This window comes from Pempheris klunzingeri, chromosome 4 (assembly GCF_042242105.1).
Source record: "Pempheris klunzingeri isolate RE-2024b chromosome 4, fPemKlu1.hap1, whole genome shotgun sequence".
NCBI lineage: Eukaryota > Metazoa > Chordata > Actinopteri > Acropomatiformes > Pempheridae > Pempheris > Pempheris klunzingeri.
In genome coordinates this window covers 2,992,356-3,113,567 of record NC_092015.1, presented here as the reverse complement: position 1 = coordinate 3,113,567, position 121,212 = coordinate 2,992,356, and the positions used below count along the sequence as shown (strand labels likewise).

The 121,212-nt window shown below is 42.5% G+C and overlaps 8 protein-coding genes and 14 non-coding genes across 24 annotated transcripts; 12 read left to right on the top strand and 10 right to left on the bottom strand.

Annotated features, from left to right (window-relative positions):
- Positions 1 to 3,333: 3,333 nt before the first annotated feature.
- Positions 3,334 to 10,439, top strand: srsf7a (serine and arginine rich splicing factor 7a). 2 transcript variants are annotated; one of them, XR_011584180.1, is made up of 9 exons: positions 3,334 to 3,554; positions 4,595 to 4,828; positions 4,972 to 5,148; positions 5,483 to 5,569; positions 6,078 to 6,119; positions 6,349 to 6,393; positions 6,985 to 7,083; positions 8,055 to 8,609; positions 9,357 to 10,439. XR_011584180.1 is itself a non-coding variant. In XM_070829905.1 (8 exons), exons 2-8 carry the CDS (start codon positions 4,605 to 4,607, stop codon positions 9,406 to 9,408), a joined length of 726 nt encoding a protein of 241 aa, XP_070686006.1. In that variant the 5' UTR covers positions 3,334 to 3,554; positions 4,595 to 4,604; the 3' UTR covers positions 9,409 to 10,439. The 2 variants fall into 2 exon arrangements, 1 of the variants encoding a protein (XP_070686006.1); XM_070829905.1 differs by lacking the exon at positions 8,055 to 8,609.
- A 391-nt stretch (positions 10,440 to 10,830) lies between these two features.
- Positions 10,831 to 23,348, top strand: LOC139200576 (heterogeneous nuclear ribonucleoprotein L-like). 2 transcript variants are annotated; one of them, XM_070829904.1, is made up of 14 exons: positions 10,831 to 10,931; positions 12,258 to 12,373; positions 12,604 to 12,841; positions 13,687 to 13,774; positions 14,509 to 14,603; positions 14,708 to 14,780; positions 18,520 to 18,552; positions 19,172 to 19,240; positions 19,519 to 19,766; positions 20,311 to 20,432; positions 21,517 to 21,718; positions 21,871 to 21,928; positions 22,125 to 22,235; positions 22,734 to 23,348. In XM_070829904.1, exons 1-14 carry the CDS (start codon positions 10,854 to 10,856, stop codon positions 22,790 to 22,792), a joined length of 1,590 nt encoding a protein of 529 aa, XP_070686005.1. In that variant the 5' UTR covers positions 10,831 to 10,853; the 3' UTR covers positions 22,793 to 23,348. The 2 variants fall into 2 exon arrangements, with proteins under 2 accessions (XP_070686005.1, XP_070686003.1); XM_070829902.1 differs by having other exon boundaries at positions 19,169 to 19,240.
- A 5,581-nt stretch (positions 23,349 to 28,929) lies between these two features.
- LOC139200678 (U2 spliceosomal RNA) lies at positions 28,930 to 29,120 on the bottom strand. The gene has a single exon (XR_011584235.1). It is a non-coding gene; the product is annotated as a U2 spliceosomal RNA (small nuclear RNA).
- Positions 29,121 to 31,530: 2,410 nt separating this feature from the next.
- LOC139200645 (U1 spliceosomal RNA) lies at positions 31,531 to 31,694 on the bottom strand. Its single transcript, XR_011584204.1, has one exon. It is a non-coding gene; the product is annotated as a U1 spliceosomal RNA (small nuclear RNA).
- Positions 31,695 to 32,916: 1,222 nt separating this feature from the next.
- LOC139200682 (U2 spliceosomal RNA) lies at positions 32,917 to 33,107 on the bottom strand. Its single transcript, XR_011584239.1, has one exon. It is a non-coding gene; the product is annotated as a U2 spliceosomal RNA (small nuclear RNA).
- Positions 33,108 to 34,516: 1,409 nt separating this feature from the next.
- Positions 34,517 to 34,680, bottom strand: LOC139200633 (U1 spliceosomal RNA). Its single transcript, XR_011584193.1, has one exon. It is a non-coding gene; the product is annotated as a U1 spliceosomal RNA (small nuclear RNA).
- Positions 34,681 to 36,034: 1,354 nt separating this feature from the next.
- Positions 36,035 to 36,225, bottom strand: LOC139200692 (U2 spliceosomal RNA). The gene has a single exon (XR_011584248.1). It is a non-coding gene; the product is annotated as a U2 spliceosomal RNA (small nuclear RNA).
- A 2,236-nt stretch (positions 36,226 to 38,461) lies between these two features.
- Positions 38,462 to 38,625, bottom strand: LOC139200656 (U1 spliceosomal RNA). Its single transcript, XR_011584215.1, has one exon. It is a non-coding gene; the product is annotated as a U1 spliceosomal RNA (small nuclear RNA).
- Positions 38,626 to 39,859: 1,234 nt separating this feature from the next.
- LOC139200680 (U2 spliceosomal RNA) lies at positions 39,860 to 40,050 on the bottom strand. Its single transcript, XR_011584237.1, has one exon. It is a non-coding gene; the product is annotated as a U2 spliceosomal RNA (small nuclear RNA).
- Positions 40,051 to 42,358: 2,308 nt separating this feature from the next.
- Positions 42,359 to 48,944, top strand: ech1 (enoyl CoA hydratase 1, peroxisomal). The gene is made up of 10 exons (XM_070829393.1): positions 42,359 to 42,742; positions 43,860 to 44,028; positions 44,921 to 45,009; positions 45,087 to 45,211; positions 45,308 to 45,356; positions 46,275 to 46,339; positions 46,929 to 46,999; positions 47,386 to 47,457; positions 48,250 to 48,400; positions 48,492 to 48,944. The coding sequence occupies exons 1-10, from the start codon at positions 42,706 to 42,708 to the stop codon at positions 48,594 to 48,596; spliced, it is 933 nt and encodes a 310-aa protein (XP_070685494.1). The 5' UTR covers positions 42,359 to 42,705; the 3' UTR covers positions 48,597 to 48,944.
- A 68-nt stretch (positions 48,945 to 49,012) lies between these two features.
- Positions 49,013 to 65,451, bottom strand: cep295 (centrosomal protein 295). Its single transcript, XM_070829323.1, has 29 exons — positions 65,114 to 65,451; positions 63,892 to 64,092; positions 63,630 to 63,754; positions 63,450 to 63,543; positions 62,949 to 63,062; positions 62,738 to 62,878; positions 62,177 to 62,360; positions 61,249 to 61,428; positions 60,872 to 61,087; positions 60,499 to 60,593; positions 59,233 to 59,436; positions 58,960 to 59,036; positions 57,760 to 58,732; positions 57,402 to 57,561; positions 56,312 to 56,509; positions 56,008 to 56,232; positions 55,785 to 55,882; positions 54,603 to 54,693; positions 53,748 to 53,960; positions 53,332 to 53,468; positions 52,808 to 53,234; positions 51,967 to 52,137; positions 51,299 to 51,831; positions 50,971 to 51,177; positions 50,824 to 50,878; positions 50,300 to 50,638; positions 49,595 to 49,691; positions 49,227 to 49,326; positions 49,013 to 49,128 (listed from the first exon to the last, which is right to left on the bottom strand). Exons 1-29 carry the CDS (start codon positions 65,210 to 65,212, stop codon positions 49,087 to 49,089), a joined length of 5,796 nt encoding a protein of 1,931 aa, XP_070685424.1. The 5' UTR covers positions 65,213 to 65,451; the 3' UTR covers positions 49,013 to 49,086.
- Positions 65,452 to 65,773: 322 nt separating this feature from the next.
- med17 (mediator complex subunit 17) lies at positions 65,774 to 75,809 on the top strand. Its single transcript, XM_070829092.1, has 13 exons — positions 65,774 to 65,875; positions 66,388 to 66,632; positions 67,196 to 67,359; positions 67,556 to 67,775; positions 68,598 to 68,734; positions 68,884 to 68,965; positions 69,105 to 69,257; positions 70,011 to 70,141; positions 71,007 to 71,191; positions 71,606 to 71,743; positions 72,296 to 72,413; positions 73,222 to 73,381; positions 75,043 to 75,809. Exons 2-13 carry the CDS (start codon positions 66,398 to 66,400, stop codon positions 75,249 to 75,251), a joined length of 1,932 nt encoding a protein of 643 aa, XP_070685193.1. The 5' UTR covers positions 65,774 to 65,875; positions 66,388 to 66,397; the 3' UTR covers positions 75,252 to 75,809.
- Positions 75,810 to 76,545: 736 nt separating this feature from the next.
- On the bottom strand, positions 76,546 to 80,058 carry LOC139199777 (V-set and transmembrane domain-containing protein 5). The gene is made up of 4 exons (XM_070828930.1): positions 79,859 to 80,058; positions 78,511 to 78,837; positions 77,253 to 77,396; positions 76,546 to 76,847 (listed from the first exon to the last, which is right to left on the bottom strand). The coding sequence occupies exons 1-4, from the start codon at positions 79,932 to 79,934 to the stop codon at positions 76,816 to 76,818; spliced, it is 579 nt and encodes a 192-aa protein (XP_070685031.1). The 5' UTR covers positions 79,935 to 80,058; the 3' UTR covers positions 76,546 to 76,815.
- Positions 80,059 to 82,702: 2,644 nt separating this feature from the next.
- LOC139200668 (U2 spliceosomal RNA) lies at positions 82,703 to 82,893 on the top strand. Its single transcript, XR_011584226.1, has one exon. It is a non-coding gene; the product is annotated as a U2 spliceosomal RNA (small nuclear RNA).
- Positions 82,894 to 84,287: 1,394 nt separating this feature from the next.
- On the top strand, positions 84,288 to 84,451 carry LOC139200752 (U1 spliceosomal RNA). The gene has a single exon (XR_011584296.1). It is a non-coding gene; the product is annotated as a U1 spliceosomal RNA (small nuclear RNA).
- Positions 84,452 to 86,616: 2,165 nt separating this feature from the next.
- LOC139200704 (U2 spliceosomal RNA) lies at positions 86,617 to 86,807 on the top strand. The gene has a single exon (XR_011584250.1). It is a non-coding gene; the product is annotated as a U2 spliceosomal RNA (small nuclear RNA).
- Positions 86,808 to 88,161: 1,354 nt separating this feature from the next.
- Positions 88,162 to 88,325, top strand: LOC139200741 (U1 spliceosomal RNA). Its single transcript, XR_011584285.1, has one exon. It is a non-coding gene; the product is annotated as a U1 spliceosomal RNA (small nuclear RNA).
- A 2,368-nt stretch (positions 88,326 to 90,693) lies between these two features.
- LOC139200669 (U2 spliceosomal RNA) lies at positions 90,694 to 90,884 on the top strand. The gene has a single exon (XR_011584227.1). It is a non-coding gene; the product is annotated as a U2 spliceosomal RNA (small nuclear RNA).
- Positions 90,885 to 92,179: 1,295 nt separating this feature from the next.
- LOC139200729 (U1 spliceosomal RNA) lies at positions 92,180 to 92,343 on the top strand. The gene has a single exon (XR_011584274.1). It is a non-coding gene; the product is annotated as a U1 spliceosomal RNA (small nuclear RNA).
- A 1,603-nt stretch (positions 92,344 to 93,946) lies between these two features.
- Positions 93,947 to 94,110, top strand: LOC139200718 (U1 spliceosomal RNA). The gene has a single exon (XR_011584263.1). It is a non-coding gene; the product is annotated as a U1 spliceosomal RNA (small nuclear RNA).
- Positions 94,111 to 101,425: 7,315 nt separating this feature from the next.
- LOC139199776 (transient receptor potential cation channel subfamily V member 1-like) lies at positions 101,426 to 110,753 on the top strand. Its single transcript, XM_070828929.1, has 15 exons — positions 101,426 to 101,565; positions 101,816 to 101,970; positions 102,953 to 103,105; positions 104,034 to 104,171; positions 104,268 to 104,572; positions 104,666 to 104,842; positions 105,748 to 105,903; positions 106,000 to 106,092; positions 106,187 to 106,257; positions 106,333 to 106,498; positions 107,484 to 107,550; positions 107,645 to 107,979; positions 108,645 to 108,769; positions 109,848 to 109,951; positions 110,058 to 110,753. Exons 1-15 carry the CDS (start codon positions 101,426 to 101,428, stop codon positions 110,138 to 110,140), a joined length of 2,268 nt encoding a protein of 755 aa, XP_070685030.1. The 3' UTR covers positions 110,141 to 110,753.
- Positions 110,754 to 114,538: 3,785 nt separating this feature from the next.
- LOC139200138 (protein FAM222B-like) lies at positions 114,539 to 120,392 on the bottom strand. The gene is made up of 3 exons (XM_070829372.1): positions 120,284 to 120,392; positions 118,085 to 118,212; positions 114,539 to 117,179 (listed from the first exon to the last, which is right to left on the bottom strand). The coding sequence occupies exons 2-3, from the start codon at positions 118,164 to 118,166 to the stop codon at positions 115,150 to 115,152; spliced, it is 2,112 nt and encodes a 703-aa protein (XP_070685473.1). The 5' UTR covers positions 118,167 to 118,212; positions 120,284 to 120,392; the 3' UTR covers positions 114,539 to 115,149.
- Between the last annotated feature and the right edge of the window lie 820 nt (positions 120,393 to 121,212).

Below are 121,212 nucleotides of genomic sequence, written 5' to 3'. Positions count from 1 at the left end.
TAATGTGCAATACAGGAATAAATTAAAGACAAACACTTTTTATTTCCTTAGCAGCTTTGACGAGCGGTCGGTTCACATCTTCTTCTGCTCCAGTGTTTATCGTAACCCTCCACCAACACACGTTTGTTCATTCAGTTCTCTTGAAGGAGGAGTTTTTTGAGTGTAAGTAGCATGTTTACATGACGAAACAGTGCGGAACATTGCCAGTATAATTGTCAGTCTCGGGTTGTCGTGAGCTAAAAGGGGACTTTTTGTAGATATTACAGGCAGACGTGAGGCAGGTCAGCGGTGTGTGAGGTCTGTGAGAGAAGCCGAACTGTAGTCTGCTCACTACAGCAGCAGGTGGGACCAAGATTACACATCACACACACACTCACACACACACACACACACACACACAGACAGGTGTCTTGTGTAATCTGTGAGCGGGTAAGAGATGATCGGCAGCAGCGGGTGCAGAGTGGATGAGCTCTGGTTCTGTCGTCCCAGCAGATGTGACCCCGGTGTGGCTCAGCACCCCAAAAACAGAACTGTCCACAATGTCCGGACAATGTTCCGTGTTTCCGTGAACTTCTGTACTAACTGTCTGGCTTCGGCCTTTGCTGTTCTGTAGCTAGATGTGATGCCTCCCCCATCCAGCCTCTCCTCCTCCTCCTCCTCCTCCTCCTCCTCCTCCTCACCCGCCCCCACCTCCCTCCTCTCCTCCTCAGTGTGTGTCTGTGTTTGCTTCCCCTCCGTGTTCCTCTGCACATGCATGATGAATCCTGTGTACGTGTGTTAGCAGCATGGTCTACTGTGATGGACGCCTGTCGGCATATTTTATCGGGTTGATTCCCTACAGTTTGAATCTCAGACGCCAGGAGGTTCTTTGTGAAGTAAAATAAGCAAGTGACACACACACACACACACACACACACACATATACACTGAACAGAAACACACACACACACACACAGACAACATTTATGAATTCAGTGTCTACTGCTTCTTTGTTTTGTTACCTTTAGAAGCTGTGAAAAGAGAGCGTGCTCCGTTGTGTCAAGGCTACATCCACAACGAGCAACATCCCAGGTCATCTTTTTGTTTGTTGGTGTACGATATTTCTGTGTCTGTGTTAGTGTTCCCCCTCCTCCTCTTCCTCTTCCTCCTCCTCCTCCTCCTCTTCCTCCCTCCCAGGTCTTGCTCTTCAGTGTGTCTCTCTGTGAAGTTTTTTCCTGTGATGATAAAAAATGTCTCTCTCTGCCTGAAACTTTGTAGGGAAATAATGACTGAGTTACTACAATATCTTGTGATAGACATATACATTTATTCAATACTGTAATAAATTATTAACTGAAGATGATATTTAAGTTTTTTTATGAAATGCAAAAAAAAATAGTAGAAAAAAAAATGACAACTTGTTTTTGAGAAAACGGCATGAGGTGTAATGTGTTACTGAAAGAAAATGAAGGTCTTTAATCACGTGAAGTTGACCTTATTGGAATATAGTTTATTTATTTTCAAGGCGTAACGTCTCCGAGTCATTATTTGTGCTTTCAAAACCAACACGGACGGCCTACGAGACATCAGACCATGAGACCCACTGCTGGTTAACAAAAACTCTACATGACTCTTTAGACTTAAGTGAATTTCATGAATACTGCTACCTTCCTGGGTTGTATCAGTAGCATCCAAAACCTCATGACAATACCACATGAATAGTTCATGATGTATGGAGAAACAGTCAGACGCTAATACAGTCTCTGTTTATAAAATCCTCATAAGCTACGTGATATAGTACTTCACCGTTTCTGTAGGTGGCGAGGCTGGTGGAGCAATGACCAAACTGCTGATGGGTGAACTCTAGAGTTTGTAAAGTTGGTGAGCAACTACTTACTCAGGTGCTAATTTAGACCTCGACCGATTAGAGACTATGAAGGTAACGATGATAGACATGAGCCAAGACTTAAATCATTTTACAGGAAAGTACTCATCAGTTTCCCCACATTACAGTTACTTAATTTATCCCCTCTTACTGTCTGCTGGCCTGGACTAATTCTGATTCTAAATTGAAAATGCATCTAGATTGTTAAAGGCTTGTTGTAGGATTTGTAGGCTGAGACTGCAGCATCAGCAAAGTAATACAGAGCTGTGTAATCCGCATAAAAGTGTGCATTACAATTCATAATAAGGGATCTAATATTATTAATATAAACTGTAAACATTACAGGACCCAGTATTTCATGAATAATTGATTCTAATAATAGATTAATTGTGATTTATCGTGCAAAAATGGAAGACAAACTCTGGTTTCTCCCACAGACTGCAAATAAATAGATTTATATGACCGCGCAGCTAAAGAGATGAATCTGTAACTGTCCGTCACAATAACGTGACAGAGAAGCGGACAGATCAATAAAAGCAGCCACACTTCTCATGTGGTGAGATTCAGAGCTCACATGCAGAGCTGTGCTGTTTTATTAGCGGCTCAGCTAAAAAGAAGCTCTTATCATCATATTACAGGATGAACTGTTTACACACACTGACTCAACCTACTGTGGTGAAATAACATCGGGGAAGTTACACATGAACTGCCAGTCTGCCGTTTTCTGGTTTTTTTTTAATCTCCTTCAGTGTTACACAGTTGTATGATGGCAACATATATAACTATAATACTGTAATGATAATGTTGTATACAATATGATACTGAAATTAAGTTTGTATACAAATATAATTGTCTGGGAAGGTTTGTTAAAGGTTTTATACCAGAACTATTAGATAAAGGGAACAGGTACTGTGTGGTTTCACCAAAATAACCTTCTGATAATGTTCCTAGAACTATAATGGAAACTTAAATGCCCGAATATCAACTACAAAAGTAGACTCCATTCTTTGAGCATGATGAGTGACTTCACATGTAAATTAGCTGAAGGTGAATATTTAATCAAAAATGTGATTAAAAACAGAACTGTAAAGCCTGCCAGAAATTACTTGTTTGTTTTAGTTTTTAATTGTGTCTTGTTCTATGAATTAAATTATTATTTAGTTTAAAATGTTCATGCAATGAGAACAATAACTTTTTACTGACACTAATTACCTGGGGTAAGTTCATTTTAAATATTATATTATGGAGATATAACTGTTACTATCTACATAAGATAAAGGTTTTGGGTATCAAAATGAGGATTTTTAATTTAACCAACTATCTTAAATGCCTGTCTGGCTTTTATAACAGCACAAACCTGCTTTAAAATAAATTAAGATTGACAGACACATGCGCAGGAGGCGGGGCTTCCCCTCACCAATATGGCGGCCGCGCTGACGCATTTGGAGCTCCAGTGCGCAGGTGCGGATGTGACGCAGTAGGACGTGAGGTTCGGTTTCGTTGCTGGTCAACCGATCGGAAGACATGTGGAGCATTCGTTAATGTTCACCAGGGCGACTGGTTAGCTAGTTAGTTCAGCTAAAAAAGGAGTCGCTGATCGGTTAAAACGCGGTGCGGGCTTCAGTTTGAGACGGCGGAGCTTCACCTCAGCTCGGAGCTGAACCAGGAATCATCGGAGCAGCGGAAGAAGGTAACGCTAGCTAACGCGTGCAGTCGCCATTGTTTATGAGCAGGCTGAGAGCAAGGCCTTCGTCTAATTCCTGGGTACAAGCACCAAAAATACAGGGATTAAACATATTCTGTGTTTATCTGAACTATCATCTATGAAGCGATTTTAAATAATATTTTATTAAGGTCTGGAGAGCTAAAAACAGCTCCCTGCTCCTCTTGACTGAAGCTAGTTAGCTCACCGTAGCTAAACGCTGCATAGACTGATCCCCGCAAATGGTTTAAAGCTAATTCTGCAGTGCGTCTTCAGTTGGCACCAGCTACCATAAATAATCATAATAGTATTTAATAGTCTCTTTGTGCACCCACGGACTGATTATCCACAATAAAATAGGTGTTTTTATGCAATTAAAGCTCCAATTGTAATTCATCTGCCAGCTAAAGATGGCGGTTATTCAAATATTATCAACCAGTCGTGTCTGTGCATGCACTTCTCCACGGCTCAAGCATGCATCGATAATATCTAAGAGGACATCAGAGATCCAGATTTAATCAGACCTGGGGGGGGGGCTCAGTTTGGCGCGCTAACAGGCTGCAGAGACACAGCGGCGCTGTTGCACCTGCTGAGCCACCAGATGACCTCCACAAGCTCCAGACCTCATGCTGTGGTGCAGACATTGAGTTTTGACTTTGCTAAGGGCGCAGAGAGGAGTTTTTCCCTCCGTAGGGATCAATAACACTCCCAGTAAATGAATCTAAAATGTATAAAACCAGCAGCTATGGCTGTTTTTGTATGTGGCTGGAGGATCAGTGGGTGTTTGTGCTGACTCAAGTCACTTTGGACTGATAGATCTGCCAGATCAATCTCTGTACTGCTGAAGGTGTGAGTGTGGCAGAGGGTCACATGCTTTCTCTAATCAACAACAACTTCAGACTATCTTTTCTTAGATTTTGCTCGAAATGTTACTGAAACTAATTAATTATGAAAATAGCAGCAGAGAAAATGTCTGTTTTTAATTGTTTCTGCATTACTTGACTCTCATTTTCCCCTGGTCCCACCAGGTAAGGAGAGATGTCGTACTACTCGTCATCCCGTAGTTCGTCTCGGGCCACCGACTGTAAAGTGTACGTGGGTGACTTGGGCAATGGTGCTGCCAAGGGGGAGCTGGAGCGAGCGTTCAGTTATTATGGCCCACTGAGAAGCGTCTGGGTGGCCAGGAACCCGCCTGGGTTTGCCTTTGTTGAGTTTGAGGATCCCAGAGATGCAGAAGATGCTGTGAAAGGAATGGATGGAAAGTGAGTGAAGAAGCTTTATGTTTTCACACTTGAATGCCTGTTTGTTTCCTTGTAACAGACAAAATAAACACATTTTAGGGAAATCTAATCGTTGCAGTGATTAAAACAGTCTGGCCTCTCTCTCTGACCTTCCTTCTCCTCAGGGTCCTTTGTGGTTCCCGTGTTCGTGTGGAGATGTCAACAGGCATGTCCAGGAAGGGCCGTGGGCGCCCCAGCCGCCGTCAGTTCGACCCCAATGACCGGTGTTACCAGTGTGGGGACCGGGGCCACTATGCCTATGACTGCTACCGCTTTAGTAAGAGAGGAGGCCGTCGCAGCAGGTGAGAGAAAACAGATTAAAGATGTTTATTGTCACTGCGACTGTACAGGGGCACAGAAATATAAAGATGTGGGAGGTATAGATGTAAAAAATGGAACAGAAGGCAGTGAATTAAAATGGCAATGAAGATATGTGGCTTGTAAAGATATAAACCGCTGTGTTGCTTAACATCCAGAATAAAAACAGAATGAAAGCGGTAAACGTTGTCAAAGGTCAGATATTAAACAGATGAGTCTTAATACACATGCAGCTCATCGTTTGTTGTCCGGATGCAAATAGTTTTGCCACCTTGTGCCGTTAAAGTGGGAATAACCTCGGTTGTCTTTCCATTCCAGGTCTCGTTCCCGTTCTCGATCTCGCTCCAGGTCCAGGTCCCGCGGGCGCCGCTATCGTTCTCGCTCACGCAGCCGCAGCTACAGCCGGTACGTGAGCACAGGAACACAGGCACAGCTTATGAAATATAAATTAGGAGGTCTGTAATTAGAAGTGTGAAAATGCAGGAACCTTTTGAAGAGCATGACTCAAGTGGGGATTCTTAAATCCTTAATATTGAATTCTTGAATCGTTTGTTCTAGATCTGCTCTTAACGGAAAGCGTCTTGTTATGAGTTGGTGCTGTATAAATAAAGATTGATTGATTAGAAACCACAGGGGAGCTTACCCTCCAGCCTGTTTTGGTGTGATGTTCACAAACCAAATGTACTTGAGCCTGAATGCACTGATGTGAGCTGCAGTCGATGTCATCTAACCTCAGCAAGTCGCACCAATCCAGCTTAATATCTAAACTGATAGGAATTCATACTCACTATCATTACAAGGCTTTGAGAACATGCACACAGTTGTTCTAATCTCTGAAAATAAATGAGATGTTTATTTAAGCCAACAGATGAGCCTTCTGTTTATCTTTTTTGTGACACTTGTATTTTTCCAGGAGCCGTCGCCGATCTCCGTCCTACTCCAGGCGCAGGAGCAGGTAGGAATGCAGCTCTTTGGACTATAATTCACAGTCACTGTAGTGCTTTTTGTATTGTTGGTGAGAGGTGTGGCTGCAGAGGGCAGGGCGCATCTTTATTATTATTATTATTACCTCCAATTAAGTACGCGTGCAGCGTGTGTACTTTTTTCAGCCTCACTCTGGTTGTTGAGGCGTCGTCGTTCCTGTCGCAGCTTTAATTAAACTCATTTATTTCCTGTCACACTAGGTCTGGCTCTCAAGCCCGCTCCAAGTCCAGGACTCCAGTGAGAAGGTAGGTTGTGTGAGCTGCAGGTTTTAAATCACAATTACAGTGTGTGTCTGAACATCTGTTCCTGTCGCCAACTCGTCTGACCTGGGGAGTGGAATTGTTTTCCTTCATGGTGCCTGCACACGTTGCTGCTGGTGTCCCGGCTTTTTTTTTTTTCCAGTTTGGTTCACCAGCATATCAGTCAACATAGATCAATAAATAGTTTATGCATCATGTAAGCATAAATAGAATTCCAGTGGTAAGTAGACGGTGATATTAAGTGCCTTTTAAAGAGGCGTTCCCTTTGCTCTGCTCAAAGATCACTTTGGCAGTACTATGCTAAAATGTATGCCGACACTCTTAGAGACAAACAAAGGAGAATAACTTCCTGACACAATGTTGGATGAACCAGTCAGCCAGCTTGACGGCGAGAGAGGTGGGAGGTGCGCGTCTGCTACTGCGAGCCACAGCAACTTACGGTTACCCACAACACCCTTCTCTGCTTAGATTTGCAAAGACGGTGACGTGTATCTCCAAACTCATAATTCCTGCTTAATCGTTCAATATTGTCGCATGTAAATGTTGTTTTGTTTTTATTTTTATTTTTTCCTCCAGTCGCTCCAGATCTCGGTCTCGGTCTGGCTCTGCGCCCAGAGGACGCTCTGCCTCCCGCTCTCGCTCACGGTCTCCGTCGGCCAACCACAAGAGGAACAGGTAAACCCTCTGCCTAGATGTCTCTTATTCACTAAATCAGTGTGTAGACTGTCTAATTTCTAGTGCTTAGTCCTGCCAGTTGTCAGTGTTTTACCAGGACATTGTAGACGTATGTAAAACCTCCAGTAGGATGACAGTCCAGTGAGGTCTAGATCAACCATTTTAGGTTTTAGATATCACAGTTCAGGCCACAACTATCCTGCGTTCCAAGGGAGGGTCAGTTATGTTCTCCACGCTAGTCAGAGTTAGACACTCAGTCCAAGGCAGGGAGTGACCGAGTAGATCCTCCCTCCACCCGGGATCGTCATGCTGCCGCCAAGCGACCGCCACACGACGCTGAGATGGACGACCGCCGAGACCCCTCCCTCTACCTCCGCGACACAGAGAGATCAGCGTCTTCTGCCCTGTCGTCTACGTCTGCTGCTGTTGGCCCGTAGCGGAGTGGGAGGGGTAGAGGACAGGGACTTGGGCCCTCTGTAGGGAAGTATTAGTTGATGAAAGATCGGACCTCTCTCTTGTGCTCTCCTTTCCGTCGCTTGATAGCTCTGCGCTGTCGGCGCTGTTTAGACACGGCGCTGCTCTTCATCAGCGCCACTTCATCTTGAAAAGAGAGCACATGAAAGACGTCTGAAATCAGAATCAGAGCAGCTAAAACCAGTGAGGTGCACCTATATCCTCTGTACTCTTGCTTTCCTTTGTCACCCACCCTAGCTGTAGATCATAAATAAATGAATTTAGGCTGACAGCAAGAGAGAAAATTATTTATTGGTTTGAGTAATGTTAAGTAAAGATGGTAGCATTGTAAATGTTTCTAGTTTTTCTTAAATTTTTAATTCCCTATTCTGAATTTGGCTAGATCAAGAGAACTCTCCAGAAAAATACTATCTGAGATCAGACAAAACGACACCATTGGTGTGAAGTTAAGCATCTTTGCAGCACAGTTTTGTTTATTTTTCATATTTTCTTTAAAGCGTGTGGTGGGAGCTGAGCACTGCACTGACACCACAGCTGATCCCAGGCCCAGGGTCTGCCAGCTGGCGGTGTGTACGTCCTGCGGGAGGGTGACTAAGCGCTGACCTGAGATCAGCCTTCGCCTGCATCTGGTGTTAGACAGCGAGAAAGAGGTCGACCTACCGACCGAACCCTCCCCACAGTGAATGGGCGACCGTCTGTTCAACCGACGCACACGCTCAGACGAGATCAGCCCGTGCACACATACAGTTGTTCTACTAGAGTCACCCAGCCAGCCAGCCAGCCAGCCTTCAGATGTACCAGAGGGCTGACCCACACAGATCAGAGTTCGACCACTACCTTTTTAAATCCATTACCTACCTACCTACCAGACCCCCCTACCAGAGTTCTTCGGCCTCTGTCTTAGCTTCTGAAAGTGAGAGAAAGAGAGCTGACGAGAGATCAGTCTTCAAGAGCCTCCCAGCGCAGTGTCTCTCCGAGTTGTAGTCATCCGTCCTTCAGTCCTTTCATCCTTCGCTTCTCTGTACTTGTTGTTTCTGCCACTGTCTCCAAAGGTAACCAAAAATCAAACCCCCTGACAAGCTCATGTTCATGGTGAAAGAAAATGCACAGGCCTGATGTAGTCTGGGAAACGGGTGATCACAGAGCTAAAGTTGAGCCTTTTTTATTAACGAGCATGCTTCAGAGTGCGGATGTGTGACTGTGTGAGTGTGTGTGGATGACTGAGCGAGCGAAAGAGAGAGAGAGGAAGGCAACATGAACTGTAATGGCCTGATAACTCTGAGGAGGCTTTGTCACATGTTTTGCTCCTTGTGCCAGACACGTTGCAGCATTATTAACACTTAAGCAGCTTTACCATCATAGTGTTTAGTTAGGTACAGTAATAAAGGTGGATTTTAAATGTGCAGGTCATCCTTTGTTCAGGGTTTAGATCAGCCACCATGTGTTTGTGCCCCCCTACCCCACTTTTTGTCTGTTTATTAAGGATTAAGTGAGAAGTTTCTCCTCAGAGTAGAAACTGTTAACAACCTGTCGTAGCTGCACATGAAGACAAATGTCAAAGTTATTTGAGCAGGTGTTTGTTTGCCCTGGGGGGTCAATTCAATAATGGCCTTATTACCCTTGACAGTAATCATTCAGAAATGCAAAGATTAGCTGTTAAACACATTTAAGTAATCTGTGGCTCTTGAGGTGACAAGTGATGAGGGATTATTAATATTTGTGTGTATATTTAGTTTAGTTTCTGCTCATTCTTCCATCCTCCCCTGTGGCGAGCTAACGCCTCTCTGTTTCTGTTTCAGTCGTTCCCGTTCAGCAAGTCCAAACCGAAGCGCTACGCCAGCAGACGACTGAGTGAAGAAGACTATTAGCCCCCCCCCCCTCTCCTTACCCTCCTCATCCCCTGCACCCTATATGCTTTTACAGCCCTACAGCAGCTGTTTTTTTTTTTTTTCTACGTGTTTAGTCCCAGTGTTTTAAGTTTACTTTCCTCCCCAGGACTCCAGTCTTGTCAGCGTAGCAGACAAAAATGAGTTTCCATTAGATACAGAGATTGTTTTAAATGTTGCTTCTGCTGCACAGGTCATCTGTCTTCTCAGAAGTTGCATACGCAAGTTCAGATAACGCTGAATTTTAGCAGTGATTTGGGCTTTTCGTACAGTAAACCGCAGTGGAAGACGGCCCAGGTGATGCAGGTCTCCAGGGTGAAGGACATTGCATCGGGAAAAAAAAAAAAACTGCTCTTATTCCCGGAGATCAAATTCTCGAATTCTCCCCGTTGCAAATCAGCAAATGCTGTTTTTGTTTTTTTTGTTTTTCGCTCTAGTTTGATTTTTTTTTTTTGTTTCGTTTTTCGGTTCAAATGCTGTTTATAGTTTCCACTCAAGGAGGTGGTTGCTGTCCTGCATGCCTTTGAATAGTATGTCACATTCCTACTGTTTGTTGTTTCTGTGGTGCACTGCCCTTTTTACAAACCTGATCAGCATCCCTGTGTGCTGAATAGATTTTTTTTTTTTTTTTTTTTCTCCCCCATGGGTTGATTTCAGATTTGTTTCTGTGGCTTCTGATTTTAAAATGTATACAGTGCTTCAGTTTGACTTGTGTACGGGCTGCTTTAACAGTTGTTCTGTTCCTGGCTCATATGGTTAAGACAGTGGCAGTTTTATTTTTGAATAAACCTCTTCAACGTACCTCAGTGGTTTTATTTCATTTCTCATTCACCCAAGTGTGCTTTTTTTTTTTTAATTTTCCCCCCTTGCATTTGTAGAATTTTGAAAATACTGTATTTGTCTTGATAATCTATTAAAGATGTCTGCAAGATATTAGTTTTCATTATGAATATTTTTTTTTTGTAATGGTGTTAGATTCATATGCTAAAGCTTTTATTTCTGTACAATTAAACCACAGATGTGAAAACTGAACACAGCAGTGACAATTTACTCCACAAACACTAAAGCAAAACATTCACGGGAATAACAAAAGCATTCAACAACACTCCAGAAACATTTTTAGCGTTTAAAATGATCATAAACTTGAATAAACATGGAGTCATTATCAGAATAAACAGGTGGCTTCAGCAGCTTTGTGCATTAGTGCGATACCGCCATCAAAGCCAAGAGCACACGCCCTGCTCTCCTATTGGCTGCCACCGACTTCGCGAGTAGACTGACAGCCGCCTGGGCCAATCACGGGGCGCGGCGTCGCAGCGCTGGGCGTGGCCACACGAGCCTCGCTTTTCTTGACTTTTCCGTCCATTTCAGTTCGTCGTCACTACCACCAACCTTTTTAACCGGGACAACATGGCTACTGCGGCGAGCCGTTACTACAGCGAAGACGGCAGGGCAACGAAAAGACAGAAAACCGACGGAATGGCCACGGTGAGTCGTCTCGGCCCGAGCCGCGCCGTGGATTAGCTTCAACTTACATAACGAGCGCAGTTACGCCGTTTTTCTTCGTGCGGTTTGATTCATTCAGGTGCGCGTCGGCGGGGGGAAAATGTCACGACGCGTCCCAGCAGGTCATTAGCAACATCTAGCTGCCAGACTAACTCCCCCGTTTGTGCGCTGTGGTTGTTTATTGTTCGTGTGAGGTTGCTTCAAAACATATTCGTGTCCTATATCGGTGCTGTGGAGCCCGAATGGGTTGGTTTGAGGGCCGTTACCACCGCCGGGCCTCGCCTGAGCCCGGCTTTGTTCTAGTGCCGGTGGCGTTAGCAGCGTGCTAACCGTGAGCTAGCTTACCTAGCTAACCAGGCCTGCTACAAATCAGCCGCATTTACCTGAAGGATAACATTTTACACGCATGTCTGATTAAACCAGCTCTTTTTCTTTCTTTTTTTTAATCTCCACCACGAGGGAGGGGGCTGATTGAATTAAACATTACAAAGCTGCACGTATCAATAATGGTAATTTAACGACCCTTCCCCCAACTGCGCCCAGTAACCTGAGGTGAATTAGCCACTGTGTTGTTTTTAAGACCAACAGGCGTGTGAAATGTCCTCTAAATGCTCTACTTGGGGGCAGTTTTTTTAATATAACCACCTACAGGTGCAGAGGTTGTGTTGCACCGGCTTTGTTTTTTTTTGTTGCATCTTATTATTATTATATTAGTTTATATTACTGAGATAAAGCTCATCGATCTACAGGATAAAATGACTTCCATCTGTTGTGCATGGTCACATGGTGGAAAGTCGAGCTGGGAATTTATACATGTGCATTAAATAGTACAGCACACATCAACCAGTACACATTAGTGCAGCATAATTAATGCAAATTATGTTTAAATACAAGATATGACTGGTAAGAACTGTCTAAGATGCTAATTTTATGTTATTTATCATGTTTTCTACAGCAGGGCTGCAACTAACAAGTGTTTTCATTGTTAGTTGTTTGGGCTATAAAATGACCGAAAGTGGTGAAAACTAGCAAATATTGGAGCCAGGAGCTGGAATCATACTTTTAATTGTTCCACACATCATATGTTATCAGTCACTCTTTAGTTTATTCATCCTGACTGTCTGTTTTTGAATATTTTGTACATGTGACAGTTTTGTCTGGATCTGTCTTCCATGTTTTTAGTTTTTACTTGTCTGAATCGAGGGTTTCAGGACAGAGGGTGTCTTATGCTGCACAAACGGTGCATATTTGGCATTTTTTGCTGCATAATTGAATTTGACTGTTTTTTTTTTTTCCTCCTGCGTTTAGGGATATGAAGATCCACATAAGACCCTTCCGTCTGTGGTGGTGCACGTCCGGGGGCTGGTGGATGGCGTGACAGAGGCTGACCTCGTGGAGGCCTTGCAAGAATTTGGAGCCATCAGGTAGAGAAAGAGAGCAGCTTAACCCGTGTGGGGAATTCTGTTTGTTTAAAAACAGGGTGCAGAGTCATTACACTTTGGCCATTACCTGGATTTTAACAGTGCCTAAGGCTGGGCTCATGGTGGGGTTAATTAGGTGATGACTTTTAAGCTGCAGGATATTAATTTTATTTTTTAAACTTTCACAAGCAAGTGACCTGCTGCTCTAATCCCTTCACTGCTTTTGTTCTTAGCTATGTGGTGGTGATGCCCAAGAAGCGTCAGGCACTGGTGGAGTACGAAGACATGAACGGCTCATCCACAGCGGTCACCTATGCTGCGGACAACCAAGTTTACATCGCCGGCCACCCTGCCTTTATCAACTACTCCACTAGCCAGAAGATCTCCAGGCCGGGAGACTCTGACGACTCTAGAAGTGTTAACAACGTCCTCCTGCTCACCATCATGAACCCCATCTACCCCATCACCACGGTAAATGCAAAGATTTGGGCTTCACTGGGGTCGTTTACTTCACACAGGCATGTTGTTAAATGTCACTACTGTTAGTACAGGCATGTTTGAAGCTGTGAATCCTCCCGCTAATGTTCAGATTTTTTTAGCCTCCTTAATGTATTCCCGCCGCTTTCCTGGAGTTTAATTCGGAGGCGTTGTGGGTTGTTGAGACAGAAACATGCTGCCTAGTTGGGCTACAGGCAGATTTTGATGTGCTGAATTATTCAGTATGATCACAATAGTGGCTTTCAGCTGCTCGGCACAAGAAGCAGGAACCAAACACACCCAGGGCCGCCGTGAATGAAAGTCATTCTTGTTAGACACAAAAAAAATACGCACAGCTTCTCTTATGTGAGGATTTGTTTCTCTGGTCTACATTGTGTCTGTCGTATGGCTACAACCACGTTATTTTCCTCTACTGATTTTCTATTGGCCTGTTATTTTCTCAATTAATCATACAGTCTTAAAAAAATGCCTGAAAATGGTGGAAAAACTGAAAAACGTTCGTCCCAGAGTCCTCAAGTGGCTTGTTAAGTCTAAAGTTATAGAATTTAATCCTATAAAACAGTAGAATAAACATGATTAGTTGCTGCACTGAACGTCTGCAGAGTTGTTTTTGTGAATGTTATCATCAAAGTGAAAAGTCCGGGGACCACAAACTGAATGAGCCCAATAAGCCTGCCATAGTTTGCATGTGACATCCTGCCTGCGGCCACATTTACATAAATCAAAGCAAGCGTGACAACATTATTACTGAACATTTTTTGTTCTGTGCTTCTGTTTTAATATGTATATGAAACTGTTCCTTAAATGTTTTTCCACAGGATGTTCTCTACACTATCTGCAACAACTGCGGGCCTGTCCAGAGAATCGTCATCTTCAGGAAGAACGGCGTCCAGGCGATGGTTGAATATCCTTTTTGCACAGATGCTGTGCGACGCTGGGAATCACAATCCGGTTCACTGCCGGTTTATTTCAACATGTCTTGAACACAGTTAACAGGATTTACTGAAAGTTCTACCTCCGCCTGAATGGACTTTTGATTTATGGAGTTTTATGACAGACTAGTCAGGAGTGTCGAGCCAGTTTGATCAACCTGTTCCCAGATTCAAGGAAACAGACAAAACAAACAAACAAGCCTGGTAGATTCAATATGCTAAGACTGAGTTGCGTTTCTCCACAAAAGCTCAAAATATATGTGCACAGTGCTCCTGAGGAAGACTGAAACATGTCAATAGAATTACAGAGGATCCAGAAAAAACACAGCAGGGTTTTGGTTGTTTGTTTGCACGTTCTGGCTTCTGGTCGTCTGTCTTGTCGTTTTGGTGAAAAGTCGAGCAGGAAATTTATACATGTGCATTAAATAGTACAGCACACATCAACCAGTACACATTAGTGCAGCCTAATTAATGCAAATTATATTAAAATACAAGATATGATTGGTAAGAACTGCTTAAGATGCTAATTTTATGCTATTTATTATGTTCTCTACAGCAGGGCTGCAACTAACAATCTGATCAACCTGTTCCCAGATTTAAGGACAAACAAACCTGGTAGATTCAATATGCTAAGACTGAGGCGTATTTCAAATAATATGTTGGTCGTAAAGTAACTTCCCCGTCTCGTCCTTAACCCTGTCATTACATTCGACTCTGTGCAAAGTGCACAGCGGGCCAAGGCCTCGCTCAACGGAGCAGACATCTACTCCGGCTGCTGCACGCTGAAGATCGAGTATGCGAAGGTACGTGTTTGTACATAATGTGGGTGTCGTTCTGTGCTGACGTAACACCTCATGGCGTTTCTATATTAATAACATGTTGTGTTCTTTAAACTGTGTCTTTTCAGCCCACTCGCCTGAATGTGTTCAAGAATGACCAAGACACCTGGGACTACACGAACCCCAATCTGGGAGGCCCAGGTAAAACCTCACACTGAACACATCCACACACACACACACACACACACACACACGCTTCGTAGCTGACAAGCCTGCCACTGTTAATCACCTTTGCTGCCACTGTGGGGAGATTCTGCAAGTGGGCTACTGGGAAGACGGAGGCAACACCCTTCATTGATAATGCTGCGAAATGGATGAATTTAAAGTGCCGTTTAATATAATGTTTTGGAACCAAACTGGTGTGGCATTATGACTGAAGTGTTGCTTTGGGTCTTTGAACTTCTCAATACACATTATGCTCAGGGATCATATGCAGGAGGGAAGCGTTTGGGGAAATCGGGTGGCATGATTTGAATTATGTACGGGTTGGCTGGCTCGTAAGAATCCAAACATAAAGAAAAATGAAAGAGCATCAGTAATTCAGAGTTCAGAAATGTGAATGAAATGCTCTCTGTGAATACTTTTAAAGCTAAACACGTTGAACTCTGCCGTGTGGTGGGAATGGCAGGAACACATTTACAGGAAGGTGTCGTTACTCACAGTCCACATCAGCCCTGTTGTTAAGATGTGCAATTAGTCGTGACAGTTGAGGAGGGCGTGTGGCGTCTGGAAACTCTGCCCTGCTTCCTCTTCGTATCTTGAGGCTAGCATTCTTGTTCTTCGTGGCATGTAGACGTTCTGGTTTATGACAAACCGTGCACACGCCACAACCATGTGTCTTCCACACAGTGTTGTCAAGCGTGTCAGATAATGTGCAGCTTAATGTAAATGTTGGCTGCTTGTCAAGCATTTTATTTGTCTTAATAATAAACAGAAGCCTCAGAGCACTGTCTGTATTTGAAATGAAACTATATTCACTGAATATGCTGCATTTTACTGTAGATGTAGAGAATTGAGTCTTATACAAGACACATGATGTCAAACTACTGGACGACTTCTTAGTCTTCAGTGTTTTTTTTTTTACTTTTGTAAAGAACCAAACATATTTTCAAAGGTTTGAATTATTCCACTGACAGATGAGAGATTTAGCAGCTTGGTGATTGGTGCATTTGTTTCTTTTAATTGTTGTAAAAGTAGCACAAACATTTGAAACTGAGCCACGTTGAAAGGTTGAGTGAGATTAAATCAGGGTACGTGATACTTTGAGTCCTTTCTGTTACAAAAGCCGCCCTGAGAAAGAGAAGCTGTTGTCTGTCCTGCTGCTGAGTGACGGATGGTGTTACAGCCTCCTTAACAATCCTGTTTAGAGATATCATCATCATCTGCTGTTCCTGCCTTCCTTACCACACCTTTTACACTTTGCAGGGTTTTTTTTTTTTTTTTTTTTATGACATGTATAGTAAAGGCAGCATGTGTTTAAACTTTGATTTTAAAGGCAGCCGCTGGAGACACATTTCCTTGCCTTAAAGACTGATCCTGGTCTTTTCCACTGTCATCTAACTTCTACCATTAAATTCTCCCATTTGTTTTTGTTTTGTTAAACTTTGTGTGAGACTCCAACAAATGTTCAACAGTCTAGCACTTGGTGTCAGACCTGTGACTTGTATTTTGAAGCGTAATTTGCGTGAGAAGTAAGAACAGAGGCACGGACCAGCATCAGTAATCAGGCTACCTGCAGCATCATGTAACTCCTAATCTTCTCCTGATAAATCGATGATCTCGGCGAGTCCAAAACAAAACACGCACGGGAATTTGTGCTAAGGGGCGAGAGGCAGATACACGCTGACATCACCACTCGACAGCCGCCATCTCAAGTATCCACTTCTCCAGTGAGGACACAACCACTATCATACAGAGGGCCAAATGTCCCCCGAGACACCAGGAGATAAACTGCAAGACACCACCCATTCAACATGCCGATGTAGGACTGATTTACCACTCACTGCTCAGCTCCGCACTCCAGCACAAGAGCCACGAAGACAACGCACACTTCTCTAGAGGGTGGGGAGTTTTGGGCACTGAGCTACACTCGGTCCCTTCCCCCTTCTTCCTCCATCACCCATTTTGAGACACAAGCGACTGACACATTGCAGCAGGCCAAACGTCTGCATCTCCAACCCCACCCCACCCCACTGTCTACACCAAATGGAGACTGACACCAGAGAAGACACAGCATCCACCCAAACAGAAGGTAGCGACAGGCATCTGTCAGTACAGCAGATGATGCACACTGATAATAACCAGTCGACCAAGATCATTTTTTTTTGGTTTTTTTTTTTTTTAAAGTCCTGCTTCGTCCTGTACTGTACCGTCACGCTTGTTGACACAAAACATTCAAGCGACACACTCTCTCTCCGACACTTGCCGACGCCGCACCAACTGATCCAATAGATGCCTCACACCCTCGACTCGAGCTGTAGCCAGTCACACCGGAGTCGACACCAGACAACTGATGAAGACGTGACACTGCTGACAACACCATCAAGCACACTCAGAGCCCAGTCAGGCCCATCTTTGGTTTTACCCCGTATGTGTTTCCTCCCACATGGGACTCTCTCTCTCTTGCTCTTTTTCTCCTCATCTCTTTCTCCCTCTGATTTTCTTACTACATGCATCCCTGTTTAGCTATTCCCCCCTTTTTTTTTGAGTGCAGTTTTTTTTATTTATTTTTTTATTAATATATTAAAGTCTAGAACCTGTGTAACGCCTTCCATGTGATGCAGGTTTGGCAATTTGCGGCTAAGAGGAGCCAGCTTCCCAACTGAAATGTGCTCTGGCAGCCTCAAGGCCTACCAGTGGGCGCTAAGCGGACTATCCCAAAAAGGAACTAAAGGGATGGAAACGCCAGCCAAACGGCCAACCAACCCACCAAAGGGCGTTCCAACTTGATAAAACCAGGAATCGATCCTGAGGTGGAGAGTTGTTTCCCCCCCCAAAAGAGGAAAAGGATAAGAGTATGGGATGAAATGAATTGAGTGGAGAGTGGTGGAACTACTGCAGCAAATATCTTCCTCCCACTGTTTGTAAGCATGCAGTAAGTAAATCGAGACCCTCCTCGGGGAACATAACTGCACAGCACCACATCACCCCAAAGCCCAGCACCCAACATCGCTACACAAGACTGACATGACTCTGGGTTTTATTTTGTTTGCTTCCCCTCTCATACAGGCTTAATGTTTCTCTTTCTGGAAGAGGGTGACGGTTGTGGTTCTGTCAGAGCCTGCATTTCTAATGTCCCTCAAACCTACTGTATGTCTGCAGGCTATGTCTCGTCGCTCCTTCTGTTGGCGGTTTACAGCCACCAGGGATCTCCTCTATATATGTGTGGTTCCCTGGACTTGTGTGATTAGTTTCTTTGGGAATTAAATCATGATTTTTTTTTTTTTAAAAATCTGGCTAAAGGGCGTGACCTTTTATTAAATCCTGTAGGATGTGCTTGACCCAGGACCAATCCTGTTTAGTTGCATCGCATAACCTGGAAAGCCAGGAGAGCTTTCTGCCCACCAGCCACAGTGGCTGCTGGCGTCCAAAAGTTTTACGAGCCACTTTGGAGATTTTGGCCGCCAAATTTCTTGGTAGAATCTGCAAGAGCCCAGTTGGTCGCCTGCAGAGGTACCAAGCCATCCGCATTTCATAGCCAAAACTTGTCTGTGCTTATCCTGAGATACTTCCCAAATGAGGACAGACAGCTTGCTGCACTCTCCTGACATTTTAACAGGGGGAATTTAACATTTGCCCGGGAAATAAAATGTACCTTTTTTTTGTTTTGATTAACCTGGCTTCCGTTCTCATTGTGTATGATTATTGTGTACCTGTACAGATGGTGATGCAGATGGCAATGGGAGCAATGCAGGTGTGTGTGAGCGTACAAACTTTATTTCTAAATTTAGCCATTTGTGATACTTATTCAGAGTGACCTTGTTTGATGTCCTTACCGTCTTCACTTCCTAGACCATCCATTCCCCCCCCCCCGTTTCACTTGATATGCTAAGAAGTACAGTTGTGGATGTTTCAGATCAAACGGTCTTGTGTTTAAGGATAATTTTCCATAAAACCTAATATCAGTCACACCCTCATTCCTCTCCTCCCTTTTCCCCTCAACTAATGTTAATACAGACCAAGGTCAGTCACTGAAATCATGTCAGCTACTTGGTTAGAAGGGTGTCTTTCTGTAGCCTGTCTGGAGGGTTATACATCTGTAAGGCTCCTACAGGCGAGATGAACCAATCCTGAAATGCATGCGTCTGTCACGTACTAATTCGGGTTGGTTGAAGTCTCTGATAATTTGTTTGGGGGACTTTGTCAAACTACATAATGTTGTGAAGTCTTAGGCAGAATAAAATGCTCAGGCGTCCCATCGTCATGTAGATATTGCAGCAAGTCTTGTTTCCAGTCTCTTGTTGTCATATTTATCTGTCGCGTTTTTCTTTCTCTACCTTTTTTCCTCTCTTCTCTTTCTCTTCTTGTAGAAGATGTGAACGCCAACCCCAACAAGCGCCAGAGACAGCCCGCCCTGCTGGGCGACCACCCTCCAGAGTACGGTAAGGCTCTTGCCCCTGGGGAAAAGGGAAAAGTCTTTTTATGTTCTTTCACAGTTCAAAAGGACAACTTGTCTTTATTCCCTGAAATATTAATTCTGTGTAGATGGTCTGGATGATTGAACTTGATAGATTTAGGTTGAATAAGTGTAAAAGTAATTGAGTCCTCACACAGTGACGGTGAAGAGACCAAATGTTTTTATTAGAGCAGAGTCGCTTGAGTTTGACGTGTGGTTTCATGTTCTGCTCCCTCACTCGCTGGTCTGTGCCTCATTCCTCAGGAGGTGGTTACCATGGCTACGACGAGAGCTACGGCTCCCCACCCTATGAGGGCCGCCGCATGGGTCCACCGATGAGGGGGCGCGGGGGAAGGAGCTACGGGCCAGGCTACGGACCTCCTCCCCCTCCCCCTGGCGAGTACGGCGGTCACGCCGAGTCTCCGGTCGTCATGTTGTACGGACTGGACCCTACCAAGATGAACGCCGACCGTGTCTTCAATATCTTCTGTCTCTATGGCAACGTAGAGCGGGTCAGTATCTAATGATGGTGTCAACAATCACATGACACGCAGCTATTAACCATGTGCAGCCCATAAATGACACATAGTACAGTTAAAAGAATATTTTATTAAATATTTTGCTGCACAAACATTTTATCTTTTAGCTCTTGATGCCTCATCAAAGACGGACTCAGGATATCATACGTTGTGATTCCACTTAATATTAAGAGTTAATAGAGAGAATAGTTGCACACATCTGCATTTCTTCCTTAAGCTCAGGCATGAAATGTCATGCTGAAGTTATCAGCAGAGCAAGAATGTTTTAAAAACAACTAAGTTATACTGACACAAGGGATTCTCAACTAGAAACGGCTCTTAACAGATGGCTTCTCAATGAATCCGTCCCGGGTGGCGCTTTGTCACAAAGTCAGAAAATAATTGGTGTGTATTTGACTCACACACTCGCTGCAGGCTGTTTTCTATTGGCAACTGAGTCTTTTGTCTCGGTGAGGGCAGGGATGCTGTGCATTGAAGAAAACTGGTCAACCCTGTCGTCTGTCACTTTCCATGCTAGGTGAAGTTCATGAAGAGTAAGCCGGGGGCAGCTATGGTGGAAATGGGAGACTGCTATGCAGTGGACCGCGCCATCACTCACCTCAACAACAACTTTCTCTTTGGACAGAGAATGAATGTGTGGTGAGTTCATCCAGTCCAAAAATATTTCCCGTCCCACAACTATATCGGAGTTAATGAAGCAAATTATGTTCTAGTAATGTAGATGTGAGGCTGAACAAACCAGTAAAACAAAATAACTTTAAAACTGGGCCTCATTTTTACATATTTGGGTTTGAAATGACAAAAATCCTTGGAATTGGTCCAGTAGACTGTTTGGTCAAAGCAGGTCCACTAAAAGTGTTTGTTTGATCCACTGACAGGCTCAGAGTGTTATTCTAAGTGTCTGGCAGCTTTATGGAAAGGATCCCTACAGAGAGAGACCTGGAAGATCCTTTTGGTTTAACCACAAACAGCTGTTCAGTCGCTCTCTTCAAAACTTTCCTTTCCATGATGCTGCCAGACGCTTATGGAGCTTTTCCACCACCACCTGCTCGACTCGACCTTTTTAGTTCTCCACCAGGTGATAGTACCTGATACCAGGTACTTTTTTAGTACCTCCTCTGCCGAGTTCCAAGCGAGCTGAGTCGAGCTGAAAATGTGACGTCACCAGACTGCAGGCCGCTGATTGGCCAATCAGGGAGTGACGTCACTGGATGAGTCATGAGAGTGACTGGTACACAAGAATCAAACCCACCGTTTTTAAAACCCTGGAAACAACCGTGTGTTTTTATTATTTCTGTGAACGACGAGGTTCAGATGTTTCTGTCACTGTCGCATCCAAATGACGTCACTGGAGTTTCGGGCCGCCTTGACGCTATGACGACCCCCCCCACAGTGAGGTGGTACTCTATTGTAAGGGGAAACGACCGAAACCAAGTAGAGGAGAGTAAGTTCTAAAACTGTGATGGAAAAGCACCACTAGAATAACAATCTGAGCCTGAGTGGCTAAAACAAACACTTTTAGTGGATGTAATCTGAGGTCGTCCCACAGGATCACACTGTAGCTGTTTCAGCCCAACTCCAAAACGTTTTGTGTCTCCTGGTCATTTTGAGCCGAAAATATGTGATTTTAAAAAAAGTAGAGCCCAGGTTTATACCAGAGTTTTGCTTTTTAATGTCAGTTATATAATTTCTAATATCCAAACTGGCTCATCCCCTCCTGCAGCGTGTCTAAGCAGCAAGCCATCGTCCCCGGTCAGTGCTACGAGCTGGAGGACGGCACGAGCAGCTTCAAGGACTTCCACGGCTCCAGGAACAACCGCTTCACCTCACCAGAGCAGGCGGCCAAAAACCGCATCCAGCACCCGAGCAACGTGTTGCACTTCTTCAACGCCCAGCCAGACGTCACGCCAGAGGTTTTCTCTCAGGTCTGTACGGTCTCTTGACTGACACACCAGCATCTGTGTTTTCTTATTTATTGGAAAGACAACAGGAGTAAAACATTAGCGCAGCTGATTGGATTTTATTTCTGTCACGTTGTGTATTCAGTCTCCAATGATAAATGTTGTGGTCTTTACAGATTTGTGAGGAGATCGGTGTCAAATGCCCCGTCAACGTCAAAATGTTCACAGGAAAGAGTAAGCTGCCTCGATTCTGTTTATTTGAAGCCTCTGATGTATAGAAACATTTAGCTGCTGTCACTTTATTATTCCAGTGAAAGTACTGTACTATCTAGAAGTTTAGCTCAACGTACACATTTAAAAAGATTAACCTTAAACTACATCCGACGTCTCCATGTTTGTTTTTAAAATTGTGACCCACTCTGACCACCAGGTGGCGCAGCTCCCAGTGACCGCAGTGCTTCAGGTCTGCTAGAGTGGGAGTCCATCAATGATGCCATGGAGGCCCTGGCCATGATGAACCACTACCAGATGAAAAATGCAGGTAAGACATTTGGCAGAACTTGATTTTAAAATGTGTGTCGTGGTGAAGGAGCTCTTCCCCGTGTTGTGTCGGGTAGAATTACTGTTTTTGTCAATGGAGTCTGGTGGCTTTGAAGGGGGCGATTTAACGGTGGGTTCTGGTTATACAAACAGGTCCGTCTGAAAGAATTCATACTCTCAAACACAGACTCACGATCTGAAATGAGACCTGTGAGCGGACGTAGTTGCCCCAAAGCTGCTGGAGGCGTTTTACTGGATTAATGTCAAAACTTTTTGTGCCCATCAGTCATTGCAAACACACATGATGTAAAAATAGGGCCCAGGTTTAGCAGAGGTGCCCTTTAAGACAACATGATGCCTTCTGGGGAATTTAATTACAACAAAAATGCAGTGTTGACGTGTATTGAATGTCATTAGATTATGGCGGCGGCAGCTGAGCCTGGTTACCAGGAACGGCAAACAAAGTCACAGTTGTTGTCTAACTCTCTTCTCTCCCCAGCTGGTCCGTACCCGTACACCCTCAAACTGTGCTTCTCCACCGTTCAGCACGCCAACTGAGCGCGCTCCCTTGTAGCCAGGAAGACGAAGATTCCCATTCCCATGTCCACACGTACTTTGACCATGACAGCTTGCAACACACCTGGGGGAAACTGATTTTGAAAAACGTCTCAAATACTGTGAAGTAATACCTTTCACGATGCAGTTGATCCCTGACGTGCAGACTCCTTGTATTTGGTATATTAAGCAGACTTAACAGATGCTAACAGGCATTTAAAATTTTTGATATTTATGCCCCAGATGTGGTTTATAGAGTATCAGTACTTGTGTATCTTCAATATTAAGTTGTCCTTTTTACTTTTTGTATTATGCTTATACAGTGACCTGACATGTGAGAAAGCATATGAAAGAATTGGTTTTATGCTCAGGTGGTTCAGTGGCCGTGGACAACATGGTTTTTTGTAAAAGAGTTGTCTTTTGAAACTTTTATTATAGCTCAATTTTTTTCTTTTTGTGTTATTTTAATTGCGACCTTTTCAGTTCTGCGTCTCCATGTGTGATCTACAGATGGAGAATTGTTTTGTTCTAAGAAAATAAAAAGAAAAAACAACTTAAAGCTGAGTGTGAATCGTCTGTTCTGTTGATCCACAGCAGAGTTAGTTTCAGTTTCCAGAGTGGCTTTGATCATTAATTAATAATAAATATATTTGATTATTAGTTTGTTTTTTTTATTATATGGGGGGTATTTGTCAGGGGCAGATTTAAAAAGCTCAGTTGATTTTGCAATACAGCTGACTCCCAGTGTGAAACTAAAGATGTTTCATTTATATATATATATATATAGATTTAGTTTAGTTTTTCAACTGTAGTTTTAGATTTTAAGTTTAGTTTTAGTTAACTAGAACAACTTTAGATTCATTACATGGAAGCTATTGAACAAAGCCATTAGAGATTCTACATTAGCAATCAAAGTGTTTAATCAATGTGGTATAATTCTTAATCAATATTGTCAAATCGGCAGGAAGAGTTTTTGTGTCACTTCTACAGTAATTCATTGACGTGAGCAGAAACTGTGTTTTAAGACACCTGAGACTTATTGTACCGAGTCAAATCTGAATTCAAATCCTCAAAGTATAAGAGGTTGTTTTTAACAATTAACAGTTATTAACTGAATTATGCAAATGTCTGTAAATCGATTGGAACGTTTCAAAGATCCATGACGTCATTCTTCTGTGGAATAATGACATCACTTTTGCCCTTCGTGTTTATTGGGCTTTAAACGTCACACATCCACAACACGTCACTTCCAGTATCCACAGTGAACATTCTAGAGTGACCATCGAGGATTCTGGAACATTCTAGAGTGACCGTAGAGGATTCTGGAACATTCTAGAATGGCCATCGAGGATTCTGGAACATTCTAGAGTGACCGTAGAGGATTCTGGAACATTCTAGAATGGCCATCGAGGATTCTGGAACATTCTAGAATGACCGTAGAGGATTCTGGAACATTCTAGAGTGACCATCGAGGATTCTGGAACGTTCTAGAGTGACCATCGAGGATTCTGGAACGTTCTAGAATGGCCATCGAGGATTCTGGAACATTCTAGAGTGACCATCGAGGATTCTGGAACATTCTAGAATGGCCATCGAGGATTCTGGAACATTCTAGAGTGACCGTAGAGGATTCTGGAACATTCTAGAATGGCCATCGAGGATTCTGGAACATTCTAGAATGACCGTAGAGGATTCTGGAACATTCTAGAGTGACCATCGAGGATTCTGGAACGTTCTAGAGTGACCATCGAGGATTCTGGAACATTCTAGAATGACCGTAGAGGATTCTGGAACTTTCCAGAGTGAACATTCAGACATCAACAGTCGGTCACATCCAGGGTTTGGTTGTATGGTTGGAGATCACTGCTATGGGAGGGTTTTCTATAGAAAGAATGTTTTTCTATTCTAGATAACAAAAATGATGACGTAGATATCAGAAATGTTCTCAGCAGCCAGGATGAACTGAACTCTGATACCCGCAAATCTTTTCAGCTAATGAGATGTCTCGCCATCATAATAATGATATAATGACTTTATTTATAGAGCACTTTTCTTAATAACGTTACAAAGTAAAAACCAGACAAGACAGTTAAAAATGAGGATGAAACCAAAGCACATAGAAACAAATAAAAGAACAAAGATAAAAAGGAACTGTAGAAATAAAAATATCAACATTACCGACAGCTTTCACAAAAAGAAAAGTTTTAATATAAGCAGAGCTCCAGTGAGAGGAGGGAGGTGATTCTAGTGTTTACTTCATGTGATTATGTGGGTGGTTGTTGATGTATGTTTTTGTTCTATACATCAGTGATTGTTTCAGATATTATACTTAAATTATATTCAACAAAAGTGCACCTTCCTGAATTATGACACACCTCACATGTAAGAAAACAGAAGAGAATAATGTTTGATGTGTGAACTCCATGATGGAGAACAGATGAAACTCCGGTGTCCTCTAGTGGAGAACAGAGTGAACAGCAGCCTGCAGGAGCTCACACCTGATCCAACACACCTGATCCAACACACCTGATCCAAATGACCGGTCGTTCTCTGTGGGGCTTCATGAGGAGCTGAGCGTTTGAATCAGGTGTGTTGGAGCAGAAAACATCCACAATCCAGTTAATGTCATCTGGTGGGAAGTTCAGTGTTTTTGGATTTGCTTCTTGGAAAAGTCAAGTGTGGACAGGTACAGGATACTTCCTTCTTTCTCCTCCATAGTGAAGTGACACTGGTGCCTCTGCACACCAGCCAACAGTGAGCTTCAAAAATAAGACAAAGGAGATAAAAAGGCTCTAAATCTGCCCAATAGAAAATCTAAACCTTTTCTTGTTCCAGCAGAGTAACGGTAAGATTTAATCCTGTTAAAGACTTACAACTACAAAACAGATGAAAACTTAAGATGAGAAATAAAGAGAACTTTCTCCAAAGTCCTGCTAACAATCAGGTATTATGCAGGTAGTGTAAAGTCTACAGTCACTGCAGACAGTCAGGCCTTCTGATTGGTCCAGAGTCTACAGTCACTGCAGACAGTCTGGCCTTCTGATTGGTCCAGAGTCTACGGTCACTGCAGACAGTCTGGCCTTCTGATTGGTCCAGAGTCTACAGTGAACAATTCAATTAAATTTATTTTGTATAGCCCAGTATCACAAGAGTTGTCTCACAGTGCTTTACAAAGTCCACTGAAATAAACAAGAAGTGTAAGCGAACAAACAATATGTCAACAGTAGACAGTGAGGCCTGTTAATTGGTCCAGAGTCTACATTGACTGTAGACAGCCAATCACGTTGCAGTACCCGGGAAGCACCTGCAGCTCTGTGATTTTCCATCCGTCTGTTCTGATCTGTTCTTCTATTTATGTTGTCCAGGAACGACAGCCAAGCACCTCCAGGTGTGACCCTCCATCCTGGCATAGCTGCAAGCCAAACTGTGGAAGGTAAGACAGACGTTAAAGACATCAAACTGTTTTTAAAAGAATAATTTATAAAGCAAAACTACTTTCCGGCCCGAGCACCCTGCAGAAAGAGATGAGCCAGACTGAAGGTATTTAAGATACAAATGATGCACAATTCATGTCACGTATTTACATCACTGGTCTGTTTTCTTTTCAGATTATTTTTAGCTAAAGTGTGAGTGCTTAGTCCTTCCCTCAGTGTCGTCTGTGTATTTGTGTTACCTCTGTCTTGACTAATTGTGGTGTGACTGTTGGTAGGCTGCTGATTAAAACTACTTACATGTCCTTATTGCTATCTGTGCAAAATAATTAGTATTATAGTCATCTCTGATAAATATACCACCATTGTTACATTGAATAGTTCATTACAGCACAACTCATTGTTACTGTGTCACCGACCACTTTATTGAATAAGGTGCATGAAACAGCAAAGACAAAGTATCACTCAAAGTGACAAGAATGAAATGTCTTAAAAATGACAACATTATAACTTATTACCGTTTACAATTTGTCCAATGAATTATTTACAGAAATGAATCTATCCTACCCAACACCTTGTTGAATAAACTGCTAAAACATTATTTAAAGGTGACACAGAGAACATGACGAAGAACAAATGTCATAATCTAACATTATTAACAATATGTACACTGCACATACACACACTTTCCTGCATGTTTATGGCTCATTTGTCCAAATTGTCTACAGCAGCAGTGGTGAATTCTTCGTAGCTGCCGTACACTTTGTTGTCCAGGCCTTTAGATGATGACATCATCTTCACAGGGCAGACACTTTTTTTTCTTGTATTTTTTGTGTCCCTGGATTGGCTGGTTACAAAGAGTGCACGGTGGGAGATTCTTCACCCGGGAGGGTTTCCTGTCCACTTGGGAGGGGAGGTCCATCAGCTTACGCTTATATTGTGTAGCTCTGGACCAGGATGCTGGAGGCACTGAAGCGGAGGGGCCAGTGTGTGTGGAGGGGCCGACGATCTCAGGGGCCACAACAGTTTGATCAATGTGTACATCAGCCTGTTGGTGCGGCAGTAGAGGGTGCTGTCCCAGTGTGTCCTGTACAGCTGGCTGAACTGCTGCGGCTGCTTGTTGTGCTCCTCCACTGCATTCCAGGCACAGAGGACTTTGTTCCTCTGCTCAGTGGTGAGCGTCAGCCTCTCCTCCGTCAGGCCTACCTCCACCAGCACAGAGCAGAATGTTTCCAGCTTAATAATGTTGTCATTTTTAGTAATAGTTATAATAATGTTCTCATTTTTAATAATAGTTATAATAATGTTCTCATTTTTAAGATTTTCATTTTCAGTGATACTTTCTGTTCTGCTTTTGTTCCGTTTCATGCACCTTATTCAATAAAGTGGTCGGTGACAGTAACAATGAGTTGTGCTGTAATTAACTATTCAATGTAACAATGGTGGTATATTTGTTTATCAGAGATGACTTGCATGTTCAGGGCATGACTATAATACAACAATATCTAATTATTTTGCACAGATAGCAATAAGGACATGCAAGTAGTTTTAATCAGCAGCCTACCAACAGTCACACCACAAATAATCAAGACAGAGGCAACACAAATAAAACATAATCTGCATGTAACTGAGAAGAAAAGAAAACAGATCAGTGATGTAAATACGTGATATGAATTGTGTACTGTATTTTGTCATGACCTCCACCATCAGACCACTAGATGAAGATAAATCCCCACTGTTTCTGATCTCCTCTCAAATCTTCTACTTGACCACCTGGTGGCGCTCTCCTCCTGAAACAAAACCAAAGGCAGACTCAATAACTAACCCCACTCAGACAAAATTACCCTTCAACCTGCCCCAACCCCGTGGTGGGAGAACAACACTGGTGGGAGTGTAAAGTAGGATTTTAACAGGCTGAGTAAAATAACACAAAATGTACTTAAAGTATTACTAAAGTACTAATACTGAATAAACCAGGCACCTGTTAGTGTTATATTATGTATTATATCATTGAATTATTCTGATGCCTTAATGTGTAAGTAACATTTCATTATCATAGTTTGTCAAAGTGAATCTAATTTCTGTACTGTTGGCTAGTTTTAATGTATAACCATGGACTGTATTCAATAAATTGATCCTATGTTTTCTATTTAAAATCTTAGTTCGAAAAGAAACTAGTGACTAACGCTGTTAAATAATGTCGTGGAGTAAAAAGTACAATATTTCCCTCTGAAATGTTGTTGAAGTATAAATTAGAAGTGTTTAAAATGCAAGTAAAGTTCAAGTACCTCAAAATGGTACTAAAGTACAGTACTTCAGAGGACATGAACAAATACTACAGTACTACACACTCAATGACTTTCCACCACTGACTGCTGGTCTACAGCCAGAAAAACTGCTTTAAGATGGTGAAACAGAGCACAGACAACCTCAACAAGCAGTGTGAGGATTGAAGGATAAAGGGATGTTTTCCTGTTGTCCTCACATGTGGGGAGGACAGTGAAGGCAGCACATTTCCTCTTCCAGTCTCACTCAACAGTCACTAGTTTGATTCATTCATCAGCTGCATGAAGATAAAAAGTTTACAGATCAATAACTATATGCTCATAACATCAGGATTCTATTAATATGTATTCGTTTCTGTGTACAGTCTCATTCATCTACAATGCTTAATAACATATATTTTTGATTATCAGTTGACATATTGGTGGGGGGTGCACCGTTCCTGGAGGTACTGCAATACCAGGTCGATGCGTGGAGTGACCGGAGCAAGCCCCTATTCCATCTCCCTGTTCCAAAAATCAATTTAATATATGGTCCCCGGGTAGGGGACGTATCAGATATTAAACTGATAAGAACAGATACTACACTTGATCTTAGCCAAAAGGCCGAGAAGCGATAACACAAAGCTGTCGGAGGAAAACCACTCATTCTCTGGACAGCTCTCATCACTGAGGGTTTACTGTTTACTGTTACTACTGTTACTGTTTCAGTAACAAAACCGCTCCATGGGACAGAAACAGAGTTTATCACATTAGACTGTAGATGAGTGAAAGGGCAAAAAAAAGGCAGAAAAATCTGTCATTTTAACAAATTAAGGTTTGTCACATAAGCAGCTGCACAGCCCCCTCTGGCCATGTGACACAATCTCATCCAATAGGAATTGAAAACCTTCACAGCTACGTTATTTAAAGTCAGAAATAAAACAGAAGTTAAGCTATAACTTCTGTTTTAAACAAATGTAATGACAGCTGGGTTATAAATATACAAAACTTACTTTAGATCATAACAGATCCTCTGTGAGGACAGAACATCAAGTTTGATCTGTGAACTCCCTGACAAACAACAAACACAACTCCAGCAACATCTAGTGGACAAACAGGTGACCTGCAGCCTGCAGCGTTTCATCTACAGTGGATATAAAATGTCTACACACCCAGGTTTTTGTGATGTAAAAAAACCAGACGAAGATAAATCATTTCAGAAGTTTTTCCACCTTTAATGTGACCTATAACCACAGTGAAGCATGGTGGTGGTGGCAGCCTCATGCTTTGGGGCTGTTTTTCTTCAGCTGAAACTGGGGCCTTAGTCAAAGGTGGAGGGAATTATGAACAGTTCCAAATACCAGTCAATGTTCAGACGTCTGCTAGAAAGCTGAAGATGAAGAGGAACTTTATCTTTCAGCATGACAACAACCCAAAGCATACCTCCAAATCAACTAAAGAATGGCTTCACCACAAGAAGATTAAAGTTTTGGAATGGCCCAGCCAGAGCCCAGGCCTGAATCCGAATGAAAATCTGTGGGGTGATTTGGAGCGTTTTTGCAAAGTAAAATGGGCAAATATTGCCAAGTCAAGATGTGCTGTGCTGAGAGACTCCTACCCAAAAAGACTGAGTGCTGTGATGAATTCAAAAGGTGCTTCAACACAGTATTAGTTTAAGGGTGTGCATATTTATACAACCACATTATTTTAGCTTATCTTTACTTCCACCTCCCTAAAAGATTTCAGTTTGTTTTTCAATTGAGTTGTACAGGTTATAGGTCACATTAAAGGTGGAAAAAGTTCTGAAATTATTTATCTTGGTCTCATTTTTTACATCACAAAAACCTGGTATTTTATCAGGGGTGTGTCGACTTTTTATATCCACTGTAGATCAGTGTTTCTATCTGTGTGATACGTCTGAGTCATCTGACTTATTCTGTATCGAATGAATTAAACTCTGAACTCATTTACCCAAAATTTAAATGTTCGGGCATTTTCTGCTTACAGCATTCAATGAATACATATTTAAGACCTTTCCAAAGATAATTCAAGACTATTTGATCCTTTTTAACCCTTTAACCTCCTCACCAAGAAAACATTTATTCTTTATATATTTTATTTCTTTGGGGCACTGATGACAAAAATCAATGTTTTTTTATGAACAGACCACAGATTTTTTGAGATATTGGCCTCTACCAAACTATATCAACAGTAACAATGATAGTACACTGTACATTATGTTTATATAAATGAAGAGAGCTAAAAAAGCAGTAAGACTGTGTTGAGTAATGCTTCTTTTTTGTTCCTGATCACGTCCATATTTAAAATCAGAGGCAGGTTTCCTCACAGCTCAGCAGTCTCAGACATGCAGCGTTCCCATTAGAGTTATGTTTCAGTTCCACATGTTCAGTCTGTACCTGTTGTGATTTGACCTGGATGTGTTTGATCCTGTGGACTGTGACCCCTACAGAGGACGAGGTTAGTGTTCACAGACCAGAAACTCACCTGCTGCTGAAGTCAAGTCAGAAAATCACTGTAGAAACAGTCAGTGGAGTTTGGATACCTGATGTTTGTGTAACTGGACAGTCTCCTCTGTCTCTTGGCCTTTCAGTCCTTCGTCCATCGCCCCATCTGGATATTCCCTCCTCTTCCTCCTCCTCTGTGAAGGTCGTCTCTTGATCCTGCAGCGTGGTGTCCGTCAGGCTCACCTGTGTTTCCTCTGACTGCTCCAGGATCCCCTTCTCACTGGCAGCTTCCTGATTGACATGGAGAGATGAAGCACACGACTCAGCCAGCGACAAACCACATAAGTAATGAAAATAAGAAACCGAGGAAAGCAAGGTTTGAAAACAGACAGAACAATGAAGAGCTCCTAATGAGCAGGTGAACATTTGTGTTTGAAAGAACAGGATTTTTCAGAGTTAGTCACAGTGACAAAGGTATTCATGCTGATATCTGACCTAAGAAAATAATACTGCTTGGAAATCACTTCTGCACACCATATATTCTGAGCATAATATTCATGATTTTCTTTTCACATGTTTATCAGGGGAGAGCGCGAACGCAGTCCCCCACTACCAGAAATTATGCAGTCGAGATTCCCACATTTGGGGAATTCGCAGAGGTCAGCTCAGCCTGAGTGCAATGGATGAGCCTCGCCCTGGGTGAACCACCTTCTTGATCATGGTATCTCCCCTGCCAGGTAAGTATGAGTTGTACACATCACAGACAGGGAACTCACTCACAGACAAACCACAATGACAGATGGTCACACAGGCTGGAAATTAACTAATACACAGGCTGCAGAGGGCTGTGTGACTCCAGAGGGATCTAATACACAAGATGCTGTTTTAAACTACAGCTGACAAACATTATTCACATTTTACAAGGTGAATGGCTGTGATATTCCCATCATGCAATGCTGCAGCGCCACATAGAAGCTAACTTAAAATCACCAGTTGGATCTATTTTACCTCCAACAAATGAGTAACAGCCCAACAACAGCTTCAGGTGAGCCAAAGCTAAATCACACTGTAATCAAAAGATGTTTGATCCACTTTTAAACCTTAAAAAGAGAGAATAAAAACACACACAGCACATTTTCTCCCTCACTCTACCCCCCACTTCCTGTTTCTTTGTTTACAGCTGGTGGTAACAGACCGTCCCTCTACTGCCATCTATCGCTGTGGTGGGAGAACAACACTGGTGGGAGTGTAAAGTAGGATTTTAACAGGCTGAGTAAAAAAAACACAAAACTGTTCAACAGCAACACAAACTGCAGCCTCCAAAATAATCATGTGGTTCAATCAACACCTGACAACTGAACATTACAACCTTCAGGAAGGTGAAATTCATCACAGATCCTTTAAAAGTACCGACACCTCAAAGGAAAAATACTCCACTACAAGTAAAAGTCCTGCATTCAAAAACTATTTAAGAGTACAAAAGTATTTTCAGCTAAATGTACTTAAAGTATCACAAATTAAAGTAAAGTAAACTTTAGTGAGTGACTCAGTAACTCGAGTCCATAAAATGAACAGAGTTTACCACCACTAGAACAAATACTACAGTGCTACACACTCAGTGACTTTCCACCACTGACTGCTGGTCAAGAAAAACTGCTTTAAGATGGTGAAACAGAGCACAGACAACCTCAACAAGCAGTGTGAGGATTGAAGGATAAAGGGATGTTTTCCTGTTGTCCTCACATGTGGGGAGGACAGTGAAGGCAGCACATTTCCTCTTCCAGTCTCACTCAACAGTCACTAGTTTGATTCATCAACAGCTGGATGAAGATAAAAAGTTTACAGATCAATAACTATATGCTCATAACATCAGGATTCAAGCACAAAGTAGAAGTTCATTCAAGTCAGCTCAGTTTGTCTACAACACTTAATAACATGCATTATTGATTATCAGTTGACATATTGGTGGGGGGTGCACCATTCCTGGAGATTCTGCAATACCAGGTCGATGCGTGGAGTGGACGGAGCAAGCCCCTATTCCATCTCCCTGTTCCAAAAATCAATTTAATATATGGTCCCCGGGTAGGGGACGTATCAGATATTAAACTGATAAGAACAGATACTACACTTGATCTTAGCCAAAAGGCCGAGAAGCGATAACACAAATCTGTCGGAGGAAAACCACTCATTCTCTGGACAGCTCTCATCACTGAGGGTTTACTGTTTACTGTTACTACTGTTACTGTTTCAGTAACAAAACCGCTCCATGGGACAGAAACAGAGTTTATCACATTAGACTGTAGATGAGTGAAAGGGCAAAAAAAGACAGACAAATCTGTCATTTTAACAAATTAAGGTTTGTCACATAAGCAGCTGCACAGCCCCCTCTGGCCATGTGACACAATCTCATCCAATAGGAATTGAAAACCTTCAGAGCTATGTTATTTAAAGTCAGAAATAAAACAGAAGTTAAGCTATAACTTCTGTTTTAAACAAATCTAATGACAGCTGGGTTAGAAATATACAAAACTTACTTTAGATCATAACAGATCCTCTGTGAGGACAGAGCATCAAGTTTGATCTGTGAACTCTCTGACAAACAACAAACAGAACTCCAGCGACATCTAGTGGACAAACAGGTGACCTGCAGCCTGCAGCGTTTCATCTGGATCAGTGTTTCCCAAACCAGGTCTTGGAGGCCCACTGTCCTGTTTTAGATCCCTGCTCCAACACACCTGGTTCACATGTTCATCTCATCATGAGCCTGAAAACGACCCGTTCATTAGGATCAGGTGTGTTGGAGCACAGAAACATCTAGAACATGCAGGGCAGTGAGCCCCAGGACCTGGTTTGATTAACACCTGCCTGCCTGTTCTTCACTTAGCTTCAACGACACACTCGGGCTAAACAGTCGTGGGAGAAGTACTCAGATCTTTTACTGAAGTAAAAGCAGCTCTGTACAAATACTCTGTTACAAGTAAATGTTCTGTATTCAAGCGGTCACTCAAGTAAAGATATTAACAGCAAAATGTACTTTTAGAGTTTTATTGTTCCTTACAGAGTACCATTTTATAAACTTTTAGCACGTAAGCAGCATTTTAATGTCACCGCTGGTGGAGGTGGAGCTCATTTTAACTACTTCATGTTCTGTTGCATAGTTTAATCCTGTAGCACTGGATCATATTATATAAATTCACCATATGCTTGTAAATTTGTCTTAATTTGAAAGTAATCAAAGCTGTTAAATAACAGTAGTGAAGTAAAATGTACAGTGTTGCCCTTTGAAATGTAGCACACAAAGTATAAAGTAGCATATAATTGAACTACTCAAGTAAAGTAAAAGTACCTTAAAGTTGTACTTAAGTACAGTACTTGATTAAATGTGACTGTGATGGTCATTTGTGTCTGAAAGAAGAGGATTTTTCAGAGGTAATCACAGTGAAAACAACATTAATGCTGATATCTAATCTGTGCAAAGAAATACTGCTTGGATTTCAATTCTGCACAACACACATTCTGAACATTATTTACATGATTGATGATTTTCTTTTCTTTTCACATGTTTATCAGGGGAGAGCGCGAACGCAGTCCCCCACTACCAGAAATTATGCAGTCGAGATTCCCACATTTGGGGAATTCGCAGAGGTCAGCTCAGCCTGAGTGCAATGGATGAGCCTCGCCCTGGGTGAACCACCTTCTTGATCATGGTATCTCCCCTGCCAGGTAAGTATGAGTTGTACACATCACAGACAGGGAACTCACTCACAGACAAACCACAATGACAGATGGTCACACAGACTGGAAATTAACTAAAGCACAGACTGCAGAGGGCTGTGTGACTCCAGAGGGATCTAATACACAAGATGCTGTTTTAAACTGCAGCTGACAAACATTATTCACATTTTACAAGGTGAATGGCTGTGATATTCCCATCATGCAATGCTGCAGTGCCACATAGAAGCTAACTTAAAAATCACCAGTTGGATCTATTTTACCTCCAACAAATGAGTAACAGCCCAACAACAGCTTCAGGTGAGCCAAAGCTAAATCACACTGCAATCAAAAGATGTTTGATCCACTTTTAAACCTTAAAAAGAGAGAATAAAAACACACACAGCACATTTTCTCCCTCACTCTACCCCCCACTTCCTGTTTCTTTGTTTACGGCTGGTTAACAGACCGTCCCTCTACTGCCATCTATCGCTGTGGTGGGAGAACAACACTGGTGGGAGTGTAAAGTAGGATTTTAACAGGCTGAGTAAAATAACACAAAACTGTTCAACAGCAACACAAACTGCAGCCTCCAAAATAATCATGTGGTTCAATCAACACCTGACAACTGAACATTACAACCTTCAGGAAGGTGAGATTCATCACAGATCCTTTAAAAGTACCGACACCTCAAAGGAAAAATACTCCACTACAAGTAAAAGTACTGCATTCAAAAACTATTTCAAGAGTACAAAAGTATTTTCAGCTAAATGTACTTAAAGTATTACAAATTAAAGTACTAATAGTAACCCTGGCAACTGTTAGTGTTATATTATTGTGTATCATATTGCTGAATTATTCTGATGCATTAAAGTGTAAGAAACATTTAATTATCTTTGTTTGTAAAAGTGAAGCTAATTTCTATACTGCTGCGTAGTTATAATGTAGAAAGATGTATTCAACAACACCGACTCAAGTGAACCAGATCACTTTAGTAACTCGAGTCCATAAAATGAACAGAGTTTACCACCACTAGAACAAATACTACAGTACTACACACTCAATGACTTACCACCACTGACTGCTGGTCAAGAAAAACTGCTTTAAGATGGTGAAACAGAGCACAGACAACCTCAACAAGCAGTGTGAGGATTTAAGGATAAAGGGATGTAGGCAGCACATTTCCTCTTCCAGTCTCACTCAACAGTCACTAGTTTGATTCATCATCAGCTGCATAAAGATAAAAGATTTGCACAACAATAACTGTGTTCATAATATCATGATTTTAACACTATATATTAGTTCCTGTGTAAAAGCTAATTTTTGTACAACACATAATAGCACTTACTATTGATTATCAGTTAACATATTGGTGGGGGGTGCACCGTTCCTGGAGGTACTGCAATACCAGGTCGATGCGTGGAGTGGACGGAGCAAGCCCCTATTCCATCTCCCTGTTCCAAAAATCAATTTAATATATGGTCCCCGGGTAGGGGACGTATCAGATATTAAACTGATAAGAACAGATACTACACTTGATCTTAGCCAAAAGGCCGAGAAGCGATAACACAAACCTGTCGGAGGAAAACCACTCATTCTCTGGACAGCTCTCATCACTGAGGGTTTACTGTTTACTGTTACTACTGTTACTGTTTCAGTAACAAAACCGCTCCATGGGACAGAAACAGAGTTTATCACATTAGACTGTAGATGAGTGAAAGGGCAAAAAAAAAGGCAGACAAATCTGTCATTTTAACAAATTAAGGTTTGTCACATAAACAGCTGCACAGCCCCCTCTGGCCATGTGACACAATCTCGTCCAATAGGAATTGAAAACCTTCAGAGCTACGTTATTTAAAGTCAGAAATAAAGCTATAACTTCTGTTTTAAACAAATCTAATGACAGCTGGGTTATAAATATACAAAACGTACTTTAGATCATAACAGATCCTCTGTGAGGACAGAACATCAAGTTTGATCTGTGAACTCTCTGACAAACAACAAACACAACTCCAGCAACATCTAGTGGACAAACAGGTGACCTGCAGCCTGCAGCGTTTCATCTGGATCAGTGTTTCCCAAACCAGGTCTTGGAGGCCCACTGTCCTGTTTTAGATCCCTGCTCCAACACACCTGGTTCACATGTTCAGCTCATCATGAGCCTGTAAAAGACCCGTTCATTAGGATCAGATGTGTTGGAGCACAGAAACGTCTAGAACATGTAGGGCAGCGAGTAAAGTAACCAAAGCTGTTAAATAACAGTAGTGAAGTAAAATGTACAGTGTTGCCCTTTGAAATGTAGCACACAAAGTATAAAGTAGCATATAATTGAACTACTCAAGTAAAATAAAAGCATCTCAAAGTTGTACTTAAGTACAGTACTTGAGTAAATGTACTTAGGTTTTACCTTCTTCGTCCTTTTCCAGGCTTCGTGGACCACGAACATGCTCCAGACTCAAGATGTGATGAAACCAGCTCAGGCCCCTGAAGAACAAGAGTCCCAATACGACAAGACGGCTTCTCCAAACTCTGAACGTCACTGAGGTGAAGTTCAGACAGAACACAAATGCTGCCGTTTCATTCCTCCTCTGTCAGTCTTGGAAACAGCTCATTGGGCCTCCTCCACCCTGCAGGATGATCTCTTAGCTCTTGCTGGTAGACCTCCTGCAGCCTCTACTGGGACCCCACTGAAACTCCAGGAGCAGCACTGGAAGTAGAAATGTGGGCACGAGTTTAACATAGAGACAGATACAGAGATAGATACAAGAAAAAAAGAGAGAACAAGCTAAAACAGAATAAAACAGACATAAAATGACAAGAATTAAAGTTACAGTGCAAGAAATGAATTAAGTATTTTATTTAATAGAAGGCAGCAGCAAACGGAAAACTTTAGCCTTGATTTAAAGGAGCTGAGATTTGCAGCAGACCTGCAGTTTTCTAATGCCGATTTTCAACTAGATCTTTCAAAACATAATTCAAGACTTTTTAAGGCCTTTTATATGCCAGCAAATGCCAATTTAAGACATATTAAGACTTTTTGAGGATCCACAGCCGCCCTGCAATAATTATAACAGTAATAATGATAATACAATGTACACTATATCTGTTTTTATAAATGAAGAGAGCTAAAAAAGCAGTAAGACTGTGTTGAGTAATGCTTCTTTTTTGTTCCTGATCACGTCCATATTTAAAATCAGAGGCAGGTTTCCTCACAGCTCAGCAGTCTCAGACATGCAGCGTTCCCATTAGAGTGATGTTTCAGTTCCACATGTTCAGTCTGTACCTGTTGTGATTTGACCTGGATGCGTTTGATCCTGTGGACTGTGACCCCTACAGAGGACGAGGTTAGTGTTCACAGACCAGAAACTCACCCGCTGCTGAAGTCAAGTCAGAAAATCACTGTAGAAACAGTCCTGATGTTTGTGTAACTGGACAGTCACCTCTGTCTCTTGGCCTTTCAGTCCTTCGTCCATCGCCCCATCTGGATATTCCCTCCTCTTCCTCCTCCTCTGTGAAGGTTGTCTCTTGATCCTGCAGCTTGGTGTCCGTCAGGCTCACCGGTGTTTCCTCTGACTGCCCGAGGATCCCCTTCTCACTGGCAGCTTCCAGCGACAAACCACACAAGTCATAAAGTTAAGGAACGGAGGACAGCATGGTTTGAAAACAGACAGAACAATGAAGTGTTGTCTTTCAGGCACTGTAGTGGACATTTACGCCCATAAGATGATTTTTCACTTCTCCTGTGCAAAGTAAGAAAGCAACTTTTATGATGTTTTAATGATTTTCTTTCCACATATTTATCAGGGGAGAGCGCGAACGCAGTCCCCCACTACCAGAAATTATGCAGTCGAGATTCCCACATTTGGGGAATTCGCAGAGGTCAGCTCAGCCTGAGTGCAATGGATGAGCCTCGCCCTGGGTGAACCGCCTTCTTGATCATGGTATCTCCCCTGCCAGGTAAGTATGAGTTGTACACATCACAGACAGGGAACTCACTCACAGACAAACCACAATGACAGATGGTCACACAGGCTGGAAATTAACTAATACACAGACTGCAGAGGGCTGTGTGACTCCAGAGGGATCTAATACACAAGATGCTGTTTTAAACTACAGCTGACAAACATTATTCACATTTTACAAGGTGAATGGCTGTGATATTCCCATCATGCAATGCTGTGGCGCCAAATTAAAAGCTAACTTAAAATCACCAGTTGGATCTATTTTACATCCAACAAATGAGTAACAGCCCAGCAACAGCTTCAGGTGAGCCAAAGCTAAATCTCACTGCAATCAAAAGATGTTTGATCCATTTTTAAACCTTAAAAAGAGAGAATAAAAACACACACAGCACATTTTCTCCCTCACTCTACCCCCCACTGCCTGTTTCTTTGTTTCCAGCTGGTGGTAACAGACCGTCCCTCTACTGCCATCTATCGCTGTGGTGGGAGAACAACACTGGTGGGAGTGTAAAGTAGGATTTTAACAGGCTGAGTAAAAAAAACACAAAACTGTTCAACAGCAACACAAACTGCAGCCTTCAAAATAATCATGTGGTTCAATCAACACCTGACAACTGAACATTACAACCTTCAGGAAGGTGAGATTCATCAAAGATCCTTTAAAAGTACCGACACCTCAAAGGAAAAATACTCCACTACAAGTAAAAGCCCTGCATTCAAAAACTATTCAAGAGTACAAAAGTATTTCAGTTAATTGTACTTAAAGTATTACAAATTAAAGTAAAGTAAACTTTAGTGAGTGACTCAGAGTAACTCAAGTCCATAAAATGAACAGTTTACCACCACTAGAACAAATACTACAGTGCTACACACTCAGTGACTTTCCACCACTGACTGCTGGTCAAGAAAAACTGCTTTAAGATGGTGAAACAGAGCACAGACAACCTCAACAAGCAGTGTGAGGATTGAAGGATAAAGGGATGTTTTCCTGTTGTCCTCACATGTGGGGAGGACAGTGAAGGCAGCACATTTCCTCTTCCAGTCTCACTCAACAGTCACTAGTTTGATTCATCAACAGCTGCATGAAGATATAAAGTTTGCACAATAATAACTGTATACTCATAACATGATACTATCACTTCATACATTAATTCCTATGTTAAAGCTAAATCTTGTACAACACTTGATAACATATACTATGATCTTACACTACCTCATTACCATTTGACACATTGGTGGGGGGTGCACCGTTCCTGGAGGTACTGCAATACCAGGTCGATGCGTGGAGTGGACGGAGCAAGCCCCTATTCCATCTCCCTGTTCCAAAAATCAATTTAATATATGGTCCCCGGGTAGGGGACGTATCAGATATTAAACTGATAAGAACAGATACTACACTTGATCTTAGCCAAAAGGCCGAGAAGCGATAACACAATCATGTCGGAGGAAACCGAGTCATTCTCCGCACACTTCCAATCACTGAGGGTTTCACACCTGAACTATATCTCTTTTTTATCACCATAAAAACCAGTAACAGTAACATTTGATATAATGTACCAGCGCTTTTGTTTTATTGCAGCATTTACGATAAATTAATAATCACAAATGTGCCTTCTTGTTTCTTCCGGGTCACGTGATACGCCGTAGTCCAATAGGAAGCCACAGAACAGAAACCGCTAAAACATTAACTGTCCTCTTAAAGATGCGCTATAATGTATTTTGTTGTTAGATATACACACATATTCCCCCAGTTTAACCTAACGATGTGTAAGGAACGTGTGCGGTTCGGTAAAATAATGTTTTTACGGGTCAGTACTCACTTCACAACAGCAAACAGAGGCGCTCCAGCGGTCTCTAGTGGAGAGGAGAGCTAGCTGCACACTTCACGGCCCCTCATGTAAAGATGTAAAGGTGATGGAAACTCTGCAATAAAACAGCTCATTAGTTTTAATTCACGGAGCTCTGCTGCTCATCCAGAACAGAAGAAACAACCACTAATGTCAAATGGTGACAGTGTGAAGTCTACTCACAAACACACAGTCCTGACTTAAACAGAGCGGAGTGAACCTATCGGAGTCCGACAACCTTCACGTCAACGTCAACAGCCACAAAATGGCTGCCGACGTTAGAGGTGACCCCGAATTAAAATTGACGCAATAAACTAACTAACTTTGCCAAGTCTAAACAAAGCTAACTAGCTGTGAGCTAGCCTGTTGTGCTCAATAAACTCTTTAGTCTCCGAACATGGACCTGAGTGGTGAAGTAAAGTTAGCTGGTCAAACTTCTCCTCATTCGGACACGGAGGTGAAGTTTAGCCGCTGTCAGGGCGGCTGGAAGTCAGACTGGACTGAGATAAAGCTAACTGCCCTTCACTAACACCATTACAAATATCTTAACTACTGATGAGTCACTTTTTACCGAACAAAAGGTGAAAAAAATTTGCAGGAAACACGAGGAATTCACTTAGTCATGCTAGCTGTTAGCCTTAACTTTGCTAGCAAAACACGGTGCTGCGGTGAAATATCGGTTAAAAACTGTTGACAACAAATTGGCTTCTCAATAATAATTATTCAATTAGTTAACGCGATGTTTTGTCGATAATGAATGTCAAGCTAGTCAAAAGTTAGTAAAAATGAACGTACTAACAGTTGACGTCCGTGAAATGGCGCAGGCTCCTGTGAATAGCTGCAGCTACTTCAGGTCGTAAGCTAGCTACTGAACTGCGCAACCGTTACGTAACCTTGACCCCGATAGTTTAGCTAACAGCTAACGCTAGCTTAGCTACATGGACATCAAACGTGAAATAATAGACATGAACTAAACATGAAAGACGACTTGCTGCCTGTGAAAACGTTTATGTAGACAACAACGTTGCTTTCGTCGAGCTAAATTAATTTATGGTGCTTCAATTCTTAACATTTTGACAATCAAAGCTAGTTTAATTAGCTTATAATGTGATAGCATTCTTCAAAGAAAACTTTATTGTCAACCACGCTTAACATTTATCACAAGTTTTTTTTGTTACACAATCAATCAATCAATCAATCAATCACAATCTAAAGTGATTCAAACAACTGAATCCTGACACGAAATATCATCATATTTACATAGAAAAAGTTATTTAAAATATGTTATTATTATGAATGGCACATATATTAAATAAAGAAAGTGTAGGATAGGACAGAGTAGGATGCTTTTATACTTTTATTTTATTACTAGCAACATGTTTCTAGTTTGGTTATTCAGAAATGAATCATAAATCATGAATTATATTATATTAGCTTAACTAATTTCTTATATATTATATTTTAGTCCCATATTCTAACACTTCTACTAGTTGAGTTTATGACACTCTCACTTTTTACGCCTGATTTCTTTCTTATACATTATTACTATATTATTATTGTGTGAGCTCTGTTAGAGGGAGCCTGAGGAATAACTGCAGCACTTTGAGATGTGTATTCCAAATGTAAAGTGCACTATGAATAAAATATATTATTATTGTTATTAATAAGAATGTGTTGTCATCAATTGATTCACTGTTTTTGTGGTGAATATATTTTTTAAAAAAAGTTAGGAACTTCACCTATATCAATCAACAATATCTAATTTTAACCTTATTAACAATCACATTCGCTGCAGATTACAAAAAACAACTCGAGCAAAGGAATGCAGCAACGGAGAAATATCTCCTTCGCGAAATTCCCTTTTGAGCCTCCTCGGCCGCCGTATCAGGCTGCAGCGCTATGCTAGCTACGGAAGAGTTAATTCAAGTTTCATTGTTGTTGCACACTATGATGTTTAGGCTGTCACCTGCAGCCTAACTTCTGGCTCTGCAGCTGCGCCCTTTTTTATACGTCTGCTGCTGTGAAACACTCTTGCGTCGTTGTTTTTGTTTTAATATCTGTGGTTAATAACTAGTTAGCATTAGCTAGCATCTGTGTGGCTACAGGCTGGTCAGCTGCACACCGAGCTGCAGGTGAAGCAGGTGAAATAGATCAACTCTCCCAGTTTGCTGCGGTTTTATTGATCACCAACTAGTTAACTATTATCACGAAGGGATCTGGAACCGTTCAAAGGGCGATGTTGTCCGCCATTTTCAGGTCATCTCTCACCAAATGTAAGTGGCAGTGTTTTGTTTTTGTCGTGTTTTTTAAGGAAAATGTCAAATATGAAACTTCACCTGGTGGTAACTTTACACGTGTCTGTCGGCTCGTGCTTGTTTGTAGATACATGTTTATTTAAGTGATGCAAACAAACGCTGAGAAGAGTTTTGTAGGTGAGAGGTCACCGGTGCAGCTGGAGGACGCAGGGTTGTGCTGAAGAGCTCAGTGTTTGGACCCAAGTGGGTGTTTTACCTACTTTGACCAGCTAATAACAGATTTTCCTCTAGTTACTGACTCACAGTCAAAGCATTCAAATAAAAATGTCATTAGATTAACATTAAAGTGTCAGAAAGTAGTGAAAAGACAGTGTCTCAGTTTACAGTAGTCCAAAGTGATGCCATTAAATTGTTTGTTTTCCAAAACTAAACTAAAAATATTTATGACAGAAGACAAAGAAAAGCAGCTGAGAAGCTAAAAGTTGGGAATTTATTTATTATTTATAGGATTTAATATCACAAGTGTTGCTGTTTTTAATTTTATGTGGATTGGCTACCAGATGAATTGACTTTTCTCTCCTCTACTTTGCTCGTCTGATACTAAATATTTTCCTTTTCCCTTTCTCCTCTGTGCTGCTTCATACCACACTTGTAGAGATAATATGTGTATTTTTAAATTTTCTGTCTGTTTTAAATGCTGTGCAGAGTAGGGCTGTAACTAACGATCAATTTCATTACCAAATAATCTGCTGATTTATTTTCTCAATTCATTGATAATTTGTTTGGTCTATAAAACGACTGTCTCAGTTTCTCAGTCCAGAACCCAAAGATATTCACTTCATGATGATTAAAACAAAGGAAAATTTAAGGAGCTTTAACTAGATTTTTTAAAATTTCTGCTTAAAACTAAATCTATCAATCAATCAATCAATCACCAGTCACCAGTTAACCTGCATGTCTTTTGGCTGCACGGTGGTGTGATGGTTAGCACTGTTGCCTCACAATAACTCCGGCTTCCTCCCAAACATTATTGATTATTACGAAAGTAGACAAATCTTTTGTTTATCTATTCTAAATCTACATCCTGCTTCCTCCTGTAGCTCTGGACGAGCTCACTGTGTCTCTGTTCTCTCAGTCAGAGGGCTGTGGCTGCCCGGTCAGGCCGCCGTCAGAGCCATGTCGTCCTCAGGTGGTCCCGTCCCTCCTTTCACCTCCCTGGTCGTCAGTCACCCGGCAGAGTCGGTCACACATGTAGAGCTTCACCGTCCTGAGAAACGCAACGCCATGAACAAAGCTTTCTGGAGGCAGGAACCTGTTTGAGTCATTCTTTCTTTTTTTTAATAATAAATCTATATTTATCAACATTTAGCTCATAAAAATGTCACTATTTCACGCAGCATCGTCGAATCCACCTAAAGCCAGTAGAGTTCAGCTGAGCTGCACCACGCAGATTAAAAGTTCCTAGAAATAATTACATGTGGGCTTTGTACTCTCAATTCAGAGAATTTTGATTGATGAAGGTTCAGTTACGTCAGATAAATGCCAATATTAAATGTTAAAGCACTTATAAGAATCTATCTCAGGAACTAAAATTATTTATTCCACAAATAAGCCACACTGGTTTCTGTTTGTGTCCAGAAATGTGCAGATAAAAGGTTTTTAGATTCATCGAGACTTTTTAATGCCACCATTTAATTAAAGTTAAGGCCAATTCTGCAATAAACAACCAACATAAAATGTGTAAATTCATATATTGTCAGTTCAGAATGTAAGAAAGGCAAAATGACAATAACTCTACAGATAATTTGTGCTTGAAGGAGGGAATTTTAGACCTGTGCTGAATATTCAAGACTTCTCCAAACAGAATTTAAAGACTATTTAATACTTTTTAAAGCATTTTAACACTAAATTTGGATTCAAGACATTAATATATTATATATTAATAATAGGCTGTAAACTGTCCCGTCGATATTGGACCATTATAAACAATGTGATTAATAAAATACACTTTTTATTTATGTGTTTGCTTCAGTAGTTGTATCACAGAAGAGTTATTGAAGTAGCTCATTTACAAACTAATATTTAAATGATGTTAAAAAAAAGTAAACCACTGGAATTTGTTATTGAGGCACTTCAACATTTATTCATGAAACATTTTACCGAACTCTGATGGGTGCGTTTGTTTTGGTCTCCCAGTGAGATGGTGGACTGTTTTAAACAGATAGCCGAGGACCCAGACTGCAGAGTGGTGGTGATTTCTGGAGCAGGAAAAATCTTCACAGCTGGTGGGTGTCAGGTTGTTTCAGGACACTTCTGAATGACACTTGTCCTCGTAGTTAAAGTTGTCTGCGTTATCGTCCAGGTATTGATCTGATGGACATGGCCAGCGAGGTGCTCCAACCAGAGGGCGACGACACGGCGAGAATTTCCTGGAACCTCAGAAAAACAATCGCCAAGTATCAAGAGACTTTCTCCGTCATCGAGAAGGTCAGACCTGCACAGTGGTTCTGTTAAGATACTGGACCAGCACTAAATGTGTATTTCCCTGAGAAATTATTGATCATTATTGATTTCTCCTTGTAGTGCCCGAAGCCCGTTGTGGTGGCCATCCATGGAGCCTGTGTTGGGGGAGGTAGGACATCATCATCATCATCATCATCACACTGTTACAGGCATGAGTGCAGATTTTTAATCTTTTTATCTGTATCTGAGGAATCTGTATTTTTACATATTTTGGTGCTTAAACAGCTGATGGATACAAAAAGTTGTGGAATTGGTCCAGTAGATCAATACAGGCTGCAGTATGATCCTTTGGGACAACTGCACCATGTCCCTTTAGTAATGTTTGGTTTTGCCTCTGAGAGGCTCGCATTGTTAATTTTAAGTGTTTGAGAACATTATGGAAAGGATCCCTGCAGAGACGGACCTTTTGGTTTGACCAGAAACCACCGTCTTCAAAGTCACCAGACTCCATTGACAAAAACAGTAATTTTAGCTGGCAGAACACAGGAGCTGCTGGTCTTCTGCTGACTCAATCAGTTAGTTTGTTTGTGTTATTGTGAGACTTTGGTCTTTTAAATGTTAAGTTTGGATCCAAGCTGTCGTGTTAGTTTATTGATTTAGGCAGCGGTAGCACAGCAAACTTTCATGGACTGTGAGATACAATTCCTGTTTTTGCTAATGGAGTCTGGTGGCTTTGAAATGAACAAAGACAAAGAGAGAATAGCTTCAGTTCTTCGTGGAAAGGACTGTTTGATGGCTAAAATATGTTTTTGTGCTCCCCCCGCCCACAGCTGATAACCGTTAATAACACTTTGACTAATAATGAGGCCGCTGCAGATTTAAAACTCTGAATGATGTGTGAATGATTTTACACTTATTCTTTGAGATGATATTTTACTTTACTGTATATAATAATTCCCACACTTACTCATAGATTCAGTCTTACTTTTAACATTTTATATTATTCAAATCCGCCACTGCAAAGACTGAGCCCATGCTGTCGGAGGAGGTCGGGTAGTTTAAACTGTGGATGTCGTCCTCTTTGCAGGCGTTGACCTGATCACAGCCTGCGACATCCGCCTGTGCACCCAGGACGCGTGGTTCCAGGTGAAGGTACGAACACGTCAGGAAAACAGATGTTCTCGTATATTTATGCTCCATTTTAATTATTTAAATCTCTTTCTTCTGGCAGTGAAGGTAATAACACATGAATTATAATACAGAGTTTTATTTATTTATTTTAATTTATGTATTTTTATTATGAGTCTCTGTTTATCTGGTGAGGGCTTGGATGTAATTGACGTTCATTTATATGTCAAAGTCCAGCATTCTGGCTTTATCAATACTTTTTTACTGATGTATCCGGTTATATTTTTGATTCATCTCATAAACTTTCAGATAAAACAAACAATATTTTAATAAATCTGTGATATTCATCATTCACAGTGATGAATGAATGAATGAAAACAAAAAGGAAAGGATGAAGTATTTTATTTTAAATAAGGATGGTTATTGTGTCCATAGACCTCCTGCTGTATTTAAGCATACAGGTGATTAATAATAATGATGATACATTTTATTAATGCAGCTCAAAGTGCTTTACAAGAAAAAAGAGTCAATAACATGGGTATTAATAACATAAGTGAAATGTACCTATAAATAAAATACATGACGATGATGGCGACACTGTTTGGCTTCACAGGAAGTTGATATCGGACTTGCAGCCGACGTTGGAACTCTGCAGCGACTTCCTAAAGTCATCGGCAGCCGCAGGTAACCAGCGTCTCTGTGGGTGAGGTCACGTGTCCAGTTTTAAAGGCAGAGTCCGCAACTTATATAATGAAATAGTTCATTGATGTGAGGCAGCAGTAGCACAGGAAGCTCCCCGTGGTCTGTGAGGTAAAATGAATGTGTTTACCAGTGGAGTTTGGTGGCTTTGAAGCAAGTAAAGACAAAAAGAGTGACTGCAGGGCTGTCTGATGGCAGCGTAAAGAGAAATTTTGAAAAGCTGCTTTTCTGGAGGCAACAACTCAGCACTCATTTTTTTTGAAGAAAGAAAATAAAGGATGATAAGAACCTAAAATTGTGGCGACACATTATCCATAAAACCTGTTAACCTGCTAATTCATGATTCATTTATTTACCTTTACCTTCTCCAGCCTGGTGAACGACTTGGCTCTGACCGCCAGGAAGATGTACGCCGATGAAGCCAAGAGCAGCGGACTGGTCAGGTAAATACATCTCATCAGTTTTCATCTGCACAATCACTGATTTGTGTTTTTTTTTCCATTAAATATGCAAATTTTTATTTAACCTTGGCTAAAAGGTGGACGACCCGTTGTATTAAATATAGTCAGTGTTGGTTCTGACGTGTTCATCAATAAAATCATTACAACTTTAGTTAGTTTGGTACCAAGCTGTAATAAGTGAGATAATGTACAGCGAGCGGCTCACTGAGGTTTATCGATGTTATAAAGTTCGCTCATGTTTATTCGTGTCAGACCACCAGTGTCGTCTCAGGCCTCTGCAGCTAAAAGCAGGATTTGTTCTCATAACAAACGAACCTGTTAGTGGTGCAAGATTAGCTCAAATTCAACCAAAAATAACAAAGTGCTAGAATAGTAGAGATGGTTTCCCTTCTTTTATACTTACAGGTCCTAAAAGTTTGCTTTCAGCTGCTCGGTACCATCAAACATTCTGTACGATGTTAATTTGCCAGAAGTTTGAGAGAAACTTACCAGCTGAATTAATAGAGCAATATATCCAAATAGATCAATAGAGTAAGATTTAAAGAAAGAAATAAGTGACAACAGCAAAGTAAGGAGAGAGTCCTTCTCAGAAAGGTGGAAGTTTTAAAAGTCAAATGTTCAAGTTTAAATATTTAGTTTAAAGTTTGCAACATGATTTAAAGAAACATGATTAATCGAGTTTTAAAAACGAACTTGATGCATTTCAAAGAGGACCGATGGTGTCATTTTAAAGTGGTTAATTACCTTTTTGAAAACCGCCACACTTTTCTCCAGCCGAGTGTTTGCAGATAAGGAGGCCATGATGGCCGGGGCTCTGGAGATGGCCGGGGAGATGGCCGGTCGCAGCCCCGTAGCCGTGCAGGGCACCAAAATCAACCTGATCTACTCCAGAGACCACAGCGTGGCAGAGGGACTGGACTACATGGTAAGAACATCTACCTTTTATTAAAGAGTTCACTGTGAAGCTTTTTTTTTTTATTTTATGCATCGTCACTACCGTGTTTGTCCTTTTCCAGACTATGTGGAACATGAGCATGCTGCAGACTCAAGACGTGATGAAGTCAGCTCAGGCCTCCATGGAGAAGAAAAGCCCCAAGACGATTGTTTTCTCCAAACTCTGAACCTCACTGAGGCGGTTTCACTTCTCCACCGAGGCCTTTCTGAGAGACGGGACACCACATGTGATTAAACTGCTTTCTTTTGTTACACCAAAAACTAAAATCTAACAATCTGTGGCCATTTGGGGACGATGTGAGGATTTTAGATTAGCATACTGTAGTTTCCAGCTGACGATCAGTTCAGCTTAACTTCAAACTGTAATATAAGAAATGGGGACAGTAACATCTGAGTCTAATGATTTAAAAATGTCTCGTCCATCTGCAGAAATCTAAACTCTGCTTTCAGCCAGTTTTGTATATCTTAATGACTACGTGAATGTTTTCTTATTAAAGAAGCTCCTCTGAAAGTTATTGCTGCCTCCGATTGGAAACATCTGTACTAACCTGTGATTTGCCAAAATAATTTTGTAAGATTCAGATAACTTAAAATGCTTTATTAATAAAACTTTACAAAATAACTTAACGTAGAACTGGAAACACATTCAAAAGTCGCTCACTGTGGAGTCCGCTTGCCCCGAAGTTTCTGTAAGGTTTTCTGTGAAAAGATCGTAGACAAATACTCTTTAATCATCAACAACAACAACAATTCTCCAATAAGTTTTATCACCTGTTCTTAAAAACTGATCATTTTACCTTGTGGAACTCTTTGGCTTTCAGTCTGTTTTCTGCGTAAGCTTCCTGTCTGCTCCTGATCTCCTTCTGATGCTTCACCTCCTCCAGCTGCTCGTACAATCTGCAGAAACACCAACGTTTGGCTCATGAACGCCTCGTTTTTAAAGACGTAATGCAAGTGATCGATCACCTTTTGGGTTAAACCCAAAGTTTTGAGGGGGAAAAAAAAAATCCCTGGTCTTTTTTGGCTCTGAAATACTCAGTTCCAAACCGTTGTACAATATTTTGTATAATTTATTATTTGTTATAACTACAATGACATAATGACAACAGCATCTACTTTCTGTGCTCAACGTCGAGCTTAAAATCCAGTAATATTGTTGCAGTACCTCTGAGTTCTCCGGTGCATCTCAGAGACGTCCTGTTTCCTTTTCTCCGGCATGCAGATCTTCACCTCAGCCACAGTTTTCATCCTGGAAACGTTCACTGAGACAACACGGGTAAATACAGATTGTTGCACTTTAAAAGGCACCGACTAACAGCAATACAAGTTAATACTGAAATATCCCACGTTATAACGCACTTAAACCTGAAGTAAGTTAGCTATTGTACAGTTCCTCTCTGATGGTTAAAGTACAAGTTACAGCTCAAAATACCTTCCAAACCTTTACAGTGTCCAGTTAAATATGCATCAGTCAAGCAGCTGACTGGTTAATACGTCTTACAGGACACAGCTTGAAATAATTGTCAGAAAGTAGTTCACTGCAATGAGTGTTAAAAATGTTTCCACAGATTTCTACTTTTTTCTGTTTTTAAACTGTTTAGCTCAATAAGAGATGTAACTTAATGACCAGAAAACAGATGTTTTCCTGATGGCTAAGCAGAGTGCGACCGATCGGAGACATCAGGGAGGTGAATGGCTGAATGACGGACGATTGTGACTTGGTACTTAAGCAGCATCACATGAGGGGGTGAGGTTTTAAAGTGTCTTAAGTAGCATAATTAAAAAATGGTACGTTTTGATATGCTGTTGGTAATAAATGTCCATTTTAATGATGTGAATCAAAGAGTCTTAAATGTGTAAGTTAAGGTACCTGGAGGGGAATGCTGAGGCTTTTTCTGCTTGATGAGGATTGATTTCTCAGTCAACTGGTGCTGCTCCGTCTGACCCCCCGAGGACTTGACATTACGTTTATGTGGAGGTCCTGACTCCATCTTTGCCTTGCAGGTGGCTGGATGAGAGTCCTTAGCATTAGCCTGCTCTCTGGCTTCAGGTGCAGCTTGGATCTCATTGCGTTGCGTCTTGGCAAGAGCCTGTTTGGCCTTGAGCTCCTCCACCCTGCGGGATGATCTCTGGAGCAGAGCTCTTTGCTTCTGCTGGTAGACCTCCTGCAGGCCTCTGCTGGGACCCCACGGAAACTCCAGCAGCGTCACTGAATGTAGGGATGTAGGGAAAAGTTTACAAACTGAGAAAGATTTGAGATTAAATTAATCTGAGTGTGCAGAGTATCATTTAGTTCCTGATCACATCCATATTTGAAGTCAGAGGCAGGTTTCCTCACAGCCCAGCAGTCTCAGACATGCAGTTATATTCCAGTTTGACCTGTTGTGATTTTACCTGGATGTGTTTGATCCTGTGGAGTCTCGGCCTGTAACGACGTGGATTCTGACCCCTACAGAGGACGAGGTTACAGATCAGAAACTCACCTGCTGCTGAAGTCAAGTCAGAAAATCACTGTAGAAACAGTCAGTGGAGTTTGGTTACCTGATGTTTGTGTAACTGGACAGTCACCTCTGTCTCTTGGCCTTTAAGTCCTTCATCTTTCGCCCCATCTGGATGTTCTTCTTCCCATATTCCCTCCTCTTCCTCCTCCTCGGTGAAGGTCGTCTCCTGATCCTGCAGCGTGGTGTCCGTCAGGCTCACCAGTGTTATCTCTGACTGCTCCAGGATCCCCTTCTCACCGGCAGCTTCCTGATGGACACGGAGAGCGAGGTTTGAAAACAGGCAGAACAATGAAGGGCTCCTAATGAGCAGGTGTCACCTTTTCATGCATCAGTAGTTTACCACCATGAACAAGAAGATACCGTCATACCGGTGGCTTATCTGAGACAGGAGTTCTCTGCTCAGACTCCAGTTCTCCAGCACAGAGGTCGCTGGATGGCGCTGAATCTCCGATCCTTTCAGATATGAGGTTTCTGTCTGCATCGACCAGCACGCCCAGAGGAGGGGAATCATCATTCATGGTTAAATTTGACAGACTCAGAGCTGTTATCTCCACATCTGTCCTCCTGGTGGGAGACACTGTGAGGACAGATTCATGGGGGTGGCACTGCGACGTGATGAGCAGGGAGAACGATTCCTGTGAGGCGGGAGGGACGGCCGTGCAGCCGGACGGCTCCTCCGCTCTGAGGCGCTCAGGCGACGGCTCAGACTCGACTGAAGGATCAACGCCGGGCTCAAACTCTTCAGAGGAGGCAGAAACGCTGCGCTCCCCGCTGGCTGGCTGTCCTTCGGGAGGGTTCGGCACATCATGTTCAGGCGGGTTAAAAGTCATGGAGGGGTCGGCGGTTTCGTTGTGGGTGACTTCAGCCAGTAGCGGGTGGAACGAGTCTGAGCCTGGAAATACTAAAACAAAAGTGGTAAATTAGATATAATACAAGGCTTTACTTGGTTTGAGAGACTGCAGATGTACATTGTACAGGATAATAAACTGGGTCATTTTTTAAATTCTCTGTTATACTGAATTATTTTATCACTCACCTTCAGCTCTCTCTGGGCCCTGGTCCACTGGACTAGTTTGGTTCTGGTCCTGTGAATGTGGATTCACACCCTGGACAGAACCACTGTGTGACGAAGCCTCAGGAGGCAACGTCGGGTACGACGGCACACTGGCCTCAGTTGAGACGCCAAGATCCACGAGGGTCCTTCTACCTACAGACAGCAGACGAGCTGATGACTCAATATCTTATGTAACGACTTCTGTGAGTGAAAAAGGTTCTAAGTGCACTTTTATTTTCTGAACTGTTAACATTTCTGAATCTGAAACCAATCACCTTAAATATTTAATATAAACCTGGTATCAAAGTTTAAATCATTACAACATGTAAAATGAAGAAATTTCAGATTCGACACCATTTTAGCAAATATGAGGCATCAACAAACTCCTTTGTACAAAAAGGTCAGATTTCCTCGAGTTGTTGTTTCCTTCCACTGAAGCTGCGTTCAGCTGATGGTCTACTTTCCCTTTTGTGCAAAATAGTTAAATTTGATTAGAAATAGTGCAGAATTTTAAATATTTATTTTACATATCACAACATCTTGTTTTTTAAATCCTAAAAAAAAAAAAAAAAAAAAAAATTGACTTCCATGTTTTACACATGAATATTTGAGATTTTCAATGTGGTCTCAGACTTTTGGACCCTGCTGTATGAGGGTTCACTGGCTGCCAAACAAAACAAAAAGAATGGCATCAATAGATGATTTGCCAAAAGGGACTTCACTTCTATTTATCCATTAAGAGTTCAACAATAAAACAGCAAAAACAAATGGCCACCAAACTATTCAGCAGAACATTAAAACCTAATGGCACCTCTTCTGTTACCTGAGCTTCCACTGTGCTGCCCAGTGGACTCATCCAGCTCCCCGACCAGCGGTCTCATCTGGCTCTCCTCCGGACCGCCGTCCAGCCACGTGGTCGACCGCTCCGACGCCATCTGACCCATCAGCTGACCCGCATAGAAGTCCTGCCCGCCACTCAGCCAGTGGGAGCTGGACTGATGGGAGAGTCGGCCAATCATCCGACTCAGAGTGGAGTCCCATCCGCCTTGATCCGAGCTCACCGACACCGGCAGCTGACCAATCATGGACGAGTGAGCCGACGGTTGGCCGACCAGTTGCTCCATGGCCGAGTCCCTGTGGTCAGCAGCCAGACAGGACGACTGGTCGGTCAGCTGGCCAATCAGAGGCCTGAAGGAGTCCTCGCCAGAGAAGTGCTCCAGGATTGGATTGACTGGATCGTCCCAATCCTGCTGCAAAAGAAAATCAATTGATTTTCTTTTAATAAGAATTACATTTCTTGAATAAAATGGATCTGCAGCAAGAAATGAATGGATCGTGGCCACTGACCAGGCCACTCCTCTGTGCCCCTGCTGCGTTTGAGCAAAGAGATCGGTCAGCGTCCCCTCTCCTCTCCGAGAATCGAACCACAGAAGTCCGCTGTGAAACTGCAGAGCCAGGTTCCTCCACGTGTGAGCCTTCACCGTCTGCAGACCAGCAAAGAGGAGATAAGACGCCGACTGTACCAACATGACACAAGCCTCTGGTATTAAGTACAGAATGTTCTAAATGAGGAAAGGTTTGTCTCTGGATGTTTGCTGTAGCTTTCGGGGTACAAATGCTTCAAACCAGGTGCTTGTTGGACTGTCGTAGTTTGACAACTCCCCCCCCAGACACATTTAAGATGTTGGAATAGGGAGGGGAGGCACTTTGTCACAGAGCTTAGTCACTTTTCTTGAGGAGAATGCGAGCAGTTATCTGCGTACCTGTGGTTTTCCCAGTGGTGCTGAGGGAGATGTTGAGCTCCCTCGTGTATCTGTCGATGATGCGCTGGATGCTGCTGTCATTAAACAGAGAGTCTACAGCCGGACCAGGACGGCCTGCAGCCGAGTCGTCGTCCACGCCGGAGCTTTGACCAGATGGAGAGGAGACGCTGATTAAATCTGCTTCTCTTCCTTTTCCAAGAGAAGGAGATTTATCTGACAAAGAGGGAAAGAAGAGAAGCAGATTTAGACTAAAACAAAAGTTAGAAACACAACTAGCATGTTGTCTGGTGTTTATACAGCAGCTCATATTGTCACCTTAAAAAGCTGCAGTGTGTAGGATTTAGTGGCATCTAGAGCTGGGGGAAAGTGCAACCAACTGAATACACCTGAGCACAGCCCTCCTTTAAGAAGCTACGGTGGCCTTCAGGTACAGTAAATAAGTATGAGTCTCCTTTTGTCAAAATTTGGGTTCTCAAAACAACAAAATGGTCGGCAAACACCAGTAACCGCTTGTTCATCTTTGTCTTCCAACTGGGAAAGGGAAACACGTGGTGCCGTGCTGAATTAAGTCAATTTTATTTCATCATTGCAACATTTTAACTAAATATGGTTCCTTAAAATAGAACAACATGGTCAAATTTGCAGATATTTAAGTTTCTCATGGTCTGGGTCCCCCTCTGCTCAATGAACTCATTAAAAACACTCATCTTCAAGATCGACTGCCAGAGGAAATAAAGAAGATTTTCTGGTAGATTTTCTGATGCTTCCATTGCTGGATTTTAGTCACAGCACAAAAAAAAAGACCACAAAACACATGAAAAGCACCGTCTGAGACCCACTCCTGCTGTCCCTCACCAGTGCTTGAGTTTTGCTCAGGATCGGTGGTGATGTAGCTGCCGGTGGAGATGGAGGAGAGGCAGTCGGAGTCAGGAGGCCTGTGTGCAGACTGACACACACACGCACATATTAACAAGGATTTTATGGGCTTCTATGACACGTACATGCACACAGACTCACTGAGCTCAGTTCAAGTGTAGAAACCATCATAACACATATTTCAATGAAATACACTTCAGGTCCAGTAATTTTACATCATCGCTCAGAACATAGAAACACACACACACACACTCATTCACTCCACACAGGTAGACACACACACTTATGTTTAGATCTTATGGCTCTTTATGTATGATAGTAAAAGTGGCCTATTTATTATGAAGTTAAGTGTTATATTGTTATACAAGCTGCCAACAAAAAGGAGTCATTACATTTTCCTAAACACTTTTCTAATGAAGTAGTTAAACTTTTCCCTCCTTCATTTTTAGCAGGTTTACTTCTTTTTGTTTTCTATAAGTTGCTCATACAGTTTCCTTTTTGGTTATGAACTTTATCTGACCTATCTGTCTACAGCGAGATGACTTTTACATTTGTGTTAGTTGACGACATGAACGTGCACACAGACTCACTGAGCTCAGTTCAAGTGTAGAAACCATCATGATGTGCATTTTGATGAAATACACCTCCGGTCCAGCAATTTCACATCATCGCTCAGTACACAGAAACACACACACACACACACACACACACACACACACAGTCAGATTTACATCCACATTTTCTACACACACAAAAAAGGCAAAAAAATAATAAAAAATAATAATAAAAAAATAAAAAAGGCAAAAAACAAAAACAAAACAAAAAAAAAAAGCTTCTCAGGCATAATCATTGGCTGAGGCAGAAATTGCCCCAGCACTCAGATTTGGCTAGCTTTCATCATTGATTCACAACTTGTGAATCTCAGAGGGTTTTTGTTCATCATCACTGGTGAATCAGGTGAGTATATAGACTGCTGTTAAAAAAAAAAAAAAAAAAAACACTCCAGCCATGCTAGCAACTGCACAGGAGAAAACACCAATATCAGAGTTGCAACAAAAAGTTTTAAACTTTAGCGGGATGATGCTCTCACGTCTAACCGTCTAACCAGCCACAAAGCTAAGGGGAGGGGAAGTTCTGAACACCTCCAGCTGGCCCGTTTACCTCTGAGGGGGATCTGTAGCTTGTGACAGCAGGACCAGAGCAGTCGGCTCCTCTCCCCGAGTCGGAGCTCAGTGGTGAGATCATCCTCAGGACAGAATCTGGGAAAAAACAAAAGAGAAGTGTTCCAGCTAAGAGGAAATATCTTCATTTTCTAATCAAATGCTGCCCTTTTCCTCCCATCTGTATGGTTTCTCTCGTCGCTCTTCACCTGCCCGATACTCACCAGACTCTGAGGACTCTGGAGACGTCTGTGCCCCCGTCAGCAGCCGCTCTCTCCAGACGAGATGGCCAGATCTCCTCGAGCTCGCTCCAGAGCCGTCCGGCCGTTCAGCAGTCCGCTGCCCACTGCTGTACGTAGAGGACCTGTCAGAGTCCACGGACGACTCCGACTCCTCCTGCAGATCACAGCCCAGAGCGCGTGAAGGAACCTTCTCGCCATCGTCCAGACCTGGAGACAGGAAACAGTCCAGTCAGCTGACGATCCTCTCCATTGTACCATCTGTGCATGTGATGACAACAGTCGTGACCTGCGACTTGGCTGGTGTTGACCGGAGTCTCCACTTCTTGAATAGCGCTGAGCTCGTGCTGTTCGGTCATCATCTCCATGGCGCCCAGCCTGACGCGGGTCACCGGAGGCTTTGCTGCTCTGGGAGGAAGGGGGAGTCCTGAGGGGAGGACGGACGCTGGAGCCAGTCCAGCAGAAACACAGCGCTGTGAGAGAGACTCTTAACGGGGGAAAAAAAAAATACATGCGTTACTCACAACTTTCTATGAAACTGTAATATTCAGAGACCTGGAAAAGAGGTTTTAATATTTAGAGTTTACATGTTTTTAGTACATAATTTGGTAACTGAGATCAAAAATGTTCATGTTCAAATGTTCAAACATGTCCCTTGTAGTGGACATAAGGTCCATCTTTTCTTACTCTCCTTCAGTTTTAACTAAATCTTTTCTGCCTCCTTCAGAGCTCAGTTTCCTGAAAAATGGTTGAAAATGAGAAGAATCAAGTTCCGCTGTCCCCCACAAGAGACATTACATGTTAAAATAAGTCTTTTGAAAGGTTTAAAATTGACCCACACGTCTAAAATCTTAACATAGTTAGGACTCTCAAATGTAAAAGCATCATCTTTATGAACAGAAAAAGTTTTTAAGTTTCCGCCATTTTGAAAAGGCAGAGGAAGTGCTCTGTTGGCCATAAACCCGTGTGTGTTACATCACTAGACAGCCCAGGACGTCATGGATGGTGCTCGACTAAAACCTCAGACTCGCCCACACAGGACAGAAATGAACAACTGAGTTTTTTGGAGGGATGCAGTTTAATTTGTAAGGGAACTGCCATCAGTGATTCAGATCTATAACAGTGCATTTCAGTGCTACTAGTATATTAAAAAGATGATAATGCATTCTGAGTTGGAGTTTAATGCAAAATATTTAAATTCATTTGATTAATGTTGACAACTAGTGCTGAAAACAGCAAAAAGGGCAAAGTGGAACTCATCTGTCCTCAGAAATAAAGAGAAAATAAATAAAAAAGGGGTTTTGATTCTGAAATTAAATGGAAATTGTGTTAATGCAGGAAGTAAAACCCTCTAATCTAATCTCAGTTATCCGTCTCACCAGTGTTAGATGGCGGTTCTTTCTCCGGAGGCTCCTCTAGGTGTGATAAAGTTCCTCCGTTAGTCTCCTCTATAGCTCTCAGCAGGGACGCAAGTAATTTGAGGCGGGTCTGACTGATGCTCTGTGAAACCATCACGTCGCTGGCGGCCTCTGGAACTGGCTGCAGGTGAGAAATGTGCTGTAATTGTGTTGCAATATTCAAAACATACTTCAGCAGAGGTGACCGTTAAAACCAAGGAGGCTCAGAGGAACTCTTTCCTCGGACTGCTCTTTGTTTTACATCAGAATTGTGTAGAAACAAACTCCCATGTGTCCACTGTGACAAAAGGACCAAGGCCGTAACAGCCCCCTCACTTACTTCTGCATCAGTGTGAATCAGAGCCTGCAACGACTCCTTTTGTCGCCTCATCTGCTCCATCTGCACTTCCTGTCGCCGTCGCTCCTCTTCTCGCTGCCTCTGCTGTAGCGCCACTGCTTCCCTCTGCTCCAGCATCCGCCTCTGGGCCTCCTGCAGCTCCCGCCTCTGAGCCTCCTGCAGCTCCCGCCTCTGGGCCTCCTGCAGCTCCCGCCTCTGGGCCTCCTGCAGCTCCCGCCTCTGGGCCTCCTGCAGCTCCCGCCTCTGGGCCTCCTGCAGCTCCCGCCTCTGCGCCTCCTGCAGCTCCCGCCTCTGCCTCTCCACGTCATCCTCTGTGGAGCTCAGGGACCCAGTCTGCAGGGAGCCATGCGGCCCAGTCCCAGGCTGAACCGCTGCATGTGCTGGAACCAGATGTGCACCCTCTGTGATGCTCGGACTGACGGTCTGGGTGGGACCAGAGGAAGGCCGGGGTGGGATGATGGTTGAGGGATTTGTCGGGGACAGTTTGTACGGCGGCAGCGGCTCTGTGGTGACCGAGGAGGGTCTCATTCTCGCTGGAAGGTGCTCAGTTACTCTCTCCATTATGTTACCAGCCAGCCAGGCAGAAGCATCTGGTCTCTGGATCCTGGGACTGTTCGATATAGATTCAACTTCATCTGGCCGCGTCCTGGAGAAAACCCCCAAACTGGAGACAGGAAGACGTGGAGGAGAGGCCAACATGTCAGACTCTCTTGTGGGAACTTCCACAGAGGTTACTGGTTTGGCGCTGATGCATGTAGGCACTGCAGGAGTTGTAGGGAGTTGATGAGGAAGTGGAAGGTGCACAGACCGAGTGCTGTGCAGAGGAGGGTGAATGTGGCTTGGAGGGACGACAGCGGGCAGCAACGACGTGGCGGTCATGTTGTACCGAATTCGCAGAGCTCGCTGGTATTCTTCAAGGCGCTGGCGAGCCACTTCCACCGACCTCTGGTGAATTCTAAAATAAAAAAAATTCATACAGCCCAATATCACAAATTTGCCTTAAGGGGTTTTACAATCTGTAAATCACATCATCCTCTGTGTGATTAATATTGTGAAGGTAAAACTAACAGCATGTATGAATCTGTTTGGAGCTACTTTCAAGAATACCTGCATGGAAAAAAGGAACAAAGTGAGTGTTAATGAAAAAAAAAAAAAAAAAGTACTTTATCTTGTTTAACACACTTATTTTGTTGCAGCAGCCGCTGTTGATATTCTCTGATCCTTCTGGTGTGATCATCTTCACCTGCAGGAGGCACCAGCTGTAGGGAGCAGAGGTGGAAACCATCATTAAAGTAACTTCTACAATATACGTAAAAAATAAATTAATTTAAAAAAATGTGTTGAAAAATATCAGTATTATCAAATCTAGTGTCAAATCTCATCAGGAGGGGACAGCGACAGATCCACACAAACGGGAGTTGCCAGATCAAGACAATACGATAACCACGGTCCTACCTCAGTGGTTACGCCGGAGGTGACGTCCTGGTCGTGAACGGGCACCTCTGGCTGTTGAACAGGCTCTTGCTGCGTCACCGCAGCCTTCAGATGTTCTCTCTCCTGCTGGGCCTCAAACAGCAGCTGCTCCAGTTTGGCCTTCTGCTCTTCCAGCTCCTGGAGCAAAACCACCTGCTGTTCTTTCTCCCTCTCGAGCTCCTCTTCCTTGAAAAAAAAATAAAGAGATTTAAAAACAGTGAGCCACGAATGAATGAATTCATATTATTTGATATGGGCGAGGATCATTGTTATATTCTCCTCTTCACCTGCACGGCTTCAGGGGTAACAAAGAGAGGAGTGAGTTGTTTTCTAGTTTATATCAGCCTGATCGCTGTGATTATTTTTGTGCATGTTACGATTTGTTCTATTTCGAATCCTTTTTTGAAAGCGTGTCAGACAAGCAGGCCGACCTCAGCCTCTCTGCGACTAACGATTCTTTGTCTCCAGTAGTCGCTACAACAGCCAAACCTATACGGTTGATCATGAACCCAGTTTTCAGCCAAGTTTAAATACTGACCAGTAGGGATAAAAAAAGTTAAATCAGGTGTGTTTAGAGAGAACACAAGCTGAGACTTTGACTAAAAAATGAGAGCCCATTTAACAAAACCAGGGCATGCTGCTATTTCCCGACCTGAACCACTTCCTGCTGTGGAAGCAGTCCTCAGAGGATCACACTTCTCCAAAGGAATTCCCGCCAGTCCAGGGTGTTCCTCTGCTGGATGAGGATCGAACGTCCACCTGCCCCCATTACGCCCATTAAGCTTCACTTTGCTTCTGAGTCTTTACTCAAGAAAATCATCAGTATCTTTCCTCCAAAACAGGGAAAACTTGTAATGCAGAGAGCTCATGATCATGATGTCTGTTCTGAAAAGACGTGACCAGCCGGCCAAACACACTCCTGCTTTAGACTGAGGCTGGACTGATTAAGTGATGAGGAACAGCTGGATCAATAAATTCTGACCAATCAGATAAACCACATGAAGCTACTTGGATAACAACAGAAATAAATAAATAAATAAATAGAAAAAAGTAAGTGCATTTAAAGTTAAAGCTTTGGGCTGTTGTGAAGGACTGTATTAGATTTAACAGGTTAAGCTAATTACTGTGACTTAGTGTGAAATAAAACTCATCAGCTTTCTGCTTATTATAATTAAATTCTTTGTCATTTAATGTGATAAAATGCAAAGGAAAAGGAAAATGTACGTGCACTGTGTCACAGAAACGTACCCTTTTCTTTCGTTCTTCAGACTCCTGGACTCTGCTGGCACGAACATCAGGAGGTAGATTACCTGCTGCAGGTGACGGCTCTGTTGTCTCCAACGCTGGTGGAATCAAATACAAGGAAAACACCAAATTATTATTATCTCGCTGAATATTATAAATGTTTCAAACTTTTGCACGAGTGACAAAAAAATGACAAAGGCTGATGTAACGAAGACTGCATCACTTTGATCATACAATCATGTTTTTAAAACAAGCAGGAGGGGAAAATTATGAAAAAAGGAAAGCAGTGTAAGAAAACTCAAAAAAGTGAACTTGCCGTATTGTACATGTCCTTCTAGATTGGTTTTATTACAGCTGAGGACAGTGAGTGACTTGCCTGGTGGCGAGTGGGCCGGCGCGGGGAGCTTCTCCTCGCCGGTCAGAGAGCCTGTGTCGATGGTCGTGTCCCGCTCTGGGATCTGATCGGTGGCGTCGGTCAGACAATCGGCTGTCGGGACGTGACTGCTGCGGTCAGTCCACTGAGTCCTCTGACTCCTGATGCGATCCAGGAGCTTCTTCAGCGCTCGCCTGGGAGCAGGTTTGGACGGCTCAGCTGCAGGTGAACAAAAACGCTGGTTGCAGTTCCAGTTTGGTAAAGATGAGAATTACATCAAGATTATCGTAAAACAGATTGTATTCAGGGCTTCTTGTTCTTGACTGACCCTTAAAAACACATGAATTGAGGTTTTATGTGTATCTGCAGCTTCTCCTCACCCTGAGCAGACGCTCCCTGCTCGGTGCTTCCAGCGTCTCGCTCTGTGTCAAGTTGTGCGTTTTCTGTTCCTGCTGTGGAGATTTCATCCAGTGTGACGTCCAGCTCTTGGTCCTGGCTGCCGGTGGACAGAGCTGGCAGAGGCTCAGGTACCAGCTGGACCACCAGGTCACCTTTAACCCCTGGGTTAAAGACACAGTTGAGGTTTAAACAGGATCCATTAAAGCCAGGGTTCCTGCTCTGAGGCAAATTCTCTGACTTTTTCAGTGACTAAAAAGTTGAATTTTAATGACCTATAAGGTATCTCAGACTCAAAGTGTCATTGAACTAATATCAATCAGAAAGCACGGAAAAATGGAAACAACCTGAAGAGGAAAATTAGCATTCATCCATCGTCTAAACCACTGATCCTTCAGGGCCGCTGACATTAGGTAAAATGCAGGGTACACCGTGAACTGGTCGCCACACAGAGACAAACAACCACTCACACCCACATTCGCAAGTTTGGGCGATTTAGAGTCACTAATTAACCAAATCTGAATGTCTCTGGACTGTGGGAGGAAGCCGGAGTACCTGTCCATGTCCAAGTACAAGGAGAATATGCAAGCTCCACAGATTCACCACCGTGCTAAAACTATTGGTTTAGTGAGCGTTTCATTTCTATATATATTTTCCATGACTTGCTCCAGTATTTTATTTAATTCTACGACTTTCCAGGAATTCCATGACCAATGATGATGGATACTCTATAAAACTGAGCATATACACTATATTTCCCATTAAAGCATAGAGGATATTATAATATTTTGATGGTGGCCATTTTGCTATGCGAAAAAGAATTCGAGAAACTGCATTGACAGACTGCCACCTTCTGGTTACTTTAAAATGATGTGTTACTGAAAACCAGCAGCACAGTGAAGGCGTCCTTACTCCTCTCTCCGGTGTACAAGTCCTCAAAGGCGAACTCCATCTCCCTCTGGAAGTCCTCCCTCGTCTCCTGCCTCTTATAGAGGGGCTGGAAGATCTGAGCAGGCATCTGTGACACCTGCTGTCTCCTCCTCAGCAGGTCTGTCTGCTGCAGGTGCTCCAGTTCAACAAGCAGCCGTTCACGATCCTGAAGGACACCATCAAAAACAGGTCAGGCACAAACAGCTGCACTTTTTATATTCACCCTGAATATTTCTTGTCTCTTCTCACAAGTAACGTGCTGCCATGGCTATCTGATGTTCAGGGAAAATCTTTTTATCCTCATATTAACTCATTTTCCCATGAGGACAATAGATAAACTAGGGGGAGAAATGTGTCAATCATAGAGACAAAACATCTACAGTCTTTTTATTATGTAAAAGGTCGGTGATCTTACGTTGGCGACTGCTGTTGTCCTGTGGTCGGTCAACAGTGATGGCAAAAAGCATCAGAGCGAATCATCTGTTAGATACACGTGAACAATGTCGGCGTCTTCCTGCTCATCGAGTAACTGATGAGTCGTACCTGAACGAGGTGCTCCCTCCTCAGAGCCTGATTCCCTCTGAGTCGAGCCTTCTCAAGCTGCTCCTCTCTCCTCCTCCCTTCCTCCCTCTGCAGGTCCTGTAGCCTCCTCGCCTCCCGCTCAGCTCCCTCGTGGGCACTGGGCTGTAGACACATGTACACATTACACAGCTCTAACATGAGGTTAAGTGCCTACAGTAACCTGAAGGCTTGCCTGTGTTGTGTCCAGCTCTCTGTCCACTGCACTCTCAGGCATGTGGTAATGTGTGGCAGCAAAGGCGCTCACATCAGATTTCTTCACCACATGTGGCCTCTTGGAATCGATGTTCTGCTCGAACAAGAAAAGACAGTTTGGACACTTTTTTCTAATTTCTAATTCTAATTTTCTAATTATTGGATGAAACGATTATCTTAACACAGCAGGGAATTAATGACAATTTTAATCTCATTAGATTTTTTTTTCTCTTTTTTTAAGCCTAAGTCAAGACATACATGGTTTGTGAACCCACAAACAGACTCACCTGATTCCACACCTCTCACCCACATTTCTGATTTGTTTTTTTGATTCAAATAGAGCAATGAATAATGAAGAGATGAAGAATAGCAATGCAGTCTGATTATCAGGCAAAGACAAGTGACGGGGTGTAAAAGTCTAGCAACAGTAACTCTGTGAAACCTTACGACAGTCTGCCAGATTGTAAAGATGGTAAAGTACCTGAATGGGGTTTGGCGGAGGCGGTGGGAGGCTGGCCACCTTAGCTGATCTTTCCTTTTCTGCCTCCAGTGCCTTCTTCCTGGCATTGATGCATCTACAGACAGGCGAAAGAATAGACTCGATGTTCACTCATGATTACATTTAAACATTTTTCAATCAAATGTTTGTGATGCTGCTCACCGGCTGTTCCTCTCATGATCTTTAAGTCTCTGTGATTTGAGCTCCTTCAGGGCTTCTCGATAACGCTCTTCTGCTTTGGCGTGATTTTCTTCCTCCCTCTGAGCTATTGCTGCCAAGTCGGGCTCCTTGTGGGAATAAATCAATTATACCACACACAAATTCAATGATATGGACACTGCATTCATCTTCTAGTGATACTGTTATCTTCATGATGGTTTAAAAATCCAGGTGTAGCTTCTTGTTTTATATTTTGTTTTCTTACATTTTCTTTTGCACTCCTGTGTCCCTGACCGAGAAGCTGGAGGCTCTCCTGGTATAACTCCTGCAGCGTGTTGAGTTTCTCCCTCTGCTGTCGCTCCCAGTCCTCCCTCAGCTCCTCCTCCAGCTGCTCCAGTTCACGCTGCCGTCTCTGCTCAACTTCTCTGCGGATCTGCAGCGCGATGTACCGCTGCTGCTCCCGCACCTGGGTGCCATAGCAAAATATGGACACATACTCAGTCTTAAAAGTTTTTCTCATGACAAGCCTGCCTTTGAACCAGGACAAAGCCATTTTGTAACACGAAATCAGAGCTGATGTTACCAGACTCAGTTGAGTTCAGTTTAAGAGCGGTTTGTTCATGTCTTGATATGAGGAGTAAAGTATTACAGCAAAAACGAACTAAACTACAGCCGTGATGAACTCACTGATTAGCTCAGTGTCCTAAGTGATTAATATGAAGCATATGTGCTGCAAATTAATATGCAAGATGACTAAAGCGCAGAATGACACTGATTGTTTTAATAGTTAGTTTATCTACAGTGTTTTATAGCTAAATAAATAATATATTTATCAAATAATTTGTGAATTCTTCTAAGAACTAAAGCTCTCCATCATAGTAAATATACTGTTTGTTCTTGTATTTTTAACAGACAGGTTTCTGGATGTCTGTGGGTAAAAGTTGATTATTTGCCTTATTTTAACTACGGTGCTTTTAAAGGTGTCACCAATGTCAAAAATTAACTTGTGTTCACAGAACAACAGCAAAGAGGAGCTGCCAGGTAGAAACCACTGCGGTTCAGTCTAGCAGACAGGTAACCGGACCATGGCAGATCAGAATCAGAATAAAAATCAGCTTTATTAGTCATGTTCGTACATGCACACAGAGAATTTGACTCCAGTTATACACAGAATAGATATAGGAGAACAATGGTAAACATATGCAGACACATGTATAAAAACAAGAATAACAATATAAGGCAACGGTGCAATTGTGCAAAAATAAAAATATGTCTGTACACAATATACAGTGTATTTAGATTTATATTTGAATCCAGATCCGAGATCGGACTTATTTGAACCCTCAATATGAAACAGATTTCCCTTGCAGTAAGCCTAAATCAGGTGTGGCTCTTCACTAATGAAACATTCCTGTTAATTTAAAGAAATCACTGAGACAAAGACACCACTGAAAGAAGCCTGTTCTGTTAATATCACCTGACATTACCTGCTGTATTCGCAGTTTTCTCCTCCTTTCATGCTCCTCTCGTATTATCCGAGCCTCCTCGTTAGGGCTCAGTCTTAATCTCGCCACTTTTCTCTTCATTTTCTTCAAATGTGCCAGTGGACATTTCCCCTAAAGCTAAAAGGCTGTTAGGTTAGCAACTCCGTTAGCCGAGCTAGCTAGCTAGTTAGTTCTGGCTATAGCTTCTCTGTGTTATCACTGGCACTTTAAGGAGACGTTTAAAACGTAAAACAAATACGAATTAACTGCGGAAACACCAAATAACGTGCGAAAGGGAGAGTAAAACACCCCAGAAGTTTTGTTTATCATCTGAAATCCATGCCAACCTGAAAAAAAAACAGTGAACGTTTTGTCCTATACGTCACATCCGGTAGTTTAAAATGCCCGCCGTACCCCAAAATCCGGCCGGAACTGGTTATTCTTAGTTCCTACCTTAAAGGTTCCTACTCACGACATGCCTCTAAAAGCATTTTCTCTTAAATCCTTCAAGCTAAAAAAACATTTACTTAATCTACAAAAACGATATGGAATAAACTCTATTAATGGTGTGAAAGTGACGCGAAATACCAAAATCTGCGACACCAGCGTAATGTCGATTAGCACGATGCTAACGTTAGGCGGCAGTAGAGCGCAGTAGTTCCTGTGTAGAGATTGAATAATGAGCCGCTCACTCTGTTGGAAAATACACCACAACTCCTGTGAATAGTGAATAAGCGTTTATATTTGTGACTGGTAACATCAGAGGTAAGATAAGAAGTTGTCATTTGGGTGTTTATTTCGAGCTCCGGGCTCTTCATTTAATCCTGTGAGACTAGCAAAGGGCTAACGCTAGCTAGTCCTGCTAGCTTGGCGCAGCAGTACACAATTAAATGCAGCTAACGCACACATTATGAAGTGTTAAAGATAAGATTTAGGTCCCGAAGAGGCCTAAATGGCTCAAAATATCTTAATCTGAAATGTAAGACTGGACATGATAATAGTTCTGTTGCTATCAGATTTGGTGTTAAAATACTATGTTTTTTTCAATGGGATACGCTGTACAGTTGTGTAAACTTTCTGGCTTGTGCATGTGTTCCCGCTTAGTGAAATTACTTTGTGGTCTAAATAAAACTGGCTTAGTGCTGCACTGTGTCTCAGAGAGTCTGTTGATTCTCTCTCTTCTCTGTGAAGTGACTTAATTTGGTCTTCTCTTATTCAGACTGGTTTTGTGCATTGCTGTGTGTCTGATGTCTCTCTGCTTCCCTTCCTCCTGTCAGCCCTGTCATCATGTCTGGTGGTCCAGCAGTGAGGGTCAGCATCGAGTCTTCCTGTGAGAAGCAGGTGCAGGAGGTGGCCTTGGATGGGACAGAGACATACGTCCCCCCTCTGTCCATGTCGCAGAATTTATCAAAGCTGGCACAAAGAATTGACTTCAGCCAGGGATCTGACTCCGAGGAGGATGGGGCCGAGGGTGAGCCCAGGGACCGCGAGTGGGGCAAGCAGGAGCCAGAGGAAGAAGAAGGTAAATTATGTTTAAGAGATATCAGGGATAATTTATAGTCGAAACTACCTGACTGACGCAAGCCAGGTTTGATTCATCAGCTCTCAGGTTGCTGTACAGCTAAACTCAATCTTAAACTTTCATTATAGAGCTGAGGTCCCTCACACTTCTATACACATGTCTGTACTTCCCTTAGATTTACTTCAGATGGCAGAAATAGGTACATTTGGTCCCTTGCAATGGGAACACCAGGCATTATGCTACATGGCTGTCGTTAAGGTGGAATATTAAGTTGGTAAGATAATTAATTAAAGTAAATAACTAACAAGAAAGTTACGGACTTTCACATCTAGATCAAGTAGGAACCTGTTATGATAAAAGCAAAAACATAATAAAAACACATGAAGGTAAAGAGACTTGAACATTTAGCACGGACGCTCCTTTCTGTAACACCTTCCTGTTATCGATAAAAACAGGAGAGGAAGGTATAGACAACAGGTGGATGGATCCAAAACAAAATATCTCTCATATAGATTCTGTTTTCTCTGTTGGAATAAAATGGGGTCATTGGCTTCCTCACACAGGCACAGTGAAGTTTCAGCCATCTCTTTGGCCGTGGGACTCGGTGCGTAACAACCTGCGCAGTGCCCTGACGGAGATGTGTGTGCTCCATGACGTGCTCAGCGTGGTGAAGGAGAAGAAGTACATGGCCTTAGACCCGGTGTCTCAGGATCCAACTGCTGGCAAGGTGAACTGCTAAAGAATATCATTATGACTAAACATCTACAGAAGGGGCAACAGCTAATAAAGATAATCCTCAAAGTCTGTGTTTTAAATAGGATCAGATTCTTTGCTTCATGTTTCTCAAAGAGATCTGTGCACTTTCCCCGGCAAATATTCACATATTCATTTCTATCCGTTCATAGCAGTATTTTCTTGTGCAGACCCCACAGGTGTTCCAGCTCATCAGTAAAAAGAAGTCATTGGGCACAGCAGCGCAGCTCCTCCTGAAGGGAGCAGAGAAGCTCAATAAGTCGGTGGCAGAGAACCAGGAGAACCGGAGGCAGCGGGACTTCAACTCTGAGCTGCTGCGACTCCGCTCTCAGTGGAAACTACGCAAAGTGGGAGACAAGATCCTCGGAGACCTCAGCTACCGGAGCGCAGGTGACGAGGCCTCCAGTGTACATTTAAGGGCTTTTTACAAAACATACTTAACGAGAGCACACTTTTAATGGTGTAATATGTAACATTTCTGCACTAAATGTCTAAAAACGCCAAGACTTTTTATTAAGAAATCCTTTTTATTCAAGGTAACAGTGCAGTTTTTTTGATTGTCTGTCAAAGACGTCATGCCCCCTTCTAGTTGCCATGACTTTGAAACGTCAGAAAGTGAGGAAGGAAGCAGCGAACTAGCACAGAATTACTATTATCAATAGTAATACAGCTTTTTTTTCTGCCACACGGCATATTTTTTTCATCAATAGCTGCCATTTTGCCACAGTGTAATCCAGTAGAGACCAAATTGCTGTTTTTTTTATCTCTTTTTAGTTTGAGTCCTACATGTTTCCTGAACTTGTCCCATTTTCCCCATTTGAAGTTACTACAAAATACACGTTGGCTGGACTATTAACACGCACACACCCGCAGTGACTGAAATGCAGGCAATAACGCTTAAAATAATCGATCAGGAACAACAAACCGTTGATAGAATCATGTTTATGTTGTTGATTTTTTTTTTTATGAATGATGAAAAATTATGCACCAGGTTTGTTTTTTTATTTTCAGCCTTTATTTTGGCCTGCTTCTCTTTGTTCGTGGTCATCGCGCATCTCCCCATTTTTATTTGACTACCTGCTTTTATTTGAGGGAATATATTAGGTAATTTGTTATCGTTTTAACTGAGAGACCCCTGGCTGTAAATATCACATACTGTGTGATTTAACTTGTAGTCTCACCCAAACATGTTTTGACTGTGTATCCATGCAGGTTCCCTTTTTCCTCACCATGGCACGTTTGAGGTGATCAAGAACACCGACATTGATCTGGACAAAAAGATCCCAGAGGACTACTGCCCCCTCGATGTCCAGATCCCCAGTGATTTGGAGGGATCTGCTTATATCAAGGTGAGATTATATCACACGTTCCATTGAAATACTATAATATAAAGGGACACTGTGAAGATTAGAGTTTGTTAAGTAGGATTATATTATTATAATACTGAAGATGTCAGAAACATGTAGCTACAATAGTCAAGTGCTGTTTATTTCTTCAGGTGTCTATTCAGAAACAAGCTCCAGACATCGGTGATCTGGGAACCGTCAATCTGTTCAGGAGACCTCCAAAAACCAAAGCCGGTATGGACATGACACCTCAGGGCTGTTGTTTGTATAATCTGTCATCTTCGTGGATTCTCCTCACCTGATCTGACTTCACCCTGTTCTCACCTCCTCTCTACCTTTGTTTCTTCCACTACCTTTTTTGTCTCTCGCTCAGGAACCCAGCTCTGGCATGTGAAGCTTGAGGCGGCTCAGAACGTTTTGCTCTGTAAGGAGATCTTCGCCCAGCTGTCCAGGGAGGCTGTCCAGATTAAATCCCAGATCCCTCACATCGTTGTGAAGAATCAGATCATCTCACAGCCCTTCCCAGGTCAGGAGCGCTCGTGACAACCTTAAAGTTGGAAAGTGGAGTCTTGGTTCTGTCGGACTGAGAGAAGATCTGTGTTTGTTGCATATTTAACATTCAACATTTAAAGTACAAAGACTAGCTCTGTTCAGAAAAGTGGCCCAAATCATTTATTTAGCCGTTTTTTTCAGAACAGTGTGAACAGCATAAATCACCTGGAATCTGAGAGATGCACACAAATTTGACAATTATCAACTTAAATTTATTACAGTAAATCACTACAGACATGACATTCATTCCACTTTGGTTGGGTAGGTTTATGCATGACCTACATCTGATTGGTTAGTCACAAGGGAAACTTGCCCTGAAGCACTCCCTACACAAATGGACATCATGCTAACTTGAAATTAGCGACCGAGACCATAAACTCATCAGGAAAATGGTTCCTGAGGTAATAAGTGAGAAGTCGGCTCATTTTCTCATAGACTTCCATCCAATCAGTACTTTGTTCTCATAGCTCTACATTAGCACTGTACATTAAAATATTCCAAAAAACTAAGGACATCTTTCTGGAAAAGCTTTTTTTTGTTTTACAGTAGTTCATCCAAAGTGCAGTCGCTCCCCTGATGCAGATAAAGTTCTTCATATTTACATTTGAAAAGAGAAAAAACTTTAACTGATGAAACATGTAAATCAAACATTCCTGCTGTTTTTATCTTCTCTGTGGCTCTGAAAACACTCTCAGGCTGTATTTGTTCCTGTGATCCCCTTTTGTAGGTCTGCAGCTCTCCATCTCTCTGTGCCACTCGACGGGAGAGAGGAAGAACCACCGGGCGTCTCCAGAGAAACCCAAACCAGACGACCACCTTTACGTACTGGAGCACAACCTGCATCAAATGATGAGAGAGGTGAAACACTGTGAAGACGCTCTGCACCTCGTCTGAAGCTACTGGCTGCTACAGATGTTAGCTCAGTGCAGATCTGTCGGTATCGTCTCACATCAACCTCTAAATGACAAGAACTTTACATTTAGAGATGCCAAAGATATATTTTGAAACTTAAGTGTCACTGTTTTATAGTTTATTTTTCAACGTTAAAATCTCCCACACAGTTAACGTGATAAGATAAGATACTTTTGACCAATCAAGTTAAAAACTATATTAATGTTGCACATACAGTGCTTTTATGTATATATATTATATATACACTTTATATATATATTAAGCAGCAAAAGTACAAGACACAATAACATTAAGACATTAAAATTCCACATAAATAAAAGTAAATAAATTGTTGAATCTTAAGAGAAGATGCATTAAAAGACAATAAAAGCATGTGGAAAAATAATTGTAGATTACAAGAAAGTTATATAGCTCATTTATTGGAAATCCACAGATGTTTTACCGCCTGATTTTTAATGCGCTGACAGTTTTAGCAGACCTCAGGTGTTTGGGACGCCTGGTCTAAGTAGGTTTAAAAAACATCAGATAGATAAATTAAAGGGAAATTTATCTGAGCTATCCTTATCTGATTTTTAAAACTCTGAAATACCAACATCAGCATGTGCCTCAAACATCCCATATCGGTCTAGAAATATTGCTGCTATAAAATATATATATATATCTCTAATTTGAGTCTGCATTTGAACCCGGATTCATTCGGCCCAAACATACCAAAAACAAACCGCCATCTGTGCTCATCTGTCACTTCATTCATATTGTTTTAATTTGATCAACTCTCTCATTTCATTGAGCATCCTCGTTTCTGTTACAGTTCCACAAGCAGCAGCTGAGCTCTGTGGTGATGCCGCATCCTGCTAGCGCGCCCTTTGGCCACAAACGCATGCGCCTCGCGGGGCCACTGGCCTACGACAAAGCTGAAATCTCCAGCTTGCAGCAGAGCGAGGGGCTGCTGGAGAAGATCATCAAACAGGCCAAGCACATCTTCCTACGTAGCAGGTAACTTTAGTCGTGATTTCCAGTGGCAGTCAGGGCATCGCACCACAACAGTTTATGCTTCAGTGGTAACCAATAAATATCCAACCATGCCACCATGTTTTACCACTGGAAATACTTGACCGTGATAAGGAAATACTGCTGCTGGGTTTATTATGGCACAGTTTGCAGGGAAGTAGTTGCAGTAAGCAAATATTCCTCAGTCTGTGTGATATGACTCGTGCCTCACTGTGTGCAATGCCACGTTTGGCCAGAAGGTGGCTTCATTCATCATAGTTTAATCTCAGGGAAATACATTAGTGAGCAGAAGAAAACAAAATCATCATCAAAATGTATTGAAGTATTTTTACAGTAATGACTATATGTCAGTGATATACATGTTTCAGCTGTATTAATGTTTACGTTTGTGACCACCAGGACGGCACGGACCATCGACAGCCTGGCCAGCCGCATAGAGGACCCCCAGATCCAGGCTCACTGGTCCAATATCAACGACGTGTACGAGTCCAGCGTCAAGGTGCTCATCACCTCTCAGGGCTACGAGCAGATCTGCAAGTAAGTGGAAGAGCGAGAGCAGGAAAGGAGACACGATAAGGGAGATACAGGATAGAGGCTGCTAATGAACTTATGAGGTGCTCTGAGTATCTGCAGGCCTTTTTCATAACTGTTATCATTAATTATGTAAACTCAAAGCGGTTTTAGAAAATGGCTGCAAAGTGCAGGGAACACAACACCATGAGCTGTTTGCTGTAGTCAGATATAAGCTCATTCTGTTTCTCCTTCCTCTTGCACCTGCATGCTGCATCGTTTTCCTGAAGTGATGATGCAAATGATGTAATAAACGATGACCAGGGCCAAGATTAACCCGCATAGTTGTCCCTCCATCGTCAAACTGCAAATTAAACCTTTTATCTCTCAAGCAGAACAGCAGAACTCTGCTCCGCTTTTTCTTCCTTCACAAAATTTTGCCCCACTTGTAAATGCTGCCATGTGGCCACAAACCAAACTCAAGTTAATACGCAGCATTGTAACAAACAGGTCCCTGACTACAGGTGTTAAAGCGCCCTTAGGTGAGGCTGAACCTGTCTTGTGTGTGTGTGTGTGTAGGTCCATCCAGCTGCAGCTGAACATCGGTGTGGAGCAGATCAGAGTGGTGCACCGAGATGGACGTGTCGTCACACTGTCTCACCAGGAGCAGGAGCTGCAGGACTTCCTCCTCTCACAGGTGTCACAGCTGCCTTCACTCATAGATTCAGATAAAAACAAGTTTCACCGCACAAGGAAATTCTTACTTTTGCCCTTTCACCTTCAATACCACTTCAGGATTAAAAAAGGTAGATAAATAGAAAGATAAACAGCAGCTATACAGACAAACTATATACATACAACTATATATACCGACATTTGTCATTGTGAGACGTTCTGGCAAATTAAAAAAGTCTTCTACATCAGCAACCTGTGCAGATGGTGCTAAATCTAACTTTTATTGTATTATAATAAGCAATGTGACCAGATGATTAACATAATATTAAGTTTGTTCACAGAGTTACTGGAGGCTGAGTGAAGTTACTGATCTTTATTTTAGCGTAACAGCAGAGGATTTCACTGGATAAAAACCAGAAAACTAACAAATAAGCAGACACATTGGAGAGACTGAGCTCCATATGAGGTTTTATCTGGTAAAATCCTCTGTGGTTTCCTCACCAGACTTTTTATACATGGGGCAGACACTAACGTTAGCACTCTTATCAGCTGGGCAGAGCATCAGCACCATCTGCTAACTTTTACTTTACTCTTCTTTCACTGATCGCCTCCTGTGGGCCTGACTCCTCATCATTCAACATCATTTTTGTTTTTAATTTTGGTATTAAACTAGAAGAAGGAACGTTAACTTGTGGTGGTGGTTCAGTTCTGATCATGGTGCCATTACACTCTCATATTTGGCTTAATATCAGCCGACCCTTGTTGTTGTAATTATGACGATGTCATTTTTTTAAAGTTGTGTGTATCCCTGCCTCCTTGTGTCGTTACAGATGTCGCAGCATCAGGTGCATGCAGTCCAGCAGCTGGCCAAAGTGATGGGCTGGCATGTCCTCAGCTTCAGTAACCACGTCGGCCTGGGCCCAGTGGAGAGCATCGGAAACGCCTCCGCCGTCACTGTGGCCTCTCCCAATGGGGAGTACGCCATCTCAGGTGAGACGGGTGAGGTTGGCACTGAGGTGAAAATGTTCGTTAAGCAATGCTGGGTTTTTATTTCACATTATACTACGGTATTTTTCTGTGCTGAATGTAAACCAGAGGACAGTCCAGGCACTCCAAATATAAAAATGTAACAATGGGGAAGGAAACGGTAAAAAGCCTTTATTCTGGTGGCTAAATCATATAAAAGCCGACATGTTTTGACCGCTGAAGGAGGACCCATAACCCAGGGTGTAACATGACAGATGAAACAAATTGCAAATGATGAAAGAATATAAACATAATAATATTCACATGTACATCATAAACAGGAAATAGGCAGCCATATATAGGTTTTACACAGGCCGTGTGGGGAAAACAATTACAGGGAATGTGAAGTCTGTATCCTATAAACTGGACCTAATTCTTATGACATATTTATGCTCGTCGAGGCGATTCTTCAGGTCTGTTTTTGTACGGCCTACGTAGAAAAAGCCCTCCACACATGGAAAAAAACAGGCAGTATATGACAAAAGTAGAGTTACATTTAAAGGATAAATCCCTGATTTTTAAAGCTGGGCCCTATCTTTACATGTGTTCTGTACAAACATGTTTGCACTATGTCCAGTTTTGCCACTGACAGGCTCAGATTGTTATTCTAAGTGTTAGACGGCATCACAGAAAGGATCCCCACAGAGGTAGACCTGGAAGATCCTTTTTGTTTAAGCAGAAACAGCCATTATATAGTTCTCTTCAGAGTCACCAGACTCCATTGACAAAAACAGTAATTTTACAGTGCACTAGTGCTCGATCGACTGCTGCCTTGATCTGTTAGTTTGACTATGTTATTGTGTGACTTCAGTATTTTAAAGTGTTTGTTTGGATGCAACTAATATCTTCATCATGCTAGATAACAAATAAACTAAACGATTTGAGGCAGCAGTGGGCCGGCCATTCCTGTTTTCTTTATGTTAAAATGTATGTTTTTGTCAATGGAGTCTGGTGTGTTTGGAGAGAGCAATATAAAGGCTGTTTCAGGTCAAACAAAAAGGATCTTCTGAGTCTGTCAGTGGCCAAAACAAGAACTTTTAGTGGCCCTACTTTTATAGGGCACAAATGCTTGCACTTTGTTCGTGATAGCATCAATAAAATATTATGATAGTAAGGGCAATGCCTTCATCTGAAAGATGTGAAACAGATGGGATGAAAGATAAGATGTGAATGCATTTCCTGTTGTTGTGTCACTGTAAACACATAGAGAGCATACAATCTTACATTTTGTAAAGATCCAGGCAGGGTTATCAGCTACTCACAATGCTTTACTGTGGCTTTTATAGTATATTCTTCTTAGTCTGCTACATAAATCAACAGAAATCCAGGCCTCAGCTGTCAAACAAGGGTAGCTACTCTCACATTGCTCTCACTGTTACTTCCACATGTGTAGAACTGTGTAGAGGGCCGCACCCAGTCTGTGGTGGTAGGAGATCAGTCGGGAAGAGGCACGTTGATACAAGCTGAGGGATTATTCAGAAAACACCTCACCACAAAATGTCTCCTGGTGTGCATCATAAGAGCGTTTTAAGAGTATCCTAAGGCAACATGATTAAGTAATACTAAGTAACATAAGCAGATTTTAATCACTAATTGAGTGTCTGTGTGTGTGCTTGTCTCTTCAGTGCGTAACGGCCCAGAGAGCGGGTGCAAAGTTTTGGTGCAGTTCCCCCGCAGCCAGGCCAAAGAGCTGCCGAAGAGCGACGTCATCCAGGACGCCAAGTGGAGCCACCTCAGAGGGCTGTGCAAAGAGGTCCACTGGAGCAGGATGGAGGGGCGGAACTTCGTCTATAAGATGGAGCTCCTCATGGCAGCACTGACCCCCTGTCCGTAGATACGAGTCCCTCTGTCCCATACACAACGGCACAACAATATACAGTTAAACGGCAGCGAACTGGACAACCAACAACTTCCTCGTAGAATCGGCTTTGTGTGGAGATTTTGAAAGGGGATGGGAGCTGTGATCCAGACCCCTTTGTTAAAAATGTGACACTTCCTCTCTTTCACGTTTCTTTATTTACCCAATTCAAGGACTTTTTGAACACGGCCGTGAACTCCTCTGCACCTCCAGCAGTAGACAGACATGAGTTATGTGTTTTCTAAGGACTTCTGGGAAAACAAGCGTCACTTGGCGTATTTGAGCAGCAGCATTTTGCAAAAACTGACCTCCTTCTTATTCATATGAGTTTTAAGAAGGATGTGTAATGTATCTACCGTCTAACACGTTGTAAAGGTCACAGTCATGTTACACTTTTTGTAACGTAACAGTCTTTGTTTATGTTTTTTTTACAAAACAACATGGTTCTCTATTATCACTGCATCTGAAGTCTGATACAAACTACAACTGTTGTGAAGAAGTGATAAGTTAAAGAAAATCACACGCTTCATTTGATTAGGCAATAAATACAGTATGTATTGTTATTCCAGCGTCATGAGTGATATATTTACATTCAATCCACTGTCATTGGCGGTGAGCTGTACATGCATGTGTAGTCAATACAAAATGTAAACATCATACAGGTTTTCAAAACTGACAAGCCGTCTTCCCGGCTGTAAATAACTTGAAGGATAATTCTGGTACTTCTATTAATTTTGTACATATTTTGGATTTGAAATAACTGGTAGGTACAAGAACAGGCAGCTAACAGGCTGTAATGAAATCGCCCGATCAAAGTATGTCCTCTAAAGTGTTGTGTTTGACACTGACAGGCTCAGATTGTTATTTGAAGTGTCTGACAGCATTACAGAAAGCCTCCCTACAGAGACAGGCCTGTCAGAGCCTTTTCGTTTAACCAGGAGCAACCATTTCATCGCTTGGCTCAGTGCCACCAGACTCCATAGAGAAAAACATAGATTTTACATGGGAGTCGCTGGTCTACTGCTGCCTCAGTCAGTTAATTTGTTTGCATTACTGTGGGACTTTGCTGTGTAAAAGGGTCAGTCTGGATCCAACACTATATTTGTGTAACCCACAATAAAGCAAACAAACTAACTGACTGAGGCAGCAGTAGACCAGCAACTAGTGCATTCTGCACGGTAAAATTACTGTATTTCTCAATAGAGTCTGGTGGGTTTGAAGAGAGGAATAAAATGGCTGGTTCTGCTGCAGGTCTGTCTGTGATGGAATCTTTTCTGTAATGTTGTCGGACACTTAGAATAATAATCTTATCCTTCCAGTGGCAAAAACAAGCAGCTTTCCTACCTACCAGTCATTTCGAACCCATATATAAAGGCTTGGTTTAAAAATACCACAGTTATCCTTTAAATACAAAATCACTCTCAAATGATTCATGTACACAACAGTGGTTCAAGCAGTACTCCTTGTTGCAGCACTGACAAGTTTGATGAACAGTCTCTGGTGTGTTTTCATGTCAGGCACAAAGCAAAGCAAACGTCCATCAAAGAGGCTGCAGCTCTGTTGCATCATTTTCTGCATAAAGGGAGAATTAAACTCGGTCAACACAGCGACTAAACACGACATACCAGTGTAGCAAAGCTGTAATGGAACCTCTGCAGACCTTTGTACTCAAGCACACCCATACTTAGACACAATGGATAACTTTAACCCTCATTCACGCCCATCAAGCCACATTTATAGAGTTCACACGTTGGTGCCGCAGCAGGAAAAAACACTGAGTAAGCCATGAACTCCAGGGCAAACAAACTTCTTGTATACAAGTTTATCTAAGATGTGTTTTAATGAAGATCCTGCATATTCTATCCTTGATTCCAGTGATCTAGAAAAGCAGCAGCACTATATTCTTTCCTACCTTTTTATTACCATGCTGGTGTTTGATATAAATACTTTACAGACTTCATTTTCACGTGGCCTTACCTGGCATCTGCTTCCTGCGTCTCCAAGCCATTATCCTCCTGTAGGCCTTGTCTAGTAGCCACATGACCAGCATGAGAAGGCCGGCCAAACAGGCAAGTGCTAAGGCAGAGACAGACAGGTACTGAAGATCCTCGTACAGCACCTCTGCAGGACAGGGACACACGAGCCACATCATATTTACTTCAAGAAGTACTTACAACAAAGAGGCCTTGTGTACAGAGAAGCAAACACGAGAGGAATGCAGAGACGGAAGCAGGAGGAAAATTACTCTTTCAGTGGTAAGACTTCAACACTAGCACCCCGTGTGCAGCTGTAATGTTTGTCAGAGACAGATAGAAATACTTTGTTTACTGATGAATAACTATGATAAAGTCACCACTTTAAGATCTGAGAGGCAGGTTCAAGATGCCTTTCACCACCTTCACATACTGAAGTCTGGACATCTTAAACGTGTCTTTGAAATGTGGAACGTTTCTTTTTCTGCAGGGTTTCTTTCGCAGGAGTGCCTCGACTCTGATCAGGCAGTCACACACAGTCAGGCCTGGAGGTACTGCTGCCGTCTGACCGGCTGATGACAGACAGACAGACAGACAGACAGACAGACAGCGTCTGATATCCACAGACAAGCTTGGGAACCCCCGAGCAGGCCGACTGACACTTATATAGGCTGCTGAGCAAGGCACAGTCACAGTCGAGGAGTTTAAGACTGTTAGTTCACGCTCTCTCTCTGTTTTTGGTTGTTTTACGTGTCTTTGTGGTTACCTTGCATGTATCTGTAGTCTAATTGTGGTCTCTGTCATTGTTTGGCATCACTTTGCCGTAGTTTTGTGAACTCTTTTTGAGACTTTCATTTCTCTTTGTGGTTGTTTTGCATCACTCTGTAGGTTTTTTGAGTCTTTGTGCTCATTGTGGTCTTTTTGTGTCTCTTTTTGGTTATTTCACATCTCTATTTGTTCTGTTTGGTATTTTTCAGTCTCCTTGTGGTCATTTTATGTCACTTTTGGTTATTTTGCATCTCTATTTGGTCATTTGGAGTCTGTTTGTGCTCTTTTTGAGGCCTTGTGGTCTCTTTGTGGTTGTTTTGGATCTCTTTGTAGTCATTTGATTGACTTTCCAACAAGAAATGTTAACAGTCACTTCAAACAGAGGTCAGTAATCTGTCCAAGCTTAAACCTGTGACTCTAAACTATTGGTACAAAATGAAAATGTGGTCAAATGAGGTTTTCTAGAGGATAGCACTCACTCAGATCCCACTCACCGTTCACTTTCAGGACAAATCCAGCATCCTTGCTGCTTCCTGCTGTTTCCGTGACAGTGACCACATAGTATCCTGCATCCTGCAGCCGCAGGTCAGACAGGCCCATAGATCCATTGCTGTAGTGCTGCACTCTGCTGCTGTAGTCCTCCGTTATGTTGGTGTACACCCCAGTCTGCCAAGTCCCTATGGTGCGGCTCACCGCCCCTGACATAAAGGTCCATTGTATGGTGGGGATCCCGATACAGCTAACATCCACTGAGAAAAACACATTCTCCTGCACGGACCTGGTGAGGCTCCTCTGGGGAGAATGGATGGAGATGGCTCCAGCTTCAGGAGAGGGAAAAACACAGATATGTGAAGATGAAGATCACAGATAGATAGATAGATAGATAGATAGATAGATAGATAGATAGATAGATAGATAGATAGATAGATAGATATTAGAGCAGAAACATGACACAATACAGCTCTACAAACATAAAATATTTTCCCTCCTAGTTTTATGACACAGTCAGTCACTGCTGCTGCCAAACGCTGTGACTCATTTGCATTAAATTATGCTGTAAAGCCAGAAATGTGCTTTTCTGTGTTTGCTGGAGGAACGAAACTTGTCGAACAAGTTGAGAAGTAACAATTTGAATGTAACCAGCAATACTGGCTTTGCGACTGTTTTGACCGCCTCTCATCAAATGTTTTCACTGGAGTTTCAGTGTGGGATCTGGTTCTGCTGGTGGTGTGTTTGCTTAATGAGACACAGGTGAAGACTTCCCCCTGAGAATACCAGTGCCGATTAAGACACAAGTCAGTGTGGGAAAAAGTGCCCATCCTTCTTATTCAAACAGTTAAAATGATGATTCACGACACAGGTGTTCAAATTCTTATAGGTCTGGTTCTGTGTGAGATATTAAATACTCAGTTACAGTGTTTGTGGTAATTTTATGTCTCTATTTGGTCGTTTTGAGTCTGTTTTTGGTTTTTTCACTTCCCTGTTTGGTCATTTTCAGTCTCTTTGTAGTCGTTTTGTCTGAAATAACCTATTAAATAAATAATCTTTCCCAAATCCTTTGTACTTTCCTGGAGATTCAGATCATTTCAGATCATCTCAGAAGAATCTGATGTTTACATAACGCAGCCATGTGTACACGACTGTGTAGTGTTGATCTATTCAGCTACTGTATACGGTAATTTTGCACTCCTGCAAGGTTCTCAACTTCTTACTGAAAGGACTGGACCCTCCTCATGTGTACTTAGTAATGAACAAACATAGGATTGGCACACAGGCATGCTGTCGGACACAGTAGTCCAATATGTGAGAAGACCAAGTTATAAACGTGTGCTGAACGCTTACCTAGGTGACACATATATAGTGTGATGCTGAGAAACACAGCAACATCTTGTACATCCCAGAGCTTAAAATGCCACATTAGAATCCCAGACCCATTGGTCGAACCGCAGAAGAAGAATCTCCTCCAGGTTGTTTCACATTCTGAAGTGTCCTCCTCTCTGTCTTCCTCCCTCTGAAACAGCCCTCCTCGTCCTCGCTCCCAGGCTTTCCTCTTCCCTCCGTGTGAGCTTATTTCTGTGTGTCCCGTCACAGGAGCGCTGGAGTCTCCGTCCTCTCTCTCAGGACTGCGCTGGGTCTCTCCTCATACCTGTGCATGTCAGTGCCAGCCAGCCCACACCTATCAGACAGGTTCAGCCAGAGATTACTGAGCAAACACATACTCAGCGCTCCGTGATCCCACACCCACACCCACACACTTAAAGGGAGAAAGCCACAGAGCAAAGGCACATATATCCTTCTCGGTTTACTCACTACCAAACAACCCCTCCTTCCCAGCCCATGAAACACTCACCCGTAAGACACACCAGCACAAAATGAAAGCAGGATTGGCTGAATCACCTGGTATTCAAGGGTGTGACACACCTGGTAAAACATGTCAGACAGGAAGTGTCCATTCACACGTATGCGGCAAGAAACACAAAACACAGTGAACACAATAACAGCGAGGTGACATTTCACTTCAGACATTTAGTTTGAAGAGTGACAGATCTATCTTGCTTGGGATCTGAGAAATTAGTTTGACAGGCTTATCTCAAAGGCTGAAAACACGTTAGTTGTAAATAACATTTAGTGCCTTCAATGCCTTACAGTCTGTTTTTCATTAATCTTAATGTTATCTCTTGTAACATACTGATGTACGAGTTATATATGCTGCACATGCATGTAGGCTATCTCTGGCTCTAGTCGGTAGAATATACAGATAAACAGAAAATAAGACTGAAATAAACCAGTGTATTTTTCATTCTTTTATTAATTTATGTCATTATTATTGACATATTATGACATATTATTATTATTATTATTTATTTCAACATTCACTGATTGAGAAATTGGGACCATGGCATGTTTTCAGTGAATTAATTTACTATATATATATATATATATATATAATTCATGAGAATAACATAGTTATGTTTTTAGAATGATCTTACATTATTTATATATTATTATTGATATTTCATGTTTAATGTTTGACTCACTTCAGATTCTGTTCTGTATGTTGTGTCAAGCACAACTTGTCCCCTCAAATAAATGTTAAGCGTGGTTGACAATAAAGTTTTCTTTGAAGAATGCTATCACATTTTAAGCTAATTAAACTAGCTTGGATTGTCAAAATGTTAAGAATTAAACCACAATAAATTGATTTAGCTCGACGAATGCAACGTTGTTGTCTACATAAACGTTTTCACAGGTAGTAAATCGTCTTTTATGTTTAGTTCATGTCTGTTATTTCACGTTTGATGTCCATGTAGCTAAGCTAGCGTTAGCTGTTAGCTAAACTATCGGGGTCAAGGTTACGTAACGGTTGCGCAGTTCAGTAGCTAGCTTACGACCTGAAGTAGCAGCAGCTATTCACAGGAGCCTGCGCCATTTCACGGACGTCAACTGTTAGTACGTTCATTTTTACTAACTTTTGACTAGCTTGACATTCATTATCGACAAAACATCGCGTTAACTAATTGAATAATTATTACTGAGAAGCCAATTTGTTGTCAGCAGTTTTTAAGCGACATTTCACCGCAGCACCGTGTTTTGCTAGCAAAGTTAAGGCTAACAGCTAGCATGACTAAGTGAATTTCTCGTGTTTCCTGCATTTTTTTTCACCTTTTGTTCGGTAAAAAGTGACTCTTGTCAGTAGTTAAGATATTTGTAATGGTGTTAGTGAAGGGCAGTTAGCTTTATCTCAGCCCAGTCTGACTTTCAGCCTCCCTGACAGCGGCTAAACTTCACCTCCGTGTCCGAATGAGGAGAAGTTTGACCAACTAACTTTACTTCACCACTCAGGTCCATGTTCGGAGACTAAAGAGTTTATTGAGCTCATTAAAGTAACAGGCCAGCTCACAGCTAGTTAGCTTTGTTTAGACTTGGCAAAGTTAGTTAGTTAGTTTGTTGCGTCAATTTTAATTAGGGGTCACCTCTAACGTCGGCAGCCATTTTGTGGCTGTTGACGTTGACGTGAAGGTTGTCGGACTCGTGGTCATTACCGCAGGTTCACTCCGCTCTGTTTAAGTCAGGACTGTGTGTTTGTGAGTAGACTTCACATTGTCACCATTTGACATTAGTGGTTGTTTCTTCTGTTCTGGATGAGCAGCAGAGCTCCGTGAATTAAAACTAATGAGCTGTTTTATTGCAGAGTTTCCATCACCTTTACATCTTTACATGAGGGGCCGTGAAGTGTGCAGCTAGCTCTCCTCTCCACTAGAGACCGCTGGAGCGCCTCTGTTTGCTGTTGTGAAGTGAGTACTGACCCGTAAAAACATTATTTTACCGAACCGCACACGTTCCTTACACATCGTTAGGTTAAACTGGGGGAATATGTGTGTATATCTAACCACAAAATACATTATAGCGCATCTTTAAGAGGACAGTTAATGTTTTAGCGGTTTCTGCTCTGTGGCTTCCTATTGGACTACGGCGTATCACGTGACCCGGAAGAAACAAGAAGGCACATTTGCGATTATTAATTTATCGTAAATGCCGCAATAAAACAAAAGTGCCGGTACATTATATCAAATGTTACTGTTACTGGTTTTCATGGTGATCAAAAGAGATATAGTCCAGGTGTGAAACCCTCAGTGATTGGAAGTGTGCGGAGAATGACTCGGTTTCCTCCGACATGATTGTGTTATCGCTTCTCGGCCTTTTGGCTAAGATCAAGTGTAGTATCTGTTCTTATCAGTTTAATATCTGATACGTCCCCTACCCGGGGACCATATATTAAATTGATTTTTGGAACAGGGAGATGGAATAGGGGCTTGCTCCGTCCACTCCACGCATCGACCTGGTATTGCAGTACCTCCAGGAACGGTGCACCCCCCACCTATGTGTCAAATGATAATCAATATTATATGTTATTAAGTGTTACAGACGAGCTGACTTGAATGAACTCCTATTTAATGCTTGAATCCTGATGTCATGAGCATATAGTTATTGATCTGTAAACTTAATATCTTCATGCAGCTGATGATGAATCTAACTAGTGACTGTTGAGTGAGACTGGAAGAGGAAATGTGCTGCCTTCACTGTCCTCCCCACATGTGAGGACAACAGGAAAACATCCCTTTATCCTTCAATCCTCACACTGCTTGTTGAGGTTGTCTGTGCTCTGTTTCACCATCTTAAAGCAGTTTTTCTTGACCAGCAGTCAGTGGTGGAAAGTCACTGAGTGTGTAGTACTGTAGTATTTGTTCTAGTGGTGGTAAACTCTGTTCATTTTATGGACTTGAGTTACTCTGAGTTACTAAAGTGATCTGGTTCACTTGAGTCAGTGTTGTTGAATACATCTTTATACATTAAACTACGCAGCAGTATAGAAATTAGCTTCACTTTGACAAACTAAGATAATTAAATGTTTCTTACACTTTAATGCATCAGAATAATTCAGCAATATGATACACAATAATATAACACTAACAGTTACCAGGGTTACTATTAGTACTTTAATTTGTGATACTTTAAGTATATTTAGCTGAAAATACTTATGTACTCTTGAATAGTTTTTGAATGCAGGACTTTTACTTGTAGTGGAGTATTTTTCCTTTGAGGTGTTGGTACTTTTAAAGGATCTGTGATGAATCTCACCTTCCTGAAGGTTGTAATGTTCAGTTGTCAGGTGTTGATTGAACCACGTGATTATTTTGGAGGCTGCAGTTTGTGTTGCTGTTGAACAGCTTTGTGTTTTTTTACTCAGCCTGTTAAAATCCTACTTTCCACTCCCACCAGTGTTGTTCTCCCACCACAGCGATAGATGGCAGTAGAGGGACGGTCTGTTACCACCAACTGGAAACAAAGAAACAGGAAGTGGGGGGTAGAGTGAGGGAGAAAATGTGCTGTGTGTTTTTATTCTCTCTTTTTAAGGTTTAAATGTGGATCAAACATCTTTTGATTGCAGTGTGATTTAGCTTTGGCTCACCTGAAGCTGTTGCTGGGCTGTTACTCATTTGTTGGAGGTAAAATAGATCCAACTGGTGATTTTAAGTTAGCTTTTATGTGGCGCTGCAGCATTGCATGATGGGAATATCACAGCCATTCACCTTGTAAAATGTGAATAATGTTTGTCAGCTGTAGTTTAAAACAGCATCTTGTGTATTAGATCCCTCTGGAGTCACACAGCCCTCTGCAGCCTGTGCTTTAGTTAATTTCCAGTCTGTGTGACCATCTGTCATTGTGGTTTGTCTGTGAGTGAGTTCCCTGTCTGTGATGTGTACAACTCATACTTACCTGGCAGGGGAGATACCATGATCAAGAAGGTGGTTCACCCAGGGCGAGGCTCATCCATTGCACTCAGGCTGAGCTGACCTCTGCGAATTCCCCAAATGTGGGAATCTCGACTGCATAATTTCTGGTAGTGGGGGACTGCGTTCGCGCTCTCCCCTGATAAACATGTGGAAAGAAAATTATAAAACATCATCAAAGTTGCTTTCTTACTTTGCTCAGGATGTGTGTTGTACAGGAGAAGTGAAAAATCATCTTTCAGACTCAAATGTCCATCACAGTGCCAAAAATAGAGATGGGATTTATGGCTCTTTGAAGGGAGCCGTTCAAATGACTGACTCATTGTTATATTTACTTATTCGTTTATTAGAAGTCAACCTGGGGTAACTTGTTTTCATTGAGGAAACAATAACTAGTAGCACCTGTAAAATAAGATTTGGTTCAGAATAATTCAAACTTATACATATCTATTCTGAAATATTGATTATAATTTCATTTGGCTTGTGTTTTCAGTGTAATCATTCCATGAGATGGTGCCGTACCAACATGCTTTGACAATGAGATCACTATTTTGAATTTTCCCCTCAACTATGCAGGCTGCAGATAACTTCCATGCAAAATAACTTTAGTGTGAAATTTTCCACACATGAACATTTCAACAATACAGAAATAAAAGTGTGTGTGTGTGTGTGTGTGTGTGTGTGTGTGTGTGTGTGTGTGTGTGTGTGTGTGTGTGTGTGTGTGTGTGTGTGTGTGTGTGTGTGTGTGTGTGTAAAAACTAGAATAGAAATTAGGACATGATACAAATGTGAATGCATAATTGTACTAAACTACCTGGTGTGTGTTCACCTGAACTACTTTACAAACAGGAACTCAGCTCCTTGACTCGAATCCACATCAGAACAATGGAAACAATAACAAATAACTTTTCTTCAGTCGTTAATATCTCCTGCTCCCTGAATGTAAATCTCTTCAGTCCAGTCGGGCAGCGCTCACTAATATCTCCTCCCCTGATGCTGCACATCTGTAGCTGCGTTCACGTGAATGGAGCGTGCTGTGGACGACTCAAACTCGATGTCATTAGTCGTTCAGGTGAAGGCAGCGTGGACAACTCAGACTCGTGGGGCACACAGGTGACACATGAAGGCAGCGTGGGCAATTTGCATATAAGAACGGCTCGCAACTGTGAATCGGTTCTCATCGTTCACTTTAAAGAGCTGTTCAAAGACTCAACTCGTTCGCGAACGTCACATCTCTAGCCAAAAAGACAACGTCTGCTCATTAGGAGCTCTTCATTGTTCTGTCTGTTTTCAAACCATGCTGTCCTCTGTTCCTTATTTTCATGACTTGTGTGCTTCATCTCTCCGTGTCTATCAGGAAGCTGCCGGTGAGAAGGGGATCCTGGAGCAGTCAGAGGAAACACCGGTGAGCCTGACGGACACCACGCTGCAGGATCAAAAGACAACCTTCACAGAGGAGGAGGAAGAGGAGGGAATATGGAAAGAAGAACATCCAGATGGGGCGAAGGACTGAAAGGCCAAGAGACAGAGGTGACTGTTGCACAAATGTCAGGTATCCAAACTCCACTGACTGTTTCTACAGTGATTTTCTGACTTGACTTCAGCAGCAGGTGAGTGTCTGGTCTGTGACTCGCTGCCCTACATGTTCTAGATGTTTCTGTGCCCCAACACACCTGATCCTAATGAACGGGTTGTTTTCAGGCTCATGATGAGCTGAACATGTGAATCAGGTGTGTTGGAGCAGGGATCTAAAACAGGACAGTGGGCCTCCAAGACCTGGTTTGGGAAACACTGATCCAGATGAAACGCTGCAGGCTGCAGGTCACCTGTTTGTCCACTAGATGTTGCTGGAGTTGTGTTTGTTGTTTGTCAGGGAGTTCACAGATCAAACTTGATGTTCTGTCCTCACAGAGGATCTGTTATGATCTAAAGTAAGTTTTGTATATTTATAACCCAGCTGTCATTACATTTGTTTAAAACAGAAGTTATAGCTTAACTTCTGTTTTATTTCTGACTTTAAATAACGTAGCTCTGAAGGTTTTCTATTCCTATTGGACGAGATTGTGTCACATGGCCAGAGGGGACTGTGCAGCTGCTTATGTGACAAACCTTAATTTGTTAAAATGACAAATTTTCCTGCCTTTTTTTGCTCTTTCACTCATCTACAGTCTAATGTGATAAACTCTGTTTCTGTCCCATGGAGCGGTTTTGTTACTGAAACAGTAACAGTGGTAACAGTAAACAGTAAACCCTCAGTGATGAGAGCTGTCCAGAGAATGAGTGGTTTTCCTCTGACAGGTTTGTGTTATCGCTTCTCGGCCTTTTGGCTAAGATCAAGTGTAGTATCTGTTCTTATCAGTTTAATATCTGATACGTCCCCTACCCGGGGACCATATATTAAATTGATTTTTGGAACAGGGAGATGGAATAGGGGCTTGCTCCGTCCACTCCACGCATCGACCTGGTATTGCAGTATCTCCAGGAACGGTGCACCCCCCACCAATATGTCAACTGATAATTAATAGTATATGTTATTAAGTGTTATAGACAAACTGAGCAGGTCTTTAATGAACTTCTACTTTGTACTTGAGTCCTGATGTAATGAGCATATAGTTATTGATCTGCAGACTTTATATCTTCATGCATCTGTTGATGAATCAAACTAGTGACTGTTGAGTGAGACTGGAAGAGGAAATGTGCTGCCTTCACTGTCCTCCCCACATGTGAGGACAACATGAAAACATCCCTTTATCCTTCAATCCTCACACTGCTTGTTGAGGTTGTCTGTGCTCTGTTTCACCATCTTAAAGCAGTTTTTCTTGACCAGCAGTCAGTGGTGGAAAGTCATTGAGTGTGTAGCACTGTAGTATTTGTTCTAGTGGTGGTAAACTGTTCATTTTATGGACTCGAGTTACTCTGAGTCACTAAAGTGATCTGGTTCACTTGAGTCAGTGTTGTTGAATACATCTTTCTACATTAAAACTACGCAGCAGTATAGAAATTAGCTTCACTTTGACAAACTAAGATAATTAAATGTTTCTTACACTTTAATGCATCAGAATAATTCAGCAATATGATACACAATAATATAACACTAATAGTTACCAGGTTTACTCACTATTAGTACTTTAATTTGTAATTCTTTAAGTACATTTAGCTGAAAATACTTTTGTACTCTTGAATAGTTTTTGAATGCAGGACTTTTACTTGTAGTGGAGTATTTTTCCTTTGAGGTGTCGGTACTTTTAAAGGACCTGTGATGAATCTCACCTTCCTGAAGGTTGTAATGTTCAGTTGTCAGGTGTTGATTGAACCACATGATTATTTATGTGTTATTTTACTCAGCCTGTTAAAATCCTACTTTACACTCCCACCAGTGTTGTTCTCCCACCACGGGAGACCAGGGGTCTGTTACCACCAGCCGTAAACAAAGAAACAGGAAGTGGGGGGTAGAGTGAGGGAGAAAATTTGCTGTGTGTGCTTTTATTTAAAAGTTTATCAAAAAGTGGATCAAACATCTTTTGATTGCAGTGTGATTTAGCTTTGGCTCACCTGAAGCTGTTGTTGGGCTGTTATTCATTTGTTGGAGGTAAAATAGATCCAACTGGTGATTTTAAGTTAGCTTCTATGTGGTGCTGCAGCATTGCATGATGGGAATATCACAGCCATTCACCTTGTAAAATGTGAATAATGTTTGTCAGCTGTAGTTTAAAACAGCATCTTGTGTATTAGATCCCTCTGGAGTCACACAGCCCTCTGCAGCCTGTGTTTTAGTTAATTTCCAGCCTGTGTGACCATCTGTCATTGTGGTTTGTCTGTGAGTGAGTTCCCTGTCTGTGATGTGTACAACTCATACTTACCTGGCAGGGGAGATACCATGATCAAGAAGGTGGTTCACCCAGGGCGAGGCTCATCCATTGCACTCAGGCTGAGCTGACCTCTGCGAATTCCCCAAATGTGGGAATCTCGACTGCATAATTTCTGGTAGTGGGGGACTGCGTTCGCGCTCTCCCCTGATGAACATGTTCAAAGAAAATTATAAAACATCATCAAAATTGCTTTCTTGATTTTCTCAGGATGTGTGTTGTACAGGAGAAGTGAAAAATCATCTTTCAGACACAAATGTCCTTCACAGTGCCAAAAAGGCAACACCTGCTCATTAGGAGCTCTTCATTGTTCTGTCTGTTTTCAAACCAAACTGTCCTCAGTTCCTTAACTTAATGACTTGTGTGGTTTGTTGCTGGCTGAGTCGTGTGCTTCATCTCTCTGTGTTTAACAGGAAGCTGCCAGTGAGAAGGGGATCCTGGAGCAGTCAGAGGAAACACAGGTGAGCCTGATGGACACCACGCTGCAGGATCAAGAGACAACCTTCACAGAGGAGGAGGGAATATGGAAAGAAGAACGTCCAGATGGGGCGAAGGACGAAGGACTGAAAGGCCAAGAGACAGAAGTGACTGTTACACAAACACCAGGTATCCAAACTCCACTGACTGTTTCTACAGTGATTTTCTGACTTGACTTCAGCAGCAGGTGAGTTTCTGGTCTGTGAACACTAACCTCGTCCTCTGTAGGGGTCACAATCCACAGGATCAAACACATCCAGGTCAAATCACAACAGGTACAGACTGAACCATGAATCATCTGCAAAAAGCAGAAATGCAATTCTGAGGTCACCAAACTGGACGGCATCCTCACCTCAGCTGCGCCTTGAGATCCTGTCCATGAAAATCACACAGGATCGGTGATAAGGGGCAGCTTTGGCAGAGTCCAACACCCACTGAGAACGCGCTTGACTTCGTGCCGTGAATGCGGACACAGCTCTCACTTTGGTTATACAGGGACTGAATAGCTCACAGCAATGAACCTGGTACCCCAAACTCCCGCAATACCCCCCACAGGATTTTCACTGGATGGGCGAACTCCCATGCCCCCTCCAACAGCCCTGCAACGGGAAAGAGCTGGTCCACTGCTACACGACCAGGAAGGAATCTGCATTGTTCCTCTTGAATCTGAGGTTCGACAATCGGGCGGAGCCTCCTTTCCAGCACCCTGGAGTAGACTTTCCCGGGGACGCTGGGCAGTGTGATACCCCGATAATTGGAGCACATCCTCCTGTCCCCTTTTTTTGAAAATTAATTTTTTTGCACTGTAACTTTAATTCTTGTCATTTTATGCCTGTTGCTTGTTCTCTCTTTTTTTCTCGTATCTATCTCTGTATCTGTCTCTATGTTAAACTCGTCCTCACATTTTATACTTCCAGTGCTGCTCCTGGAGTTTCAGTGGGGTCCCAGTAGAGGCTGCAGGAGGTCTACCAGCAAGAGCTAAGAGATCATCCTGCAGGATGGAGGAGGCCCAACGAGCTGTTTCCAAGACTGACAGAGGAGGAATGAAACGGCAGCGTTTGTGTTCTGTCTGAACTTCACCTCAGTGACATTCAGAGTTTGGAAAAGCCGTCTTGTCGTCTTGGGACTCTTGTTCTTCTTGAGTCTGGAGCATGTTCGTGGTCCATGAAGCCTGGAAAAGGACGAAGAAGGTAAAACCTAAGTACATTTACTCAAGTACTGTACTTAAGTACAACTTTGAGGTACTTTTACTTTACTTGAGTAGTTCAATTATATGCTACTTTATACTTTGTGTGCTACATTTCAAAGGGCAACACTGTACATTTTACTTCACTACTGTTATTTAACAGCTTTGGTTACTTTACTCGCTGCCCTACATGTTCTAGATGTTTCTGTGCTCCAACACATCTGATCCTAATGAACGGGTCGTTTACAGGCTCATGATGAGCTGAACATGTGAATCAGGTGTGTTGGAGCAGGGATCTAAAACAGGACAGTGGGCCTCCAAGACCTGGTTTGGGAAACACTGATCCAGATGAAACGCTGCAGGCTGCAGGTCACCTGTTTGTCCACTAGATGTTGCTGGAGTTGTGTTTGTTGTTTGTCAGGGAGTTCACAGATCAAACTTGATGTTCTGTCCTCACAGAGGATCTGTTATGATCTAAAGTAAGTTTTGTATATTTCTAATCCAGCTGTCATTAGATTTGTTTAAAACAGAAGTTCTAGCTTAACTTCTGTTTTATTTCTGACTTTAAATAACGTAGCTCTGAAGGTTTTCAATTCCTATTGGACGAGATTGTGTCACATGGCCAGAGGGGGCTGTGCAGCTGCTTATGTGACAAACCTTAATTTGTTAAAATGACAGATTCTTCTGCCTTTTTTTGCCCTTTCACTCATCTACAGTCTAATGTGATAAACTCTGTTTCTGTCCCATGGAGCAGTTTTGTTACTGAAACAGTAACAGTGGTAACAGTAAACAGTAAACCCTCAGTGATGAGAGCTGTCCAGAGAATGAGTGGTTTCCCTCTGACATGTTTGTGTTATCGCTTCTCGGCCTTTTGGCTAAGATCAAGTGTAGTATCTGTTCTTATCAGTTTAATATCTGATACGTCCCCTACCCGGGGACCATATATTAAATTGATTTTTGGAACAGGGAGATGGAATAGGGGCTTGCTCTGTCCACTCCACGCATCGACCTGGTATTGCAGTACCTCCAGGAATGGTGCACCCCCCACCAATATGTCAACTGATAACCAATAATATATGGTATAAAGTGTTGTGAATCATTGAACTTTCTTTAAGGAACTCATTCTTAGTGTGTGAATCTTTATGTTATGTTTATATAGTTATTGATCCACAAACTTTTTATCTTCATGCATCTGTTGATGAATCAAACTAGTGACTGTTGAGTGAGACTGGAAGAGGAAATGTGCTGCCTTCACTGTCCTCCCCACATGTGAGGACAACAGGAAAACATCCCTTTATCCTTCAATCCTCACACTGCTTGTTGAGGTTGTCTGTGCTCTGTTTCACCATCTTAAAGCAGTTTTTCTTGACCAGCAGTCAGTGGTGGAAAGTCACTGAGTGTGTAGCACTGTAGTATTTGTTCTAGTGGTGGTAAACTGTTCATTTTATGGACTCGAGTTACTAAAGTGATCTGGTTCACTTGAGTCAGTGTTGTTGAATACATCTTTCTACATTAAAACTACGCAGCAGTATAGAAATTAGCTTCACTTTTACAAACAAAGATAATTAAATGTTTCTTACACTTTAATGCATCAGAATAATTCAGCAATATGATACACAATAATATAACACTAACAGTTGCCAGGTTTACTCACTATTAGTACTTTAATTTGTGATACTTTAAGTACATTTAGCTGAAAATACTTTTGTACTCTTGAATATTTTTTCAATGCAGGACTTTTTCTTGTAATGGAGTATTTTTCCTTTGAGGTGTTGGTACTTTTAAAGGATCTGTGATGAATCTCACCTTCCTGAAGGTTGTAATGTTCAGTTGTCAGGTGTTCCTACTTTACACTCCCACCAGTGTTGTTCTCCCACCACGGGAGACCAGGGGTCTGTTACCACCAGCCGTAAACAAAGAAACAGGAAGTGGGGGGTAGAGTGAGGGAGAAAATGTGCTGTGTGTGTTTTTATTCTCTCTTTTTAAGGTTTAAAGTGGATCAAACATCTTTTGATTGCAGTGTGATTTAGCTTGGGCTCACCTGAAGCAGTTGTTGGGCTGTTACTCATTTGTTGGAGGTAAAATAGATCCAACTGGTGATTTTAAGTTAGCTTCTATGTGGCGCTGCAGCATTGCATGATGGGAATATCACAGCCATTCACCTTGTAAAATGTAAGTAATGTTTGTCAGCTGTAGTTTAAAACAGCATCTTGTGTATTAGATCCCTCTGGAGTCACACAGCCCTCTGCAGCCTGTGCTTTAGTTAATTTCCAGCCTGTGTGACCATCTGTCATTCTGGTTTGTCTGTGAGTGAGTTCCCTGGTTGTGATGTGTACAACTCATACTTACCTGGCAGGGGAGATACCATGATCAAGAAGGTGGTTCACCCAGGGCGAGGCTCATCCATTGCACTCAGGCTGAGCTGACCTCTGCGAATTCCCCAAATGTGGGAATCTCGACTGCATAATTTCTGGTAGTGGGGGACTGCGTTCGCGCTCTCCCCTGATAAACATGTGGAAAGAAAATTATAAAACATCATAGAAGTTGCTGTTTTTACTTTGCTCAGGATGTGTGTTGTACAGGAGAAGTGAAAAATCCTTTTCTTTCTGACATTAATGTCCATCACAGTGCCTGAAAGTCAACACCTCTAAATTGTTCTGTGTGTTTTCAAACCTTGCTCCCCTCAGTTTCTTATTTTCATGACTTATGTGGTTTGTCGCTGGCTGAGTCGTGTGCTTCATCTCTCCGTGTCTATCAGGAAGCTGCCAGTGAGAAGGGGATCCTGGAGCAGTCAGAGGAAACACACTCAAGTACTGTACTTAAGTACAACTTTAAGGTACTTTTACTTTACTTGAGTAGTTCAATTATATGCTATTTTATACTTTGTGTGCTACATTTCAAAGGGCAACACTGTACATTTTACTTCACTAGTGTTATTTAACAGCTTTGATTAGTTTCAAATTAAGATTTTACAAATAAGCATATGGTGAATTTATATAATATGATCCAGTGCTACAGGATTAAACTATGCATCAGAACATGAAGTAGTTAAAATGAGCTCCACTTCCACCAGCGGTGACATTAAAATGCTGCTTACGTGCTAAAAGTTTATAAAATGGTACTCTGTAAGGAACAATAAAACTCTAAAAGGGAACATTCACAAGCACTTTAACTGAAATACTTTAAGTACATTTTGCTGTTAATATCTTTACTTGAGTGACAGCTTGAATACAGAACATTTACTTGTAACAGAGTATTTGTACAGAGCTGCTTTTACTTCAGTAAAAGATCTGAGTACTTCTCCCACGACTGTTTAGCCCGAGTGTGTCGTTGAAGCTAAGTGAAGAACAGGCAGGCAGGTGTTAATCAAACCAGGTCCTGGGGCTCACTGCCCTGCATGTTCTAGATGTTTCTGTGCTCCAACACACCTGATCCAAATGAACGGGTCGTTTTCAGGCTCATGATGAGCTGAACATGTGAATCAGGTGTGTTGGAGCAGGGATCTAAAACAGGACAGTGGGCCTCCAAGACCTGGTTTAGGAAAGTATTAGTACTTGTAATGTAAAGACAAAGTTTGTGTTATTTTACTCAAATCCTACTTTACACTCCCACCAGTGTTGTTCTCCCACCACAGCGATAGATGGCAGTAGAGGGACGGTCTGTTACCACCAGCTGGAAACAAAGAAACAGGAAGTGGGGGGTAGAGTGAGGGAGAAAATGTGCTCTGTGTGCTTTTATTCTCTCTTTTTAAGGTTTAAAAGTGGATCAAACATCTTTTGATTGCAGTGTGATTTAGCTTTGGCTCACCTGAAGCTGTTGTTGGGCTGTTACTCATTTGTTGGAGGTAAAATAGATCCAACTGGTGATTTTTAAGTTAGCTTTTATGTGGCGCTGCAGCATTGCATGATGGGAATATCACAGCCATTCACCTTGTAAAATGTGAATAATGTTTGTCAGCTGTAGTTTAAAACAGCATCTTGTGTATTAGATCCCTCTGGAGTCACACAGCCCTCTGCAGCCTGTGCTTTAGTTAATTTCCAGACTGTGTGACCATTTGTCATTGTGGTTTGTCTGTGAGTGAGTTCCCTGGTTGTGATGTGTACAACTCATACTTACCTGGCAGGGGAGATACCATGATCAAGAAGGTGGTTCACCCAGGGCGAGGCTCATCCATTGCACTCAGGCTGAGCTGACCTCTGCGAATTCCCCAAATGTGGGAATCTCGACTGCATAATTTCTGGTAGTGGGGGACTGCGTTCGCGCTCTCCCCTGATAAATATGTGAAAAGAAAAGAAATACAAAGATATAAACAGCACATAAAAGCTGTGAGGATATAGTGTTATGAACTATAATGCTCCTTGTCAGCCTTCTGGAATAATGTCCATCAAATAAAAGCTTTTACAAATAAAGGGAATCTGCAAGGCTTTTCATTTTAACCAAATATAGGAAGGAATGACTATAAATATATGTCTATCTTAAAGTACAAGTACAAGTACAGACACTGAAACTGTCGCTAAAGGTGTATAGTGTTGCTGGTATGGTGTTAATATGACGATCTCAGCTCATTTTCATTGTCTTTTTGCTGTGAACAGCGCGAACGCTGCGGGGGACAGCTCGTGAGCTGTGGCTGCTAGAACCTGTTAACATGGAACCAAAAACCAGCAGGACTTTGGCAGTTTGTCCGTTTGACATCAGTAATACAGGTTTATAAACAGACAATATATATAATGACAGGTTGTTTATATTACTGTGATGTGTGAGCTACGCAGAAGTTAATTGACCCTCCGACATAATTACTTTAATTCATATTCACCTCTGATGCTCTGATAAAGGTGGACTCAGTCAGGTCTGTTAGTAATAGAAGAGCTGTTGAAGTAAACTGTCAGGGAAGGAGAGAAGAATCTGCCAGTATCTTATTTTTCAGTTTAGTTTGCACATATTTTTGAGTAAATGTGTTGGAAGGAATGGAGGAATGAACGCATGGCACCATTTTGTAGTGAAGAGTATCGTGTGTGTACTGAACTTCCATTGAAAACCATTTAGTTAAGGTATTTATGTTTTTCAGACCCCTCAGTGCCAAGAATGACTGAGATCAAATGTCATGTTCAAGTTCACTGATGAAGTCATTTATTTCTCTACAGGACGTGTTGACTGTGCTGAAAAAGTACTCTGGGATTTGTTTGGAAGAGCAGCAGAGATTTTGGGGAAAGAAAGGAGTTTGAACAAATCGTCCTGTTCGGAGCCCTCTGCCTTAAGACTGATATCTTGAACTGCGGCTCATTTGGCTGAAGAACTTTAAAGGTGAGCGCATCATTACTGAGCACACTTACAACCCTGCTGGGGTGTTGGAAGAAGCAACCAGGTATTTTCTGTCCAAGTTTGCAACCGTGCTGTTGGATATGGAGGAAATCAGAGACACGCTGGAGTTATGGACTTGGAGAAAGTGCAGCCTTTGTGGTTCAGAGGGTCATTTCTTCAAGCGCGGCCCCAAAGTTGGTTCCTCACATGCTAACGCTACCAGACGAGAGCCAGCTGTGACGGCCTTACAGCAGAAGACGGCAACGCCTCCTTGTTAAGACCAAACTGAGGACGTAGTCGTTGAACCTGTGAGAGACGTGATTGTGGCAGGTCCCCTTCTCAGGTTCAATGTACTTCTTAAACGGAGTTTGTGGAGGAGACGCTGGAGAGAAAGGAGGCTGAAAAGGTGCAGGAAAGAAGCGATGAGATGGCGAAGACGGATGTATCTGACCCTGCTGCTGCTGGAGGAGATGGACTGGAGAGTGGGGAAGCCTCAACTCAGCCAGACACGAGCAGCAGCTTCGGCCCAGTAACACCCCTGGAGAGTCTCCAGAGTTGTCTGCTGTGCCCCCCCACTTTCAGAGGATAGCACCTCCACTTCAGGGGCCTCCCTCCTCTTGAACGAGCCAAATGAAGAAGACTGATGTTACTAGTTTCTGGAAAAATGTGGGTGAACATTTGTATTTTACATTTTTCCTTTGCTTGGACTGTCTTTATTCTGTATACTGAGTGTTAATGTTAACAGACCTGTGGTTTTCTCTCATTTAAGTTCTATTGAATTTGCCTCTTACAAGACGTCCACTTGAAGAATGTGGAGGACTGTAATGGGTGCAAGCAGGAGGAGGTTAAAAGGAACAGATGACATTTTGTCTGTTAGCAATTCTTGTAACTGCGGCTCAGGTGCTTCCTGTGTTTTATTCAGATCATAACAAGTTTGTGTTGCACTAAACCTGAAGGGGACAGGTTTTGGAAAAGGATACTGGAAACTGAAAAACTTCTTCTTCTACAAGTCCAGCAGTTTAGGAAAAGTTTCAGGTGTTTCTTTAGAGAGTGTATTAAAATGAAGTCATTTTATGATAATGGTAGGAAAGCACAAAGGTCCGTATGGAACATTACATACAGGTGTACTCTAAGGCAGCGGTCTCCAACCACCGGGCCGGATAAAATACGGATTTATCGCCACAGGTGATTCTCACGCACCAAGCCCGCTCTGCAAATATGTGGCGACAAGCTAGCAAACATGGCAATGAAGCCTTCAAAACTGCTTCGGCACGTGGAGACCAAGCACCCTGCATTAAAATATATTTGTTTTTATGCCGGTCGTATCATTTTATTTCGTCGTATTTATCCCCCACACCTTGAAGGCCGGTCTGTGAAAATATTGTCTTGCATGAAACCGGTCCATGGCGCAAAAAAGGTTGGGACATCATTATCAGGCAGAAAAGACCTTGTTTTGTATTTATGTCCCTGGATTGGTTGACCACAGAGTGCTCAGACCAAACCTCTGTTTCCAGCTTCAGAGAGGAGTTCCATCAACTCTCACTTTAATTGCGTATCTCCCACCCAGGACTTTGTAGGCAGACTTGGAGGCTCTAATTTAAGCGTTGGCCGACTGGCCGGCGATGATGGTGGCTGCTGTAGAGGCAGAGAGGGAGGGCACAGGTGTGGTGATGGTCCAGGATGTTCTTAGCACATACTCCATCATGGGGTAGTCTGGTGGAGGGAGGGAGGGCTGCTGGCTGCTGGAGGTAAGACTGCAGATGAGATGGAGGTGGTTTTTGGTGCCTCAGGGTGCTTTGACTAAAGAAGCTGCTGGGACTGGGAAGCTCTGCATATTCGGTGAGGTCGTCCTTCACCCACTGGTTGCCAACATCTCCCTTCCTGCTTGGGTTTGTCACCTCTGCCTAGTGTTTGTCAAGTACGCTGGAATCATAAACATCAACTCAGTACTGTCATCATTTACATCAAGTGTGTTAATATGTAAAGAAACTTTAACTTAAGATTAATGATAAGCACTAATAATGACCATCTAAGTAGCATTTAAAATCCATAGTATACAAATGTGTTAAATATAATATACTCACTACTTCATGTAGCCCACATCGTTGGATACGATCCAGTAGAACGGTGCGTTCTCGTACTGGCTGAATGGCAACACCAGCTTTCCCAGGCACAGCTGACATGATGGAGCTTCTCTGTGTGGGTCAGGGCAGCTGCCTGGCTGTGCAGCTGCTGTGGAGGTTTGGGGAAGACCGTCTGTCTGTCCCTGTAGCAGCGGGCCTCTTTGGTCGCCATCAGCAGGTGACTTCAGGTGGGCCTTCAGTATAGAGTAAAAAAATGTCAGGATTTACAGCAACATTATGGATATAACAGCCAAAATCTATCAATTAAAAGAACTCTGTCCCAGAGAAAGTTAGGGACATTTTAGCATTAAGTGTCAACTAGCGGTAATGTTATTTAATTCAATTTAATACGTCATTACTGTCCTCGGAGAAACTTACTGTTCACTGTAGAGTGAAGGCTTAACTGTCTAAGGTCGCTGTAGACTGGACCAATCAGAAGGCCTGACTGTCTACGGTCACTGTAGACTCTGGACCAATCAGAAGGTTTAACTGTCTACGGTCACTGCAGACTCTGGACCAATCAGAAGGCTTAACTGTCTACGGTCACTGTAGACTCTGGACCAATCAGAAGGCTTAACTGTCTACGGTCACTGTAGACTCTGGACCAATCAGAAGGGATAACTGTCTACGGTCACTGTAGACTCTGGACCAATCAGAAGGGATAACTGTCTACGGTCACTGCAGACTCTGGACCAATCAGAAGGCCTGACTGTCTACGGTCACTGCAGACTCTGGACCAATCAGAAGGCTTAACTGTCTAAGGTCGCTGTAGACTGGACCAATCAGAAGGCTTAACTGTCTACGGTCACTGTAGACTGTGGACCAATCAGAAGGTTTAACTGTCTACGGTCACTGCAGACTCTGGACCAATCAGAAGGCTTAACTGTCTACGGTCACTGTAGACTCTGGACCAATCAGAAGGCTTAACTGTCTACGGTCACTGTAGACTCTGGACCAATCAGAAGGGATAACTGTCTACGGTCACTGTAGACTCTGGACCAATCAGAAGGGATAACTGTCTACGGTCACTGCAGACTCTGGACCAATCAGAAGGCCTGACTGTCTACGGTCACTGCAGACTCTGGACCAATCAGAAGGCTTAACTGTCTACGGTCACTGTAGACTCTGGACCAATCAGAAGGCCTGACTGTCTACGGTCACTGTAGACTCTGGACCAATCAGAAGGCCTGACTGTCTATGGTCACTGCAGACTCTGGACCAATCAGAAGGGTTAACTGTCTACGGTCACTGTAGACTCTGGACCAATCAGAAGGGATAACTGTCTACGGTCACTGTAGACTCTGGACCAATCAGAAGGCCTGACTGTCTACGGTCACTGCAGACTCTGGACCAATCAGAAGGCCTGACTGTCTACGGTCACTGCAGACTCTGGACCAATCAGAAGGCCTGACTGTCTACGGTCACTGTAGACTCTGGACCAATCAGAAGGCCTGACTCTCTACGGTCACTGTAGACTCTGGACCAATCAGAAGGCCTGACTGTCTACGGTCACTGTAGACTCTGGACCAATCAGAAGGCCTGACTGTCTATGGTCACTGCAGACTCTGGACCAATCAGAAGGCTTAACTGTCTACGGTCACTGCAGACTCTGGACCAATCAGAAGGCCCGACTCTCTACGGTCACTGCAGACTCTGGACCAATCAGAAGGGATAACTGTCTACGGTCACTGTAGACTCTGGACCAATCAGAAGGCTTAACTGTCTACGGTCACTGCAGACTCTGGACCAATCAGAAGGCTTAACTGTCTACGGTCACTGCAGACTCTGGACCAATCAGAAGGCCTGACTGTCTACGGTCACTGCAGACTCTGGACCAATCAGAAGGCTTAACTGTCTACGGTCACTGCAGACTCTGGACCAATCAGAAGGGTTAACTGTCTACGGTCACTGTAGACTCTGGACCAATCAGAAGGGTTGACTGTCTATGGTCACTGTAGACTCTGGACCAATCAGAAGGGTTGACTGTCTACGGTCACTGTAGACTCTGGACCAATCAGAAGGGTTAACTGTCTACGGTCACTGTAGACTCTGGACCAATCAGAAGGGTTAACTGTCTACGGTCACTGCAGACTCTGGACCAATCAGAAGGCCTGACTGTCTATGGTCACTGTAGACTCTGGACCAATCAGAAGGCTTAACTGTCTACGGTTACTGTAGACTCTGGACCAATCAGAAGGCCTGACTGTCTATGGTCACTGCAGACTCTGGACCAATCAGAAGGCCTGACTGTCTATGGTCACTGTAGACTCTGGACCAATCAGAAGGCCTGACTGTCTACGGTCACTGTAGACTCTGGACCAATCAGAAGGCTTGACTGTCTACGGTCACTGTAGACTCTGGACCAATCAGAAGGCCTGACTGTCTACGGTCACTGTAGACTTTGCACTACCTACATAATACATTATGTAGGATCTCGGCTGCATAATTTCTGGTAGTGGGGGGCTGCGTTCACGCTCTCTCCTGATGAAGTGTTAAAAAATGATCCAATAGATAAAATACTTATAAAATGATAAAATTAAAGGGATGTAATGAGGCCATCCAACACTGATTTGTAGTGATTAGTGATTCGTATAGTATTGAACTCTTGTTTCAGCTCTGTCCTCTAGTTTAAACTGCAGGAACCACATTAAACTTGTGTTTTACCTCATGTACTTAACTTAAACTCATTATTCACTACTAGACCTCTGTGACACCAACTGTATGAAGAAGATCCTCCTCACCTCCAACAGGTGAGCAAACTAATAACTTCCTCATCTCTCCTCAGGTGACCTCATGTCATCGTCCATCAGTGCAGCAGTTTATTAACAAACATTTCATTACATATAGGGCTTAAAAATCCTCTTTATCTTCAGGCTGTGCAGCAGTTTATACCTTATATATCTCTATACACATGTTCTAAAAACATTAAATGATTATATTCGATATAAGTTTAGTTGATATAGTTGTATTATTATTGACTAGCAATGGTAACTAGAAAGTAAACTAGGTTTGCACCACTGGTGGAATGTAATATAGTACTTTAATCAACAGCTACAGCAGTAAAAACAACATTAATCCAGAAACATCAGGTGTTTCGGTTAAAAACGACAGGTAGCATTTTACTGCAGTAGGAGTAATGTTCTCAAAGTGACGTATTGTACTTTTGCATTGCTGATATACCTGAATACTTTCCTCCACCTCTAGTTAACACACACACCTCACAGGTGGGTAACCTGTGAGGTCAAAGTGAGTTTAGCGGAAACTTTAGCGCCGTGCGACAGGAAAGGTCATGCTGTGACCTCCAGTTGTGGTGTAATAGTAAACGTTGGTGCTGTTAGTTAACAGCTCAGTCAGACTGAGGTTAAGTTAAAACAGCCTAAAAATGGTTCAGAGGTGGAGGAGGTGATCGTTACTTCTCTCCCACACCCTCTTTCTTTTTTATCATTAGTTGGTTTGTTTTTTTTTTTTTTATTTAAATTTGCTAAAATCATCTATAAACCATATAATATACTTACAGCTTAACCCTTTAACCTTCTGCTCAACCATATGGTAGAGCACATTTTGACTCACTAGATCTTATTGAAAACATGTTTTACTTACGACATCTGAACCGTTTGGTAGAGGCCAATATTTCAAAAAATGTCTGTTCATAAAAAAACATTGATTTTTGTAATTAGTGCCCCAAAGAAATAAAATATATAAAGAATACATTTTTTCATTGCTTTTTCTTGGTGCGGACGTTAAAGGGTTAAAAATAGAAAGAACAGCAGGCAAAAATGTGAAAATGTTTGTATAGTCCTAAAAAGTGAGAAGATGTGATTCAAACAAGTATTGATTACCTCATGAAAGAACATCAGACAGTACGATAACTACTCAGCAAACACACCGTGCTCTTTCTGTTTCTCTACGGTTGGAAAACTGTTGTTTGGCAAACAACAGTTTTGTCCTCTGGGGAGAGGGAGGAGCGTAACCACGGTAACAAACACCCTTTTACACTTAAGCACTGCCTCTGACCTGTGCAATTCTACACCTGAGCAGGTGTTGGCTCATCATACCTGATGAGCAGGTGTAGGCTCATCATACCTGATGAGCAAGCGCAGTGTCTGTTCTCCCGCGATCAAGACTTGGTTCCAATCAACAACAAAAATAAAATAATAATAATAATAATGGACGGGGCACAGCGAGCGGACAAAGTGGAGCCAAACAAAAGCCAAGAAGAGGAGGAGAATGGTCTGGATTGGCTCCTGGGGAGAGACAGCCCAGAGATCACTCCTGCACCTATGGACACCAACATCTCAATGTCGAGGTGACGGGTGCTGCTGTGGAGACAGGAATCAGTGTGGCTCGATAGCTGCTGTGAAATATTTTAGCTTCCAGGGACTGAAGTATCAGGTGTCATGCTGGTGGACAAGCAAGCTCCAGCTTCCGGATCCTGTTCCTCATGAACAAATATTGCACTAACAAAGCTTTCATTGTGTTGAAATGTTGTTATAGTGGTTGGAAATCTTGAGCTGCTTGATTGGTTGTCAAGATTTGTTTTATTTCCTACTTTTCAGACCTTACAGCACCAGCGTTGACAGCTCTCACAGTAAAGCGTTCACCAGAGAGAGAATCTTCCAAGCTGCATCCCAAGGAGACCCAACTCAGCTGAACGGCCTGCTGGACTACCTGCGAGTGAATGATAAGCAACTGACAAGCCAGGAATTCACAGGCAAGTTGGAAGGAAACTATATGATGTGCTTGCCTTAAATAAAACTGACAGTGTCCTGCGGCTACGTCTGTCTGAACATGTCAGTTTGAAAAGGTGCAGCCATGCGGCGTCAAAAATCTGTTTTTCATCATGCAAACTAAGACTGCTTTCATTCAGTGTGTTTTTAAAAAGGTGCTACTGAGGGTCAGTAGAAGAGAAAAAGGTCAGAATCAATGAATAAAGCAAATTTAATTAATGATCACCTGCAAAGAATAAGAGAGTAAATTTAGAGGTTATTCTAGTATGTATTTAAGGTCCCATATTATGCTAAATGCACCTTTTAACATCTTTTCTTCATAAGAATATGTTCCTGGTGTGATCATCAGCAGCAGAAACACTCTTTACATATGAGGCACAGCAGCGTGACTTCATTAATTATTTAAATCCAGACACACGGACAGGATTGGTCAGGATGTAATGTTAATGAAAGCTCTGTTCTTCTACACATCCACACACAGACACACAAAGCTGCTTTTTAAATAAATTGTGAAGGAAAACACTCGGACATTAATACAACACACAATAAAGAAATCACCTGGAAAAACTCACACTGCAGTCCACAGCGCAAAATTCAAATATAGATGAAGAAATGGCGTTTTGTATATCCAAGGCAACACACTGCAACAGATAGATGAGCAACAGGGTCAGAGTTCAAGTTAACACAAAGAAGCCTGTCCAGACCGCCTGCATGCTGCATGGAAGGGCAGCTGCAGAACGTACTATAGCAAAATAATAATAATAATAATAATAATAATAATAATGATAATGATGATAATAATAATAATGATAATAATAATAATGATAATAAGGATGAAAAAGTTTTGGAATGCAGGAATTGTGTTTTTTAAACCAACACAAGTATGAACTTCTGAATAAAAGCATGATATGGGGAAACACTCTCCATAATGATGTGAATAATTTGTAATTTGTGCACAACTTTCAGACGACATCAACGGGAAAACGGCACTCCTGAAAGCTTTACTGAACCTAAAAGATGGTGTAAATGACACCATCGGCGTCCTGCTCGACGTAGCCGAGAAAACTGGAGACTTAGAAAATCTGATCAACGCATCGTACAAAGACCCTTGTTACAAAGGTTGGTTCAAAAAAGAAGCTTCTGAAGGATAAAAGATGTCTTATGTTATAAAGATCTTCTAACTTGAAGCCCGGAGTTTTCATGATGAGAGGATTTCTCCACTATAACGGATAAGACTTTAAAGAGTGCAGGAATAATTTAAAGATCTCTTTAACATAACCAAACTTTGAGGATCCCTGCGGTGAAACAGACATGCTGTCGTAACAGATCTCATGTAATCAGGATTATGTGATCAGATTACAAAAAATAAGTAAGGGACAGTGGTCTTAAATCATCCTGAAGGGGTCGTTTTGCAATAATGACATTATCCCGCTTACTCATTTAAGATTTACATTTAAAATGCTAATTTAGAATAAAGAGCAGAAACAGCAGTAGTTTGTTTTCATGGGTAATTTGATTTGACCAACTAAAAACACTGAATGGAATAAAATGTTTTGAGATGTTTTAAGAGAAAAAAGAATATTTGTGGAAGCAAAATCTTTATATTTTGCAGTATAAGGTGAAGTATTTCCAAGGTTTAGTATGTAGTAGTTTTTGTAATCTATTATTAATTACATATTTACCATGTAATTTGTATTCAGTTAACTGGTCACATTTCAAACCCTGCATACAGGATGAACCACACAGTAGGAAATGTCTTTCACTGTGAATATGAGCCGCTGCCTGCATGCTTCAGCTGTTTCCCTGCTCCAACACACCTGATTCAAGCGACTGTGTCGTTATGAGGCTTCTGCTGATTGTTTGGATCAGGTGTGTTGGAGCAGGGAAACATCTAGAACATGCAGGGGAGCCCCCAGGACCAGGACACAGATTCAGAATATAATGTTAAAATGTAGGCGTTTAATGGCAGCGCCAAGTGTCCGCAATATTCTTAAATTGTTGAGGAACATTTTAATGTTAAAGTTACGCATTAAAATGCACATTGCAGGTCAGACAGCGTTGCACATCGCCATCGAGAGAAGGAGCTTTGATCATGTGGCACTGCTGGTCCAGAAAGGAGCAGATGTGCAAGCCAAAGCCAATGGGAAGTTCTTCCAGCGTAATGCAGGACTGGGCTTTTATTTTGGTGGGTAGTAAAATAACCAGAGGTGAGCCTACATTTCCTGTCCCACTTGTTCACGTTCACATGTTGCCACTGAACTCACCTGTGTGTTTCCAACAGGAGAGCTTCCTCTGTCGCTGGCTGCCTGCACCAACCAGCCCGACATCGTGTCCTTCCTCATGGAGAACCCGTACAGAAGAGCTGACTTGACTGACAAAGACTCGCAAGGAAACACTGTCTTGCACATTTTGGTGGTCATTGCAGACAATACGACAGAAAACACAGAAATGATTGCAGAGATGTATGACGGGATCCTTATTCAGCACACCAAACTGTCAAAGAACAAAAAAGTCCAGCTGGAAGCCATTGAGAATAATCAGGGGTTGACTCCTCTGAAGTTAGCAGCCAAGCTGGGAAAGATTGGGGTACGTCTGTTCTTCTCTTTAAGGTCTTTGTGTGTATCTGTGTTCTATTGTTACACCAGATAATTACCTCCTATCTGATGTCCCGTCGGCCAGCTGTTCAGGCACATGTTGCACCGCGAATTTGTGGACGAGGAGATGAGGTCGCTGTCCAGGAAGTTTACCGAATGGGTCTACGGACCCGTTCACTCCTCACTTTTTGACATGAGCTCCATTGACACCAACGAAGACAACTCTGTGTTGGAGATCGTCGTTTTTGGGAGTGAAATTCCGGTTAGTAATATCTACTTAGACTTCACTTCATCTGATCTGTACATGAAGGTCTGCAAAATTACAATTTTTTGTTTGGGTAAGTAGGATATTTACTGATATATTAAAGGGCAACTTTTCCTTGTTTTGCATATTTTGGGTTCACTATGACTGGTTGGTACAAAACGCTTTGGTCCTGTAGATCTCCTCTGCTGTGAAATGGGCTGCAATGACTGCAACATAATCCTTTTGTGAACTGAAATCATCAAAGTTTGTCTGTACGTGTCACTGACAGGCTCAGGTTGTTATTCTAAGTGTCTGACAGCATTACAGAAAGGATCCCTACAGAGAGAGACCTGGAAGATCCTTCTGGTTTACCCACAAACAGCCGTTACACTGCCAGACTCCACTAACGCAAACAAACTAACAAATCAAGGCAGTAGCAGACCTGCAGCTCCTCTGTTCTGTGAAGTGAAATTACAGTGTTTGTCAAAAGGATCTCACAGGTCTTGTCTCTGTAGGGATCTTTTCCATAATGCTGTTGGACACTTAAAATCTGAGCCTGTCGGTGACAAAAACAAACACTTTTAGTGGCTCTGCTTTGATTTGAGTCGCCCCAAACAACTATATTACAGTCAGTGTAGCTCATTTGTGCAGCTGCTGGCTGATATGATTAACTTTTTGTACCCACCAGTCTCAAAAATGGGGCCAGGTTTAAAATATAGAGGTTACACTTAAATGATAATAGAGTAACTGTCAGAAACAAGATGTGGTTAATCTCTCAAAACTCTCATTCTGGCAGCAGCTTGTTGTTTAAGTACTTGGGCTGATGTGAAGTCTTCATCGCCTTAATGAGGCGCTGATAAAAGGCCTTTGGAGTTCTGTTTAAAAAGAAATTAGTGTTTTAATTTACCTGCACGTTGCTTCAGAATCGCCCTGAGATGCTGCAGATCGAGCCTCTACGCAGTCTCATCGAGGATAAGTGGGACAGGTTCGCCTCAAAGTTATTCTGGATGAGTTTCTTGCTTTACCTGATATACCTGGTCATCTTCACCTCTGTGGCCTTCTACAGAAAGGAGGGACAGGTAGGATCAACCCCCCCTTTAACTTTAAATACAGCAGATCACGTGTTGTTTTAATAAATTCCTCAGCCTCGGGTCTCTTAACCTTTCGACCGACAGCCACCGTTTCCCATTGAAGTCCCAGTTGACTACCTGCGCTGCATCGGTGAGCTCATCAGCGTCCTCGGAGCGATGTGGTTTTTCTTTAAAGCGGTGAGAAAGTGGAGTCTGGAGTGATTCACACTAAAAAATCGTCTAAAGTGCTTTCAAACTATTCTGTGTCTGTTTCTAACTTCTAAATCCACAGGTGACTATTTTCAGGAAGAACCCCCCAAACTTCAAGGCTCTGTACATCGATGGATTCAGTGACATCCTGTTGTGAGTATCGCAGTGAGATCTTTTTAGCCCCAAACCTGTCGCTCCTCTTCATGTCAACCCGCTCTGCGTCTGCAGCTTCCTGCAGGCGACTCTGCTCCTGATCTGCACAGTGCTGTACTGCTGTGGGCTGAGAGAATACGTCGGCCTCCTCGTGCTCTCGCTGGCTCTCGCCTGGATCAACGTTCTTCACTTCTCCAGAGGCTCTAAACAAATGGGCATGTACAGTGTCATGATGCAAAGGGTGAGAGTCAAGTCTGTTCTGTCACCTTGGTTTTTATGGCCAAAAAACATCCGCAACATCACAACAATGACGACAAACCAGAAAGGTTTACATTTATACAGTCCATCTGTCCTGAAGATGTGTGTCAGGTTTTCTATTTAAGGATAACTCTGGTATTTTTAAACTTTGGCACTATTTTTAACATATTTTGGTGTCTAAATGAGTAGTTACAAAAAGTTTTGGAATCGTTCTGGTCGATTATCTCAGCCGGCAGCTGCAACACATCCTCAGATTGTTATTCTAAGTGTGTGACAGCATCATGGAAAGGATCCCTACAGAGAGAGAGTCCTGGAAGATCCTTTTGGTTTAACCACAAACAGCCGTTATGTGGCTCTCACCAATCACACCAAGCTCCATTGACAAAAACTGTAATTTTACCTCACAGAACAGATGAGTTGCTGGTTTCCTGCTGCCTCGATCAGCTGGTTTGCCTGTGTTACTGTGGGACTTTGGTGTTTTTTAAAGGGTTAGTTTGGATCCAACACAATGTTTGTAACACACAACAACACAACAAACTAACCAACCGAGTCCGCATAGGCCAGGTGTTCAGCGAGGTAAAATTACTATGTTTGTCAATGGAGTCTGGCGTCTTTGAAGAGAGCGATATATAACTGCTGTTTCTGGTCAAACAAAAAAAATCTTTTCTGTTATGTTAAACACTTTGAGTAACAATCTGAGCCTGTTGGTGGCAAAAGCAAGAACTTTTAGTTGCCCCAAAGTATTACATTACAGCCTGTTTTGCAGCTGTCGGCTTCCCATCACACTTTCTTCAGAGAAAGTACCAAAGTAACTCTAAGGGACCTCCTAGTGTTTGCTGAAGCACTTAACAAATCTTGGAGAGTGATCAACATCAAATGATCCACACTCTCGCCAACACCTCTGGTATCAAGAATTAAGTTTTGTCTGTGTTGGAAATAACTGTTTTAAGGTCTGTTTCTCTTTCTAGATGATCCTGGGTGACCTGCTACACTTTTTATGTGTCTACGTTGTCTTGCTTTTTGGATTTTCTGCAGGTGAGAAATTCTGCAAATGCAAAAAGTTAAGCACTTAATGCAGAATAAAGACTTGCGATGTATTTTTAACTTAAATGCCTCTCCTTATCCATAGCTATCGTTGCTCTCATAGAAGACTCCCCTCCACCTCCTACAATACCGGCCAATGACACACAGACACGTGGGAGGAGCTTTGACGACGAGCCGTTTAAGTGCAAGAAGCCGAGTTATAGTGACGTCGGTTTTACAACGCTGGAGTTATTCAAGTTCACCATCGGGATGGGAGACCTGCAGTTCACCGACCACGTGGAGTACAAGGAAGTTTTCTACCTCCTGCTGATCCTGTACATCGTCCTCACTTACATCCTGCTGCTCAACATGCTCATCGCCCTGATGGGCAACACGGTCGAAAGGATCTCCACAGAGAGTGAAAACATCTGGAACCTGCAGGTGAGAAGCAGGCAGGAGTCCCGGCACAGACGCTAAGCGGTGTGCTGCTGACGAGGGGGCCAACAGAGAGATTTATTTTAGCCACATATTTTTTTAATATTTTCACTGTTTTAACTTCAGACAGCTGTTCTCTTTCTCTTCACTTGCTTCAAAGCCACCAGATTCCATTCACAAAAATGGTAATTTTACCTCATAGAACACAAGAGCTTCTGGTCCACTGCTGCCTCCATCGGTTAGTTTGCTGATGTTATTGTGTGATTCTGGTGCTTTTAAATGTTAGTTAGTTAGTTAAGACCTGAACTAGGTTCACTGATCGAGGCAGCCGAAGTTCAGTTATCACTGTGTTCTCCGAGGTAATATTAGTGATTTTATTAATGGACTCTGGTGGCTTTGAACTGAGCGATATAACTGCTTAAGTTCCCCCACAGAAAAGGCTCTGACAGCGAGGTAAAGTGAAATATTCTGACTATGGATAACTACCTCCATAAATAAATCTGAACTATCCCTTTAAGGATGTCTGTAAATGCTGTCAGTCACCACAGGAAACTTTGGTTGCATTTGCCAGAACAAACAAAGCTCATCCACCTTTTTTAGAAAATGGAAAAAGTGTTTTGTAGTTTGTGTGCAAACAAAATAAAAGCTGACATTTTGTTGCACTTCCTCAGAGGGCGCTCACGATCCTGGACATGGAGAGGACTCTGCCGAGGTGTCTGACGACTAAGCTGTACTCCGGAGTGTCAAAGATGGTGTGTTTCAAGGGGGAGCGGGACGAGAGCCGTAGATTTTACAGGTAAGTGATCACTGGATGTGTCTGATGTTAGTTAGTGGCACAGACATGCTGAAGTGTTTGTGGGAGAAGTATTAAGACCACACTGAGAAAATAAAAGTAAAGGTACTCGTTGCATTTATTCTATTATTAGATTATCGATTAATTTGGTTTGTAAAAGTTCTGGAAATGTGGTCCCAACAACGCAGAGCAGAGTTTATTTAGTTCAGCCATCCAAACATATTTATAAACAATACATTAAAAATGATTAAAATCATTCAAAGGAAAAGCAGCAAATCCTCATTTTTCTGAAGCTGGAACCACTAAATGTTTTACATGAAAAATGACCAACAATTATTAAAAATAGTTGCAAATTAATTAGTTTCAACTGTTCTTAAGATTTTTGCACATAAAATGTGAAAATACACAATTTGTACTCCCCTACATTCATCTGGCAACTTTAGTTACTTAACAAAGAACAATATTTACCTCTGAGATGTGAGTAGATGTAGAAAGAGGCATGAGAAGACTAAAAATAACTTTACCTGCTGTATAATAATTTATTATTACATATCATTTATTGGCTGATTTATATTACTAATCTGAATGTGTAACTACAGCTGTCAAAGTATAAAGTAGCATAAAACATACAACAGTAGTAACTACTAACAACTATAGTACCAGTACCTCAAATGTAACTGTACTGCAGTACTTGTACTCCCTTATATTTCACTGCTGGTTTAACTTGGTGCAGACATGTCAGTGACTGTATTACCTTTTTATACTGTCCGACCTCTTTTTAAAGGGTCAGTTCACCCAAATTACAAAGATGTATACGTTCTCTCTCGCTGCTAGTGGCGTCTAACCGTGCAGATGATTTCAGTATTATGTGATAACATTGAAAAATTGCATCTAATCTTTCCAGTAAGAGTTAAACTTTTAAATAATTGCTCTCCAAACAAATGCCACTCAGAGTAAAGGGAAAATTTTAGTCTCTTTTCCCCCAATTTGAGTGAACTGACCCTTTAATTCCTGTAGCATGACATCAGTTCATGACGATATCGTCACGTCGAGCATCTCTAAAGCTTCTTCTTCACTTCAGGGTCGAGGAAACGAACTGGACAAAGTGGAGGTCGGATCTGGGCATCATCCGGGAGGAAGACCCTGGGGACAGTGTGATGACGCCTCAGCCCAGCCAGACTGGTGGTACGGAGACACACACACACACACACACCTGCACACACACACACCTTGTTCTTGTGTTTCTTGCTGCCATGAAGTCACTGATGAGAGTTGCCACTGACTCTTTCAGGGACCAAATGGAGTCTGAATCCGCTGTGGGAGAGGATTCGAGCCCGACGTCGTCGTCCTCCACAGCACACCAGCGTTCCCTGAGGCTCATCAGAAGGGTTTCCATTCTTTATCAGCTGCTTTTTATATCCTACCAACCACTTCCTGGAAAACAAGACAATCTCACACTGGCTTTAAAGACTGAGGTAGGCAGACAAAAAGACTCCCCCCACTCCTGATCCTCTCCCACCAGGTGAGACATGCAGCGCCTCAAACACACATGAATCACTCTATCACCCTGACAGTGGCTGCATGTTAGCAGATAAAAAGATTTAGCTAATGACCTGGAATTAGCCATAGCCATTAGCTTCGGTTAGCAGAAGGCTAAACTATTAGTAACGCTCAGCATGACGCCCCTGATCACACAGTAAACTGGACAAAGTCTGGTTCTCTCTTGAAGCATACAGAAAGGTTATTATGGGTTATTTCATTAAAAATAAACTGCCTACCTCAGCTCTAACTAGGGACAGAAGTTTGTAATTATACTTTTTTAATTCCCAATAATTAATCCCCTTGTTTTGAATTTGCCTTTTGTTTGTGAACATGTGATGAAAAATGTGTCTAATTAATGTTTTTGTGACCAAATTTGTATTGTTTTGTCTTTTTTTGCTCATTTTGAATTCATTGAGAAGATCTAACAACAGAATGATTCACTAAGTTATGCTTTAATCAATGCACATAAATTTGTAAAGCACTGAGACACTCTGTTGTGATATTATACAAATTGAATTGAATAAATAATATACTATGGTCCTAATTATAACTAAACTCTTTTTTGTATTATTTCCCCCCCAAAATGTCTATACCTCAGTTCTTAGATGTTAGTTGAATGCCTAAGTTAGTTTGCCTGAAGTCGGTGACACATTAGAATATAACCACAGCAAAGCTTGTGTCAGCTATAGCATTCAGAGCATGGAAATCCATAAATACACACACAATTAAATTGATAGTGTACTGAGCTCAATTAGATATCAATTATATGTTTTCACGGTTCGTACTTTTTAAGCTTTACACTAATTTAGACCAAGAAAAGGCCTTAAAAGCTGTTGTGCTGCTCTTGAACGTTTATCACCAGAGTGGTGTAAAGAGCTTTTTATGTTACTAGAGTGCCAATTTTACGGCTTTTTATGACAGAAAAAGGTGCGTTTAACATCACATGCTGTTTAAACAGTGTCCTGACAGTTTGGATGCCCCCTTTTTAAGCAAATTGAGTATAAAAAAAAGGATATTTGGCTCTCTGCTTGCCATAGCTGGTCCCTGATAGCAGCAGGTTTACACTCCTTTTATTTCAGCACCCACGTCTCTAATTGTTTCATATCAAATACTAAAACATTTTCAGTCAACAGGAGCAATTGTGTTGTTGAAACACCAGATTATGTTAAATAAAGGATTTTTCAAGGAGTATATTCACATTGAAACGCACTCCTTACGTTGTAAACATAAGAATTAAGCACCTTCCAAACTTTCAGGACTCTGTTAGTAGTATAAAAGACGGTCACTCATGAAAGCTTTGTGTTTGCAAACTTTATTTTGGTTAGGGGGAATGTTTGTGCAAGACATTTTATTCCTGAAGGTTAGGCAAAACTGGAATATCACATTTTCACAAAGTAGAGAAAGGAAGCCCCCCTGCACCACCGTTCACCGTGACAGATCTCCAATAATCAAACGCCCATTAATGGAGTGAAAACAAATCCAGAGAGAGTCGTCAACACATCTGTGCCGTCTGAGTCAAATAAGACGATGAGCTATTATGTGCTTGATTAGACTGACGGAGCAGACAGACGTGAACTGTTCCTGCACCATCATGTTGGGGGATGGAGCCACTAAACATTCAAAGTTCTGGTTAAAACGTCTCCGCCCGGCCCGGTGAGACGGACCGGGCTGTGCTCTGCAGACAGGAACCACTCGCTCTAGATTTGTTTCCGCTCCCTTCACATCTTTTACTTCACAAAACCGTCCAAACGAGGGCAGAAGCTCTCCTTTTAATTCACCGGGTTGTTTTCTCGCGTATCACCGTTGGAACATGACGAGCTCGCCAAAGGCTTTCGGGCGGGGGGTGGTTACAGAGAGGGACGCTTGGTCACTTTGGTCAGTGAGTCAGCAGCAAACAGTTCACACATCCCGACAGCGTCTGGGAGTCGTGGCACACTTCGGGACTTCAGTCCATGACACAGTATCAGTAGTTACACTAAAGTAGCTTGGTCCCCCATCAGAGATTAACGTCGTGCACCTTCAGCGTGCACACCTGTGTGCAAGTACCCAAGCTTAACATACATACACACACACATACGCACATTTCTCCATACTAAGCCCAGTGGAGGCACTTCATATGAAACTGTAGAACCTGACTGAGTCGGGCTGTAACGAGGCAGTTCAAACTGAAAACAGGGCAGGTTTGTCAAATGTAGTGTTGATTTATTTTAGTTTAGAAACCCAAACTGGCCTGGAAGGTGTCTGTCTTCAGGCCGCGGTGGGTCAGACTCCTGAAAATCTCTCCGCCACTTTGAGCACTGGTCAGTTATTATATTTAGATGAATCTCCAAATACGGCTGGTGGAGTCGCCTTCACCGAATTGACCGGCATTTGAGTGGTAGCAGCTTTCAGCCTGCGCCTGTCCCTTGAAGAGGAACCTATTTTCACTGATACAGCCCATACATCATTACTATTCACACACACACACACGCACACACAAATCATACAAGTGTGTGTGTTAAGATTAAAGTCAATAGCAGCTTTAAGGGGCAGGCACATCAAAAATGAGAGCCAGGAAAAAAAAACAAAAACAAAAAACTGCCATCAAGTATAAAGATTAAAAAAAAAAAAATCTAGAAAAGCGACGGCTTGCATCTCAGCTGTCTTTCTCGTGTCGTCTCGTCAATCTTTCTCCCTTTTGACCTGCACTGCATCCCGACGACGATTCGGACGAGGAGAAAATGCTCGGTGCAGCGTCGTGAAAGACGTCGGATTAAAGCGTTGCGATGCAAACATCTTATTTGCCTCCGAGTGTTCAGTTTACACTCGACGTGCGTCACCTATGGCACCTAACGTGAAAACACCTATGGCTTCAGGATGCAGTGGTCCGAAAAAATAAATTAAGAAACTATATAAGGATATTTATTAAGTATAACAACTAAAACACAGTCCAAATATTTTAAAATAACTGCTACAGCCCTGTTCTACATACCTATTAATTCTACTAAATACTATTCATATTTTACTCTTAAAATCATCTTCAATCCTTGATAGATAGGCAACATTTGAGACAGTGGAATAGGCGATTTATCAACAGGTATGAATAGCCTTAATATATTTCAATTTTAGGCAACATCACCCTTCCCCACTACCTGCACATATTAACAACACCGCCCAAAGATCCGACAGCACAGTTTGAACAGATTTCAAATCAACCAAAGCAAAACAAAAACGTACTCGTTCTCACAATGAAGCCACGCTTGAGTTGAGATCCTGGCAAACAAAGTCCGTTAAGGTTCAGTATTAAGTAGAGTTTAACTACTGTGACATTTTAAGGCTTTTTCCAGAAGGTTCGAGGCCGGCGGAGCCACAAACACCCAGACAGCATCAACCCGAAGAAGGACTAGAGGAGGAAACGGGTCCAGAGCTTCATGCTAGACACATCTAGCAAAACATAACCTGCATTAAAATGTTCTTTTTTTCTCCTTTATAGGTAGCAGAAATACGACACAGGGTAAGGCCAGTGATTAGTAGATGAACAGGCCACCACAAGCCAAACACACACACACACACTCACACACACACACACACACACACACACATAATGTCCACACCAAGTCGCTTCACTCGTATTACAGTAGTAAAGTGGTGAGGAAATGTGTCGGGAGGGGAAGTGACGCATTTTCCCAGCTTGCATTATTTGAAGTACTTGCCTGCTTGCAAGTGATCAATTTGCTTTCTCACATACTGACATACAGTACATAACAGAGCGCCGTCTTTATATGAACGGGGGGTTTCACATCAGCTACAGACGAACGGGGGCGAACGGAGTCTCGGCTCCTTTTGCCAAATGTTAAGCATTAACATTTAAAAAGTAATTTCTACAGTTCAAGTAGGGCCGTCTACAGAAACACGACAAAAACCTGTAATAAAAGAATAACTACTTCAAAGGCAATGTTAGACAAACGAGGGCACTTTAGACTCTAAATGTAAGAAAAAAACTACGACACCAATCTCAGAAAAACAGAGAACGTTACTGTTTTAGCTAGTGCTGGCTTTGTCTTATTTTAACTTAAATTCTGCTCATCAGCGGTAGTTTTTTGCACCCATGGAAGAATGCAAAAAACCCAAAACAACAAGATAAACTCCCCCCACAACAAAGCAAAACTACCAGGCCCCCTCGCGGTGCCGTTGAGACGGCGGGCTGTATTCCTGATCGGAGTTGTGGCTCTCGCTTAAACAAGTTAAACAGGCTCACCTCTGGGAAGGAGCTCCTGGGACAAAAACCTTATCAACAGTCTTAGTAATTGCATATACATGAAACCTTCTTATTTTAAATGGATCACAGACCTGTTAAGAGGATAAATAATTGCAAATAAAAACATTACACAAGGACATCCTAAATCTTGCCTTTGGGCAGTTGTAAGGCCACAAATGCTGAAAAAAGTCGAGCTGTTCCATGTCAACCTAAGAAAAGCACTGTGACAATCATATGGCAAGCATGCTCTCAGCTGGAAATCAATATTTTAGAACACCGTGTGTACACGAACAAAGAGCAGCGCGTCCATGCCGTTGACGAAAAGGAGGACTTCTACTCAAAACAGTGGACAACAATCTCAAAAACCCTTCATCTGCAACAAAAGGTACGACATGGCTTAAGACCTGAGGAATACTTTGAAAAATCACAACCTGGTGGGTCTACAAATCAAGCTCAGAAGCGATAAAATGTAATTGATCACTTGCAAGATCTTAATGAATAAACCACAGAAGCTGAAAGTAGCTGTTGAGGAAAAACCTTAAAAAAAAAAACAAAAACAAAAAAACGCAACACACCGAGAGGGGTGGAGGGACACTCGCACGCTTCAGCGGTAGCCCGTGTGATGAGCGTGGACCCCTCCGCCGTTGTTGGGCTCCTGAACTTGGCCCATGGCCGACCTGTGCATCTTCTCCATCGCGTCCATGTTCTGCTCCTGAAAGCTGGGCATCTGGAAGTCCCCTCGCAAGAAATCCACATTCTGCATCAGCTTGGACTGGCCAGCAGGACCCTCTTTGCCCGGCCGGTACTTTGCCCCCGGGACTCTGTCTGTGGAGGCGGCAGCCTGCCCTCCCTGGAAAGCCACTGGGAGGTCCTGAGGGCCAGATCCATTGTTCCCTGCTGTGGCGGGGACGCTGCCCCACGGTGGCTGCATGTAGTGGCCATTAATGTAAGGCATAGAACCTACAGGGCAGTTAACGGGGGAGGAGGGTCGTGGCTTTTCTGCAGGGTGTTTTGGAGGAAAGGACTGTGCAGTGTTGGGCAGCTTGTGGGAATAGTTGAGGTTTCGAGAAGGGTAAGCACACTCAGTCGGAGGCTCCATCCTGGGGTTTTTGCAGGGATGGGCCCCCTCAGGCGGCTGCTGCATGTGGGCCAGCTGATGCTGGGCCCAGGAGCGCTGCTGCTGCTGCAGCTGCTGCAGTTGTTGTAAATGCTGCTGCTGCTGCTGCAGCTGTTGCTGTTGTTTCTGCTGATGTAAATGGTGCTGAAGCTGCTGCTGCTGCTGCTGCAGGTGTACCTTCTCTTGGTCTGTGTGAAAGGCAGGTATGTTATTTAGAGAAGCTAAATGGGGCTGTGAATGTAGAGCAGCGTTGGGGGTCTGAGCTGTAGCTTTGTCTAGAGGTCCCGCCATGAGGCAGCTGGGAACAGAGCCCAGAGCAGGGTGGTGGGAGGACACCCTCGAGCTGGCGTTGATCAGCAGGTTGCGGCTGATGGGGCTGGGGTTTGCGATCTGGCCCTCACAGACTGAGGTGGCGCCCATGCCAGCCCGCGCCTGGCACAGCTGGTTGATTTGGTGCACAATGCTGCTCAGGTCACTGGGCCGGTTCTGATGCAGGCTGGCCGCCATGGACAGTGGGATGGTGGAGGTAGATACAGTTACATTTGGTGGGGCGTCTGCGTCGGGGAGCTTCCGTGGCCCGTATGCGCCCGGCGGGGGCTGTTGGAGGCTACCAGGCATGGTAGGAGGTCCTGCACCAACAGCCTGGGGAAGGGGCTGCGAGCCGACGAGCCCCTGGGTGTGCTGCATGCTGGGAAGCTGAGCTCCGTCAGACATGTGGCGCAGATCCTGAGTCACTCCTTGTTGTGTAAGTAAAGCTTGCGGAGGAGCAGCCTGATGCTTTAGTGTCTGCAGATGAGAGAGATGCTGCTGAGGTGCAGCTGAGTGGCTCTGCTGCTGCTGCTGCTGCTGCTGCTGCTGCTGCAGAGCCTGGCTGTGAGGCAGACTCTGCTGCCTCTGTAAGCCCTGTGGGGGAGCCAGTCTTTGCTGCTGCGAAGTCTGAACCTGGGACAAGCTCTGCGGACGCTGCAGAGCTTGTGAATGACCCATGCCCCTTTGCTGTAAAGCCTGTGGGTGAGGCATAGTTTGAGGCTGCTGTAAAGTCATTGGGTGAGTCATGCTTTGTTGCTGCTGCTGCTGCTGCTGCAGCGCCTGCGGATGAACCAAGCTCTGCTTCTGGGCCGCAGGCTGCGACGGTCCCTGGAGGTGAGGAGCAGGCTGAGGAAGATTTAAAGTGCTTTGAGTGGCGTACGGCGCGCCGTGAGGGTTCATGACGGCCTTCTGGAGCTGCCGGGCTCGGCTACCGTCAGACACTTTGATGACGCCTTTGGCAGGCGCACGGAGGACAGCCAGCAGGCCCCTACTGGAGCTGACCTGAGAGGGGTAGGGACTGTGGCGCTGGCTGGACGAGGATGTGTCGAGCCCGTTGACTGTGCGGCGAATGTGCTTCCTTTGAGGTACTTTCACACTGTTGGGGAAGATCTGGATGGTCAGAGGGTTGTTGGCAACTTTCTTAGCATAGGCATCCAACTCTGCTGGGGTTGGATAGCTGGCAGATCTCATCTTCTGTGTAGTTTCCCCTGCAATGTGCACAAGGTCAGACAACCGGCAAAGCACCCTGACTGGAATATGACTGTTTATTAGTTATCATACGTCTCTTCAAGAGCAGTGAGGGAAGTATTTTTCAAACACTGTGGCTGGTCCTTATTTATTTCACCTCCCACCTTCATGCCTTGAATTGCTCAATCTGTTCTATGTGTCGTCTCTCCTGCTTTGCTGCACTCCCAGTTCAGACATTTTATTCTGTATATACATATATATACTTGATTTTTATCCTATATTTTTCTACCTTACAGTCTGTTGCTGTGTTTCCCAGCCCTGGTCCTGAGCTCTTTGTCCTGCATGTTGTAGGCACATTTACAGCAACATTACACAACACGTCATTTTCTGGATTTAATCTTCAATCGAAAAGCTGTAATTAAATGTAAATGTACAACAGAATGAATAAAACCAGAAGAAGAAGGGGGGGGGGAAGTAATCACTGAGTTTACTGCTCCCTAGTGGAGAAACATCATCATTAACGCCACTGAACATGTCGGGGAAACCACAGCAACCTCCTCCTCCTCTAATCCAGATACTTTGGATTTAAAAATGTGAAGGTTGAGGTCGTATTCTGTGTGCCCTTATTTGTAGACTACAACAATAAAGGTGGTAACTTTTCACCTCCGTGTGGACTGAAATATCATTCAGGCATTAATTCATTCTTCTATTCATCACATTTTATTCCCACTAAACCTACTGAGAGTGTCTTTTATTCAAACTTACCTTGATCTTAATGGATCCCTACTAAAAGGTTTTAGGTGATAATCCGTAATAATGACGCAGTCACACTCCTCATCATCTGATCCTCACAGCTGACCCATGTGGAAATCACTCATTTCAAAACAGAGGAAAGAAACAACACGGTGGAAGAAGGCACACTTACATTTCTGAAGTCCAGTGTTCATCTGCGTGCGGGAGAGAAGTCTGATGGTCGGGTCACCTGATGCTGGCAGACAGGCCAGCATGTCACTATCCCACTAATGCAGCATGAGACGCCTTCTCCTCACCATACTGGGGAGAAACAAAGTCCGGTCAGACACAGACGGACACGCTCGCTGGTGTGAAATGAGTTCTATCGCCTATTTTCACATCCAGAGCAGCTCGACCTTTTGCAAATGGCAGCTTGTAATAAGCCGACATCACGGTTCTGTAAAAAGACGGCTGTGTGCGGCCTGCAGTGAGCAAAGCGCTGAGATCCAGATGGAGGAAGATGTTTTGTTTTTTTCCTCTTCGCACTGAACAGCACATAGACGCAGCATGCTGTCAACCAGCTGTCTCATTCAAATTACCTCTGCTGAACATGTTAGTAGGTCACGTTATGGGACCCTAATAAACATGAAACCTTCTGTCATTGTAATGCAGAAAAGCCAGAGGTCTCATTAAAGTGCTGTGCAGGATATGAACAAGCCTATTCCACTGACCTTTCACACAGTTATTACACAGATTGATCCAAAATATCGAGTCATCTTTCCGTATTAAAGCTGTGGCCAAAATGAACTAATGATGAATCATTACAGCGTCTGCAAATCTGAGATGAATCTGCAAAAACGATGGGAGAGTAAACCAGAAGGAAACCTGATTATCAGGTTAACAGGACGCTGCTGCTGCTGCTGCTGGAATTTATGATGAATAAACTGTTAAAACTACTCACACGGGATTTAATCTGACACGTTTTGGTGTCAAAACCCAAAGATGTTCAGTTTAACGTCACATAAAGCAGAAGAACATCACAACCTAGAAGCTAAAACTAGGAAGTGTTTGGTGTTTTGGCTTTAAAGAAATGACTTAGACTAATTAATCAGTTCTGATGATTAGTTTTTATTAGCTATGGTGACGCTAATAGTAAACAATGACGACCTCAGAGTGGGACTGCAGCAAACAATTTCATTTTCAATTTATCTGTTGGTTGTTTTCTTGATTAATTGATTAGTGTTAGTGTCAAATATCTTATTGTGTCCACAACCCAAAAACTATTCAGTTTACTTTTTAAAGAAATCATTCAAACCAGTTACTAGATTATCTAAATCGTTGGCGTTTAATTTAATAGGCGACAATTAATCAAGTAATCCTCTCCTCATACGGAGAGTCTCTATTAGCCAACAGGGCCAGAATTAAGATGATTACTGTTGCACCAGTACGCTCATGAGAAATTCTTTGGCTGGAAGCATCGAAAACAGAAAAATGTACATAAATAAAACAAAGATATATAAAGATGTACACAGAGACAGCAGTGGAAGGTATGAATCCAAAACAGATATATAACCAATATATATATATATATAAATAAAACAACAGCCTCACAGTTTGACATTAGTGGAAAATGAAGGTAACAGTTGTTTGCTGCCTGTAGCAGAGATGTTTCCTCCTGGTTTTAGTCAGACATCATTTTGCAGATTCATCACAGATCTGCAGACAGTTTATGATTCATCACTTATTCACTTCCCTGTTAACACACTCCACCGGCCTGTGGTTCAGTCCTGATGACTTCCTGGTGACTGTTAGAACTTATCTGGTGAGATAAAGTCGTCCTGGACACGTAGAGAATATTTATTTTGTTTTTTTTAATCTACATTAAGATGCATCTGGCTGCTGTGCTGGCTTGTGTCCCTCCCTGCCGCAGTGACTGTTGTTAGGAGGGTTCATCAAAGCAAACCAGATCATGTAATGTGACCTTTTCTGCACACACAGGTCACATTTAACCGAGCCGAGCTCACGCAGCTAACGCCTAAACTAACCTTTGTCAGATCCTGTGAACGCAACACATTAAACACAGTCCCTCAGGTTAACTTCCAGTCTGGAGCTAGCTTAGCGTTAGCCACCTTTAATCTGCTGCAGTTTTAGACACGGCTAACGGTCGTAGCAGCGATATTTCAGCACGCAAACCGGCCGGACTGTCGCTTCTCTCAGTGGAAATCAAAAACGGCGAGATTACATCGTTCAGGAGGTTCCCTCGAGTCAAAGCAGCACAATAAATAAGGAGCTTCTTTGTGCTTATTGTGACCAGGCCAGCTGGCTAGCAAACTTCAGCGCCTCGTAGCCGAGAAACGCCGACGCGAGCCGAGTTAAATGAGATCATACTTACTCCTCAGGAAGCTACGAGTAAGGAAACTTCATTTTGCGGAGATCTAACGTTGGTTTTGTTTTTAAAAATGAAGAGACCATCCCCAGTGTGTTGGTTCTCCGTGCTGCTGTCCGGCTACGGCAGCAACACTTACGGAGCATGCGCGAACACAAAGGACCCCGAGCAGTTCTGCATTTAGGCATCCGCGGCAAATGCCTGTCCGATAATCCCGTTTATAATTTGTTTACAAAAATCAAGACAAAAAAAAAACAAACAAAGGGTTTGAGGGAGCATGCAGACCAACAACACAACGCTATAAAATACTACATTACATATAAAATAACCTACATTCAGGAAAAAGTGAAGTAATATTGGTACAAAACATGTACCCTGTTCATTAGGCACAATGGTCCCCGTCAGTATTATATTATATAAATAAATGTACAAATTTATTTCCCAACACCTTGTATAAGTGGAAAAGGACACACTGAGGGTATAATGTGTTTATATATTAACCCTGCAAATAACACATAATGAATTTTGTAGGAATAATAGAATTATAAATTGAAAAGTGACACGGAGATAATATTTAGCACCAAAACCAACAAATGCAAAGAGATTACAGTTGAAATCTAGTTTGATTTTCTATAAAGCATTTTAATTTTCTGTATATAAGGATATATATATATATATAAAAATGTATGTTTATATGTGTGTGTGTGTGTGTTGCTGTACAGCTAATGAGAGAAGCTGAGAGTCGGACGCCAGACAAAAAAAACACGATTAAAGCTTTGCAGGATAGTAAACACCAAAAAATGATTAAATGATGACATTTTGATTTATTAGAATGGTAATTAGCTAAGAGTGAACTGATTGTTCTGAGTACAGACAGATGACATGCAGCAAGAGCATACAGGAACTCATGGCCGTTTGAGACACACACCGTGTAC

Excerpts from the sequence above, each read along its gene's own strand:
- srsf7a (XM_070829905.1), top strand. The coding sequence starts at position 4,605 with ATGTCGTACTACTCGTCATCCCGTAGTTCGTCTCGGGCCACCGACTGT. Across the intron at positions 5,570-6,077 it reads CGCAGCCGCAGCTACAGCCG|GAGCCGTCGCCGATCTCCGT; the intron begins GTACGTGAGCAC and ends GTATTTTTCCAG. Across the intron at positions 6,394-6,984 it reads TCCAGGACTCCAGTGAGAAG|TCGCTCCAGATCTCGGTCTC; the intron begins GTAGGTTGTGTG and ends TTTTTCCTCCAG.
- LOC139200576 (XM_070829902.1), top strand. The coding sequence starts at position 10,854 with ATGGCTACTGCGGCGAGCCGTTACTACAGCGAAGACGGCAGGGCAACG. Across the intron at positions 10,932-12,257 it reads AAACCGACGGAATGGCCACG|GGATATGAAGATCCACATAA; the intron begins GTGAGTCGTCTC and ends TCCTGCGTTTAG. Across the intron at positions 21,719-21,870 it reads CGCCAGAGGTTTTCTCTCAG|ATTTGTGAGGAGATCGGTGT; the intron begins GTCTGTACGGTC and ends TGGTCTTTACAG.
- ech1 (XM_070829393.1), top strand. The coding sequence starts at position 42,706 with ATGTTGTCCGCCATTTTCAGGTCATCTCTCACCAAAT. Across the intron at positions 46,340-46,928 it reads ACGCGTGGTTCCAGGTGAAG|GAAGTTGATATCGGACTTGC; the intron begins GTACGAACACGT and ends TTGGCTTCACAG. Across the intron at positions 47,458-48,249 it reads AAGAGCAGCGGACTGGTCAG|CCGAGTGTTTGCAGATAAGG; the intron begins GTAAATACATCT and ends ACTTTTCTCCAG.
- cep295 (XM_070829323.1), bottom strand. The coding sequence starts at position 65,212 with ATGAAGAGAAAAGTGGCGAGATTAAGACTGAGCCCTAACGAGGAGGCT. Across the intron at positions 58,733-58,959 it reads CGGCTGCTGCAACAAAATAA|AATTCACCAGAGGTCGGTGG; the intron begins GTGTGTTAAACA and ends TTTTTATTTTAG. Across the intron at positions 49,692-50,299 it reads GCCTCAGCATTCCCCTCCAG|TGAACGTTTCCAGGATGAAA; the intron begins GTACCTTAACTT and ends GTGTTGTCTCAG.
- med17 (XM_070829092.1), top strand. The coding sequence starts at position 66,398 with ATGTCTGGTGGTCCAGCAGTGAGGGTCAGCATCGAGTCTTCCTGTGAG. Across the intron at positions 66,633-67,195 it reads GGAGCCAGAGGAAGAAGAAG|GCACAGTGAAGTTTCAGCCA; the intron begins GTAAATTATGTT and ends TTCCTCACACAG. Across the intron at positions 72,414-73,221 it reads AGGACTTCCTCCTCTCACAG|ATGTCGCAGCATCAGGTGCA; the intron begins GTGTCACAGCTG and ends GTGTCGTTACAG.
- LOC139199777 (XM_070828930.1), bottom strand. The coding sequence starts at position 79,934 with ATGTGGCATTTTAAGCTCTGGGATGTACAAGATGTTGCTGTGTTTCTC. Across the intron at positions 77,397-78,510 it reads ATTTGTCCTGAAAGTGAACG|AGGTGCTGTACGAGGATCTT; the intron begins GTGAGTGGGATC and ends CCTGTCCTGCAG. Across the intron at positions 76,848-77,252 it reads ACGCAGGAAGCAGATGCCAG|AAAATGATGCAACAGAGCTG; the intron begins GTAAGGCCACGT and ends CCCTTTATGCAG.
- LOC139199776 (XM_070828929.1), top strand. The coding sequence starts at position 101,426 with ATGGACGGGGCACAGCGAGCGGACAAAGTGGAGCCAAACAAAAGCCAA. Across the intron at positions 104,172-104,267 it reads AGGACTGGGCTTTTATTTTG|GAGAGCTTCCTCTGTCGCTG; the intron begins GTGGGTAGTAAA and ends TGTTTCCAACAG. Across the intron at positions 109,952-110,057 it reads TCAGCCCAGCCAGACTGGTG|GGACCAAATGGAGTCTGAAT; the intron begins GTACGGAGACAC and ends TGACTCTTTCAG.
- LOC139200138 (XM_070829372.1), bottom strand. The coding sequence starts at position 118,166 with ATGCTGGCCTGTCTGCCAGCATCAGGTGACCCGACCATCAGACTTCTC. Across the intron at positions 117,180-118,084 it reads GAACACTGGACTTCAGAAAT|GGGAAACTACACAGAAGATG; the intron begins GTAAGTGTGCCT and ends TGCACATTGCAG.